The sequence below is a fragment of the Ambystoma mexicanum genome, chromosome 4p, assembly GCF_040938575.1.
Source record: "Ambystoma mexicanum isolate Mex_15411 chromosome 4p, UKY_AmexF1_1, whole genome shotgun sequence".
In the NCBI taxonomy this organism is placed as follows: Eukaryota; Metazoa; Chordata; class Amphibia; order Caudata; family Ambystomatidae; genus Ambystoma; species Ambystoma mexicanum.
The window spans coordinates 931,657,637-931,801,815 of record NC_090927.1 but is presented as its reverse complement, the minus strand read 5'-3'; positions in this window follow the sequence as shown (position 1 = coordinate 931,801,815).

Here is a 144,179-nt window from a genome sequence, read left to right as displayed (position 1 = left end):
ACAACACATATGCCTTAATGACATTACACTTAAAACACACCATCCCTTCTCTAATTATTGAATACATCCATACTACCACAATGCTACTTGCTATGCATACAAAATGTGTCTCCTTTTAATAAACATTACATTCTGACAAAAATTGTGAAAACATTTAAGATGTATATTTATTAACAGTAAATGAACAAAATGTTTTTTTCCATCCTATTCTGAGGCTATACCTACCCCTCTCTTTCCCTGCCTTTAGTCTCAGCTACTCCCCTCAGCCCACCTTACTCAATGCTCTTACACTATCAGAACTTTCATCTGGCCTCGTACGATAGTCCACTGTTTGTTCACCGCCCTTTCTCCCCTCATCCTTATGATCATTGCTCTTGCACTACCAGAAATATTGTCAGGCCTAGTATGATAGTCTATAGCTTGTTCCCCCCCTTCCCTGTTCCCTTTTTTGTGTTCAATGCTCTTACAATACGAGAAATGCTGTCAGGCCTAGTACAATAGTCTATAGCTTGTTCCTCCCCACCCCCTTAACCTCCTGTTCCCTTTTTTGTGTTCAATGCTCTTGCACTACCAGAAATGTCGCCAGGCCTGTTACGATAGTTTTATCTGCCCATTCCTAATGTCTCAATGCCCTAAATAATGTCATTGTTTTTTTCCCTTGCTTCCTTCCCCACCTTGAAGCGCTTTGAAACACGTTGTGTATAGGTGCTATACAAATGAACTATCATATCATATGATATCTTACATCATATCAATGCATCTTGGATTATGTTTCCCATGATTAGAATATGTTAATGCAACAACACTATAACACACACACACATACATTTTGTAGAAAGCATAGTACATACAAGGCATTACGTACGAGGGCCAAAAAAATAAAATACATGTATAAAACCTGAACTATGCATTTCTTCCACACCATGTTCTCCAACTAACTACATTTTCTTTTCAATACAAAGAAACACAGATGTTCCTTTGTTACCATGTCAACTACTTCCCAACAACAAATAATCCACTATTAGCCACATATGCTGTGAATACTACTACTACTATACCAACACCAAACACTTCCATTGTGGCTATGGCGATGGCCAGGAGTCACATTGTACAAACTACAAAACTATTAAATGCAAATTAAGTGTACTGTTCTGCCCATGGCCAGTGGCCATATTTCTTGAGGCATTAAACCCAAAGTAAGCATACTGTTGTGGTCATGACCAGTGGCCAGATTGGCGATGGCCACAATAGTGTGTACTGTGACTACTATTACTACTTACCCCACATTCAAATAGTCCTATTCTGCCTCTAGCCAGGGTTCACATAGTTCAGAATGCATAACAATTAAACCCAAGGAAAGCATACTGTTCTCGTCATAGCCAATGGCCAGATTGTTGGGAGCATTAAACCCAAAGTGAACATACTCTTCTAGCCATACCCTAAACAATCTGGTTATAGCCACAGTAACACTTACCAGTCCCATTACATAAGCATTAAACCCAAATTAATAATTTTTGTAGCATATAATATAAAACCACTGCAATGGACGTCCACAGACACTTGTTGTCCATGCTGGCCATGGACAGTAAAAGTGACTGTGTATATGGCCACAACTCTGCAACCATTTGTACACACAATATCACATACATTGTTCCCTTTTAATTTCTCCCCCACCGTCCCCAGGCACTCTTTCATTCTCAAAATTACCAGAAATGTTTTTTTCAGAGCTTTTTTAATACCACAATGTTTGCAGACTATAGGTTTAGTTCACAAACTCAACATGGTATCAATTTCCAAACTTTTGACGCACCTCACATTTCTCAATTGACCAATCAGTGACTGTGTAAAATGTCCATAGATGCTAAGCACCCTTGTGATTTGGCCAGGGGCATCAGCGGACACTGAATCAGCAAGTGAGTGTGCGGACTGGTCGGAGATATCGCTGATTTGCTTTGCCATACACTTTGAGAATTCTGAAAGAATCTACTGAACGGATTTACACAAAATTTACAAAAGCACACTTTTGGGACCAGGATGCTGCTCCTCACAAATGTTTGGTGCAAATCCATCCAGTGGTTAGGGCTGTGTATCCAACTAAAAACATTTTTCCCATTCAAGTCTACCTGGATTTTAAAGGTTCGGTAACCCCTTTACAACTTTAACCCCCTTAACGAATCCACACAAAAGTTTCCAAATTCATTGATGATCATGTCTTTGCATTTTTTGCAAAGTTTTTTGAGGATTCGTCAAATGGCTCCAAAGTTATAAGCCACCCAAAACCTATCATTTTTATTGGAAAGACAATTTAACCATAACTACTGGCTCACTATCATTCGGCGCACTATTGTTGAGGCGTATTTCTACTTCTATAGGAAACCCAAAAATGTAATCGCTAATAACCTTTGACTTGCAGGACAGATTTAGCTGATATTCAGCAGAGAAAATGTCTGTCCCAGGACCCCCTACACCAAAGATTCATTAAAAGATTAATTATAAAATGAAAACGTTATTAAGAAAGTAATAAAATAGTGTTTTCACCCTACTCCCATCCATTTTCCTATAGAGAAAAAGTCAATATTACTGTACAGAGCAGGGTGAAAACTGCTGGACAGAATTGTACCAAATTAAAAACAACTTGGGCACAAAGCGTTGATTCAATTGCTGGGAGGAGTCTGGTGTTAATCCGTCAAGTAGTTTTTAAAATATCAGATGGGGAAGGGAGTGCCCCCTTCTCTTAAAACTATAGCTATATCTCCCTTGGTGCTTTGCAGCAGAGAAGCTTTACCGAAATGAAAAGCCACAATTATTTTTGCTCGATGCACGAGATAACCATGGTTTTAATGGGTATATCCGGGGTTAGTCGTAAACAAAAAGTGGAATAAATGTCATTTTGAAGAGGAAAAAGGATGAAATGGCATCAGGATAGAGATGGGGAGGGTGAAAGAGGACACCATGTGAAATTGGAGAGTTGGGGGGAGATTGGGGACCAAGTTCAGAGCTCAAACTTTTTCGCATAACCGGGTTATCCGGTGAGATAACTGTGGTTATGATCGAAAACTATATTGTGAATGATAGTGCGTGAGACGAAAGGATGAGTGATGGGTGGAATGGCAGAGAGCTAGGGAGAGAAAAATAACTTAAGGGGAGTGGGGGAGCATGGCTCGAAAAGGGGGGCACTTAGTGAGTGCTCGGGAGTGCAGGGAAGGTAATATGGGCCTATACACACTGATCTTAATGATACATATGTCGATCCATTCTTGTATGAAATGTATATCACATTAAAATGATATTGTAACCATAGTTTTCGTAGAGTAGGAACAATTCTATGTGATGACACTTCCTGTTTTGTCAAGGGGTGAAAGTTCATGTTCCATCACTTCCTGCAATATCACTTCCAGGTGGGGTCAAATGCCATACATTCCTGTGATGTCATCAGAGGTCAAGGGTCATGTGATTTCACTTCCACTACCCCTGGCATTTTTGTGAAATAATAATAATAAATGTACATTTATATAGCAGAATCCTCAGGTATCTGAGCGCTGCTTATTATTACCCACAGTGTGTGGTGCTCATTTATGGACCTCGGAAGAATGAAAGGCTGAGTTTGGCCATGCCGGGATTCGAACCTGCATCAGCAGGTTCTGCACAGATGTCAAAGCGAGCACTCTACTCGTTGTGCTCTCGGACCGGCCTCTGACGTCGCTGTGTCAGAGTAACACTGATCTATGCAGCCAACCACTTCCTGGCAAATGCATTATAACACTCGGCGAACGAAGTGTTACTAGCAGAAAAAATGACGGTACCACATATTGATAAATGGAAATGGAGTAGAATTGGGTTCAGGGCCTTTCAAACCTTCAAAAACCATGAAATGCCAGAGGGAAAAATGCAACATGGAAGCCACCAAGTATCTGCACTCATAATGTCAACAAGGACATTTGAAAAAATTAAAAAACTGTGGAACTACAGTACCAATGCCAATAATTCTTCATTTCATATAAAAGAGTCATGAGCGACACCAGAAATAATTTAACAGCGGTGCCGGCAGAAAGGCATTGCAGTTGTTGCACACTCCACGAAACGTGCGAATACGAGGAATGAATGGTGGCCCTGACCAGTGGCTTGGGGGAGGAGAGGATCCCTGGCAGAGCCCCTACAATATGTCCCAAGCCTGCTGTTGTAGTATCCTTTTCGCTGGCAACACCCAATGTCTTTTTAACATGGCTTCTTTACTCTAAGCATCGCTTTAGTAATACAAGGATACACGAAACACCTCATTGATTCATGTATGAAGCGTGGGAGAGACCCTATTCTCTGATCAGTTGCTGCTTCTGTTAAGTGTTAATGTATAGTAATGAGTACTGTAATAGCACAGATGCATTTCAAAGCTCCCAGTTGGCTTTTCAATCCGCTCCTCATTCACACTAAACGGCAAACCTTTGTCAAACAATGAATACAAAAAGATGAATTTATCACATGGAATAACCCATACATTAGGGTAGTTCACAGCAATCTCAAGTTGTCTGGCATCAGGTGTGAAATGATCAGCCAGTCTTTACTTTTACTATCCCTTCATATTGCATTCCGGTATATGTAGTATATTTGCAATGTTAAAAATCTGCAAATGCTGTACAGAAATAACATGGGCTAAACATAGCAGAACTCCAGAATACAAGTTGCAAGTTTTACTCCAACATTTCCAGCACTATTGCTTCTCACTAGCGATATTAGGTGAGAAAAATAGGATGTGGTTTATCAGCATGCCTAGTTTTGCCAGCTTTAGTATTTGTATACTCATGATTTAAGTTATTCTGTTTAACAGGTAGACCATGTGTGAGCTATGACATATAAAACATGTACATTTGTGGTGTCATTTTTGTTGTCCTGTGTCTTATTCTAAACAGTGAACGGTGGATCATAAATTATTGTCGCAAAGCTTACCATAACTGGTGAGTTTCTTTGGTTTTTTGATGTCAACAGAGATGTCATTCGTGATGTCATCCTTGTGGTCATATGCTGCGCAATGGGGTACAAAGTTAAGACAGCCTTACTTGAAATGCGATTGCTAAATTTCAGGGTTTTTTGTGTTAAATCTGATCACCTTAACTCTCACTTAACCACGTTTTTAACAACATTTAAAGGTTTTGTTTCTTTGTTTTTTAACATAATTATGGCATTAGATGTTACACCAATAGATTCCTTAGGGGCCCATATATCAATTAGTTTCAATGTGGCCCACTGGCCCCTTCGGCCGTGGCCACTGTTCATGTTGCACCAATAGATTTCTGGGCGGCCACTAGCCAGGGCCTTTGGCCATGGCCACTGCTCATGCTGCACCAACAGGTTTCTTTGGGACACACAAGCTATGGCCTTTGCCCGTGGCCACTGTACATGTTTCACCAGCACATTTCTTTAGGGCCCACTAGCCATGGCCTTCAGCCTTGGCCACTGTGCATGGTGCACCAATGTGTTTCTTTGGGGCCCATGAGGCATGCCCTTCAGCAGTGGCCACTGTGGATGTTGCAGTAATATCCATCTTTGGAGCTCACTAGCTATAGCCTTTGACCATGGCCAGTAGCCCAAAGACCTGATGCTCTCTGCCTAGTAGATGTGATAACTGCAGGTTTAAAATTTCATTTGTTTCACTCTCTTCCAATTCCTGTGTGATTTCCCCGATATTACCCCCAAAATTATAATAAACTACACATTTAACAGCAACAAACTGCTGATGCCTGCGGGATACCCCCAGTATTCTCCCATTAATGCTCAAACATCAAAAACTCTTCACCGTCCTCACAGGCAGTCACCAAGTGCCCCCCTCTTCTTTCCATGATCGCCCTCAATCTCCTCAATTGCTTTTTCCCTCCCTGACCCTCGTCCATTACCCCTTTCACTTTTTGGTTTGAGTGATGAATTTTTTTCTCCAAGCGCTTCTACCCTTGTAGTGGTGGGAATTTCGTGAGATTTCCCGGTACTCCCTTGAAATGCCAAAAACATTTGAATTGTAACTTGCTCCCCAGATCACACCCACTTCACGTGGTGTCCACTTCCTATCCCAACCTCTACCCTGATGTGATTGGATCCTTTTTGCTCCTCCAAATAGCTTGTTGAGCACTTTTCATTTTTGCATCCTCCCCACCGGTAATAACGCGGGCATCGAGCAAAAAAAAAAAAGAAAAATGTGGCTTTTAATTTATGAAAGCCTCTCTGAAACCCCTTTCCCCATCAAATATTTTGAAAACTACTGCATGGATTTACTACAAACGTTCTGGAAATCGTGTCAACATTTTGTGCCCAAGTTGATTCTTATTTCATCCAAATCCATCAAGCGGTTTTTGCACTATGACTTCCCACAAATTGGGCTTTTTCTCTAAAGGAAAATGAATGCAAGTAGGGTGAAAATACAGTTTTTTGGTTTCCTTAATAATAATTCCTAAAATGTCCAGTTTGGGGAGCGATGGGGCGTAACAAACGTTTTGTTTCAAAAAATTCCATCCAAATCAGTGCAGCAACCCAAAAGTAATTAGGAATAGAATTTGGTGAAAAAACTATGTACACAGGTTACACATTAACTATAGGGTGGCTACATATATCTGTGACCCTTATATGCAGAAACCCGATTTTTAAATGTTGCATCTTTCTTTCTTGCATGTGTGATCTGCTGTACCAGTGATGTCATGTGTTATGTTATCAGTGATGTAATTTGTGATGTTATAAGGATGCATACGGGCTGTGCAATGCAGGCCTCATAGTGAAGGTGGTGTAGCTTCCTTCACCTAGTGAATTTGAGGGGTTTTGTTGCATTAAATCGGCACCTAAACATCACTTATGTTTTTTCAATTAATTTCAAAGGTTTCATTGCATCAGATTGTTTGCCCTTAAGAGTGCTTCAACAAAAGTTTTTTCACTGAATTTGAAGGGTTTCGTATACCTTCCACCACCTGTAATTTTGTCTTTTTCTGATAATTTGACTGATGTCATATTTTTTTTTAATCAATATATGTTCTTGAGCTATGCAACAATGTATTTATCAACTCGTTCATTTTTTTGAAACACTAGATAAGAAGGGATTAGTAATGTGTACTGTGACGAGGAAGACTAGAGTTGTGTAGGTGGACACTGTGAGGTGGGGTACAAGGGAACAGTGAAGTGTGGCATTTGGGGACCTCAGATGAGGAAGAGTGAGCTGGTGGTAGTGAGGAACTGTGATAAGGAAGAGTGAGTTGGGGTAGTGGGGTACTGTCACGAGTAAAAGTTAGTTGGAGGAAGAGTGGTACTACAACGAGAGGTTGATGTGGTGACAGCAGGAAATATTATGAGGAAGAGTGAGTTCTAGTAGTGGGGCACTGTGAGAAGGAATAGTCAGATGGTGATAGTGGGGGACTGTGTTGAGAAAGAATGATTGGTGGTAGTGGAGGACTGTGAAGAGGAATAGCAAGGTGAGGTTGTGGGGACTGTGATGAGGAAGACTAAAGTTGTGTAGTTGGGGACTGTAGCAAGGAAAAGTAAGTTGGGATGAGTGAGGTGGTGGTAGGGGAGAACTGTGATGAGGAAGAGTGATGTGGGGTTGTTGTGGACTGATGAGGAAGAGTGAGGTGGTGCTAGTGGAATTCTATGATGAGGAAGGTGAGTTGGTGGTAGTGGAATACTGTGAAGAGGAAGAGTGTGGTGGTGTAGGTGGGGGCTGTGAGGAGGAAAAATGATGTGGGATTAGTGAGGGACTGTGGTGAAGATGAGTGAGGTGGAGATAGTGGGGTACTGTGACAAGGAAGAGTGAGGTGGTGCTATGAGGAAGAGTGAGTTCTAGTAGTGGGGCATTGTGACAAGGAATAGTCAGGTGGTAATAGTGGGGGACTGCGTTGAGAAAAATGATTGGTGGTAGTGGAGGACTGTGAAGAGGAATGGCAAGGTGGGGTTGGGAGGACTGTGACAAGGAAGACTAAAGATTTGTAGTTGAGGACTGTGACAAGGAAAAGTAAGTTGGGATAAGTGAGGCGGTGGTAGGGGAGTACTGTGATGAGGCAGAGTGATGTGGGGTTGTTGTAGACTGATGAGGAAGAGTGAGGTGGTGCTAGTGGAGTTCTATGATGAGGAAGGTGAGTTGGTGGTAGTGGAATACTGTGAAGAGGAAGAGTGTGGTGGGGTAGGTGGGGGCTGTGAGGAGGAAGAATGATGTGGGGTTAGTGAGGGACTGTGGTGAAGATGAGTGAGGTGGAGATAGTGGGGTACTGTGACAAGGAAGAGTGAGGTGGTGCTATGAGGAAGAGTGAGTTGTGGTAGTGGGGCTCTGTGACAAGGAATAGTCAGGTGTTAATAGTGGGGGACTGTGTTGAGAAAGAATGATTGGTGGTAGTGGAGGACTGTGAAGAGGAATAGCAAGGTGGGGTTGGGGGGACTGTGATGAGGAAGACTAAGTTGTGTAGTTGGGGACTGTGACAAGGAAATGTAAGTTGGGATGAGTGAGGTGGTGGTAGGGGAGTACTGTGATGAGGAAGAGTGAAGTTGGGTAGTGGAGTTCTATGACGAGGAAGGTTTGTTGTTGGTAGTGGAGTACTGTGAAGAGGAAGAGTGTGGTGGCGTAGTTGGGGGCTGTGAGGAGGAAGAGTGAGGTGGGGTTAGTGAGGGACTTTGGTGAAGATGAGTGAGGTGGAGATAGTGGGATACTGTGACAAGGAAGAGTGAGGTGGTACTCATGTGGTACTAGGATGTGGAAGACTAAAGTTGTGTAGTTGGGGACTGTGACAAGTAAAAGTAAGTTGGGATGAGTGAGGTGGTGGTAGGGAAGTACTGTGATGAGGAAGAGTAAAGTGGGGTACTGGAGTTCTATGATGAGGAAAGTCTGTTGGTGGTAGTGGAGTACTGTGAGGAGGAAGAATGTGGTGGCGTAGTTGGGGGCTTTGAGGAGGAAGAGTGAGGTTGGGTTAAAGAGGGACTTTGGTGAAGATGAGTGAGGTAGATATAGTGGGGGACTGTGCCAAAGAAGAGTGAGGTGGAGTTAGTGGGGGACTGTGCTGAAGAAGAGTGAGGTGGAGTTAGTGGAGGACTGTGACAAAGCAAAGTAAGGTGGAGTTAGTGGGGGACTGTATTGAAGAAGAGTGGGGGGTAGTTAGTGGGGGATTGTGACAAAGGAGAGTGAGGTGTAGTTAGTGGGGTCTGTGGCTAGGAATAGTGATGCAGGGTAGTTGGGTACTGTGACAAGAACAAGTGGTGTGGTGGTACTAGAGGACTGTGAAGAAGAAGAAAGACATCATGGTAGTGGGGAACTATGACAAGTAAGAGGGAGTTTCTGGTAGTGGAGGATAGTGATGAGAAGGAGTTAAGTGGTGCTAGTGGGGGACATTGATAAGGAAGAGTGATATGGCCATAGTGGGGATCTGTTTTGATGAAGAGTGAGTTGGTGGTAGTGGGATACTGTGACTAGGAAGAGTGACAGGGTGGTAGTTGGTGGCTGTGAAGATGAAGGGTGAGTTGGTGATAGTGGGGTACTGTGCTGAGTAAGAGTGATGTGGTGGTAGTATGGGACTGTGATAAGGAAGAGTGAGTTGGTGGTAGTGGGGTACTGTGATGAGGAAGAATGACACAGTGGTGGTGGAGTACTGTGCTGAAGAACAGTGAGGTGGAGTTAGTCGTGGACTGTGACAAGGCAAAGGGCTATAGGGGTGTATAGGTAAGATTACTAATCAGAACTGGGACGAGGTAGAGGGATGTAGGAGTTCAGATAGGATTCCTAACTAGGTACTGTGATGAAGAAGAGGGAGGCACGGTCATGTAGATATCCTGAGTGGCTTCAGGCATGAATCTAGAGCTTCACTGTCGGGTCATGTGACAAGTTTGTCCAATCAAAACAACGTATATAATAAACAAGTATCGGCTGCCTCAGGTGTTTCATTGCATACTTATTATTGAAATAATTAAGCAAATATAAGCTTTTTAAACTCATTTAACACCACATACACACAAATAGCACCCTAATAGTCCCCTCCCACATCTTGTAAGTAAATTTGCAAAGCAAACCCTGTAATTTTTATGAATTAAAAAAGAATTGCGTCCTAAATTAATATACAATACTTTACCTTAACTAGCAATCACAGTGATGGCCACATCTCAATATATTATAGATTTAAAGTATGTACACTTTTTTCTGCCATTTGTGCCCATTCTCGAATTTGGAAAAGGCTAGAAAGAAATAGCCAAGACTACACAATACCCAAACTCCAAACCTTCACAAATCCTTCTTTCTTACCCTACCCAAATGCACCCTGACTGCAAAAATGCACTACTTACACACCGTATATAATTTTAGGGCAGTTTCCAAAAAACGTTTTCAGAACTTGAATCGCAGATCGGATAATGGCAGATTTTCAGAATGGAAAAAGCTTGGCACCAGCAGTGCATCATGTGAGAAAAAATGAACTTTAAGTTCCAAGGTGGAGCCTGCTGAACACCAAATCTAAAAACAAAAACACTACTGGCTTGATTTTTGCCAAACCAGCAGAGGATTTCTTTCAAGTGATTAGTGCCCAACTTGTTTCATGTTTGCCATAAATCGGTGCAAAGTCTTTGCTATATTGCTCTCAGGGGACCTTAACCAGGTTGTTAAACGATCTAAACTCTAAACTGAGTAGATTCCAGATAGTGTTTAGGCAGGGTATGGGAACCTCCCTTAATGTCACTATTGTGGCTCACCTACTACACTATATCCATCATGCACAAGTAGGGGAGGTACATCTGGCTTCTGTGGATATGCCAGATGTACCTAGATGTAAACTATATGTTTAGCGCCTTGGACTGTGGTATTATATCTAGGTTGTGATCTAAACTTCTCGACATGAATGTGCCTAGGAAGTTGGTACATCCACTTACTCTTCTCCACACAAAGACAACATTGCGAATATGCTGCGACAATGAGGGGTCTTTGTTGAGAGTGGTAAAATCCTATGTAGGCCTGAAAAAGGGAAGCACTTCGGCCCTGATACTTTTCAATTTGTATGTTAGAGAAGTTGAGGGTCTGTGGCAGGGGCCCTCTATCCCCTCTATCTCATCGGCAAGTGTGGGCATCATTAGATTACACTGGTTTGCCTTTGCCGATGATTTCATACTCTTTGATAGAACATCTAGGGGCCTACAATGCAAGAGGAACCCTTTCTTTGAATATGCATCAGCTAACATTCTTTCACCCAATGCCTACAAATCTAAGTTGATAGTTATTTCAAAAGGCACCAAACTGAAAGCTAGGCACTGGGCCATGGGACCAGAAAGAGTAGAACAGCCACTCTCAGTGACCTTTCTGGGATACAACCTCACCAACAAGGCTACTGTGGAAGCGTGGAAAACCTTTCTATATGCTAAAATGAGAAAACTGCTCCCCTCCAAATGAAATGTCTGTTGTCTAGACTGTGCACATTTTCTATTCTACCTATACGTCGTTTCTATCTAGACAATATAGAACCCATGATTCGCTATGGCCTAGATATGTGTCTCCACGGTCTGGACAACCTGCTTAATATCATATAAGGCAAGTTGTGGAAGGAGGTTCTGGTCCTATCTTTGGCTATACCTAACACAGTCATTAGACACAAACTATGCTTATCCTATCTGAAGGCCCATTGTATGTCGAAACATCTAACAACATACAAGAAGATCCTTGACCATCATGAGAATTCTCTCTATGAGCATATAAACAAGGTCATGAAGGAGAAATATGTTATCTTGCTCAATTCCTTCAGAGTGAGGATGCATAACACACTATGCTCTATTGGGGGGTCCGAGTTAGACCTGACACAGTGACCAGAGGTTGCTAAAAGGTGTCTGTTAAGGGCTGAGTGGGCCGAGACTATAGCATTGGGACCTATGCCATTTATATGGATTACTCACATTACACTCATTCCAGAGAATGTATTCCACAGCACCTGCAAAGCTTTCCCTGCGACAAGATACGTGCAAGCTATGTGCGCTTTAGGTGGAACCAGTTTCACTCGAGGGAAAGGACTAAGCACTTGAAGGACTATCTTCTTAGCAGACATCCATCTCTAAATTGTAGATTCTGTGGTCATTCTGACACAGTAGAAAAACTGAAATATTGGGTCACTGCATGTCTGCACTTTGTCATTACTAGATCTTCCTACTTTAAGGGCAAAAGTGGTGACAACTGTGAAGTGTCAACAAACTTGTTTTGGTGCAGACTAATGTGGGGGACAAATCTTTCTTTAAAATTAGCCTTGAATAATGCCTTGATTATTATTTTAGATGAATTGAAAGCTGATGTATGATTTTATGTTTAATAGTGTGAATTGTAGGTAATCTGTTTTCTTTTTTGCTGTTGTTTTTACATATATGTTGTTTCTGTTGCATAAGATTTGCTGTAAACCACAAAAACAACAATAAAAGAAAATGTAAAATTGATCCGGCTGTTTGGCGAGTACGCAGCGCACTTGCACACAAATTGGGAAGTGAAAAACACACCCTTTTGGTTTACCCTTTATAACTTTTGAACAAACTTTCGGTTCTGGGGGGCCTGGGCCTAAACTCTTGTTTGTAAAATGTGCTGATTTGTCATACGGCTCAAATATCATTAGCCACATTTATTTTTTGCATTTTCAATGGATTATAGGTTTCTCCTTAACTATAGGGCGGCACTGTAAAACAACGGATGCTCTCTTATTCCTTTAACCTCAACTCTACTAAGAGCAAGACTATTTTCTTTTCTGCTTCCCCTTATTTTCTTTCCCCTAACTCTCTTCCTCTCTCCGTATCCATTTGGAATCCTCTTCAGCTGTGACACATTGTGGATGTGAAGAGGTGGGGAGTTCTAGGCCATACTCGGTAAATACTTGTTTTGTGTGCATGTTAATTTGCAGAGTGGAATGTGGAGGAGATGTGGGCTTGCTTGTCTGGTGTTTTGTGGGTGATGGGTTTGAGTTTGTTGTCAAGATGAAGTTTTGTGATGGATGGCTTTGAAAACAATGACATTCTCTTACGTACGAGGAACCAGTGGAGCTTGATGAGAGCTGAGGTGATGTGTGAATTTTGGGTAGGTGGAGGATGAGTCTGGCTGCAGCATTTGACATTGCTTGCAGGGGGCATGGGTGCTGTTGGGTTGTTCAGTGAGGAGACCAGTGCCATAGCCCAGCTTCGAGAGAACTAGTGCTTGTACTTCAGTGTGGAAGTCATTAGGAGGAAGGATGTGTCTGATATTGTTTTGGTGGTGTAGTTGTTGGTTGCATGTTTTGATGACAGCAGCTATGTGGTGTGTGAAGGAAAGGTGGGGCTCGATGATGAAAGGGATTTGACAGGTGTAGAGAGAGATATATGTGGGTTGTCTGTTGTGAGTTAATTTATCCAGGGGTGCGTTTGGGTTCGTGTCTATGGGGTAGATGAGGAGGAATTCTGTTCTGTAAGGGCTGAGCTTGAGGAGGTAAGTAACCATCGAGGTGGTGATAGCAGAGAGACAGCTTATGAGGGTGTGGGGTTCTAAGTGGGGGTGAGATTTGGAAGTATATTTGCATGTTGTCTGCGTATTGGTGGAAATGGATATCGTGATTCCTCAGGGTCTGTCCAAGGGATTGAACATATAGGTTGAAGAGGAGCCTAGATGGGGAGGAGTCTTTCAGTATGCCATACTTAACCGGGTCGGGGTCAGTTGGAAAATGGGGCATGGAGACAAAGGGCCTCATTACAAGTTTGGCGGTAACCGGCAGGCTGCCACCAAACTTGCAATTTTTTCCGGCGCCCGCAAATGGGCAATTACTGGGTCATTATGGCCATGCCAGACCCGGTAATTGCCCATTTGCAGGTGCCGGAAAAAAGGTGCTCCTCATTCCCATTCGGCCCCATAGGGCTGAATGGGAATGGGGAGGTCGGATGCACCGGCACCGTTTATGCAACTGCTAGGTCCGACCTGGCGGGCAGAAAGGCACCTGCGAGCACACCTCGTATTTGCTGGACCGGGAACTATGGTACAGCCAGGTTTAACGGTACCGTAGTTCCCGGACCAGCAAACTTATAATGAGGCCCAAAGTGTGTCCTGTCAGTAAGGAAGGAGGTGAACAAGTTGACAAGTTGACAACAGTGCCTTAGAGTTTCATCCTGTGGTCTAGGATGTTGAGTAGAATAGTTTATTCAATGATGTTGGTGGTTGAGAGAGGACGAGGAGTGAGAGTAGTGCTTTGGGCCCTTTATCAGTTGTAGAGGCCATTGAGGATGTTGAGCGAAGCAGTCTCAGTACTATGCTCAGGTTACCAGCCAGATTGGAGGGGGTTAAGTAGGTTATTTTTTGGCAATGTGCTATTGCAGTTGGGTAGTGACAGTGTTCCATGATTTTGATGAGTATGGCAGGATAGTGATGGGGTGTTACATTTTGGGGAGCATGGGGTAGAGAGTAGTGTTTTTAGGAGAGTGAGGTGTGTCCACTTCTTATTGCAGTGCATTTGAGAGACAGGAATTGCTAATGTAGAGCTGGGGGGCAGGGGGGTTGATGAGTGCAGTGATGCAATTGGATGCGGTCTGAGGTAGGTGTGCACCCTCTAGGAAGTGAGCAGGTTTTGTTTTGGCAGTAAGAGTGATGAGAGTGTCTGTGTCAATGGGGTGGATGGTGTTCCATCTGTTCGTATGTTTGGGAGCATGAGGTGAAGGTGGGGGAGCAGAAGGAAGGACTTGTTTGATGTTATGTATTTTGGAGTTGAAGTAGTCCATCAGGGAGTTGCGCACTGCAGTGGATGCGGGGGAGTGTAATGTGTAGATGATGGTTTTGAAAGAGATTTAAATAGTGTCTGTGCATGATTGGAGGCACATTGGAGTTCTTGTAGGTAATGGGAAGCTTTGGTATTGCATTTGGATGTTCTGTATTTTGTGCCGTAGTGTTTGAGTGGTGTTCTTTTGGCGGGCATGGGTTATTTTGCCAGGCTCTTTTTAGGCATCTGGCTTCCTGCTTGCTAGGGATGAAGGAACTGTTGAACCATAGTTGGTGGAAGTGTGAGCAGGGTTTTTGTGCTTTGGGGGGTATTTTTGGCAAGTGCTTGTGTGGTGATTGTAATTGTTGATGAAAATTGAGAGATGTGTTTGGGGGCATTAGTGGCAGTAAGGCTCTGTAATGTGTTTGATTTGTCTGGATGTGGGCGAGAGGGATATGTGGCAGTTGGGGGGTCTTGTTCGTTAGAGTGAGTGCGGAGGGGATTGCAAAGGGATTTTCACTTGAAATCAACATTTTCAGCGTGTTGCCAGCTGTGTGTGTGGGCTAGGTGATGAGTTGTGTGAGGTCATAGGGGTGAGTGGAATGATAATAAATGTTAGTGTGGGGTTACTTCTGAAGATGTTACATTTTCACAACCAATGTTTTTCTCTCTGACCTGTACATCTTTATGTTGCTCTGAGGCTAGTTTTGTGCTATACAAATGTATAGTAGTAAAAATCAAAACACATCTATGCAAATATTTAAAGCAGCATGTTTCCCCAAAACAAAGATTTCTTCTTTCATTCCTGTGATGGATTTTTAGTCCCATCTTAAAAATAGGAATATAAGTGCTAGCATGCAAAACAAAAAGTCAAGCTTAGCTCATAGTTCAGGAATGGCATAGGGTCGCATGGCAGTTTTGAACTTGGGTGTATGTTTGTGTGTGGGTGTGTGTGTGTGTGGCTGTGTGTGTGTGGGTGCATGCGCAAGTATCTCCACTGTGGGCATGAGTATGTATACTGCATACCGAGAGAGCGGTGTGATGATTTACAGTGGCATGTTTCCCCAAAACAAAGCTTTTTTCATTCCTGTGGTGTGTGGATTTCTTTTCCAGGATCTGAGTTATGTGACTATGTTATATGTGAATTGTAAATCTTCATATGCCATCAACTACCTGCCTACAATACAGTACTGTCTGTTGTCATGACTCCCAGTATTACCGGACAATGACATGCAATTTGCTTAATCTACAGTATGGATTAGGGAAAAATGACCACTGCCTGCTACAAAATGTGTTACGTCTTTGGAAAACACTTCAGAATATTTAATGCCTTAAAAAATAAGTGGGCCTCGTTCTGACTGTAAATAGGAATTCCAATTATTTTAATGTAATTACTTTGATTTCATGTTTGGGAAGCATGCACACTTAATACCGGTTCATGCACAGTAAAGAACAAGTTGATTGCTAATACAGACTTATTATTATTATTATTATTATTATTATTATTATTATTATTATTATTATTATTATTAATAATAATAATAATGTGTATAATTATTAATCATTTTTCATGGCTATAACAATAATGAGACGAGAACGATGAATGCTGTGATAATCATGACTTTATTGACAATGCTAATAAAGCAACATATTATTATTATATTATTATTATTATTATTATTATTATTATTATTATTATTATTATTATTATGTACTCGTTTAGTTATTGCTTACAGACTCCTGTGTCTTCCTCTCCAAATGCTGCAAGGAAACTAAAACCATGTCTAATATGTTTAGGGTGCCACAGCAAGCAAGATGCAAGCTGACCACATCCTAGCTTGATATCTGTAGGGCAGTGCTAATGGTAAGTAGCGCAGGCTCCCACTAGGTGGTGAGACCTTTCATGACAGCAGCTCCTGAGTGATGAATTACTTTAGCACATTTGCCTATTCTAGTAGCTCATTAAAGCCCACACATTTTAAAACGTCTAATGATCAGAGGCAAGTGCAATTACCATCTTAGTTTATAGTCAAGGCAGCACACTAAAACCTCCCTAATCCAGCTATGAATGCAAAAAGGATTTGAAAAGCATGTCTAGTTATTAATGCCAACAAAATACTGTAGGCAAAACAAGTTATGCAAATTGCAATGAGGCTTTTATATTCTCTTGAAGCATTAAATGGAATATCAATTCGGAATACAGTTTTCACATCATAGATTGCTATAAAAACAGCATGAGTAATGACGCTGGGCTGGTGTGTGCACTATTTCTTTCAGGAAAGTAAATTCTGAGGTAGAGTAGTCGCCATTGTCATGAGGAATGTCGGCCAACAGGTGATGCACTGCTTTTGACAACAGGATAGGTTACATAATTGTCATGTGCAGGGATCCTTTTTATTTATGTTTTCATTTCGTAGAGCAGCCCCTACCCTCATCAAACACATGTCTGCAGTCACCACGGCAGGATGTCAGAGTTGAATTGCACTGTTCATGTGTGCAGGTTCCGGCAATATCAAGTGTTCTCCTTTCCAAGGAATTGGCAAACTGCAGTCTCCAAGATGGAGGCCGGTTGTGGCTCTAGGCACGCACGATATCACTGGAACAAAAATGTAGGAAAGGGTCTGCAATGAATATCCATACTTTCTATTTTTGTTATTGGGAGATGTTGACTGTCCTGTAATCTGGCAACATCTCAACCCCGAAAATATGTGGTATTAGCTGGGTCAACAGTGATTTAGCGACAGGCACATATGTGCATATTGGCCTCATTCCAAGTGTGGCGGTCCGGAAACAAGAGTCCTGGTAAGATTACCAGCACTCTTGTTTCTGGACCGCCACCCTACGAGTCTGCCTTCAGGGGCCGTTGCGCCCAGCAGAGTCAGACCTGCCGGGTGCAATGGCCCTTGCAGGCAGACTATTCACAGAAGCACCGGCACCATTAGCAACGGTGCCGTTGCTTCCGTCTCCCCACTTCCATGGAGTCCTATGGGACCCCACGTGAAAGGGGAGTTACCAAACCTGCTGCCTGACATTCCTGCCCCACCGTAACTTGTAATTTCCCAGTGGCACTGGGAAGTCAGGCGGCTAATTCAGTGTTTTCAGGTCGGCACCAACCCGCCAGTGGCCCCAGCGGGTTACCGCCGACCTCGGATTGAGGGCCACTGTGTTGTTCTGTGTGTGTTTTAGCCTTGCTCTAGACTGAAATCCATTTCATGGCATGCGTCATCTCATTTTACATTTCACTTGAGCGAACAGAACCTCATTTATGGTGCTCCATGCTCTTACTTTCTGACCTCTGTGGCATCATTTTGCCTCTATCCTTGTCTCCCTGGATGTCATTTTAGGTTAGTTATTTTTCCATTTCTCATAGTCTAGCTACAGAGGTCCGAAAGCTTTGGCTCTAAATGTTTTGGATTAAAACTCCCTTCGAACCCCCCCCCCCCTTGGCCCCCTCCAGTATAGTCAATGCTAAGGAATTGTGGAAGTGGTAGTTCAAAACATCTGGTAAAAAAGAGGGTGCAGACCCCCAACTCTAGCCAAACCCCATTTTCAACCTTTGTGGTGCTCATTTCTGTCCCTGAAAGATGTTAATTTGATTTGCTGTATGGTGAATGTAGCTGAATTTCATGATCTGTTTTTACAAACCACAGATTACATATGGTCTTTTTGGTATTGCATGGGTGGTCTTTAGAAGAACATGTTCTAGCTAGGGACGAGCACTATGAACACTTCGATCAGGGAATTTGGTTCCTGGATCAACAGCTGTCTGGGGAAAAGTTCTCTCTAACAGAATTAGCTCTGAGGTGGTCTTTGCAGCATCTTCCAGGGTCTCGGGCCAGCTTAGCATGATCCCAAAATGGGGAACCTTGATGGCTAAGAAACTCACTAAGAGCAATTGTTGCCACAGTCCTAAGAATGACGTGAGTGATAAATATCAATGAGAGGTCTTTCTTGGTCAGTGGTTTTTGTTGGTGTTGAGGGACACTAGGTGTTGGATAATTTCAGAAGCTGTCCAATGAAGACATTCCTCCACCAAACTAGAACTTGGGCAGCTCTGAGGACCTGAGAACATGAAACTCTGTAACACAATATCAAGTTAGTTGTTAGCTGCCACCAAACATGTTTACAAAGATAAGTCTAACTACAATAGGCATCTTTAAGGGTCAAGCAGGTCAAAAACAGGGTTTTATGCACTGAACGATCAAGCTCAGCAGAATGACGCTGTCAAACTGGAAGTGACTGGGCTCCAGGTTCATTAATTGCTTTGGTTCTGCAGTTGGAGGTGGGTCACTAGACAGCATCTCTGACTAAGTAATGTGCAGGAAACTGTTCCTAGTAATCGTAATGTTCTCTACTCCTTTAGCTTTCTACTTTACATGTTCAGAGTCAAATTTCACCACTGACATTTTCTCATGCAAGATATTGCAAAATTCAAATATTTGCATGTCTTCCACATGCATCCTCCATTGGGGCTCTGCAACCTTGCAGACACATTCACATGTCATTTTCCATAGCCATTGCTGCATGACCGAATGTCAACAATATCACATCTCTCGGTATGCTATCAACACGCTTCAAAGTTAAGTAAATATTGAACTAACAATCACCAATTCAAGGATAGAAGCAGGCATAATGCAATCATCCATGGTAGGGATGGCTATCGTGCCACAACCATGCGTTAATATGCACAGCCTCCTTATTGGGCCTACTGCCTATACACTAACTTGCCTATACACTAACTTCTTTGGGTTGTGACTGTGGCGTTGTCGCCCAGGGAAACACAAACACCTGGCAATGTCTGGCCAGCATGAGGAGATGCCTCTGAAGTAAGCAGTAAAATGGCCGAGCAGGCGCAGGAGACAGAGTGAGGAAAGGTGATTATTATTTACACGAATACATTTGCTGGAATTGAAATGCTCAAAAACATGCTGTAGTGGCCCATTCAGCACCACTGCTTTAGATGCCAGCCTATGCCTGGCAAAGCCATGCATGTCATGGCATGATACTACATTTATAATCATGCACACTAAATTTCAGGAGAGGTTTATTTACACATGTAACGTAGGTGAACTTGGAAGCTTTGTTGCAATGGTAATATTCCAGTGGGATTACCTTCCCTCCTCCATATTTTCAAACTCCTGCTCCCAAAACGTTCCCAAACTAAAACATTGGTGTACAGTCGCACAGGACCAGTTACTTGGGCTTCGGGAAAAAAATCATGGTTTCCAAAGTAACAAAGCTAAAATAACTGTTAAGTCATCCGAAATGCATCATGGTCATATTGCAGTTGTTACACTGTTACATACGGTGCATTTAATAAATGGAAGAGAACTTAATTATGTTCTCAAACCGCCATTTTAGTCATTGGCCAAAGCCAATCGATAAACTTCTCTAAAAGGCATGCGAGGTTCCGATAACCCAGGACTATGTTCAATACTCTGAAGGTACACAGATGTAGTGGGTCCTTTGATCGCATTAAATACCTCCCAAAAATATGTTTTGAAGGCAACACAAAAGTGGAACCCGAACTTAAAATGTTGGTATGTATGGTTTGCTAACATCATGCGTTTCTATTGCCGATTTTCGCCTTAGTGCATGTTCAGTAACCCCTATAGCCGAACTAAATGATTAAAACGTATGCCAAAATGTTAGAAATGTTGCAGAAATTTCAGGTATGACCAGTTGCTAATTCATTTTAGATTTGTGTGCAATTGCGTAAATGTTATTGCGTTTGGCGGAAAGTTATTCCTATAGTACTGCTTCCATGTTTACAATCAGCAATTCCTAGCAGAATAATGTGCTCAAAAAGACAACAGTTCCAAACATCCCCACTTGCACTTCCCTAAGCACAAACTAAAAAGAGCAGGGTGGAGCTGCTTCCCGGTTATGGCAGCCTAGCTGTGGAACACACTCCTAATCACTTTGAGCTCTGACCATGCCTTCCCCAACTTCAGGAGACACACCATAAATTGGCTGTCTCAGAAGGAGTAATGATCAATCCTTCTTCTAATGCACAAAGAACACCTAACGACCGCCCAGCCAGTTAGATAACTGTCATGGCCACAGAGCAAGGACCACAAGCTCCATCACATAAAGGGTCTAGGCTCATGATAAAGTGTACTGTGCACACTTTCATTCTGGTGCGCGTGTTATTTCCTCCCCTGCAGGGCCCCCACGTGCATCCAGGTTGGCGTGGCCATAGGAATACATTGGGAGTGGCAGGTTGGGGCCACAAGGCAGAGCAAAGGGGCGTGGCTGGGACCAGGCTATTTAAGCCTGCCCCGCCCGCATGCAATCGCTTCATGTTAGACTGCTCATAGCAGCATAACGCTCACTGCCGCCTGAAGCGCTTCTTACCTGATTCCAGTGATACCATCACCTTAAGCGCATCTTAACTGATTTCAGCAATACCATTGCCTGAAACGCATCTTACCTGATTCCAGCAATACCATCGCCTGAAGCGCATCTTACCTGATTCCAGCAATAATCCTCCCCTGCAGCGTATCTTACCTGATCCTAGCAGTCACCGCGGTCGGAGCACATCCTTACCTATTCCGGGCTTCCAACACTTACTCGGGAGCTCATCTCAGCCAGCATCCTCATGGATCCAACCATCCATCACCCACCGGCAGGTCTTCGGATAGCTGCCCCCCATCTGACTTCGCCAGGCCATCCCTGCAGGAGAAAAGGACAAATAAGGTTAGAAACAACATAAAGACATTATGCTAAGGTTGGGCGCAATGCAATCCTCGTCCTGGACCTTAGAACCAAACTTACCATCTATTTGGGTCATCGTAAACTCCTCAGGCCTCCATTGGGGCTCGCTTACAGCACTGCGACTCCGTTGGGCCTGTCATCATCTATTGGGCAGAAGGAAAGACATTACAAGGGATACAGACAATAATCACGGAAAAAAGGACATTGCGAAACAATACGGACAATAATCATTGTTGAAGAACACTTACCTTTGAAGTGGTTCAGCCACAGCCGGTCTGGGCTGCCAAGCACATGGACCAGTGAAGAAACTATGTGAATCTAAGGTGCCCCTGCAATTGAGAAGCAGGACGGAGAGCTCACCCTCATAAATAAACAGGTGAGACTATATGGGTAAGCGCATGCTCACCACATTCTGGGAAGAAGGTTTTGAGGGAAACCACAGCCATATCACAGCATTCCCACAGCCTCTCGTATTCTCACAGGGGCAGTATCAACAACCACCGCAGTCCACAACACAGGAGCAGGGGAAGAAGTCTGACCCAGGGGAGCCAGTTCCAGGGAGGGCTGCAACCGTGCTCCAACATCCCCGCAGAGACCAGGTGAGCATAACAGAACACAAAGCCTCTCTGAATCTCTTCCTGGGCGTTATGGAGACCTCTGAAACTGACCAGTTGGCCCAACTACTGGGGGAACTGCGGGCCAAAGTTCATGCCTCCAGACAAGAAACCAATGCCTTAAGAAGGGACCTTATTGTAGCCCAAAAACAAACTGATGACTTGGCAAGACAGATGCTTAGACACACGCAGGTCAGGTTCCATTACCTGGACTTGCACAGCCTCCTATGCTGCATCCATCGCCACCAGTTCAAGTGGTGCTTCCAGGTGCAGTGCCACTGGCCCTGCCCGAACGTTTTACCGTTGATCCTAATAAATATGCCATATTCATAAACCAATATCACCTTCACTTTCTGTGCCGACCTGGGGATTTTCCTAATGATAGTGCAAGAGTCACCTTTGTTCTTTCATATTTAGGAGGCAGCGCAGCGGACTGGTCAATACCATTAGTAAACCAGGATGATCCTCTACTCTGAAAGTTTGGAGAATTCCAACAGGAAATGGAAAAATTGTTTGCTAGGCACACCCAAGGACAAGCCCTGGATAACGAGCTATTGTCCCTCAGGCAGGGAAACCAAGATCTGCTGACTTATATCACTACCTTTAATCGTCTTGTAGCACAGACAAATTGGCCAGAAGAGAAGAGGACCACACTTTTTTATCAGGGATTGCGTGGGGAACTAAAGGATGTGCTAGCCCAAGCGGTCAACCCTCTTGAAGGTTGTGCAGAGTACATCAATCTAACGGTACAGCTTCACCACAGGTTGTAGAATCGAAAAATGGATCGCACAAGTACTGACGGGAGGTCGATCTATATGCGAACCCGGGACAATCAAATCAAAGCTCACGAACCAACCAAGCCTATGCAGATCGGGGGATTACGGGCTCCTTTCTCCGAGGCAGAGAGAGAAAAGAGGAGACAACAACAACTCAGTTTATACTGTGGAAGAGCAGGAGATTTCCTCTGGGAATGCCCTGTAAAACCTCCCAAAAGGATAGCAGGTGCAACGGACAATGGCACCGAATAAAAGGAACAAAACCCAGAAAACTCCAACGCCCAACAAGCGTAGGGGCCACTTGTCAAGCGAAAAGAAGTAATCTGTACAGACCTCACATCTGGTCATCCTGGTACTTTTGGTCAACCACCAACAACCGTCAAAGGTACATGCCTTGGAGGCCTATATTGATAGCGGAGCGGTGGAAAATGATATTGATCAAGATCTGGCTGCACAAATAGGCCTTCCTCTACAGCAAAAGCTAAAATCAGAAAACGGCAGAGCAGTGGATGGTTCTCAGTTGTCATCCGGTCCAGTGACGCAGCATACCGACAAAGTCATGCTGATGTGTCAGGATGGTCATCGGGCAGACATCTCTTTTGATCTTATTGGGGCTCCTCAGTTCCAGATGATCTTAGGAATGCCGTGGCTGGAAACGCACAACCCTAGGATCGACTGGCGAACACGAGTGCTGAACTTTCTTCAAGAATGCGCTAACATCTGCTACCACAAAAGTGTGAAGAACCAGGAACTCAAGATGAAATCTATCCTGGGGCTCTCTGGGTCCCTACCCCCTGAATATTTGGATTACCAGGATGTGTTCCAAAGAAGCAAGCAAACACCCTGCCTCCACACAGACCTTACAAATGCCAGATCGATCTGGTGTCCGGAGCACAAATCCCATGTAGTCGAATTTACACTCTAACAGAGTAAGAAAACCAGCATCTGAAGTCTTACCTGGATCAGTACCTAGCTAACAGATTCATCCGCCCGTCTAAGTCCCCTGCCTCCTCAGCTCTCTTTTTCATACCAAAGAAATAGGGCAACTTAAGAACTTGTATAGATTATAGAGCACTGAATCACAGTAAAGAACATATACCCCCTGCCACTCATCCCGGAGCTGCTAGATCAAGTGAAGAATCCTCAAATCTACACAAAACTGGACCTGCGAGGAGCCTACCACCTTGTGAGAGTTAAAATGGGAGACGAGTGGAAAACGGAATTTCGAACCAAATATGGACTTTTCAAGTATCAGGTCATGCCCTTTGGATTATGTAATGCCCCGGTGGCGTTCAATTTCTTCATGAACAATGTGCTTCACGAATTGTTGGATGTTTGCATACTTGTTTACATTGATGACATTCTTATTTACTTTAGGTCCAAGGAGGATCATGTTGGCTATGTAAGAGCAGTTCTGGAAAAGCTTTGTCAGCACCGGCTGTTTGCCAAATTGGAAAAATGTTTCTTCCATGTAACAGATGTTGAATTTTCGGGATTCATGCTTACCCCATGAGAAGTTCACATGGACAAACGCAAGGTGGATGCCATACATCAGTGGCTGTCACCAACATCCACAAAAGGAGTACAAAGTGTGATCAAATTTGCCAATTTTTATCGACAGTTTATTCCAAGGTTTTCACAAATAGTTCATCCAATCACCTCCCTACTGAGAAAAATAAGAAATGTTTCTGGTCCCTCGAAGCAGAAAACGCCTTCCAGGAGCTGAAACTTGCCTTCACCTCAGCACCAGTTCTTTCGGCACCCCTGACCCAACCTGCCATATGTGGTTGAAACAGGTGCTTCCAGCATAGCCATGGGAGCAGTTTTGTCACAAAAGGACCTGGACAAGGGACATCTACACCCCATAGCATTTTGGTCCAGTAAGTTTTCCGTCCCGGAATTAAACTAAGCAATCACTGACAAAGAACTGCTAGCAATCAAAGAAGCCTTCAAAACATGGAGACACCATCTTCTGGGAGCAAGACACACAGTCACGGTTATCACAGATCACCGTAATCTGCAATACTTGAAGACTGCCAGGGCCCACTCTTCACACCAGCTTCGCTGGGCTCTTTTCTTTGCAGAATACGATTTTGTCATTACTCACAGACCTGTAGTGCGCAATGGGAAAGCAGACCCCCTATCACGCATGGGTGAAAAAAAAGAAGCTCTCGCAACATCTGTGCCTGTGGCCATTATTCCTGAAGAATGGATCCAGAACCAAATTGCTGCAACCACCTGTTGGGCAGACTTATAAAAACGATCTCTGATCTCAGATTAACCAAACAGCACAACAGGAGTGATTAGCTAGGGGAGACCAATATTCTATCAAGGATGATCTACCCTATTTTCAAGGAAGACTATATATTCAGGACAAGAAATTGCAAGACCAGATAATAGCAAACTACCATGAATCATTAGTGGAAGGACATCCTTGGATTGCCAAGACTCAGGCCAAAATTCAAAAGGGCTATTGGTGGCCAACCTGGAGAAAAGCCATTGCCCAATTCATTGCAACCTGTGGTGTCTGCGAGCGACACAAGTCTCAGAAGTTAAGTTCTGCAGGATTACTACGTCCCTTGACTGTACCACCAGCACCATGGCATACGCTGACTATGGACGTTATCACCGATCGTCCTCCCTGCAACGGGTTTAACACGATACTGGTTATTGTAGACTTATTCTCCAAGATGTCCCATTTTATTCCATTGAAGGGGCTTCCCACTGCTTCCGCCCGTGCCACTGTGTTTTTGGAACAAATTGTCAAGTTACATGGTTTCCCATCGATATTGATTTCAGATCGCTGCACACAATTCGTCTCAGCTCTCTTTTTTTTGTGCTGCAAAATAGCCAAAATTGACCTCCGGTTATCCATGAGTCATCATCCCCAATCTGATGGCCAAACTGAACGGACCAACCAGACCATGGAGAAATACCGGAGGTGTATGTTGCAACAAACTGAGGAGTTCTGGAAAAATAGCCTCTGGTTGACCAAATTTGCCTACAATAACTCCATACACACTAGCACCAGACAGACCCTATTCTACACAGTGAACGGTCGGCATCCTCGAACATCATTTTTTGATTCACTTGATGAATTGGAAATGCCAGCAGGTACAACATTGCACAAGACTATCACTCGAACCCTTAAAGAAGCAGCAGAAAACCTGACCACAGCCTAAGAACAACAGAAAAAATGTGCAAACCGACATCGAAGAGAGGCTCCGCACGATCAAGTCGGGGATAAGGTTTGGTTGGCGTCCAAGAACATTCCCTTGAAAGGACCCCAAGCCTTTCATCCCAGGTACCTGGGACTTTACCCCATCAAAGCCATCATTAACCCTGCTGCCATGAAATTGGATTTATCAGCTAACATGCGGATCCATCCGGTGTTTCATGTTTCTCTCTTGAAACACATGAAACCTAATACTTGGATTGAAGCACCACCCGAGCTCGACATCATAGAAGGAGAACCGGAATACAAAGTCAAAACCAATCTAGATTCCAAGATCTAAACTGTACGACCTTATAGACTGGAAAGGTTATGGACCTCAAGACCGTACATGGGAGCCTAGTGCATTCGTCCATGCCCCACGACTAATCAGACAATTCCATAGTAACCACCCCACCAAACTAGGACCAGGAGCGAGAGCGCCCATGAGAGGGGCCTTGAGGGGGAGTATTGTCATGGTCACAGAGCAAGGAACACAAGCTCCATCACATAAAGGGTCCAGTTGGACCCAGTCCTGGCGCCTTTGGCGCCATGCTCTTGATAAAGTGTTCTCTGCACACTTTTATTCTGGTGCACGTGTTATTTCCTCCCTTGCAGGGCCCCCACGTGCATCCAGGTCAGGCGTGGCCATAGGAATACATTGGGCTGCACGTGCAGCATCTTCTGGGAGTGGCAGGGTGAGGCCAGAAAGCAGAGCAAAGGGGCGTGGCTGGGACCAGGCTATTTAAGCCTGCCCCGCCTACATGCAAGCGCTTCGCATTAGTCTGCTCATAGCAGCGTAACGCTCATCGCCACGTGAAGCGCTTCTTACCTGATTCCAGTGATACCATTGCCTGAAGCGCATCTTACCTGATTTCAGCAATTCCATCGCCTGAAGTGCATCTTACCTGATCCTAGCAGTCACCAACGGTCGGAGAACATGCTTACCTGTTCCGGGCTTCCAACACTTACTCGGGAGCTCATCTCGGACACCATCCTCACGGATCCAGCCATCCATCACCCCACGGCAGGTCTTCGGATAGCTGCCCCGTCTGACTTTGCCAGGCCATCCCTACAGGAGAAAGGACAAATAAGGTTAGAAACAACATAAAGACATTAAGCTAAGGTCGCGCACAATGTAATCCTCCCGCTGGACCTTAGAAACAAACTTATCATCTATTTGGGACATTGTAAACTCCTCAGGTCTCCATTGGGGATCGCTTCCAGCACCGCGGCTCCGTTGGGTCTCTCATCACCTATTGGGGAGAAGGAAAGGCATTACAAGGGATACGGACAATAATCACAGAAAAAAAGGCATTGCAAAAGAATACGGACAATAATCATTGTTGAAGCACACTTAGCTTTGATGTGGTTCAGCCACAGCCAGTCTGGGCTGCCATGGACATGGACCAGTGAAGAAACTAGGTCAATCTAAGGTGCCCCTGCACTTGAGAAGCAGGTCAGAGAGCTCACCCTCATAAATAAACAGGTGAGACTTGTTGGGTGTCTTGACCCACGTTCAAGTTATTATGCTGAGACATGATTGTGGGCTTAGAAAATCCAAGATGACCGAAAAGCCCACATTTGCGCCAGAATCCAGGAATCCGCGCATTTTGTGGACACCAAAATGGTCGCCTAACCTGCCACCCACCAGTGCGAGCGTGATGGGCCAAAAGCGCCATGAGTGAAACGTGGTGCCAAAGGAATAACAGCAGTGCCTGTTAGCTCAAAAAGCGCTTTGAAATCACCTTTGTTTCGCTGAAATGCAAGCTAAAAATGCCTATTTTAAACATTGCAAGATATTCAAAAATCTCACTGAACACCAGCAGACATTTGGCAGAATGTAGTCTTGTGTGCATACACAATCTGGAAAGATGAAGAGCCCAAAACAATGTTTATAACAAAACTGGCTGAGCTGTGGATGTCAGCAGCTTAACTGAAATTCGATTTAAAACCACTAAAATCGAAATCTGTAAAATAAATGAGTGATTTACTTAGGAGTCTCACATAGGTTGCAACTGCTTAAATGTCACAGTTTTGTACTTAGAATCAGCGTTCTAGCTGCATGTGTAAAAATTGTAAGTTTGATTTGAATGAAGAAAACTGGAACAAAAGTGACATTTAGCTGACGCCTGGCTTGAAGAGATTGAATTTTGCCCGGCAACTACCCCTGGCAGGAGTTGAAACTTGCCCAGAAACTACAGTTGCAGGCCTGGCTGCCTTCTGCTGTTCCCACCAAAAGGAGATTACACCTCTCTGATTGAATCAGGGGAGGAGCACCTGGGAGCAGGGAAACAGAACAATGAGCTTTCCTTGGATCAGGCAAATGTTAAATTAGGGGGGGTCATAAATGGCTTCCTCTTGGAAGAAACTGGGAGGAGCAGTGCCTCTGTGAGCAGTCTGAGTTGGAGGAAGTGGACAAACCAGAAAGTCCACCATGTGCTTTGGGAAACCACACCCCTCTGGGCCAGAGCATAATTTAAAAAAGATGGATAATTCATAGTACGGACTTGTCAAAATTATATAATTAATATAATTATTCTTGTGATTTTTCTGTGCACATTTTAAGAGGTGTTAGGACTCTGTGGTATGTTCTGGGGGGTAGTAGCGGAAAATAAGGTATTACTCCGAATGTCTGTATGTTAAAAATCTGACACTTTATCATCTGATGCCCATATTCCCTGTGCATGTTTGTGTAAATTCTGGAAAAGTTTAGAGGTTGTGTTCTTGATGAAAATGGCAGAATTCTGTCATAAGTGGACACAACATCTTACAAAGACAGGAATCGGATGGTTTGGTGCTACAGAAAATATGTTAACTGGACATATAATATTAGAAAAATGGTACATAGATAAATATGTATTTGGCTCAAAAATAGTTTTGTGTGCAAATTGACAAGGGGAGTGTTCTTTCTGTATGCCTTAAAATGTTATGCCTGATGACACTCCATTCCTTCCCCCAATCAAGGGAGAGAGGAGAGCTTGTCCAATGATAAGTTGTGAGGGGCAAGCTTAGTTATGCCCACGCACACACCCATTTTCAAAACACATAAAAAGATACTGCTTTGGACAGGCAAGGAGTCACTTTCCACTTTCTTGCGAAGCATTTTGCCGGACGACTTCAAATCCAGACAATATCCAGAGATCCAGAACTTAACTCCAGATACATCCAGAACCAAGCCAGAACTTGTAGCAGAGAGGCCTAGTCCACAAGCTGAATCCTTTTCAGAGGCTTCAGAACCCAGCATCCTAACCAAACTATTCAACAGCCGGGCAAGCTGTTTGATTCTGGCTAGAACCTTGGGCCAGAACCATATCCAGACCCAGAAAGCAGAGCTGTATCCAGAACCATATCCAGACCCAGTAAGCAGAGCTGTGAACGGAACCGGTGCCAGAGACTGTCCGGAGAGAGAACCGCAGCCCAATCCTGACCCGATTTGTGACGAAGTCGCATTCCTGTCCAAAATTAGGAGTGAGTATCCAGCCAGAACTGTGCATAGTCATCTCTTGGTTTAAAGTAATCTTATCCCATCCCTTCAACTTGTCCAGAACTGCATCATAGAATCGTGTGTCCCTTCTCCGATTTTAAACCTGTAAGTGTCATTTTGCCATTTTGAATCATTATTTAATTTCTGAAAAACTTCCTTCACAAAATCGTCCGTTTCCGACTTCCTACTCCTTATACTTTTTCGGTAATCGCGCTCGACGCACTCGGAAAAAGTGCCACGATTTGCGATTTGGCCCAAGTTCTTCACCTGTCAAAATAGCCGCTTTTGCTTGAACTGCTAAAATTCGTTTTCAACCTAATAATCCCTCATGAATAATTGGTAGTGTGGACTTGAACCAATCTTAAGTAGCTATCACCTACCTTGAATCTCCTATAGGGAATTAAAATAATTTTTAGCATATTTCACTCCCTTGCAAATCACATTAAAATATTTTTGCCTGTGTTTTAAAACCATCTCTGTTGCTCTAAACTTGCTAGGGGGGGAAATGAAAAGTGATTACATTGTCTTTTGTTGAAATCATATCAAGGTTATTCCTCTGTTGCATTCTTTTCCATCATTGCATTTCCTTGAAACCATAAAAGTATTCTCTGCTACCTTATCCCTTCTATACCAACCAACTTCTAAGTAATGAAATAAACATACAATTGTAATATTATCCATTGTGGATCACTGTCATATTCTTAAGTGTGATATCAAATATTAATTTATTATAAAAAGTGTGATATATATATCTTGTTTCATTTTTCAATACATCTGTTAATTTGCAAAACAAACCTACTTCTTGGCTCAGTGAGGTCACAGGGATTAAAAGAGAGGGGCGTTATATAAGGGTTTATCATCCAGATTATAACTTGTCATAAAAATATATAAATAAGGGCTTCCCTGGGGCGTCCCAGACGAGGCACTGACTTAGTGGGATTGCTGAATTGAAGTCATTAACAGATTATATGGGTAAGCGCATGCTAACCACATTCTGGGAAGAAGGGTTCGAGGGAAACCACAGTCATATCACAGCATTCTCACGGCCTCTCGTATTCTCGCAGGGGCAGTATCAACAACCAGCGCAGTCCACAACACAGGAGCAGGGGAAGAAGCCTGACCCATGGGAGCCAGTTCCAGGGAGGGCTGCAACCGTGTCCCAACCTCTCCGCAGAGACCAGGTGAGCGTAACAATAACCTCAACAAGGTCCAGCCTACAATGATAGTGTCACTTCTGTATCTATGTACATTATCTATGCATATTATCCCTGTACACTCACTGTATTTCCTATTATGCCAAAATCTGTGTATGTACACACTCTTACTATGCATTATACTGTATTGTATTATAACTTGTAACTGTTGTATTGTAACTAGTAACTGCATATTCTTTTTTTTATTGAAACTTCAGCTCAGTGTGCCCTCAATGCAAGCATTTAGGACACCAACCTTTTGTTACAACTAACAATTCCTTATTATGTTCCGAGTTTCCAGATAAAGCAGTAAAACCTAAAAACCACAAGGGCATCCTTTTTGACTGTTGCAACCAATTTTCCAAAATTCATGATCTAACAAGCTTTTCATTCAACTGTAGTGAGTCCATAAAATCCACAACAGCACAACTCAATTTGACATTATGTCCGGCGGATGCATATGACCACCAATTATGATTGTTCATGACAGCAGGGATAAATCCCCCCCAGGTGGCGCGTCCGACTTGCAATGGTCACAGGGCATCCAGCGAGTAAATGTTCAGTTGTTTGGATTTCATCTTAACAAAATCGGCAGAGGTTATCATTCACTTTATTAGTGTAATGAAGCCATAGCATCTCCATGGTCTTCACGCATTTAAACGTAGCCTCAAGAATTGGTTGCGATGATGTCTTGAAGGGCAATTTGTTAAGTATCGACACTGGACATTTAATTTATGGGCTTCGATGCCTGAATTCAGGGTAGTTGACATCTTTTGTCCCAAGTCATAATTCTCAATCCAACACCAGGATTCAAACTTCTTTTTTACACATTGAGGTTGTAATATCAAGTCTCTTAGATTCAGGTCGGCATTTAATAGAATTTCTTCCAACAGCCATCACCATTCATCTAACAGACCTGGCCTCCCACATCCATTTTACGCATCGCCATCGAGGATTTTCACATGACGCATGCATGCAAAGAATTTAGTGATAATTCATATCGTAGTGAAATCATCGAGATGTAAGAGGGTAGCTTCAATACCCGATGCCAGAATAGACCTTCTTGCTTCTAGCAAAACTGAGCATCTGTGTTCCACCCAGATTCAGACCCGAAGGTAATTGCGGGGACTACTTTTTTAACATAATAAATAAGAACAGGAGCAAGGGTGAATTTCCCATAGTTCTTATTTATCATTACTCCTTGGATGCTGAATTGGATCATTCGATTGACGAGGTCCAGTTTCCAATGATGTTCATTTGCTGACGTGTTGAACATTACGCCGAGATATCTGATAGAATTAACCAGACTTAATGGCGTACCGTCAATTTTCCACCTGAAGGCTTTCTGCGTTCTGGTTCCACATGCTCCGATAGTCATTATCTTGGTCTTTTCAGTATTTAATTCCAAGTCATTCATTCTCAGGCACTCTTGTAAATTGGTTAATTGTCGTTGTAGGCCAATCTGGGTTAAATCCATTAAGACAAGATCATCGGCATATATTATACATCCAATTTCTGTGTTATTTATTTTTGGAGGGAAACAACAGACTTGTTCTAAATGTTTTGGTAGATCAGAGATGAACAATTTGAAAAGTTCGGCAGCTAGGGGACATCCCTGTTTCACACCTTTTTTTGTTGGTATTTTCTTTGATAAGTCACCCTGATTATTTAGGCGTATCCGAATGACAGTGTCAGAGTGTAAAGCTTTTATCGGTTCGACTATGTTGCGAGTGCAGTTCCAGTTTGACATTGTCTGTCATAACTTTCCACGATTTACACTGTCAAATGCACTGCGTAAATCAATAAATGCCAAGTATATTTTTCCTTTTTGCCTTTAAAGTTTCTAGTTTTAATATGTTTAATATCAACAGATTAACTTCCACACTGACCCCTTTTGTGAATCCAGTTTGTCGAATATCAAAGATCTGTTCTCACCTGGTCCACAACACCAGTTTTTGTTGTAGGAAGGAGGCAAAGATTTTTCCTATGGATTCCAGCAGGGCAATCCTGCGATAGTTGTTAGGTTCTGCCCGATTGCCCTTCTTATATATTGGCAAAATGATGGCTTCTCGCCAGGACTCGGGAATCAGCATTGAAGAAGATAATAGTGAAAACAGTGTTTCGATGAAGACTGCCCATTGAGCATCATTTTTTTTTCAGCATCATGTTTGTTATCATATCTGGCCCCGCAGCATGAGAATTTTTCAGGCCGCGTATTGCAAATTCAATGTCATCCAAAGAGATTTGCAAATCCCATGTGGTCAGATCATTTTCTGTATCCGTCATTGTTTCACTCAGAGGGTTGCTGAACATGTTCACAAAATGGGATTCCCATTTGACAGCTTCAATTTCATTTGACAGTGTAGCAAGATGACGTGAATTACCTGTATTCAGTATTGCCCAGATTTCACGAGAATTCTTTGAGACAAGTTGCTTCATTAAGGTTTCATCTTTATCTTGTTCGATTATTATTTTTTGGTATTTCAACCAATTTCTGTATGCTTGCCGTCGTGATCGAATTGCGGTTTTGATGTCCGTCCCACAAGTATTAGCATTCTTAACCTTTTTCAGGCCTCTAATGTTTCGTCGCATCGCTCTCTGTGCTTTAATAAGTAACGTGGGTGATAGGTGTTTGTGCATTATACCCATCACACGATCAGAAGCTTTGATGGTGATAAAGTCTGAGAGTAGCAGAGCGTAATCAACTGACAGAGCTGCATTCTGATTGAATAAATGCTGACTCAGAGTTTGAATTTGGGGACCATTGATCCGAAGTCGGTTGCCGGCTGCATTGACCATTAATGGAATATCATATTTCTTGATGCACTTTGTCCATTTGATCATGCAGGAGAGTCGAAGGAGATCATGATCACTATTTGACATTTATATTATATTCTTGTAACACGCCCAGATACCTGTAGGTGAGGAGCACTTTATGAATAAATAAACAAACAAACTTGAGGAGGTCCGATTCAAAGAGATGGATGGACATCCTCATCCCGATGGAAGCTCTTGGCTTGATTCAACCACGTTCCAGCGACAGTGTCCCATCATTATGCACATGCGCTGCTGGAGTTGTTCTGGTGAGGCATGCAGGTAACTCCCTTGAACGAAGTGTTAGTTCAGTTTTGATAGACATTATTGCACCGTAAATACCAATCACATGGTTGTAAGTGCACGGCATGTCTATGCCATATGATATTCTTAGAAATGGAAACATGGTCTACCAGTTGTCCTTATGCAGGTCAAACTATTGTGAAGGGTGCATGCATCATTCTTCAATTAACCTGATCAAAATATGTTCATGCTACATATCTGCTTACCACTGGTCAGCTGTGCATAATTTAACAAATGTGTAGATTTGAAGGCTGTTCATTGTGCTGCTTTTCAGCAAATGTGCTTTGTAGCGGTCATCAGAACTTTTGAAAACGTAAGAACTGCATGCACCTTTACACAAATTCAAAGTACAAATAAGGTATGACATGTTCCATTCCCCTTTTAGACCCTCCACGCCCACAATATTGTGCTCTAAAAGCACAGTTTCAACTGGGAGCTGCATGGTTGGCCTACAGTGTGTGCACATGGTGTTTAGCTTAGATCCTGTGAGTTGAATGGATGACCTCAGCCTCCGGAATGTGGACAGCAAACACACTTTCTATGACTGGATGAATTACTAGCCTTTGGCAAGACAGCTTGCCCAACTACAGAATGAATGGTTTCCACAGTGTGATACTGCACAGGCTCCCTTACGGTTTGAGAGCAGACTTTGACCGGGAAAAAGAGTTGGTGCTGGGGATGAACAAGGACAGCTCATTTCCCGATGACACAATGGTCTGGGACACCAAGTTTAACCCTAAAGCGCTGATAGAAGACCCTTCGGGGCTGATCGATGTAACTCTGTGGGCCAATCTGCAAGTGGAGCTGCTCAAAGGAATGCTTCAATAGAAGTGGTAGCACCAGTGGTACACTCACCCAAGCAGGATACTGCAGTAGCCACGGAAGCACCAGCTGACACGGATACTGAAGGATGGTGGTGCTGTCAAGATGGGGACATGGTACTGTGGCCAACGAGAAGTAGCACCATTCCTCTGGGCCTTGGGCAAATGAACTACATGAAGAGATGTAGGAAATAAGACATTATATTACAGAAGGGCATTGACCACACGATACAAAGCCACACTTCTGCATAAATACAGGGCCTAGCCCAAATACACAGGATCATTTCTGGTATTAAGATACCTAAACTCCATAAAGAATCCCGATAATGTCTCTTTGAGGGTTCACCCATGACAGGGCTTTTGAAGTTATGAGCCTGGATCCTCAAAGTGGATCACCTCCATGCCATATTTGTGCACACCCAAAATGCAGAACCCATTCCCCCCCACTGTTCAACATTATTTACACACACAGTTCCTATATGCGGAATGATGTAATCCATTAACTACCCTAAAAGCTATCCCGCTTTCCACAATACAATCCCTTTGGTTCATTGAATGCCAGGCTTTCGATTCCTCAACCACCGCTTGCATTCACATGACAGCACTGCACCCCACAACTCTGACACATATATTCCTACCCACTTCCCGTCAGTGAGGCCCCTTATATATCAGCTATGCATGCCTTACACTCTTTAATATGCTTGTTGGTGGACTGCGTTGTTTCCCTTGAATATGTTCTAGGGTTCATGTCAAGGTAGTCAAAATATGGCTTAAACAGAAGTCCAATTTAATATTCCCTCACCCCTGCTTTTTGACGGTGGTGCTGACATTGAGTGACTGTGCATGCCTCAGAAGCAGAACGCCTATTCTGTATTCCTTGACAGAGTGGAAGGTTCAATTACAAGAGGGTACAATGGACTTGAAGGCAAGTTGCATTTAAAGTGACCCCTGTAGTGTCACCTAATGGCTGGCATACACTGTAGGCATCAGGACAAGTCTTGCTCATCCTTATAACAGGCAGTTGTATGTGCCTTGAAAATGTTCCTCGATGCATCACAGGAGGGTGTAGGCGTAAAGACCAGTTACATTGTTCAATCACCACTACGCAATGTGCAGTAGTTGTAATACATAGAATGAACATGCTTCAAAACTGTTCATTGCTTTGATTTGCTGGGTGTGTTCCTTCTATGTCTGACTTAAATGACCAGTGCTTTGAACATGTGCACATGCTAAAAAGAAGAGGTTTAACTGGTTCAAGACAAGTTCCATCTCCCATCGCCTACATACCAGTCATGCGGTGCAGAATGACTTTGAGGCGCTGAAAACGAGCTGACTGCTGTTTTCTGTGCTTCAACGTGTGCCTTGAATGAAAAAGTCCGTTTATTGACTCAATGATACGTTTCTTCTCTCTTACTACCAACCGTAACTTTCAACTATGATGAAGGCATTTGTTTGTTTATTTTATGTTATTAGAAGCATTTACATGGCATGAATACTGCTTTGCAGCCACTCACAGTGCTTTGGTGGTCAAGGTAATGGGATGGAAAATAGTAAGTGTTCATTGACCCGGTTTTGGTGGTATCCACTGATAAGGTCGCCATGAAAATGGCCACCGGGTGGCGACATTTCACTAAAAATGCACCCCCCAGAAAACCAAACACTTTCCCCAAATATTCTAGGATTGGAGGTAATAATATGTAAGGATACCCCTCTTAGAATATTTGGGCAAAGAATTTTAGAGGCCAGGAAAAAAAGTTGCCTATCTGGCTGCTTTTTAAGACAGTGGCCTCATATGGAACCAGTTTGGTGGCCCGGCAGCAGGGTCACTCAGTGGCTCAGACGTAGTGCCATGATGCTTTATTGAAGGCGTGAGCTGACCAGGCGTATGCATGTTTTGCGTATCTAGAGTGGATGTTGTGGGAATTTCCTTTTGATGGGGGATCCATTTTGGGGGGGGGCGGCATCAGTTTTTGACACTTTTTAGAACAATCTTGAGCCAAAAGGGGCAAAGGAACTGACATGTCTTTAGTCCTCTGTGTTGCATTTTAGGAAGCCTTCTCCAACGCTGATGGGAAGGTGGAGGGAGATCAAGAGGGTCATCTTTGTATCATCCTAAACGACATAGATCGAGCATGTTGAACTGATAGTTGGATGAAAAGTGCTTGTACTGAACCTTTATGATTGCTGAGGAGGAAAGGGAAGTTTTATGGGTGATTGTATCTGCTATTTTGATTATTATACGGAAAATATATGTTTTTAGCATGATTAATTACATGAATTGTATGTTTGTGTTGAACTTTAATGGAAAGTTTCTTTTCAGAATAAGGAATGATGATGAATATGATAGTTGCATGAGGGATTCTGACTTTAGTTGTGTGGTTTGCATAGGATTAAGGTGGTGGTGCCAGAAGTGGGACCCTCTTACGGTGATTGAATTCCGTTCAATATTGAATGACCAGTCTGCATTGAGCCCCTTAGGCATCATACTTCCCCAACCCATTACGGAAGGACACCCATGGTTAATTAGGCCCAACAGTTGAGGATCTGTTTTGTAATCGTCGATATTTTGTTAATGAGCTGTTTGTTTGGAGTGCCCTGAACATGTCCCTTGTTACAAAGAAGACTGCTCTAATGGGATTAAGGACACATTTTATTCCATCGACTCATACACTACGCGGGATATTATATCATTCAGCTCGCATCGTTGTAGTAACTTTATTTTAGAAATTGTTTCAATAGTGACACTCTCAGAGTAGCAAAGAAATATGACAAAGGGCCTCATTACACGGAAGGCGATAAGGGTTAACGGTCACCGGTAATGGTACCGGTGACCGTTAACCCTTACCGCCTTACTACGAGGTCCCTTTGCGGGTAGGTACTTTAACAACTGCTGTTTAGCAGGCGTTAAAAACCAAACCGCAAAGGGACCAGGGTGCTAATTACGCTACCGCAATTTGCAGCACCGTAATTAGCGCCTTCCCCATTCCCATTTAGCCCTATGGGGCAAAAATGGGAATGGGGAAGGGGGAATTACCGCCCCGCCAACCTTGGAATAGGGCGGTAATTCCCCTTTCCACCAAGGCGGTGCCGGTATTTTACCGGCATGGACCAAGGTGCTAATAGCACCTTGGTCCTCCGCCTACCGTGTAATGAGGCCCAAATTCTCAATACCCCCAAAAAATCAAAAAAATGCACTTGATGTGAAAAGAAACGCAGCGGAAGTGCAGCAAATGTGCAGTCAGCTGCTGTAACTCGCCTCTTTTGCTTTCCTCTGCTGCTGTTTGCTTCAAGCTCCTTGGCATGTCAGGGAAAGGAACGTCTCTCTACAACACCTGCTCACAAGCGCGGAGCGCCGTGGAAATGTGGCGAAAGTGCAGTCAGCTGCTTTGCCTCACCTGTTATGCTTTCCTCTGCTGCTGTTTGCTTCAGGCTCCTAGTCATGTCACAGAAAGGAGGGGCACTCTACAACACTTGCGCTCAAGTGCAGAGCACCACAGAAGTGCAGTGAAAATGCAGTCAGCTGCTCTTACTCAACTGTTTTGCTTTCCTCTGCTGCTGTTTGCTTCAGGCTCCTAGTCGTGTCACAGAAAGGAGGGGCACTCTACAACACTTGCGCCCAAGTGCAGAGCACCACAGAAGTGCAGTGAAAATTCAGTCAGCTGCTCTTACTCAACTGTTTTGCTTTCCTCTACTGCTCTTTGCTTCAGACTCCTTACCAAGTCATGGAAAGGAGGGGCTCTCTACAAAACCTCCTCCCTTGCATGGCAAAAGTGCAGTCAGCAGCAGGGTTGGCCCTGACCTTTCCACATAATGATACACTGTCGCTAAGGAGACTATGCTATCGGAAACACTGCTCTTTTTAGAGGTTCTGATACTGGTGCATCACAAACCTTATTTTTAAAGGTTTCACCCGGGTGTGGAGCTACGCTTCTATGAGTTTTAAAATATTGGAGGAGCTTATTCCGCTGTTAAGTGCATCAAAATATGTTGAATTAAGTGTTAAACACTTGCCTTTTTGCATACCATCTGTGCAGTAAACTGCCCATGTCAGAAGGTACTGACGTCTCTGCAGCTTTCCTAATTGAAAAGAGTAAAATTACTACATATTACTCTATCAATGCCACTAGTGCTACTGTGCCCCAAACAGTGACACACCAGCACCTCCGGCTCTGTTTGAGCCCTTTCCCTACAGCTATCGAAAAACAAAATGCCATTACTGTCCAACCCACCCCCACTGACTCTACCTGACCACTTGCTTCCTCATCAATACCAGATCTGTCGCCAAAAACAAACACATCATTTTAGACTTTATCTGTGATGAAAACCCAGACATCCTCTATATTATTTAAACCTTTTCCTCGATGACTTTGAGCCGGACACACATAAGGCTTTCCCCTTCGGCTACTCCCACAGCTTGTACAAAAGATCCACCAGAGCTGGAGGATTAGCCATCCTCTACAAACAACACCTCACAGTTTTACACGCTGAGAAACAACCCTGCAACACTGACTGTGAATCGTTGCTAGTGAAATTTCAACTCACACTTCATCACCCACATTTTTCTATTCCTTTGCTGACCTCTCGGGTACAGTAGATACGTTGCAGACTCAAAGTGACTCCCTTTCAGACATCCTTGAGTATTGAGTAGGCTACTGGTCAAGTGACCAAGTCCTGCCACTCAGTTGTTCCGCCACCTGCAGTTTTTGCACCTATTGAGCCTCTACTTAAGAACTGTAGGCCAGCTCCAGACAGACCACATTGAGTCATCTGCTGGTCATGTGACCAGGCCCTTCCACTCAGTTGCTCCACCCACCTCCAGTTTTCACACCTTCCAAGCCTCTACTCAAAGACCATAGACCAGCTCCTGGCAGACAGCATTGCATAGGCTGCTGGTCACATGACCAGGCCCTGCCACTCAGTTGCTCTGCTCACCACCTATTTAATCAGTCCTCCTTAGGTGTCCTTATCACAGGCATCCTCAGAAAAGGATGTACAAAGACAAGGACCATGCCTGTTTGGGCCTGCATTTCACCTCCAAACTAATTGCTACTACTGCTACTCACCAAAATACATTGCAATGTGTCTCTCCCCTCCACAGCCCATCCTCACTCTCACTAGGGTTCGAATGTCCAAGTGCCCTGGGCAGCCCCGGCAAGCTACCCTAGTGAACCTGGTCAATATTGCCCTTGCCTCAAACCAACACACACAGACCAAATGCACATGCCTTCTCATGTTGCTCAATGCACACTCAGCAGTCACTCATGCTGCAGAGATCGCTGACCTCATCTCGTACAACAACCGTCCGGCTCTTGTTCATCAGTGAAACATGGTTTACCCCATTCTCCCCACATGTTTTCGACATCCTCCTACTCTAAGGCTACTGCATACAACATGCTGACTGGGCAGGAAGGGCAGGAGGTGGAGTGGCAATTATCCACAGGAAAGATTGGCCATGCTCCATCATCCCTCTCCCACAACTAGCTCATTTTAATCACTCATCTGCCAGTTCACACTATCTGAAAAGGAATCCATCACCATCCACCTCAACTGCAGACCACCTCACAGGAATGACTCTTTCATTGCAGACATCTTCAATTTACTCTCCTCTGTAAAATTAGCACATTTAAATAATTTCTTTCTCAGTGATTTTAATGTCCCAGAGTCATAGGCTGACAACCACTCTCAAAGCATTCTTTTCACATTGACCTCTTCCATGGACTTTAATCAAATTGTGCTCTCCCGAACGCACAACAAAGGCAACACCCTAGACAGAGTCTTCACATCATCCCCCTGCCTCACTTGTGTATCCCATATCCCACTTAACTGGTATGACCATGTTCCCATCCCGATAACTAGTCACCCACTCAACTACGGCTTACAAAGATCAGGCTAAATGCCCCCTCACTCAACGTCACACATTCAAACCCTTCCAGGCTATGAGCTAGAAGCAAACTTTGCAGACTTCCCCACCACAGGGAATACCTCTGGGCTCCTGGAATTCTTCAGCAACTCTGCTATGAAACTGGTGGACGCTCATGCCCCTCTTAAATCCAGCCAGGCTAAGACCAAACCATCTACCCCAAGGTACACCCTAAACTAGCCTCTAACAAATGCTCAATCAGAGCCCTAAAGAAACAGTCGTGCAAAAACCATAATTCGGGAGAGCTCACCAACCTTAAATCTCTGCGTGCAAAACATAGGATTCTGATTAGCGAGGTCAAAGCTGCGTACTGCTCCACCACCACTGTGACAGATTCTAAAAGGAGCATACCCCTTTGAAGTATGGTAAATCACTGTACCAAGCCTTCACCTGACTTCCCAGTTACCAGCAACTCAGGAAAAATTAAACAGAATCAACACATTTTTTATTGAAAAAATAGAGACCATCAAATCAACCTCTCACAGCATTAGCAGCCCCTGCACCTCGGCATGCACACTGCCTCTCTGGACCGAATTCTCTCCTCTCTTTCTCCCAGATCTTCTACAAATGATTGCCTACCTCAAACCTACTTCTTACCCAGACTATATAATTCCACCCTCCATCAATAAACGATTCACAGGCCTGGTGTTCAATACGATCCTCAGCATCATCAATGCCTCCCTCGCAGAAGGATGATTCCTGGACACCCTCAAGACTGGTTGAATATGACCTCTTTTGAAAAAAACAACCCTAGATCCACTAGATCCAGACGACCTGGCCAAATACAGGCCCATTATGAAACTCTTGTTTATTGGCGAAAATCTTGTAAAATGTAGTTGCTATACAACTACTCGCCAGAAAGAAACAAATCCCCCTCCTAAATGACTATTAGTCAGGGTTCCACCCAAAGTGTGGCATTGTGACAGCCACCAGCTATGTGGTGAATGATGCTCTCCAAATCATCATAAGTGCAACTCATGACTCCTTCTCCTCCTTGAATTTGTAGCTGCATTCTAAACCATCGACCACCGCATCCTTCTCTGCCTCCTTGCTGACAGGATGGGATTCTGCAGTACTGTACTACATTGGTTTAGCTCTTACCACTCAGGCGGACACCAGGCTGTCCAGATGAAACTGTTGCATTCTCATCAACTCCATGTCTCCAGCAGAGACCTCCAAGGCTACATCTTCTCACCAATCCTTTTTAAACTTTACATGGAGCCTTTGTGCACTCTCTTCAAAGATCCCAATATAAGCATTCACCAAAATGCAGATGATACTCAGTTGTACATGAGAGTAAATAGCGTGCAGGACATAATTCTTCTCCGCAATTACCTACTCATCATCTATTCCTGGATGTTGACTGCCTACCTCAAAGTGAACTCATCCAAGACTAATTTTGTCCTCATCAGTCTGCCAGCTAAAAGCAACTTCTCCAACAATGGCTCAATGATATGCACATAGAGGGATTTGATCCACAACTCTTAGACTCAGCAAAACCCTTAGGCTTCACCATTGACAGGAATCAGTTCTTCCAGAAACACATAGCTAAGAAGGCCCAAAAGGTGTTGGGATGCACATTCAGATCACTGCCCCTCCCAAACCATTTAGATAGCGGGAAACATATTAACACATGGAGAATGTGTTGAGGGCGGTGTAGGGGGGTGGGGGAATCTCACGGGAAGAAGCACATGGCGGGAGACACATGTATTTTGGAAGATTATACTGGGGTAACTAACCATTTCTTTGTGATAGCGCTACGTAGAATGTATTGTATGTGTGCAATACCTCTAATATGAATTATTGCTGCATTTAAAAGCAGGCATGAATTCTCACAGGTTGTGTCAGAGACAGAACAATGAGGCACCATTTCTTGCTTGTGTATTACATTCTAATTTCCAGGAATGGTAGGGAACACACACATATACCCACATATAAATGTATCCAGCCATGCCTCTGACCAATTAGGTAGGAATGCAAATGGGAGAAGGGCTGTGGCCCAGCACGAAGGCCATACTCATGGGAGCTGGGGATGAGGTCTTGAGCTGCCAAAACACAACTGAGATTTAGGGCACTAGCCCCCCCAGCATAGTGGTCATTCTATTTGAACTATCAGATTCACAGGATTAACAGTCTTAAATCCTTCATGAATTGAATGGATTATTGGGACACTTGGTTTACCTCCTGGGAGGGGTAACTGATACAGGGGAGAGCAAAGCACAACAAGGTCAGTGATTTGTGACAGGGAGAGCAAAGGGTGATGCCAACGTTTTAAGATTGCAACAGGGAGCATGATGGGGGTGCTTATGTGTCTGAGATGAGAAAATAGTTGCTTTGTTTGCAAGGACCAGGCTGACCTTGAAGTTATCTGCAGAGTTCATGTTGATGACCAGGAGCCCATCACATGGTTAGGAGCAAAGATAAGGTGGTGTCATTTATGTTCAACCAATTACCTTGAAGTGCTTACAAGATGAAGAGCTTGTTACCCACGTGTGGAGAAGATGGAGGAGAAGACACTACAAGCATTCTTCAAAGGGTCCACATGTGACTATTAGCATGTAATAGGTGGTAGCCAATGAGGGTGGTGGTTAATAATGTATAATGAATGCATCATCAATGACGATTTGTGTGTATATATGATGAACATCACTTTGAAGACAAGAGAGAGCTCTGTGGCCGTAGACTCATAATACCCTGCCGCTGTTTCCTTTTTTATACAAAATAAAGCTCTTGTTCTTCTCATAAAAGAGTGCACCTAGCCTTTTTCCCTAGTGAGTTGTTTTTTGTATGTCTGGGTGTTGTAGAGTTATCCTACATTATTGATAACTCAGACATGAACCCAGACTTCCCACAAAGAGGGTTCCTGGCTACACATCCAGATGTGCCTCGCCCACCTGCAGCGACCAGTACCCTTTGTGCGCACCTTCGAGAGGTTTTCAGGAGCTGTGTTCTCAGAATTCCTGTCTGTTTTTTGGAAAGGGCGTTGTACCCTGATTGTGCAGGCCGTTAATCGGACCATGTGATGGAGGACGTTGGGTGAACATGTAGACTGTAAGTGCACCTTCTTCTGAGAAAAAGAAGTGGGGCATGGGAATGGAGCATGAGTGTTTGAGAGTGTGAAGAGTGGTGTTCATGTGTGTGTGGTAGGGGAGAAGTGTATTGACAGGTTTGAAAACCATGTGGTGGTGTATATATGTTAATGTGATCTTGTTTTTATATAGAGGATTGCAGTGTGACGGGTAGAAGACAGCGCTGTGTAACGAAGAAAAAAAGAGACAGATAGAGACTGTGTACATTACTGGGTCTGGGATCTCTCCTCCCAGTATAAAGGGTGGTGTGAGAACAAGAGGAACTTGTGGTAGACGCCTCTTTCACTTTTTGTGATTTTTGTTGTTGGTGATTTGATGTTGTGAATAGCAGAGACCATGGGAGAGCCTATTCTGTTGTGCCATAGGAGGTTTGAGAGGAGTGAGTGAATCTGTGTGTGTATATGGGTAGTGTGAAAGAGAGTAAGTTTGAGGGGAGGGGTGAACGATGGTGGTGGGAGTGTGGAAAAGGAGGAGGATGATCATTGGGGAGGGGTATTCGCTTGGTGGATTGGGGCAAGGGTGTTGATAACATTGTAAAATAGTGATACAGGGGCAGCCACGGTGTGCAAGGCTCTTCATTTGTATCGAGAAAAAAAATCTCAAGTGTGTTTGTTTGTTTATTGCATTTATAAGGTGCACGAGACCCGGGAGTAGCAGGGCGCAGCAAGGATATGCAAAGCTTTCAAGGTTAAAAGATGTACATTACAAAAACAGTTAATACAAATACAGAATATACGTCAAATTATTTAGAAAAGCCGAGTTATTTACATCTTGGTATGCAGGTATATACAATTTACAATCAATCAACGGGTCGTACTGGCTTGCCTCGGAGTCCGAAGAGACTAATTCTCCATCAGATTGAGGTGCAAGATGAGGTTCTTTCTAAAGCAGGAGTAGGGCAGGTCAGCTCTTAACTGATGAGGCAGGGAGTTCCAAAGATTAGCGGCCTTTATAGGGAAGCTATTGCCGCCAATCTTAGAGGATTTGAATCTGGGAACTGCCGGGCAATTGGTGTTGACTGTTCTAGAAGGTCTCCTGGAAGTTCTTCTGGATATTCTGTCAGTTAAGTAAGTTGGTGCAACATTGTGTAGTGCTTTGTGTGTCAGGGAGGCGATTTTAGCTGTGTTTTGTTATAGGTGGATAACCATTTATGATGTTGTCTTGTTGCAGAGATATGCACTCTTTTATTGATGCCTAGAGCAGCTCTAATGGAGTTATTCTGTAGTATTTTAAGTTTTTGGATAATAGATTTATTGGCACTACAATATAGGGCATTACAGTAGTCTAGTCTTGATAGTATTAGAGCTCTGGCCAGTATAGGGCAGCTGTCATTAGAAAGGAAGGGCCTACCTGCTCTGATCATCTTACAAGTATAAGCTGTGGTAGAGGCCAAAGAATGTATTTGTTTGTTGAAGGACATCGTTGCATCCAGGTAGAAACCAAGTGTTTTTACCTCTTTGGAGACAGTAGTGTTGTTACCGTCAATGCAAAAGGCTGCATATTCATGGCCTAGTTTGGCAATATTGGAAGGGGAGCCAAGGATTATCAACTCTGTCTTGTCATCATTCAGGCATAGGCCGTGTGTAGCCATCCATGCCTGAATTACGAGATAGATTCTATTCACCAGCGCAAAGTCCTTGCCAATGATCCCCAGGAAGAGGGAGGAGAATCTGAGTGTCATCTGCATAATTAGTGTAGGTGACACCCAGAAGGTCCAGATCTTCGAACAGTGGCTTGGTGAATATGTTGTAAAGAGTGGGGGACACACAGGAGGCCTGAGGGATCCCGCATAAGATAGGTGTTGGATCCGCAGCTGCAGAAGGTGAGAATACTCTACTAGTTCTCTCACTCAGAAATTATTCTGTCCACTTGGTAGCGCCTGCAGAGAAATGGGCTGCTGTTTCAAGGTGCCTACAGAAGACCTTGAGATCGAGCAGGTCGAATGCAGCTGAGAGATCAAGTAACAGCAGTAGGGCTGTTTTCCCATGATCCCTCATTTTATCGATTTGAGTCTTCAGATCTATAAATGCAGTTTCCGTACCGTGTAGTGGTCGGAATCCTGATTGACGGACCCCTAGGAGTTTGTGTTGGTCGAGATGTTTTTGGATCTGCAGGTATGCTATTTTATCCAAAATTCTAAGCGATAAGAGGGTCTATTGTTTGCTCTTGAAGAAGCGGCAGCACCCATGATTGTTTGAGATTGGCTGGGACACTACCAGAGACAAAGGAAGCATTAATCGCTTTGGAGATGAAAGGGGAGATATCTCTCGTGGCCTCTTTAATAATGTGCGCTGGGCAGATATCCCCTTTGCAATTAGAAGGTTTGATAGAGAGGATGGTTTCTTCGACTTCCAGAATCGCTGTTTTAGCAAAGTGGAAAGTGATATTTGGATCAGGGATGTTGGCATTTGATAGAGGGTCGTCATGAGTTGGAGGAGATAGATTCATGGAATCTTTCTTATTTTTTATTTTGGTTTGGAGAGTGTTGATTTTGTTATTTAGTGCTTGTTGTATCTCTGAGCACCAATTCTTGTCTTTGATGCAAGTATCAGGTGGAGAGATAGGGGACTCCAGTTCTTTTAGGATTGTGAATAATTCTTTCATACTAGAGTCTGAGTTGGCTATACGTTCATTGTACAAATTTCTTTTTGCCTGGCAGATTTCTTTTTTATAAAGGGGTGTGGTAGACGCCAGCTTCTTTTTGTTCTCGTGGGAGGGGCAGAGGCGCCAATCAGTTTCACATGTTCATTTTAATAGTCACAGGTCCTTTAGTTGTGGAGTGAACCATTTGTTGAGGTGTAGTTTAGTTTTGCTATCTCTCAGTTTGGGGGGGGGCAAATTTATCCAAAGTGAAGAGCACAATCTTGTTATGTTCTTGCACCATGGTGCTCGGGTCCAGGCTGTATGACATAGAGTTTAGAGTAGGTAGAAAATTGGGGATCACCTTATCCACAGTTATATTCTTTTTTAGCCTGGTTAGACAAGGTGGCAATACTTGGGGGGTTATGAGTGACTGTCTGGTAGTGGAAAGTGTTAAGGACACGAGGAAATGGTCGGTCCAGGGTAGGGGAGAAATAGAGGTAATGGTAGCTATGCAATTGTGATCAGCTACCCAGTCCAAGGTTCTACCCTTCATATGGGTGGGGGAGTTCACCTTTTGTATAAATCCGAATGCATTGATGGAATTTGCCATTTGAAAGGCATGTTTTTCTGAGGGGTCGGTTAGGCCTAAGTTAAAATCACCAAGCAGCAGTGCTTGGGATGTAGGTTTAAGGTTACTAGCAATTAAATTATACAAGTCCTCTTCAAAGGATCCAATTGGTCCCGGGGGTCTGTAAATTATATGCATGGTGAGTGATTGAGAGTTCTTTAGAGGTAATTTGATGGAGAGGGATTCACATGATTTAGGTCATGTGGGGCTACTATTCTCATAGATAAACTCTCTCTGGCTATGATGGCTATTCCACCGCCTCGGGAACATCTCTATCTTGTCTGAAGATTGCGTAGCCTTCTGGCATAAATAGCATGAGAGCTGGTCCTGCTGCCTTATGTAGCCATGATTCGGTTATGGCAAGGAAGTCTATGCTATGTTCTGTAATAAGGTCGGCTATGTCGATGGCGTGAGCCACCAGTGACCTTGCATTCAGGAGGGCGCCTTTAAGTGGTTGATTATCTGCTTTGATTGCGGTAGGGCAGGGGCTAAGGCTATTAGAAGTTAATGACTTAGTAGTCTGGGTATCAGATGAGCTGCAAGTGGGGAGGGTGGTAGGCCGTTTGGCGCTTGAGGGTGTTGTAATGTGGTGACAGTTGGTTTTCTTATTAGTCGGTGGTAGCAGTCTAGCAAGAGGTTCGTACATTTTGGGGAGTCTGCTGCGAAGTTTGAGATTTCTGAAGTCCGTAGTGCAAGGGATCATAGTAAGTTCTCCAGTGTACTGGTAGTTGGAGTGGGCAAGATTGCTGGATGAAGGTGCCATGCTAAGGTAGGTGGGAAGGTGAAGATTCTTCTCGATTAGGCAGATAGTGTTCAAATAGGCTACTAAACTGATGGAGAGTTGAAGGGTGATGAAAGGCATAAGGATATATAGGGGGCGGTGTCCTGGCATATTAGTCGTGGGTCACAGTAGACAGGTTTGGCTTTTGGCTAAATGGGCCTGAGCACAGTATGCGTAGTACGCAGAGTGTGCAGAGAGATGTCATATGCAGAATCAGCTATAGCAGAATGGGCACGTGACACAGTCTGAAGATGCATAGGATACCCGAATACAGGTCACAACGGGCAGTTTCAACTTGGCTAGGTAGGCCTGTAATGCAGTGTGCAAGTGCACAGAATACTCTGGGAAAAATCACAATATGCAGATTCGACTTTGACTGATGGGACATGTACCACAGTGAGCAAATACACGGAGTGCTCTAATATAAATCACAATGTGCAAATTCGATTTTAACTGAGCAGGCCTGTGGCATGATGAGCAAATACACAGAATGCTCTAATATAAATCACGATGTGCAAATTCGATTTTAACTGGGCAAGCCTGTAATATGATAAGCAAATACACAGAATGATCTAATATAAATCACAATGTGCAGATTCGATTTACACTGGGCAAGCCTGTGACATGATAAGCAAATACACGGAATGCTCTAATATAAGGCACAATGTGCAAATTCGATTATAACTGGGCAAGCCTGTAACATGATAAACAAATACACGGAATGCTCTAATATAAGTCGCTATATGCAAATCCTATGTTGAATGAGCGGGACTGTAACACAGAATGCAAATACAGGATACTCTAAGGCAAATTGCAGTAACCAAATTTGACTATATTTAAGTAAGCCTACTACACAATATGCTATATACAGTGAGTGCTTACAAGCCATCCAAGTAATATCAGGGCAGCAACAGCAAAAGGCTCTAGGAGCTGGGTAGGGCCATTCGAGGCAAACTTGGGTAGGCTAACTACAGTATATATTTCAACACAGGTAGTAGTAGATTGGCCAAATGGCGCAGTAATGCATATGAATAGTGGAGTCAGTGCACAGAATGGGTAGCAGGTGGGTACATACAGGACAAGGTGGGTAATTGACGAGGGGAATTATCTAAGTGGGCATAATGGCACCTTGCATGAAGTACAAATCAGTAGCATAACAGCGAGTGGGCAGAATGACATATTGAGCAGGTTAGCTAGAGGAGTGACACAGTATTACTAAAAGTTACTTTCATGTTAGGTAGGGAGGTTATCAGCACATAGATGGTAGCTGCAGTATTCAAATGGTACTTTGAGCATAAAACACATGCAGAGTGCATCATCTGACGTCAGGAATAGAGCACGAGAAGACTGTATACCACAGTGTGCTGTACTATGTACAGTGCGTGAAAGATTAACCTTGTCGCAGTACGCCGCTGTGATTTTAGATGCAGCGCCTGCAAGATAGACCATGAGGGCGGTGTAGGCAGTGGGGTAGACTCGAGTGCAGTCGATAGTGCCAAGTAGTAGGCTGGTTAAGAGTGAAAAGTAGATTATGTTAACAACGTTACTGGCGCTTGACTGCATAGGTGGTGAGATTAGGCAACTAATGGTCACAGTAGGGACTTGCACAAAAGGAGAAATATTACCTTGGCAATAGTCCAGTAAGAGAGTCAGGAGGGCTGGCGGACGGCAACCCCGGAAAAACAGGCTCAAAACAGGAGATAGCCTTGCCTCCCATGGGCCTTGGAGGGAGTGGGCCGGCTTCTCCTGTAGGTGGCCAATGGGTTGCAATATAGGCCTGGTAACCAATCAGCTGCCATCAGGGGGCCTGGTTAGGTGGAAGCGGTTGTAGGCAGCAGGCGGTCGGCCATCTTAGAAGAGCTGCGTACCTCATGTACCATAATGGCGGCGGCGGCTCGAAATAGCCTTTTAAGAAAATAAAATGCGTTTATTTTCTTTTCCAGGATCTGGATTCAATACGTGCTCAGCACGAGTAAAATGAGCGCTGTGCACCCTATTTCTATAAGGTTGTGCAAAGGGCATCGACGCTTACCATAATTTGTGGTAAGCAGGGCTAGGCATCTGATGTCCTCCGTGGGTCCACTGCTCCTGCAGGGACATGACCTAGGGCTCCTGCTCCTCAGGTGGGTGGTAGGGACTGCTGACAGGCTCAAAACAGGAGCTAGCCTTGCCTCCTGTGGGCCTTGGAGGGGGTGGGCCGGCATTGCCTGCCAGTGGGGTAACATCAAGTATCATGAGGAATGGCTAGCAGAAATAAAAGGAGGAATGTATAAGCCATGGCCAGAACAGGGAACAAATAAAAGAGACATGCTAAATTTTGACAGGCAGATATAAGGGGAATATATTGAAAAATAGAAAGGATGTCTTAGAGTTATGGAAAATGGTGGAGGATTTGGAAGATGTGTCTACAGAATCCATTAAGATGATCAGCGAGGTTGTCAACCCTTATGCCCTGATAACAACTACACCTACTCTCCCGAGTGCCCCTTAACTCCCCATCGAGGTCCCTCAGTGTCTTCCGTTAGGATGTTATCCAACGCATGCTGCGTCAGGATATACAAATCCCTAATATGTTCCATTGCCTACTTCAGCTCCCCAGCCCAATAACTTCTAATGTTACTTGTAACTTCTAATCTACCACCAAAAGCATCACCTGCATATTGTGCCTCGTAAAGACTGCTCCACTACTGCTCTCTATATTCCCTGGTCCAAAAGAAGATCAATACCTTACCTTTTCAACACTCTCTGCTTCCATCTGTGCAGCCATTTCATTTTGTATGCTTTTGAGTACTGTTTCGCAAAATATTCGAATTTAGGTGTACTTTCCATATGTGCAACCATTTCGTTTTTCATGCTTTAGAGTGCCTGGTACAAAATTCGAATTTAGGTGTACTTTCCATCTTTGCAGCCATTTCATTTTGTATGCTTTAGAGTACTTTTCTGCGATATTCGAATTTAGGAGTACTTTCTATCTGTGCAGCCTTTTCCATTTTGCATGGTTTAGAGTCGTTTTCGGCAATATTCAAATTTAGGTGTACTTTCCATCTGTGCCGTCTTTTCCATTTTGTATGCTTTATAGTGCTTTAACGCAATATTCAAATTTAGGTGTACTTTCCATCTGTGCAGCCATTTCATTTGCATGCTTTAGAATGCCTGCTACAAAATTCGAATTTAGGTGTACTTTCCATCTGTGCAGCCATTTCGTTGTGCATGCTTTAGAGTGCCTGCTCAAAAAAATTGAAATTAGGTGTACTTTCCATCTGTGCAGTCATTTAATGGTGTATGCTTTAGAGTACTTCTCTGCAATATTCAAATTTAGTAGTACTTTCCATCTGTACAGCCTTTTCCATTCTGTGTGCTTTCAAGTAATTGCATTATTCGAATTTAGGTGCACTTTCCATCTCTGCAGCCTTTTCCATTTTGTATGCTTTAGTGTACTTTTCTGCAATATTCAAATGTAGGTGTACTTTCTATCCATGCAGCCTTTTCCGTTGTGTATGCTTTACAGTTCTTTTCTGCAATATTCAAATGTAGGTTCACTTTCCATCTGTGCAGTCATTTCGTTTTGCATGCTTTAGAATGCCTGCTACAAAATTCGGATGTAGGTGTACTTTCCATCAGCGCAGCCATTTTTGTTTAGCATGCTTTAGAGTCCTTGTCTGCAATATTCGAATTTAGGTGTACTTTACATCTGTGCCTGCTACAAAATTCGAATTTAGGTGTACTTTCCATCTGTGCAGCAATTTTATTTTGTATTCTTTAGAGTGCTTTTCTGCAAAATTCGAAGTAAGGTGCATTTACATTCCTGTCATTGATTTGGAAATGTGGGCACTTCATGTGTACCCATTGTTTTCTGTGGCCGCCTGGTGTGATTCTATTGTTGCACAGTGCCTCTGACCCTCTCCCCACTATCCTCTGACCTTCCCACCTCTTGTTCCATGCTCCCATAGCGCTCTCGATCTCCCCCATCTTTTCTGTTTATCCATCTCCTACCCCCCTCTCATAAAGTCGGGAAGGAAGAAACTAAAAACGGCACTCCTAAGATCCAACCCTGGTCGGCCCATCACAGATACCAACATCAATGCTTTCTCCAGGCAGATTATCACTGACATCCTCTTTGCTGTTCCTTCAACTAACCTACGGACCCCCCCCCATACGGTCTCTATCCTCTTCCCTTTCTCCTCTGCACCCATTACTGGCAGCACTAGATGTAAAGTGCTCTTGGCTCACTTCGCATCTTCCAAATGCACCATCAATGTCTTGATAGAGAATGGCACTATCCTGGCACAGGGCTATCAGCCCAACCTTCTCCTTCTGGACATGTGTCTTCCTTCCCTTTTTCACTTCCCACCCTCTCCTCCTCCCCTCCTTCCCTCATCCACCCACCCCCACCCCTCAAAGGGTAACACTGCATACATGTACCCTCCTCACAAATATTATAAAGGGAGTCACCAGCTTCACTTAACCATGCTCAATTCTCGCTCTGCTATTACAAACTCCTCTGACATCGGTCACCTCCTTGAAGACCTTGACCTTGATGTCCTCACCCTCAGTGATACATGGTTCAAGGCCACCCTGTCACTGCCTTTGACACCCTTCTTCCTGAGGGCTACAAGATTATGTATACCCCCAGGCCCTTCTGCTCTGGTGGTGGAGTGGCTCTAATCTTCTCTGAGTGGGTTCTGGCCTCCATCATCCCCACTCTACCCTACTCTTCCTTTGAAAGCCTAGTTTGCAGGCTGTCTGTCTCCCCTTCTTTCTCTGTTACTCTTGCTACCATCTACAGACCCCCGTGTGCTCTCACCCTCTTCCTCTCTGAATGGGCCAACCTTTCTTCCTCTCTGCTTGCCTCCTCCTCCAAACCTATCTTTCTTGGGGACTTCAACATCCATCTCAACTCCACTGATTTGGCCTGCGCTCTCTTCTGTGATCCCTGCAACACTCTCTCCCTCACTATCCTCCCATCTGTCCCAACCCACTCTACAGGGCACATCTTGGATGCTATCATCTGAACAGACATCCCTCTTTCCAAACCCCCTCACTACCCTTCTCTCCTTGTCTGACCAATCTCTTCTCTGTTCCTTCCTTGACCTACCCTGCCCCAATCTCATCCCCCCACACTGTCAGTCTCCTTCTCTGTCATTTTACCGATGAAGCGTGTGTCAATCACAGCTTTTGCTTCCTCCTTCATCCATCTCCTGATGCCTTCTTTGGACTCTTCTTCTGATTCTGTCCTGACTAATCTCCATCTCTCTATCACTAACACCCTGGACATCCTTGCCCATGTCATGAGGATCCGCATGATGTCTGCCACCAAATGCAACTCTTCGTATGACTCTGATTTAGCCGCCTTGAAACAAAAGTGCAAATCGGCAGAGCAGAAGTGGTAGACATCTAGCTCATCCCCCGACAAACTGGCTGCCGTCTACTCCAAAGGCAATACCATCTTTCCGTCTGCTCTAAGAAAAGAGCTCCTGTCCAAGCTTGCATCTCTGGAGCCACCAATAGCACAGCTGAAAGCTTTAAAATATGCAAGGAACTCACAAATCTTACTGCAGTCTCCTCTTCTCCTCCTCCCTCTGAGGCCTTATACACTGTCTTCTGTCCCCCAACCACTAACCTTATTTCTCTCCTTTTGGTCACCCTCTGCCTCCATACTCTCATCCCTCTCTCCCATTGCAACAGATGAGATCTATAGAGTTTTCCGCTATAATAAAGTCTCATCTAAACAGCTACCCTGCTCCTCCAGAAGCATCAAGGACAACATAAACACTCTTGCCCAGGGCTTGGCTGACCTCTCCAACCACTTGTTTGCCAAAGGCTCTTTCCCTCAACCCTTCAAGCACTCTCTTGTGCACCCGCTACTAAAAAAGATGTCTCTGACCCCTCTTGGCCGGCTAACTATCAACCTATCTCTATCACCCCCTTCTTGGGCAAACTCATGGAGAAGCTGGTCATCCCCCAACTGACCCTCCACACTGAAACTGCTCTCCTGAATACATGAGAAGACATATTCTCTAAGCTGTCCTCTAACACTCCTTCTGTTCTGATCCTCCTCGACCTTTCCTCTGCTTTTGACACTGTCAACCACTCCATCCTCATAAACTCTCTCTGTGATACCAAAGGCATCACGGACAGGGCACTGGCATGGCTTACCACTTTCCTCTCTAACAGACCATCCCAAGTGCAAATGGGTATTTTTCTCTCCTCCACCTCACTCTCTACCTGAGGCATCCCTCATGGCTCTATCGTATCACAATGGCTCATCAACATCTACCTGGCCCATCTGGCCCACCTGATCTCCACCAACTCCCCTCACTTTCATTGTTATGCAGACAACACTCAGCTCTCTTTCTGGCTGCCCTCCCCTACCTCCTCCTCTTACCACCTCAGACCTGACTGCTTGACTACTATTCAGGCATGGTGCTCGGCCAATGATCTCTGCCTCAATGCCAGGAAGACAGAGATCCTCCTCATTGGGATGCCTGCTCCTAGCTTCCCCCCACTCTCTGGCCGGACTCCTTGGTTCCCATCCCCTCACCCACTTGTAAGACAAAACACCTTCGTATCAACTTTGACTCCCCTCTCTCCTTCTGTCCACCCAACAGAGACCTTGCCAAAAGTCCAATGTGCAGCTTATCTTGGCTTGACTACTGCAATAGTCTCTTCCTCAACCTTCTTCTTTCTTCCCTTAGCCCCATCCAACTAATCCAGAATGGAACTGCAAGATTTATCCTTGGCCTGAAGCCCAGGGACCACATCTCCACAGCTCTAAAATCTCTCCACTGGCTCTCAGTGACTGCAAGGATCAAATTCAAGACCCTCTGCATTATCGACAAGGCTGTCTGGGGCCTGAGACCTCTTTATGTCCAGCTTTATCTCCTGAAATACATCCCAGCCAGAGCCCTTTGATGTTCTGGCATGAACTCACTGCAGGTCAAAGCAGAGATTAGGAGGTAGGAGGTAGATCCCACTCCTTGGCTGGTGCTTCCCTCTGGAACAGCCAGCCTCCCTCCCCTCACACATGAACCGGATCTTCCTAAATTCTGGAAACTTCTCAAGAACTTCCTTTTCTCCTCTTCCTTCCCTCTCCCCCTCCTGTGCTTACTCTCCATCTGCTATTTGACTGGCGCCTGCTCTATTCAGAGTCATACAAGGGCCAGACCACCCCCGACCAGACCCCCCCCAGCATCCTCTGCCAGTATTGGCCCTTGCGCTCCTTTTCCTGGACTACTCCAAACCAAGTCCTCCTGTCCACTACACTCATCCTCCTCTCCCCCGTGGGGGCACCACAATTTCGGACTTCTCTATCTACTCCATCCAACTTGCACTTAACACTTGCATGGTAGAATTGTCACAAGACCAATATAACCGTTTCTTTGTTGTTGTAATATTATGATTTCCCATGTCCCCCACCCCCTTTTGTCTTGTGGCACCGGGAAACACCTGTGCATATGTCTTCCTATATCAATATTGATTGGCTGCACCATCCCATATTATGGCCTATGGAGGAGCACTGGCCAGCGAAGCCGGCTCCCTCTCAAGGCCCACGAATGAGGCTCATGCCTGTCTGGCCCTGTCAGCCACTCCAGGATAAGGCGCTCTCTGCCCCAGCTGATTCATCTCCAGAACACCAGCCTGGTAACTCTGAAACATTACAGGAGGTAAGCTCTAAGGAGCTTCCTCACTCACCAGCATCACCGACTTGTGAATCGCCCTCATGGGACCGCACTGCAGCTGATTGCAGGCCGGTCCCGGAGTGCAAGTCACCTTCCAAGATGGATACCGCCATAATTTCACACTTGCCAGTGCACCCCAAGCACTCCTACATCATTATTGATTGGCCGCACCTTCCCATATCACGGCCTATGGGGGAGTGCTGGCCCCCTCTCAAGACCTGCGAATAAGGCTTTCCCACTTACAGCCTAGTAAGGCCCTCCCGATCACTGCGGCTGAGGTGCAACTACACCAGCGACCCATGGAGGAACGGAAGATGCTCCTCACCTCACAGACCACCCATATAAAAGCCCTGGTCACTTACCCTCACCTCCACAGAGAATCCTCTACAAGGTCATCCGGCCACACACGCCAGCACCCACTCGCCTTGTAGTGGATAGTATACTGTAAAAAGCCTCCTCCCTGATTTCACAGCAGGTATACCGCTCACCCCTACCACATCCTGCTACCGGCCACAACTCAGCAACAATGAAGAGAAATGACACTCTCACTTGGAACGCCTCAATGTACAACTCGATGCACGAACTGGTCCCTACTGCCAACCTTGATTACAGGCACGTAACCTGCCTACTAGAGCACTCTGATGCCAACATTCCTGAATCTTTCGAAAAAACATCATTATGTTGCCCGAAAAAGACACAACATGCCGACAATGTGCCAATTCCTTCAAAGCACACATCACACAATACCATTGCTGAGTGAATCCTGCTAATGTTACAATGGGCCTCATTTCGACCCTGTCACTAAGTGGTTAATGGCGCCGTAAAAGGCTGCAGAGCCGTTAACCACTTAGCGCCTTACTACGAGGTCCCTTTGCGGGACCCGACCTGAACGGCTGGTCTAGACCAGCCGTTAAAGTAGGGACCCGCAAAGGGACTCTCGAGGTAAGTACGGTACCGCAATTTGCGGTACCGTACTAACCGCCTTCTCCAGTCCCATTGAGTCTTATGGGGCAAAAATGGGAATGGGGAAGGGCCAATGTTCAATGGGGAATTACGGCCCCACCAACCTTGGAATGGGGTGGTAATTCCCCATTGAACATTGGCGGACTCGTTACGATACCAGCACCAACCATGGTGCTAATAGCGCCATGGTTTAGCGCCAGTATCGTAATGAGGGCCAATGTGTGGCTAAGGCCAATGAATCTTGCTAGTGCCTGCTATTGCTACAAATTGTGACTATAGACCAATGAATCATGGTATTGCTACGATGTGTGACTCTTGCCCAATGAATACTGCTATTGCCACAATGTCTGCATCTAGCCCAATTAATCCTGCTATTGCTGCATTGTGTGACCCTAGCCCTAAGAATCCTGCTATTGCTAAAATGTGTGACTCTAGCCCAAGAAATGCAGCTGTTGATACATTTTGTGACCCTAGCCCAAATAATTCTGCTACTGTTACAATGTGTGACCCTGGCCTAGTGAACCTAACCTCTGCTACAATGTGTGACACTGTTCTAGTGAATCTTGCTATTGCTACAATGTGGACCCTAGCCCACCAAATCTGGCTATTGCAACAATGTGTGACCCTGGCCTAGTGAACCCAACCTCTCATACAATTTGTGACACCGGTCTAGTGAATATTGCTATTGCTACAATGTGTGACCCTGGCCCAATAAATATTGCTTTTGCTACAATGTGTGACCCTGGCCCAATGAATCTTGCTACTGCTACAATGTGTGACCCTGGCCCAATGAATCTTGCTATTGCCACATTGAGTGATGCTGACCAAATGAAGCCCCCTGCTGACACAATATGTGACCCCCACCCATCCAATACTACCACCGACATAATGTGCGCAGAACAACCAACCCTACACAACCAGGCACCCAGAGACCTTCACAACACTGTTAAATCTAACAAAATCACCATTGCAAGCCCTGCAAGTGAGTTCTAACCCAACTAACATCTATGCAGACCTCATCAACACAAGATCACTCTCAGCCCATGTACTTGACATCGCTGACCTCATTACTGCCAACCATCTTGACTTACTAGCCATCACGGAAACATGGCTGCATGCAGCTGCCAGCCCAGCCTTCTCACTTGCTATACCTGAAGGTTACACCATCTTCAGAAAATCCAGACCTCTAGCCAAAGGAGGTATAGAACTTATAGTCAAACAAGACCAGACCCTAAGAAAAATGCCTAACGCCTTCTTCCATTCAGGAGAATCACTAACGTATGAAAAGTCAGAAAAGACCTGAGCCAAAATACTCAAAGACATACGGCTACATTACAATTTTGATGGTTTCCATCAGTAAATTAGCTGCAATACCGCCAAATGGAATTACTATTACTGCCACTTGGTGCAGTAGATTTACTGCCAGAAAACAAGTGGTGGTAGACAGTGTTAGTTCCCATTTATTCTAGTCCATAGGACTCCATGGGAATTTTGCTGGAATTCGCACCAGTGGTAATTCTGCTGGTGGTAATTCTACCAATTTTGCTGGAGGTGAATCCAGCTCTTTGTTGAAGGTGAATTCCTTCCTTCACCGCCAAACTTGTAGTCTGGAGTTGCAGTAATGCAGCAGTTATGGAATGACCACTCTGTTACTGCCATTTTTTATTGCACCGTCGCACTTGCATACAACTTGATAAATAGTTTGGGTTTGTTTGGCATGTACACAATAAGGGGGTCATTACAAGTTTGCCGGTTTCCAGTAAAAGTGCCAGCAATACCATTTGCCGGCACTTTTGCCAGTCTGGCAAAGTATGGGTTTCATATAACTCAGTTGCCTGAATGATCAGCGCTGAAAACACCTCACCTGGAATTACCAGTCCCTGTAATACAGGCAATGGAAATACCGGCAATCCCAGAAACCTGTTCCAGTAATACAGGCACAATGATATCACTGGCACATTATGAGCATGGATTTGCCAGTAATACCGGCAGAATTTATCTAGTATCACTGGCAAATTCAAGCTGGAGATACCAATAACTCAGAGTAACCGGGAGACTAACCCAGGTGAAGGGAATAAGGCCAGAGGTGCACACAATCCAACCAGGTGCACCCAATGCACACAGAAATAGTACTAATGGGCCACACCCACCACCCCTAAAACACTTCCCAACACAGCCATGCATTGTCGCTACCATGGATCTGGAGGCACTGCATGCTGAGGCGCAGCTGATGGTGCTGGAGCAGCAGCAGTGGCGACAGGAAGCCAGTGATAGAAGGAGGAGGAAGATGAGGAGGATGACGGTGGGGATACTGGTGATGCAGGTGGTGAGGCAGAAGGATGTTGAGATCCCTTGCACAAACGCCACACCATGGGCCCTCACAGACAGCCAGGTAAACACCATGTGATGCCTAAACAGGTAGACCATTCATGACCTTCTGACTCTAATCCAGGATGACAATGAGAACAAGATCGGCATCAGGACAGCCATTCCATTGCTGTAGAAGCTGGTGTCCATCCTGCACTTCCTGGCCATTGGCCCATTCAAGTACTCCGTGATCCAGCTGCATGGCCTTTCGCAGCCTGCCTTTTCCAGAGTGCTGGTGCAGGTACTGGAAGCACTCCTAAGCCATGTGGGCCAGCACATCACCCTCCCAACCATCCAGGCAAAGGTAAACATCGAGACAAAAGTAAATGCCACTAAGGCCCAGTTCTATGTGATTGCAGCATTGGGACTGCACACACGTAGAGCTGGTGCCCACCCATGCCGCAGAGGAAGTCTACAGGAACCGGAAGCAGTTCCATTCCCTCAATCTTCAGGTGACATTTGACACCAACCTGACCATCATGCACTGATGTGGCCAGTTCCCAGTATCAACCCACGACTCCATGGTCCTGCGAAACAGCATCCTACGGGCTTACGTGGCACATCACGGAGGATAAAGGGCCTGCATGTTGGTTGAGTACATAAACATTTACATGTACATTGCAGCATGGGTGACAGGCAAAGAGGGGGTGGAAATATGTCACAATGCATGTCCAGCACGCCCCTCCACATGCAGGACCAGCCAGTGCATGCCTCAATTGAGAGGCCACAACACATAGAAGTAGCACATGACTGGAGATGTAGCAGTCACTGACCAGGCCATTTCAAACCCAAAAGAACATCCACATGTAATGCACTACAGGTAGCAGATTGCAGGCCCCCTTCCAATGCCAGTGATTCAATAGACAAGGCCAACCAGGGCCATGAGATGTATGTCCTGGTGAGAAATGGGGCATGCATGTGAACTGGAGGCTCCGTCCAGCCCTTTAAGATGAGTAGCAATACACTGGAGATAGATGGGGATGCAGATTTTAATCATACATCAATAATCAAGATGACACAAATAGTTTGGCAAAGTTTGTCTATTTTAATGTCAAGTATCTAAAACAGGGAGTACAATGAACAGCAGCAATCGTTCGATACTCTGACTCTGCTTACTTCATTAAAAAATTGGGTTCTTATACCCATAACTGGTCATCATTGACGTTTTGAGCTGCATCATTACCAACATCATCCTACGTGGCAAACTACAAACCTATCGGGAAGTGGGATTGGTTCTAAGTGAATAACTAAGCATAGGTTCCATATCTGTATAGAGTAACAGAAAGAGGTTATTGGATAGTTAATATCAGGTGGGGCAACTAAGCCCTCCCCTAAAAATGGCCACTATGAACGTCACTAAATGCATGACGTCCCATTGGCCACACAAACTATAGGACCCCCAACTACGTGGTCCCCTACAATTGGTTGGCTTCTAACCCCTGTCAGTACTTCTACATTAGCAGAATGCAGACTGAACAACCAGGTGCGGTTGAGCTCATTTTAGCACCAGCTTGTCACCAATTAAAATATCATCCATCATCACCTCAATGGTCCAGTGTCAATTAGTGCTTTGAAGTTGGCCTTGAGTTTGTACTGTTCGCTGAGAATTTTTAAGGAGTATGGGCGCTAGCCGGCCTCCGTGCATAGGTGTGATCATCTCGCTCGTCCAACAACCTTCTATCACATGACTGGACACCATGTAATTGAGCCTTTTCGTGTATTTGATTTTATTTTCAATAGTCCTCTGATAGTCTTTTGTTTTTGCTTGACCCCTCTGAACAGGAGCTTCTGTTCTTTCATGTTAATTGTATCCAACGTCCGCCAATTCCACTTTGATAAGACCTTGGCTTTCTTGGCTCAGTGAACTCCTTAGCTGAACTTTTAATCTGTTTAATTCAATTGCTTTTCTCAACTGCGACACTAAAATGAGACCTTCTTGCTACGTTCAGTACTGCCTATAAATGTAGTAGAAACATTCATCCTTTACTTTTCCATATGAATCTATAGAGGTATATATTGGCTCTTGCCGTGGTCTAATCTATTTAAAAGCATGTGGCTAGCTTCATGATTGCTTTGCTGCTTGCGTTTCATTGCATCTGTACATGTTTAAACTAACTAAGTATCTTCACCAGGTCTGTGGCATAAGTCTCTTCATCTTGATCCCAAGATGTCACTTATCCTTGGCACCTTCTTGTACTTTATAAATCGTCTGCCTCTTTGGTCTGATTATCTATCTATATGGGTACCGATTCAACTTTGTATGACGTCACCATTCATCCTTGCCATTTAGTTTCTCTGCTTCTTCAGGAATTTCATTGAAATGGACATCATATTTTCTTGGATGCAGGTATGGTTTCCTCAATGGGTACTTTACCTCCCATATTCTCTTAGGTATAAGTATTCTCATGGGTACTGCACAGAGTCCACGCTCTTCTCTTCTTCTCTTCACGCTGGTTTAATTGTTCAGTATATGTCACATACTTTGGTTCATACATTTCAGGAAATGTGGGCGGGCCGTTGGAGTGGGGGTACTTGGCTCCTCCTCTACACTCCCCCCTCTGGGCGACATATCGACCACTCTCACATCATCTTCTACATCTAGACATCCTGGTCTGAAGAAAGGCTTCTTAGAGATCCATATTTTTATGACCCCCTTCAAGCATCAAGCTGATTTCACATGCTCATCCTTGTTCCATTCTTGTTCCACGTCATGAGCATGCACTGTCATCATGGACTGCAATAGATCCATTTTCCCACATATTTCGTATGTCTTTTGGATACAGGAACTTTGTTCCCTCAGCTGCATGGATACTGGCCTTCACAAAGTCTCTGATTTCTTCATCAGTCAGGTCTTTAGGCTTCCATCCTGGTTCATCATCAGTCATAATCTTCATCCCTATGGCTTTCTATGCTGTCTTCTTGCATTGTGAGATTATTATCTTGATCACACAGAATCCAAGCAAGGCACAAATGTGCAACATGATTCTCCAATTTTGGCACAAACACCTCCATCCATTGCTGTATCTGTTCTGGAGTGTCATCAATCTTACAGCTCTCAGTTCTTCTCTGATTGCATTGAATCCCTTTATGGTAGTATTAATCGTCTGCAGCAATTCCCATTTCGTGATCTGAAGCCACTTTGTATTTGCTCCAACCTGTATCCTTGGCATGAAGATCAACGTGAACACTGAAGAAGTCTGGCTGAACAGTCTATGTTCATATAGAATAGAGTCAAAAGCTTCTATTGATTTGGCTGAAAAGTAGTTCTCTCTTTCATTCGATTTACTAGCGTCACAGATCTCTTCTTCCTTAGATGAGGATCTGCTTTCGGGAAACTATCAATGTTGAGGTCACTTTTAGGAATCACCAACGCAGGAACATGGACATTCACCAATGTGCATATTCCTCCCCAATCTTTAGGCAGTTTGATGTAGGCCTTGGATCCACAAGCCCAATAATGATCCAGGAGTACTCATGTTCCGATATTCATTCCTGGTGCATAGAAGATTCGTCCACAGTTCTGATTCCCCCACATGTGTCTTGTACCATTGTTCCTGAAGCATAATTTAGAACTTTCCATTGGTACTATCTGCAGGGTTCCTCCTCTGTCTTCGACCCATGTCAGTAGTTTAGCAAGTTTTGCCCATAATGGTTTACACAACATTTGTGCATTCTCGATTGTTGGTTGGTAGTGACCCATTATTACCCAGTCTCTGCGGATTACTACTCCTTCTTCCAAGTCATCTGGTGATAGAACAGTTCCCCAAATCTGCATCTGGCCTCCGCTTTTCCATCTACGGATGTCTTCTGTAGATTGTCCTGTTACTTTCAGCTTTTTATTTAATTATATTGTTATTCCAGTTCCTTTTACTCCAGGTTCCTCGTATCTGATCATAATATTCTTTGTCTTGGCATTGTTTCCTGTCTTTATATCTTGAACATAGTCATCTTCATTTGGATCTGTCCATTCAGTTGCCCATTTGAGAGAGGCTGTTCGACAATGAATTGGACTCTTGTACTACAGAAAGCTAGGTGCAATATGCAGTGTATATTTAAGACATCTATTTCAATAGCTATGAAGATATTTGACTTCCCCATGCTGTATGGCAGATGTGCACATATGAAGCATTCTTCATCGACATCCTTCTTCCAACTTCTTTCATGTGTTGATACCATATGTCGTTTCCCAAGTGTGCTGTGCTGTAAGGATAATCATTCAGTTCATAATTATCTTCTCGGGTGCTTCTTTTGGTTCTTAAACTCTTCGTGTAGCTTTCTATCACTACATCTCTAAACGTAGCCACATAACTTCTGCTGGCAGGTTTGTTTGCAGGAACATCCATCCGGGTTCCCTGTGTAGAAGAAAGTTCACCAAGTCTTTCTCTATCCATCTGTCTTTTTCTAGCAACAGCTAAAAACGGCCATAACGATTCTGCTATAATCTCTGCTCACAATCTTTCCTTGGGACTTGCGCTTGGGCCTTTTGTCACTGGACCAGGTGTGTCTACATATATTGTCTGTGTAGGCCCAACCTTTATTAACCCCATAATTTGCTTGATCCGCCGACCCTGTCTCCGGCATTTAAAAGCAGTTTCTGAAACTGTGTTTGATTGATTACTAACAACATCCATTTCAAGCTCAGGTATCTTCCCATCTTTTCTTGGGACAATAATAACTATGTAGAATCTAGCCTGCCTTGTAGTTGCCACGCTCATCTTTTCCTTTTGCTCAGAAACATATACAAGAGTCTTTGCCCCATGTGCTCCTATATAAAATGCAGTTCTCACTGTCGGTGAAAGCAATAAAAGTATGAATATAATACATGTGTAGATAATACAGTGGTATGTAAGCTTGCAGCATCTACTTCTTGAACAATGTGTGTGTCTGTTCTCATGGGGCAACACAACGTTGTTATTGACATTCTCCACCTCGATCATTTGATGCTAAGGAAGGAAAAACAAACTTTAATGGCTCTGCATTTTTAGGTTGCTTTCCGGAAGCTGTTGTCTTCATTCAGCATCCGTCCTCGACCAACTATATGGTGTCTGGATGCTATAAATGACTTTCAGCCTCATTACGACCCAGGCGGTAAGTTACCGCCTGGGCCGTGACTTTACCACCATGGCGTAAACTACGTTTACGCCATGGTGGTTGGCGGACTTACCGCCCCATTCCGACCTTGGCGGGGCGGTAAGTCCCCAATCCCCATTTACCCTTCCCCATTCCCATTTTTGCCCCATAGGGTATAATGGGAGTGGGGAAGGCGTTAATTACGCCACCGTAAATTACGGTGGCGTAATTAACTCCATGGTCCCTTAGCGCCATGGATTTTAACACCTGCTAAAAGCAGGTGTTAAAAGCGCCATGGCGCTAAGGGACCTCGTACTCAGGCGGTAAGGGTCGGCGCTGTTAACGCTGCCGTTAACCCCTTACCGCCTGGGTCGTAATGAGGCCCTTTGTCTTTCTGTCTTCAACCAGTTTTTTCACCAGTCGAGCTGCAAATGTTCTTTTTTCGTGAAGAAAAACAACTTCTACAAGCCTTTCTAAACTCTGCTTCATTTATTAGCTCCAAATCAATGCCTCAAATCTGCTTCAGGCCAGATGACATGTATCTTCCCTGTCAGCATGAACAAAAGGTTTTGTCTTTTATTCACTTCCTCGATCTGTCCCCCGGAGGAAAGTTTCTACACCGTTTTGTGATTTCTTTCCAAATAGATGCTCACCTGGATAATTATACTTTCCAGGATCATGTTCAAGTTTGCAGTGTTTCTTGGATCTCTAAGAAATGTGTCCACATCAGTGTGCCTCCCAACAAGATGTGGAAACTCTTCTATTAGCTGAAATAACACCACACTGAACAGTCTATGTGCTGTATCGTTTAATAAGGGCATTTGTGTTTTCTTCACTGTACTCAGGCAACTTCAAGAATTGTTCTATCATGACTCTGATCAATATCTCTTATTATTTTTTCATTGTCAGAATTTTGGAGGAAATCAGGAATGCAAGCATTTCTTCCCACCAGCGTAGGATAAGAGCACAACACCAACTCAGTAACACTATAAGTAGAGCCAAGGAAGAACTCTGTGTAGAAAGAATAAGGATGCGGTATCCTCTTCCGATTTGTAAATCCACAATCACTTTTCTTGTCAAGGCTTTAAGTATTCCCTAGGCCCAAGTAAATAGCTACTGTGGCTTTAAGTATGCAGATCTTCCCTTACTCTGCAACTAAGATGCAAAGAGTGTTACAAATGTGTCCTTTTACCCTTTTATTTATAGCTCAAAAGGGAGTGTCAAAAATCAAGCCACAGTCCAACTAGAGAGTTCTTTACACTTTCCACTTGTCAGGTTATGCGTCCTTCTTCTTCGTCATCGATCTTGTCTGCACGTGCTGTGGTTCTTCCCCGATGCTTGTAGCTTCTTCACAGAGTGGTGTAGGCAGAGGGGTTTCTCCAGAGTAGATTTTCATATCTCCCAAGAAGATCTAAGTGTGTCTACTCTGCAATTTGACAGCAGATGGCGTTACATTCTCAACGATAAAAGGACAGTTGATCCTGGGTTCGTCCCACCATTTCCTTGTGTGGTTACGGACAAGGACTGCATCTCCAGGGTATAGTTTGGGAAGTTGAAATTCTGGAGGTTGGGTTGTTGAAGCATCCCCTTCTGTGTTCTGTACTGCCCTACACACTCATCTCTGCAACTGTCGTGAAATTACAGAAAAAATGGAAGTCATACATTTCAAATAGTTTTGCAATTCCAATCCTAAAACATCTGATGTTGGCTGAGCACCACTTCTTACTCGGGATGGAGGCATTAAGGGTGTTCTCATTCGGCTTCCCATCATGATTTCGTGCGGAGTAAGATGGTGGTCAGAACCTGGTTGGTTTCTCAATGCATATAATGCCAGTGGTAGGCAATGCAACCACCCTTTTTTCAGAGTAAGCTTGAACTTAGCTATTCTTTCTTTTCACAGGCCATTGAGCTTTTCACAGATCCCATTTCCTTATGGATTATAAGCTGAAGAAAACTTGTGCTTTATACAAAGCAACGAGCTGATCTGCTCGAAAACTGTATTAACAAAGTGAGGTCCGTTATCTGATCTCATTACCTCGCACACTCCCGATCTAGGAAACATTTCTCACACTAAAAATGTGGCTGCAGAGGTGGAGTCTGGGTGTGTGCATGGCCCTGTCTCTATCAATCTAGAAAAAGGACACACTACGACAAGCATACTTGTATCATGTCGACATAGTCGATATGCAAGTGCTGTAAAGGGCCATTGGGTCTTGGCATGACTCCCCTCACTATGCGCAGTGTATGCCCAGCCATGAATTGTTTGCAAACAATACAATTTACCATACAAAATGTAACCTGCTCCATTAGGTTTGGTACGAACCAATCCTCAGCAATAGTTACAGCAAGATTCTCCCTAGTTGTGTGCGCTGGGTAGTGTAACTGTTCTAGCTCTACCCTTAAAAAGGCTATAGGCATCACTGGTTTACCAGTGCTGTCTTTTTGCCACAATGCTTCAAAGGGGTTTAAAGAACACCATCTTCGCTTCCACTAATTATTTTCCTCTTGCGGTGCCTCCCCTTAGAGCTCCACTATCTGTGTTTTAGGCATATGATTATATCCCTCACCCACAATCATCATAACATTCATCCTTTCAATCATTTCAATGGTCTCAATATTCATACTCCCTGTATCTGTATTTGCTATGCGCTTGGCTTCAGCGTCTGTTGCTTGATTTCCGTGTGAGATAAAATATGTCCCTTTCGTGTGAGCCACACATTTAACAACTGCTATGCCCACTGGCAGTTGTAGTGCCTTAATGAGTCTGTCCAATAAGGCTGTGTGCTGCACTGGTTTGCCGTCCGCTCTGAGGTAGCCCCTTCTTTTCCATCACGCTAATCCTGTGTGCACTGTTGAGACGCTGTAAACTGTTACTTCCTGGTCTGCGTGATTATCAATCTCGAGTATCAATGCCAATAATTCTGCAGCTTGTGCTGAATAATGAGGTGGCAATCGAGTACTCACGAGCACTCAAAATTCTCCATTTTCCAAATGCTTCACTAGTCTCGGGAGGATAGCTCAGGGGCAACATGCTCCCATTGGAAGCAAGACGACACGAAGGAACAAAGGTTCGATCCCTGGGCCCGTGCTTAGAAACCTCTGGGTATTAAGCACGTATCCCTGGATCCGTGCTTAGAAACCTCTGGGTATTAAGCACGTTATAAATAACCTATCATATCATATCATCCTACTGCGGCACCTGTATATCTTTGTCCATCCTTTTGATTGATTCTTGAAGACACGTCAATGAAAACAATCTCTCCCCCTGCAAGTGCATTCTCCTTTACTCTATCATCACAGGACTCTTCATAGTTTGTGCAATCGTGTATGGACTCTCCTTCTGTGATTGGTTCAACTACAAACATAGCTGGGTTCACTATTTTACATCAAACTATTTTAATTGCTGGATTTGATATAACTACCTCTAGACAAAGCCCTTTGAAAAGTCAGCGTGCCTTTCTGTTTTTCCAAAATAGCAAATAGTAAGTGTTCATCAAATAACGCTATAAGACATCCAATCACTATGCTTGTAACCTTTTCTATGGAGAACGCGGTGGCTGCCAAACTTTGTTCGCATGGAAATTGACCTCTCACCACTGGGTCAAAAATTCTACTGTAATATGCAAGGGGCTTGTACCCCAATGTGGTTCTCTGTGTGAGTACTGCTGTCATAAAGGTACCATCTGTATGCAAGAATAAAAAGAATTCCTCTGCAAAATTGGGGATCCCTAGAACTGGGGCTGTGCATATTGCTCTTTTCAATTCATTAAACCCTTCTTCCATTGCCTCAGTCCACCCGATTTTTTCTCGCGTTGCATGTGTTTTCTTCAAGGCCTGTAAAAGAGGATGTGTATACGAGCTGTAGTCAAAGACCCAGGCTCTGACATAATTACATAGTCCCAGAAAACTCTGGCTGTTTTTAAAATGGCATCAGTTCTTTCAAGGGTGACCTTCTGTCCCTCTTGTGAAATTAATTGGCCTATGTACAGCACTTCTTGTTGACAATATTGTAACTTTTCTTTGTCAACCTTATATCCTTTGTCAGCAAGTATAATCATCAGCATGAACAGAATCACGTCTGCATTCTTCTTTTGTAGTGCTGCAAACTAAAATGTCATCTACGTATTGCAGCACAATGCTTTCTAAAGCAATATTGCTCATGTCCATCTGGAGGACTCTGTTGAAAATTGATGGGGACTCACAGTACACTTGGGGCAGCCTTGTGTGTAATGCTCACCTGATTCCCGTAGAGGCGCCGGTCTTGACTGGGTGTATACCGTATCTTCAAAGGTGATGTGTAACACACGGCTGGCTCTGTGCACTGTATGTTTGACTCGAAGGGTAAGATGTCTGCAGATAGAAAATATGGGATTAAGGAACTGGGTTATTGAATGTCTCTCTCTTCTTCCCTTTCTCTTCTCCTGTAGCACCCCAAAGGTTAACGCTCTCACCTTAGGTAAGTGAACGCCGTGCTCTCCATCTGCCTCGGGGCAGGGTGCTGTAACCAGTTTCTTCACTGGATAAGGGGAGCAGGCCTCTTGAATTCAGAGGACTGCTGTCCGTCGTTTACTGCACGAACGGTAAGTTTCGAGTAATTCTAATGTCTTTAAAGTCTTTAGTAATGATGTTTCTTGTTTTGCAGGGTTCCGGCGATGGCGGATGACGGGCTGAAGTGAGTTGAAGATGGAGCCCGTGTGATGAATAGAAGCGCCTGGAAGCACGTAAGTAAGCGCTAGTTGCCTGCTTCACGATGCGCTCTAACTGTCTTTTTATTTTGCAGGTACAAGTTCGGAGCGGCTGCAGGGTGCCGGAATACCCACTGGGTTAGATGTGGAAAGGAGTAATGGCACGTGAGTATTAAAGTTCCCCAATGTCTTTAAACGCACCTTGTTTTGTCTTTCAGATGTGGGATGCAGCGCCGAAGGCCTCCGGAGCGTGCGAAGAGTTGGTAAGCTTTTGTCTTTCAGATGCCGAAATGCAGTGTGAAGACCTCCGGAGCGCACGAAGAGTAGGTAAGCTTTTGTCTTTCAGATGCCGGAATGCAGCGCGAGGCGTTGGTGACAGCCGATGGACCAGCTAAGTGAAGAGCTGTCACTGAAGACCGTAATGCTAACCTGTTCTTTCTTGTCTTTATAGGTGTTGCTGAAGACTGGATTCAGGATGGTAAGCCTTTTTCCTTAGGCCCAGGATCAGATGCAGAAGACACGATGAGCGTTCTGCTGCAGAGGATGCAGAATAACGCAAAGCAAGATTCATCCATCGGGTGTGGTTTAAATAGCCTCCTGTAGTGCTTAGGTGTCTCCTTCCACAGCCACGCCTAGGTAAGAAAAGAGTTCCTGCTTTCCAGAAGAGTTCCAGTGTTCTGAATCTAGGGAGTGGCTCCTGCCCCACCCAACAGGAAAAGTAGTTCCAAACAGAAGAGGATCAGAGGCTCAACTGGCAGGCAAGTAAGCAGCATGGTCTGCTGCAGGTAAGTCCACCCAAGCATTATGAGCCCGGTGCTTCCAGCGCTGGGACTGGGCATATTTATGAGCCTGGTGCCACTGGCGCCAGGACTGGGTCCAAAAGGTCCCAATTGGGACTGGTTGGCACTCGGAACCTGGGTTATGGATCTGCTTCCAAGGGAGTTGGGAAAACCCTGACCTTTTGGAAGCAGAGATCATGACAGTACCCCCCCTCAAGGCCCCTCCCAAACCAGGCTTCTCCGGGGGTTTTGGCTTGTCAGGAAATGTCCGGTGAAATCTTTTGATTAGGCGAGGAGCGTGGACATATTCAGCAGGTTCCCAGGATCTCTCTTGGGGGCCGTAGCCTTTCCATTCAATTAGGTAAAATAGTTTAGATTTGGAGATCTTGGAGTCCAGAATGCTTTTGACTTCAAACTCGAGTTCTCCATCAACTAGGATAGGTTTTGGAGATTTAGTTAGTCGGGTTTGAGGTTGCACGGGTTTTAATAGAGAGACGTGGAAGACCGGATGTATCTTCATGTGCGGGGGCAAGTCCAACTTGACCGCTACTGGGTTTACTATGGTAGTGGTGGAATAGGGACCAAGGTATCTTGGGTTGAATGTGCGTGGCCCTTTTAGAGGTAGATATTTGGTGGATAACCAGACTTCATCCCCTACTTGATATTGAGGGGCTTCCTTCCGATGTTGATCTGCTCCTTTCTTCTATTGTTCTTTAGCCCTTTGAAGGTGAGAAACAGCTTCCTTAAAGGCTTGGATGATTGTAGAATGCAGGTAGTCTACTGCTGGTGTTTCAAGATCTTGGAGGGGATCCAACTCCGAGGTTCGAGGGTGACTGCCGTACAAAAGAAAAAACAGGGTTTTCCCAGTTCCCGAATGGACAGAGTTATTGTAGGCATATTCGGCTATCCAAAGGATGTCTTTCCAAGTTTTTTCAGTTTGTTGCAGCATGCAGCGTAAATACTGTTCCAGAGTTTGATTGGTCCTCTCGGTTTGTCCGTCGGTCTGAGGGTGGTGACTGGTCGATAGTCTCACATCAATTTGAGCCGACCGACAGCAACTTCGCCAAAAATGAGAAATAAATTGACTACCTCGATCCGAAATTAGAACCGAAGGAAAACCGTGCAGTCGGACGATGTTTTCGAGAAATTCTCGGGCCAGAGTTGCTGCTGTTGGCAAGCCTTTGAGTGGAATGAAATGCGCCATCTTGGAGAATAAGTCCACGATTACTAGAATCGTATTGTATCCGGAGCATGGAGGTAGATCGGTGATGAAGTCCATAGAAAGCGTATGCCAAGGGCGAGGTGGGATGTCAATAGGGCGTAAGAGGCCTGCTGGTCTTTCCTTTTGACTCTTGTTTTGGGCGCATACTCCACAGGACATTATAAAGTCTCTGATATCTTTTTTCCAAGACGGCCACCAGAAGTAGCGCTTGATCTTTTCTGAGGTCTTGGCCATACCGGGATGTCCTTCCATTAAAGAATCGTGATAACAAGAGATTACTTTTTTCTGTAAATCTGTGCTGGGTAGGTATAATCGTTCTTGGAAATACAATAAGTTGTCCTTTACTGCAAAGTCCTTTCCCTGCAGATGCCAATTCAGTATGTCTGCTGGAGTTACAAGTTGCCGGGCTTTATCCTTAACTTCCTCTATGGATTCTGTGGCGATTACACCCAGAATTCTTTGTTCGGGAATGATTGGTACAGGTGTAGGGTTGATCAAGTGTTCTTCCACTCCCATCCGAGAAAGGGCATCAGCTTTACCGTTCTTTGTACCAGGTCGATAGGTAATTATGAAGTCAAACTCGGCAAAGAATAATGCCCAACGGAGTTGTCTAGAGGATTGGGCTTTTGCGGTTTTCAAATATTGCAGGTTTCGGTGATCCGTAATCACAGTAACGGTGTGTCGGGCCCCCAGCAGATAATGCCGCCAAGCCTTAAAGGCAGACTTGATAGCCAGAAGTTCCTTGTCAGTAATCGTGTAATTGATTTCAGGAGGCGAGAATTTGCGGGACCAAAATGCCACGGGATGCAACTGATTGGTTACCGGGTCCTTTTGTGATAGAACTGCCCAAATGGCAAGGCTTGAAGCATCAGTTTCCACGATGTAGGGGAGTTCGGGGCAAGGGTGTTTTAAGATTGGTGCAGAGATAAATTTAGTCTTCAAATCCTGGAAAGCTTGTTCCGCCTCGGTAGACCATTCAAAACGTTTGTTTTTCTTTAACAAGGCAGTGATGGGCTGGACTGTTCGAGAGAATTCGGGAATAAACCTGTGGTAAAAGTTAGCGAAGCCTAACATGCTTTGCACACCTTTTACGGAGGATGGTGATGGCCATTTGAGAACTGCATCAACCTTCTTTGAATCCATACGCACTCCGCCAGGTGATAATATGAATCCCAAGAATTCAACTTCAGTCACGCTGAAAACACATTTTTCCAACTTAGCGAAAAGTTTGTGTTGACGCAATCTTTCGAGGACCATTTTCACGTGTTTCCGATGTTCAGATTCCGATGAAGAATAAACGAGGATGTCGTCAATGTAAACAACAACACACACATCTATGAGCTCTCTGAGGACACCGTTCATAAAATATTGAAAGGCGGCCGGGGCATTGCAAAGTCCGAAGGGCATGACCTGATATTCAAATAGCCCATACTTGGTGCGGAAGGCCGTCTTCCATTCATCGCCCTCTTTTACTCGTACCAAGTGGTAAGCTCCTCTAAGATCCAGCTTTGTATATATGCATGCTTTTCTGACTTGGTCCAGGAGTTCAGGGATCAAAGGTAACGGATATCTATTCTTAACGGTGATCTGGTTCAGGGAGCGATAATCTATACAAGTTCTAAGGTCTCCTTCCTTTTTTGGAACGAAGAACAAAGCTGAAGAAGCAGGGGACTTGGAAGGACGAATAAACCCTTTTGCCAGGTATTGATCCAGGTATTGTCGAAGGTGAAGGTTCTCAGGCTCGGTGAGGGCATAAATTCTACTACAAGGAGGAGTAGATCCAGGTATCAGGTCTATCTGGCAGTCATAAGACCTATGAGGAGGTAGAGAGTTAGCCTGATCCTTTCGGAAAACATCTTGGTATTCTAGGTATTCGGGAGGTAACTGGGGAGTCTCTGAAGAAATTGCTGCCAGTGCAACACCAGGTGGAGGGTAACAAGTAGAGACACATTCTTGAAACTGGACCGTTCTTGCTCGCCAATCGATCAGAGGATTGTGTTTCTCTAACCAAGGTATTCCTAGAATAATCTGAAACTGAGGGGCCTTGATCACATCGAACACGATCTTCTCATGGTGTCCATCTTGACTTACTAGCGTCACCTCTTGAGTGGTATGCGTTACTGGCCCGGAGGCTATCTCCGTACCATCCACCGTAGTAATGACGTCCTTTACAGCCTTGGGACAAAGAGTTAGATTCATCCTCAAAACCATTTCATGATCCACATAATTGCCGATGGCACCGCTGTCGACGTAAGCTTCAATTGCATGTAATCGATCCGGATTATCAGGGCTAATGAGGACCATAGGTATCACGAAATGCGAGGTCACGGAACTGGTTTTCACGCTCGGCAAGAGGACCTCTATTCTTGTCGGGCGAGGTCGTTTCCCTGCTCAGAGTTTGTAACTTTGGTAACTGCAGCTCCTGCTGCCTTCTTGGCAGGTTTCACCGGACAGTCTCGAAGAAAGTGCCATGAGTTTCCGCAATAGAGGCATAATTGCAACTGTTTTCTCCTTTCCCGCTCCTTTTGTGTAAGAGGACCTTTCAGACCCCCTATTTGCATGGGTTCCCCGGAGTCTACTCCTTTAGAAGGAGTTGGCGGTTTGGAAAATACTCGAGCATCAAACTTGGAACGATCGGCCTTCCTGTTCTGCAGTCTGTGATCTATTTGAACGACTAAGTCTATATAGTCCGAACAATCTTGTGGGGGATTCACTACTTGGGCTAACACATCTTTGAGCTCTCCACGTAGACCTCTATAAAACAGCGTAATCCTTTTGTCCTCAGGCCATTGAGTTTCCACTATCAGTCTGTTGAAAGACGCAATATAAGCCAAAAGGTCTTGATTACCTTGTCGCAACGAAAGAAGCTCATTGTCCAAGGCTTGCCCCTGTGAATGTCTTGCGAACAGTTTTTCCATACTGAGCTGAAAAGCTTGAAAATCATGGAGGACCGGATCATCTTGATTTACTAGAGGGATCGACCAGTCTGCCGCATTGCCACTAAGGTATGAAAGCACGAAAGCTACTTTAGCTTGATCAGTTGGAAAGGCTGCTGGCCGGCATAAGAAATGCAACCGGCACTGATTGATAAATACTGCAAACCTCTTTGGGTCACCAGAAAATCGTTCGGGCGGAGCCAGAGGTACATTCCCAGGTAGGTTGATCTGCACTGGATTCATAGAGGATGTAGAAGGAAGATTTCCCCCAGATGCGGGTAACGGGGTCTGTCCGGCTTGTGACTGTAGCAATTGTCTAGCGAGATCATCTGTTCGCTCCTTGGAAATAATCAGCTCCCTTCTTAGAGCGTTCGTTTCCTGACGGGCTGCATGCACTTCTGCCCTTAGTTCCCCAAGTAACTGGGCTAGCTGGTCGGTATCCGAGGTTTCCATAGCGCCTGGACGGGAGTTTTGTGGTAGGCTTTGCGTTCTGTAACGCTCACCTGATTCCCGTAGAGGCGCCGGTCTTGACTGGGTGTATACCGTATCTTCAAAGGTGATGTGTAACACACGGCTGGCTCTTTGGGCTGGACCTCTGTGCACTGTATGTTTGACTCGAAGGGTAAGATGTCTGCAGATAGAAAATATGGGATTAAGGAACTGGGTTATTGAATGTCTCTCTCTTCTTCCCTTTCTCTTCTCCTGTAGAACCCCAAAGGTTACCTCTCTCACCTTAGGTAAGTGAACGCTGTGCTCTCCATCTGCCTCGGGGCAGGGTGCTGTAACCAGTTTCTTCACTGGATAAGGGGAGCAGGCCTCTTGAATTCAGAGGACTGCTGTCCGTCGTTTACTGCACTAACGGTAAGTTTCGAGTAATTCTAATGTCTTTAAAGTCTTTAGTAATGATGTTTCTTGTTTTGCAGGGTTCCGGCGATGGCGGATGACGGGCTGAAGTGAGTTGAAGATGGAGCCCGTGTGATGAATAGAAGCGCCTGGAAGCACGTAAGTAAGCGCTAGTTGCCTGCTTCACGATGCACTCTAACTGTCTTTTTATTTTGCAGGTACAAGTTCGGAGCGGCTGCAGGGTGCCGGAATACCCACTGGGTTAGATGTGGAAAGGAGTAATGGCATGTGAGTATTAAAGTTCCCCAATGTCTTTAAACGCACCTTGTTTTGTCTTTCAGATGTGGGATGCAGCGCCGAAGGCCTCCGGAGCGTGCGAAGAGTTGGTAAGCTTTTGTCTTTCAGATGCCGGAATGCAGTGTGAAGACCTCCGGAGCGCACGAAGAGTAGGTAAGCCTTTGTCTTTCAGATGCCGGAATGCAGCGCGAGGCGTTGGTGACAGCCGATGGACCAGCTAAGTGAAGAGCTGTCACTGAAGACCGTAATGCTAACCTGTTCTTTCTTGTCTTTATAGGTGTTGCTGAAGACTGGATTCAGGATGGTAAGCCTTTTTCCTTAGGCCCAGGATCAGATGCAGAAGACACGATGAGCGTTCTGCTGCAGAGGATGCAGAATAACGCAAAGCAAGATTCATCCATCGGGTGTGGTTTAAATAGCCTCCTGTAGTGCTTAGGTGTCTCCTTCCACAGCCACGCCTAGGTAAGAAAAGAGTTCCTGCTTTCCAGAAGAGTTCCAGTGTTCTGAATCTAGGGAGTGGCTCCTGCCCCACCCAACAGGAAAAGTAGTTCCAAACAGAAGAGGATCAGAGGCTCAACTGGCAGGCAAGTAAGCAGCATGGTCTGCTGCAGGTAAGTCCACCCAAGCATTATGAGCCCGGTGCTTCCAGCGCTGGGACTGGGCATATTTATGAGCCTGGTGCCACTGGCGCCAGGACTGGGTCCAAAAGGTCCCAATTGGGACTGGTTGGCACTCGGAACCTGGGTTATGGATCTGCTTCCAAGGGAGTTGGGAAAACCCTGACCTTTTGGAAGCAGAGATCATGACATTGTGCTTTTTAATCGCACTTGTCTAAAAGTAAACCATGTCAAATCTTGAGAGTCTTTGTGCAATGGAATTGAGAAAGATGCATTTTTCAAGTCAATCACTGTGAAATATCGTGCATGAACAGGTATATTACATAGAATCGTAGACGGTTCAGGACTAGAGGGAAGTCAGCCTCTACAATTTGGTTTATTGGTCTCAAATCTTGTGTTAGTCTCCAAGACCCCTCCTTAGATTTCTTGATAAGATAAACTGACATATTACATGGTGACTCTGACGTCACTAAGATACCTTGCTCCATCATGGAGGAAATCGTCTTGAAAATGCCTTCATCTGCCTCTCGAGACATTGAATATTGTCGTGCTCAAGGTAAAATTGCTCCGTTTCAATTTAATCTTCACCTCTCCAACCCCTTTCAGTAAGCCTACGTCATAGGGGCCAGTGGTCCATAATGAATCTGGCAATTTCACTGTACCTTCATCAAAATATTCAGTATGCTTCTATGCTAGCATCATTCTCTGTGGAACTTCTCGCTTGATTGCCTTTACCCAATAAGTAATGCACATTTCAAATATCACAAAATCATCAGATAAATAATCTCCAAACAACTCTTCATCAGTGACATCTGTCACTCTGCCGCCCTCTTCGATGGCAATTATTGTGCTCCATCGTCTACCCTTATCATCAGTTGCATCAAGTAAAGCCATATTTCCTCAGACTATAGCTGCTTCTATGTCTAAGGGAACAATGTGCCCCTCCTCTGCATACATGGGTATCAGAGGCCTAAATAGAAATTCATCTTGTAGCCTCATGGTTCTACCTACTAGACCTGGTAGCCATGTTAACAGAATACGTATCCCATAATGGAAAACCTCGGGTACACGCAGTATTGCTCTAGGCGCTATGTGCCCTGTGAATGCCATGATCATTTCGCATACGTTTAAATAATGCATTCCTGGTGTTGAGCATATTATGCCTTTGTCTGTAAACAAAATGGTCATGTTCAATTTTGTCATCAAATCTCGTCCTAATATGTTGCCAGGTGTTTGCCTCGAATAAAGCAGTGGCATTTTCATATCGCATTCTCCTATCGAGATTGGTAATTCTTCTGTAAAGGAACTCAACTTGTTGCTCCTGTAAGGCCCTGAGTATTCATCGCATTGCCAGACATTAAGAATTTGCCATCACGTATACATGAGCACGTTACACCCTTGTCCACTAAGAACGAAAAAGCTTTGCCTCCTATATTTACATCTATCCATGGTTCCTCATGGATTCTGCATTACAGATAGGAATGAACACATCAGGTCTCCCAGTGAGCTGTCCTATTGTGGGTACAGTCTCATTCCATCACCCGTGAATGGATTTCCTCCATCGACAGTGACACCTCCTATTTTACGCGTCATAGGCGGTCTGTGTTTGTGTTCTGCTGAAGTTGTATAGGAGATTGCTGCGATTTTCCTTGCAGTTGATTACCTGCAATTTGCTCTAATTGCAAGCATTGCTGCACTCTTGGCACTTGCTGCTGCACTGTTTGATCTTGTGCAAATCCATTTCCACTTTGCTGCGAATATGCAGGTGGATGTGGCATTTCCTGTCTAGAAAACTGATCATTCTGCACCATCCCTTTGCTTGTACACATTTGAGTCATGTGCCCTGTTATTCCACATGTGCAACATATAGGCGGTGGACTCCCCATCTGCCCATTTTGCATATTTTGATTACCGTTTTGCTTATTCTGAAAACCTCCCTGATTATTCTGCCAATTCCCTTGATTACCATGCCAACCTCTTCCTTGATATCCCCTTCCTCGTGGAGCATATCCATTATTTGTCTGATCAAACTGTCTTTGGTTATTTACCTGTGGCATGTTCACTGCCTGCTGCGAATTTGATCCACCTACGCCAGTTAGCATTGCCCCTTGGACAGTTTTTTCTGAACTAACTTTGCCTCCTCACCTTTTCGTGTACCGTCCTTTTTGCGATTCTTTTCCTGCAGGAGTCGGCAATAATGTGCTATGGTCAGCTGGATTTCCGACCACAGTTTAGCTTCTATACCCACTTGACTTCTTGAGCTGCTTCTGCACCTGCTCTGGCAGCCCTTGGCATAATATATGATAAAACACAGGTATAGATTTCCCCCAAACCTCACGAGTTTCAAGCATACAAGTGTCTTGAAAACTCTGAATGTAAAGCAACGGATCCTCTCCCTCTTTCATCTTTCTTGTCATCATAGCGCCCATATCGGATGTGTCCGGATGTAGTACTCGTAGCGCTTTCCAAATCGCTGCTCTACAATTATTAAATGGTGCTCCATCATGCGCGGTGTTGATTGTAGTCACACCAGGGTAACCTGCCCGTGTCCATACGTCATCAGCTCTCTCACCAAGTATAGCGACTAGAAGACCTTTAATATCCCCTATAGCTAATGTATTCCCTCCCGTCATTTTTTGTAATTCATGTATCCATTGTCCAGTGCTGGAACTTAAACCCGGGAGTTTGCACTTTAGATTATCTCTGTCCATTTGGGGCCATGGTATATACTGCAGCCTGGCTCCTCCCTTTTCTAGTAAAGGCTATTGTGACGCCCCAAACTCATTCTCATCTCTCATCATTTGTCTATCTACCGCTGGGGTAATATTCCCGCATCTGACCGTGGGGTTGCCCCTTATGTCGGTCTGACTGTGTCAGTGGCTCTGGTGCCTTAGAAATAGGTATTTTTAAATCTGACCATCTTTCTCCTTTATCCAAAGTTGAATATCCCTCTGGATCACATACATCACTTCTCTCTTCCCTCTGGAAGGTTTCCCTTTCATCTGATACTTCTTGTGCCCAACTCATGCGACTTCTCTCATCATCATCTCTATTGAATGTTAGTCTGTCTAGAGACAGCTCCTTGTGTCTCGTACTACAGGAGGTTTCTTCCGTGTCATACAATTGAGTGCTTTCGAGGCGATCATTTTTTTCCTTCCCGTGTGGTTCTTTCTGGGCTTGCATTTTGTGGTATACTTTGTCTATCGTTTCCCTAATACTCCACAAGTTAAACTCGTCTTCTAGATTTACTCTAGACGTGCCTGGTAACGATTTGGAATCAGGAAAAAATTCCTCTATGTCTTCCCATGCTACCTATGGATTGGGATTTCTTACTTCCCTTTCCAAATACTCAAGATCGCATGCTCGCTGTCTTCTTTTACGTTCCATGTCGTCATCAACTTCTCTGCGCTTTGTCTTACTCTGTCTTCCTCTTTCTTTTTCATATCCCTTCATTTATATGTACTTCATATCTCCTCATCCCTTCGCCTCTGTATTGTTTTCTCTCTTATCCTTTCCTGTTCATCTTCTACTCTTTTTCTTCATAAACTTTCCTGTTCATCAGTTATTCTTTGTCTATTGTCACGTTTTCTTTGCTCTTCTGCTCTCTCTTCTTTTTTTGCCTGCTCATATTGATGTAACTGTTCTTGTTTTTGTCTATCTTACTCTGTCTTCCTCTTTCTTTTTCATATCCCTTCATTTATATGCCCTTCATATCTCCTCATCCCTTCGTCTCTGTATTCTTTTCTCTCTTATCCTTTCCTGTTCATCATCTTCTACTCTTTTTCTTCCTAAACTTTCCTGTTCATCAGTTATTCTTTGTCAATTGTCACGTTTTCTTTGCTCTTCTGCTCTCTCTTGTTTTTTAGCCTGCTCATATTGATGTAACTGTTCTCGTTTTTGTCTATCTTTTCTTTTTGCTCCCTCATCTTTCAATCATTCCTTCCTTTCTTTGTCTTTTCTGTCTTGTTCGTCTTAATCTCCCCTTTGTCTTACATCTTCAATACTTGTTGCATCAAGTTTAAGTAAAATCTGATCTGCCATTCATTCGTTCTGTAAGAGCGCCATTTTATCAGTTTTATCCTTATCTCCTTTCCATCTCTTTATTTCTCTCCTTATATCTAGAGATGTACTTGCTCGATCACTTTTCTCCTTGTAGCATCTCTCCTTGTCCCTCAGAACTTTGGAGGTTTTTTCTTTCTCTGCATCTTTCTCTGGGCCCTTGTCACTACTTTGCATGGGTGACACATATGACGGATTGCTATATCCCGTCGCTGCTTTAAATTCCCTTAATGCGTAGAACCCTTTGTCATTCTTAGTTTTTGTCTTTTATTTCAGACGGGGCAAGCGGAGCAGAAGGCTCTTCAACCCCCTCTTGGCATACATTGACTATACAAACTAAAGGCAGTGCCTCCTTGCCGTGTTCATACATTTTCCAAAGTTCTAGACTCGCTAGGCCTTTTCTAACTTTTTTCCTGTGTACGCGGCATGCAAATATGACGTCATATGCTGCAGAACCGCTTTTGATAACGATCCGACTTGTGGCCATGGCATAAACATTACGTCTGCGGTTCCTTTAACCCACTCTGCACTGTATTGTTTAAGTTTAAGCGCATGCTTTGGTAGCTGATTGCAGAGATGCACTAATGGAGTAACTTCTTCCATTTCTAACCTTCACTTTTCTCTTTGCTAACCCTCGTTTATGCTTTAGTTATAGTTTCCAATTTAAGTCTGAATCAAAATACACTTATAAGCGAGCACCAATCATAGCAAGCTCCAATCCCGCCACAACACAATTTTTGACTTTAATCTTGCTAAAAAACAACCATCAAAGTTCAATAATAAAACTATCAATGTTCGCGTCTCAAATTCACGCTTCTCTTTTACATAACATTGTTTTCTTTCAACTATGTTCACAATCTTCCTCTTGAGACTCGTCTTCCCCTCTAAAATTGCTCCAGTTGGAACTTAAACCTATCTCTTTCTGGATTGTCTTTAATCGATTCCGTCTCCTACGTCATCCACTTTATGGGAACCTAGATGAGAGTCTGTGCTAGCACTCTTTAAAGTCTAGGAACAGGGTGTATTCTCTTATTGTGGCCTAACTCACAACTATTCCTCTTTATATATTGCTTGGCCACACTCAAGTCAATGGGCCTCATTATACGGTAGGCGGTAACCATGGTGCTATTAGCGCCATGGTTGCCGCCGGTATTTTACAACGTCCGCCTTGGTGGATGGTGGAATTACCGCCCTACTCCAAGGTGAACGGGGGCGGTAATTCCCCATTCACCAAGGCTCTTCCCCATTCCCATTTTTGCCCCCATAGGGCATAATGGGAATGGGGAAGGTGCTAATTACGGTACCGCAAATTGCGGTACCGTAATTAGCTCCGATGTCCCTTTGCGGCACCCTACTTTAACGGCTGGTAAAACCAGCTGTTAAAGTCGGGTCCCGCAAAGGGAACTCGTAGTAAGGCGGTAGGGGTTTACCGGTAACGGTGCCCTTACGGTACCGGTAAACCCCTACCGCCTACCGTGTAATGAGGCCCAGTATCTTGGTTCCCATATATATATATATATATATATATATATATATATATATATATATACATATATATATATATATATATATATATATATATATATATATATATATATATATATATTACACTCTTACTATTTTGTTATATTTTATCCCGCCTTCCTCAGTTACTCTCTGTTATTTACTATGCATGCATCCCTATGCCACATTGTTTAGTCTATTCACTCACCGTTTGCATATTTTTCCTCTTCGGACCATCAGGATCATTGCCTTCATTACCGCCCCTCAAGCCACTTTTCGATCCACTTCGCGTAGATGTGGGAGGGGTTTCTATCTGAAGATGGGGGTCCCGTCAAACCGTTCCTTGCAAGGAGTTGTCGTTTCGAACCACTATCTACGGGTAGCATCACGTCCTGTCAGCCGAATGGCTAAGGTCGTGCGATATTGCCGAGACTCTAAAGTTACTTATGTCAATGGCCAATGGTTATCTTAACTAACCATCCTCTGCTACCAAGCGAACTGGAGGCTCCGTCCAGCCCTTTAAGATGAGTAGCAATACCCTGGAGATGGATGGGGATGCAAATTTTATTCATACATCAATAATCAAGACGACAAAAATAGTTTAGCAAAGTTTGTCTATTTTAATGTAAGTATCTAAAATAGGGAGTACAATGAACATCTGCAATCGCTCGATACTCAGACTCTGCTTACTTCATAAAAAATTGGGTTCTTATACCCATAACTGGTCATCATTGACGTTTTGACCTGTGTCATTAGCAACATCATCCTACGTGGCAAACTACAAACCTATCGGGAGGTGGCATTGGTTCTAAGTGAATAACTAAGCATAGGTTCCATATCTGTATAGTGTACCAGAAAGAGGTAATTGGATAGTTAACATCAGGTGGGCCAACTAAGCTCTCCCCTAAAAATGGCCACTATGAACATCACTAAATGTACAATGTCCCATTGGCTAGACACACTATAGGACCCCCAACTACGTGGTCTCCTATAATTGGTTGGCTTCTAACCCCCGTCAGTACTTTTCCATCTACCTTAGCTGCACGCAGACTGAACAACCAGGTGTGGGTGAGCTTGTCTTACCTGTCTTACCTCCAGCTTCCCACCAATTAAAATATCATCCATCATCGCCTCAATGATCCAGTGTCAATTAGTGCTTTGAAGTTGGCCTTGAGTTTGTACTGGTCTCTGAGAATTTTTAAGGAGTATGGGCACTAACCGGCCTCCGTGCTTCGGTGTGATCATCTCGCTCAGCCAACTTCCTTCTATCACCATGAAATTGAGCCTTTTCGTGTATTTGATTTTATTTTCAATAGTCCTCTGACGTCTTTTGTTTTTGCTTGACCTCTCTGAACAGGAGCTTCTGTTCTTTCACGTTAATTATATCCATATATATTATATTATATGTGCTGTTGGCAGCTTCAGTTCGGAGAAACCAGTCACTGAGCGTTGTTTTCTTTTTTTGGTTGGTAGCCAGCATGTGGTCTCGATGCATGATTGTGTATGATTTGTTCTCATGTTGGATGTTGTGAAGTGCGTGTGTTTAGTGGTGCGGTAGAGGTATGGTTGTGTTTAGTTCAGAGTTTGCGGGTGCAAATGCAGAATGGTGAGTTTTCAGTACGGTTAGTTAATGGCACACTTCCCACCCCTAAACAATCCATCTAGGTGTGATACATTTGCTGCCCCGCAAACAATCCATCTCAGGGAGCAGAACCCAGCACAATAAAGATGTTACACATTGTCTGTCTCAGATCGCAGCATGGAGCACAAGGCTTGGCTTTACAATTAGACCAGATTGGCTAACCTACACATACAGGCTAAGTGTAAAATATGGCTAATTTACACAGTTCAGTTACATGCAAGATAAAGCTAACCTTGTGTCCTTACCCATTACAGGCGACTCAGGATACCCACTGCTTCTGTGGCTGATGACCCCTCTGAGGGATTTTCAGACACAGGAGTAAATTGCATACAACAGGGCACATGTGAGGACAAGGGTGAACATTGAGTGGACCTTCGGGCTCTTGAAGGCATGCTTCAGATGCCTACACTGGTCTGTGTGTGCGCTCATGTACAGGCCATAGAATGGGGGGACTGATAGTCCTGGCCTGTGCAATGTTGCATAATATATGTGTCAGATGCAATATACTCCTGCCCCCAGATCTAGACATTCCTCTGCCAGAGGATGATAAAGAATGCAGTGCCAGCTTGGTCCATGAGTACCCCTTTCACTGTGTACTCCCCTTGCACCTTACAGCATATGATGCACACGCATAATAAATATTTGCACCAAAATAAGGATGTCCACTCATTGCTTCAAGTGTAAACTATTATGTATTGAAAATATATTTTAAATAAAACACACTATGCCGCCTTCCCCTTCCCCACACACCTTGTCCCCAAACACCCTATCCACCTTTCCACACATAACATCCCCACACACACTCCTTCACCTCCCCACAAACCCCAAACACCCCAAAGTCACAAAGTCAAACATAACAGTTGTAAAGGGGGACCCTTTGCATACCCTCAGGCCCTCTGACATCTGTGGACTCTGGTACTGGAGACAAGAACACAGGAACGGACATCCGGGCATAGGTTTACAGTCATCTTTAATACAGGTTCAGAAGACACAGGAAGTAGCACACAAAGCTCCTACAAATGCTCCAAGATGCACCATTTACACTGATTTGTAAGGAATTGCAGTGGCTTGGGAAATTCCCTTCCAAACTCTAGTCTGAGATGTTTACTCTCTAACTGTGCATGCTGATATAGTGACTTATCTCTTCAGTTACTTGAGCACATTGAAAATAATTTTTGCATGAAAGTCAGCCATTCCCTCACCAGGTCCAAATTGTCTGAAATGCCATCAACAGAGAAGCCCCTTCAAGGACGACTTCTTCCCATGAGCTGGTGGGAGCAACCAACTCGCAAGCCACATGGAAACCATCTCCATACTGGTCGAATGTTCTTCAGAGTGCTGTTGAAAACCAGATAGACAGTGAGAAGGATACCAGCTTGTGGACTTTAAGGCACTCACACCTTAAACTGATGTTTTGCCAAGCTTGTGGATCCATCCCCATGTAGTGCAGGAACCTCCCGACGTCCTCCATCTTGTCCCCGTAACTGAGGCCCCAGGAACAGCGAGATCTGCAGGAACTGCCAGGAACAACTGCCTCAGCTACAGCTTTTCTTCATTACCAAGGTACTGTGCAAACAAGGTTGAGATCTCTTCTCTGCCACGGTGAAAGTTTGTGAAACTTTCCCAACTTTGGAGTCTTGTTCGCTCCTAATCCGACCTATAGCTCTTTTTTGTGCAAACTACTTCTAAGAACATTGGCAAAGACGTAACCGTTTACTACCAGAACTCTGCTATCCTATCCAAGACACTGATCTATTGATTTTGGGCCAGGCCTATTGACTTGAACTGCCACTTGTAGTGAACTGAAATTATTTGCCCTGCCTAAGAAAGTAATTGTGTTTGATTCTTTTAATCTTTATCTTTTTACTCCCTTTTGAAAGTTACTGTAGTGTCATTTTGCTCCGACTTCAGGAGAGCCTAACTTGTTCAGAAACATATTGGTTTAGTACTGTAGTGTATTATAGTGTGGTATTGAGCTGCTTATTGCTAGTGAAATGTTTTCTAACTAACTGTAAATACACCACTGTGATTGCAAGTCCTTTGTGTAACACCTTGTACTGCTCACATCCCTTTTGAGATAAGCCTGGCTGCTCAGCCCTGCTATCACAAAACTGTGTAGTACGGAAAAATACCAAAGGCGAGATTGTGCTTACACCTGTGGTCTTAATTGTGTGTAGTGTCCCCAAAGGGTACTGCATGTAATTCTCCCTAACATCAAGCTGATTTATGGACAGCACTTAGGGGACAGTACCCATACTCCTCAGATATGAACACAATTATGACCCGTAAGATGGCAGCAGATGAGGATCTGGCTGCATAAATACAGGACATTCAAGAGAAATGGAGACAAGAAACTAGGGAACAGTGTGACAAAAGCATAATCATTTTCTTATTACATTTTTTGCAACAACATCTCTTGGGGGTTGCCAGGTGTCTCCTTTTCTATCCCTGGGTTCTTCCTAGCTACCCCTAAAAAAAAGAACATATTTTATTTTTTATTTTTTAAATTGATGTTCCTGGGCTGTGACCAGTGCCATGTGAATCTTTGTTTCTGGAGTCGCTGGCTCTCTTGTTCAGGCTTCTTAAAAATATGAGGTTCCACAAGTGTGACACTTTGAACAGTGACCCCAAATAAGAAAGGAATAACAAATAATTTGTCTTTCTGGAATTCTATACAATAATTGCTTTTCTCACCTTCCCCCAGCGGCTCACTGTCTACAGAGCCTTGGTTCTCTGAAGGCAGAACCACTGCACCATTCTCTTTCTCAACTTCCCTGCCTCGGCTTAGCACCCTCTGCAACTCATCCAGAACAGAACCGCAAGACTTATCCTTGGCCTCAAGCCGAGTGACCACATCTCTCTGGTGCTGAAATCGCTCCACTGGCTCCTTGTGACTGCAAGGATCACGTTCAGGACCCTCTGCATTGTCCACAAGGCTTTTTGGGACCAGGGATGTACCTATCTAGACTGATGCCTACCTAAATACTGTCCTTCACAAGCCTTCTGCTCATCTACCTCCAGCCTACTGCGAGTGAGCCAGTTCTCCAAGAAGAGATTTGGAGGGCGATGTTTATCCTCAGAAAGGGCCTCCTTCTGGAATAGCCTCCCTGCCACCCTCTGTCTTGAGCCTGATCTTCTTAAGTTCCGGAAACTACTTAAGACATTCCTCTTCTCCTTGTCCTTCTCTCTCTCTACCCTGCTATCCTCTCTCTCTGCTCTATCCCTCTCTCCCTCCTTTCCACAGAGCTTACTGACTAGCCGCCGGGTGTATCTCAGAGTCTCATAGGTCCCTGGCATCCTCACCAGTCCTCTCGCACTTGCCTACGGGCCTGCACTTGCCTCATCATTACTGCACTTGGTCAATGACCTATGAGAGTTGCATCTCTAGCACTTACCCCAGTTTCTGACTGACTGGGCGCACTTGGACTCTCCCCTGCACTTGTCCCCCCATTCCCTGTCCTGCACCATCTCTGCGCTTGCACGATGTGAACTTTCCTTGCCCTTGAAGATCGTCTATCTGTCTCCCCTCCTTGCCTGGTGGCGCCTCAAGCACTTGGAAAAACTGCAGAATCGTCATCAGACCAATTTGCTGTTATCCACACTGTTAATTGTATGATATGCACTTACTCTGTCCTGTGCAGACTAGTATCATTCAGAAATTTACAGGCTCTGAATGACTGTTGTTTTTTCCCCTTGTTCCCTCCCTCCTTGAGTATTTTGAAACACTTGCTTTGTGTATAGGCGCTTTACAAATAAACATTACCATACCATAGCATATCATTAAAGGTTTATTTCAGGCACAACCAGGGGTGAATCACTGATTTAGTGTGTTCTTAAACACCTCAAATTAACAATGCATGAAAAAACTTCTGAAAAGCATTTAGAGTAGAATAAGCATACATTTCGGGCTATGTGTTTTGCTTTTCGCACGCTGCAGTTCTAGCATGTTTTTTTTACTTCCGCTGTTTCTGTTATGATCATCACAAGACATTCATTTCTGCTACCCCTGGCATTTTGGTGAAATGACGTCCCTGATTTTATGCCAGTGACTTCCTGAAGAAGTGCAAATGCAGCTGAGACAAATTGTGGGAATGAAAGCAAAACCATGGGCAGAAATACAATTGGCTATTGTTCACCACTGTCACCTAGAACAAGAGAAGGATAGAAAGAAAGTTGAAGACAGAAAGATTGATGAAGCAAAGTTGGTTGAAAGAAAACTGTCAAAATTGACAGTGGAAGGAGTAGTATTGACAAGTGGGGGAAACAGTTATAGTACACAAGGAGCACAGCAAGTACAGCCAGGAATGAACAGAAATTTTTCAGGAAGAGGAGAGTATAATTATTATACCCAGGAACGAGGATTCGGACACAGAGGTTGAGGGTTTGGATTTCATGCACCACAAAGAGGGAGGTTTAATGGAGGACATCCATGATTAGGAGGACCGCCACAACAGTGTTGGACATGGGGGACAATGCACCACATTTCACACGTATACAGAAGTAGGGGAGCAATGCAACAGAATTGGCTACCAGTAGACACAAGAGGGGGGGCAGCATACTGTGCACCATATAGCATAGAACCATCAGACTATTACACCCAAGATCACATGCAGTATGAGACACCAGTGCCACAAATACAGCAGATACAACATGAGATGCAGCCTCAGGAACAGCAAACACCAATGAAGGTACCAGTACAACAGAACACAGTGACGCCATGGAACACAAACATATTGCCACCTACACCTAGAATAGGGGATGCAACAGTAGTGGGAGGGAATCCTTTCACCAGTACAAGACTGAATATATACAAACAATAGGACAGCCGACAGAAACATGTGATGTGTTTCATACAATCCATTACACCAGACCCACAAGTGGAACCAAGGTTTTGTGTGACCATAGGCAACACAACATTTTCATTTTTGGTAGATACTGGGGCAATCCTGTGTTAGAGAGGTGATGTCAGGTATTTCCATGGGTACGCAAGTATTTTCTGGGGTGACAGCAATGGTTCTTTTTAGACATAACTTACTCGCTACCATAGGACAACACCACATAGCTATGCCATTGTTATATTTCTGGTAGACGCCACTTAACATATTAGAGAGAGATTTGATGAGTAAACTAAACATGACAATCGTATTTACTGAAAATGGATAATATGTTGTACCTCAGGGATACATTATATGAATGCACAATAATTTATAACAGCATTATATGGCCAGAATGTACAAGAGCGGTGTCACTAAACCCAGAAGTATTCCTTTATGAAGTACACCTGTTGCTAGCATGGCTTCCAAGAATACAAGACAATATATTTATGTTACCAGCCTAGTTTCTGTTTAGGCCAAATGTACCCACAGATGTGGTGGAAAGGCAGATAATTACAATTCATTTAGAAGCAGCAATAGTGAGGGAGGACAGAGTAACCTTACATTGAGTAGATGACGAAGGGGTACATTTGCGCACAGTAATACTGCTGGACTCAGCATATAGACTGACTGATTTAATAGATGAATAATTGTTTACAGATGAGGGCTCAGATGATGAACTGATGATTAGCATCGGTCTCACTTATCAGCTACAAATTGAGGACAGGGAGATTCCCCAAAGAATGTCATTAGTGAGGAAAGTGCCATCCTTTGTACAAGGAAATTGGGCACATGTACCAAGACCACTATCGACCAGTATTCCATATGATGTTGATCTTTAAAAAGGATTAGGAGAAGTCAACATCAAACTGAAAAAAGGAGCCATTTTACAATGAGTAAAACAGTATCCCATGTCAAAGAAAGATGATGACGGTATCAATGAAACTAATGCCACCTTAGTGTGACAGGGAATTTTAGTGCCTTCAGAATCACCATGCAAAACAGTGGTGTAACTGATTAAAAAGGTGAATAGGGGGCTGTGGAGATTAATATAGGATGTATGCCCCCTGCGTAATATTGTGGAGGAAGAGTTTCCATTGGTACCAAATATAGCCACAATATTATATAATATACTGTCTAAAGCCGAATGCTTTACTGTGACCAATAAACAAAATGCCTTCTTTTCAATTTCCTTGCATGAAGATTTAAAATATTTCACAATGTTCACTTATCGCAGAATCTGATTGCAACATTCCTGTTTACCCCAAAGGTACTGTGAATCACCCTCGGTCTTCAACAGGGACTTGCAGATGGATTTAGGAAATGTACAACTTGACAGTGCAGTACAACTTGACAGTGCGGTAATCCAATATGTGGATGTCATCTTAGTCTGCAGCACCACAGAGGAGGAATGTAGGAAATATTCATTGAAACTATTGACACACTGGCATAAAAAGGGTACACTGTGGACAAAGAGAAACTACAATATTGTCAGGAGGAGGTTCTATGAATATGCCAGTTAATATCAAAAGAAGGGAGGAAGGTGACACCTGACAGAGCAGAAACAATCACCAAAAAACAGACCAGAGACATTGTACAACTATTTTAAGGCCTTTAAAAGTATTTTAGGGCATGGGTATTTGACTACAGTACATATGTCAGGCACTTTTAAGAGGATTGAAAGAAGCACAGAAAGACAACAGTGGCATAGCCTGGACAGGCGAGATGATAGATGTCTTTGATGAGTTGAAGCTCACAATTAGCACAGCTAATTAGAATGAAGAATGTTCTATTCTCCCATTCAAACGAAGTAGTGACAGCGGCTTTCCTCGCACAGAAAACCTTTACGGGATACAAACCATTAGTATTCTACAGTGGGATCTTAGATACAGTAATGAGAGGCCATTACTCATGTGAGCAAGCATTAGCTGTAGCAGATTTTGCAATTGATAAATCAGCCAGCATAACTATGGGGTGTTCAGTTACATTACATGTTAAACATGCTCTTTTTGCCATCCTTGAAAAGCCCAAAAGTACATTGACGACACAGAGAGCCTCGGGCTATCAAGTGATTATATCAAATCCATTCATAAAAATGGTCAGGTGTCAAATAGTGAACCTAGCCAGATTCAGTAAAGAAGAAGTAAATTAGGCAAACTATGTACATGATTGTACTGCCTACACTGATTATTATGATGATGTACCTCATGTCAAGAAAAATGTCCTAGGAGGGGGGATAATTCTCTTTGTTGATGGGTCATTGACAATAGATTACAGCTCTGGTGTGAGGCCCAGTGCAACAGCCTTAGTGAAGACAGGAGAGAATGACAGCTTTGAAATAGTAACAAGTGCAAGATTGCCATAGCATTTTTCAGCAGAAGCGGCAGAGTTGGTAGCTTTGATTTTGGTGCTTGAAGCGCATATAGATGAGGCGGTAATGGTGTATTCTGACTCTGCCTATGTGACGTCAACAGTACACACAGGACTGCCATGTTGGAAAAGGATGGGCTGCCAGCACTCAGATGGCATGTCATACCGGTACAGCATGCACCATTATTAGAACGGCCCATAAATGCACTTGAACTTCCATCGGCTTGCGCCATAATGAATATGCAGCGCACACCGGTTCCATGTGTTAATATCCCTGCAAAAATATCACCATACAAAATTATCGTCATATTTCTGTAGTAATATTAAGGCATGGAACCTGCGGGGGACACCCCCGGAACCCCTGCATTATTTTTAAAGGAGCATGGGACACCCCCGCAAACCCTGCTCCCAAACACCCCAAAAATTATCCCCCCAAAAATATCTCCTATGGCTGTTCCAGATGACCATATATACAGCAATATTTTTGGTGGGGATAATCTGTAGTGATACCGAGCACACCAGAGGAGCAGACCTGAATTCTCAGAGCAAAGAGACTGCTGACTTGGAAGCCAAAAAGGCATTCATATTTCTCAGAAGTATCTGATAATGCAACTGCCCCAAACAAATATATACGTGCACACAACATGGTTATGTAGGAGGGCCTCAATACCCTACCCACAGCACACATGATCGAGAGGAGGGGGTGTTCATTGTTTTCCATAGAAGAGATGTGGCAGCAGGATAGCACAGGGAAGCCTGTTATGACCTTATGGCTGCTTTTAGTAGCACTAGAACAACTGTACTATCCAGCCCACATACAAGGGAATGCCTTGCAGTATGGATTTCAGAGGCGTGATTTGTCCCTAATTTAAATAAGCACATTGCACATTTAATGATAAATTGTCAAGTATGTCATAAGTTCACAGCTGCCCATACATTGAGAATGGTGAGAGGAGCAGTACCCTGTCCTACTGAACCATTTCAGCATTTGCATATCGACTACATGGATATGGTCCAAATTTGTAATGGCTGCAAGTATATGATAGTCATGGGGCCTCATTACGACCCAGGCGTTAAGGGTTAACGCCGTCGTTAACCCTTAACGCCTATTCTGATTTTAAGGGCTGCTCTTAGCAGCCGTTAAAATCCATGGCGCTAATCTGCCATGATGCTAATTACGCCACCGTAATTTACGGTGGCGTAATTAGCGCCTTCCCCACTCCCATTATGCCCTATGGGGCAAAAATGGGAATGGGGAAGGGAAAATGGGAAATGGGGATTTACCGCCCCACTCACCTTGGAGTGAGTGGGGCGGTGGAGTGGCACAAGCCTGGTTTTCAAGGAACTTATATTGTGGAAGCTGTCATTCGATCTGTGGTCAAAGTTGAAGGCTGGAGATGGTGGATCCACCTCAGTGACGCCATGCTATATAGCAGTGATACCCCCAACTGTGAATACTGAGCCCAAAGGTGAAAAAGACAGGCAAGGACCTCAGACAGGGTTAGTGACCAGAGACAATCAGCAGCGAGAAGAAACATAAACATAGAGACTTCTTTGTACAAGCACTGCCCCAAAGACTGTGTTCGAACAACATCCTGAGACTAGTTTTTCAATAAGTACCTTTTTCCTTGGTCGTTACATGTCTAAAATGATATAAATAGTGTATCTCACTAAATATTCCTGAAAGAGCCCTCAAAGTATATAAGAAGGAATGTTTGTTTTTCTGAGGTCTTTTTTAAAGGAAACTTTCAGTGTAGACATTTAATTTGTGTAACAAAAAGGAAGACTTCCCTAAGATATGATGCGACTGTTCAGTACTGTAAAAGATTCACTTTTGTTGCCCAGACTAGTTCACAGACCCATATTCATACAGAAGTCAGAATCAGTAACCATTATGACTGGAGCAGCATTTTCCTCCTTTGTGTGTTTATATGTATTTATTTATATTTAGCACTTTTACATGTACAGCAAGGCAAGACTAGCCTTTCATGTTCTCCATGATATTAACACTAGTACAATACATATAGCAATACCAAACAAAACAACCCCCGATACATATGCTGAATATAGCACTCCAATGAGAAGGGTTAAAAGGAATGTAATTGATGGTCAATGCTTTTTGGGACAAGAATTTGATACTATTTCTCATATTTAAAATAATATTTGGTATAGACATATGAGCCGAGTGGCCAGAGAGATGTGTGATGAGAGCTGTTTTGTGTGTTCCCTCATCCCCTAAGCCATGAGTGCCTCCAGAATATTTATAGCCACTGACGTACCCACACACATAGCACACTGCCTGACATACCTCACAGCATGCATGACCAGAGAGCAATTTCAGGGCCGGAGTGTCTCTATATGCACTTGGTAACAAAATAAGGTTCTCCATGTGAGGATCATTTCATAAAGAAGTGTCCCTGATGAGCGATGTTGAAACACAACATGATGTAATACATTACATATTGTCAGGGCCAAGAAGAGTTGAAATAATAACAGAAGGGCACCATTTTTTGAAAATGCACTGACAAATGGGTAAGATAAATTCCTGGATGTTGGGAAAGAGGCAAGTTGCAAATAAAAGGACAGGTATTTAGCACAGAAGGCTGGTTCAAGGGACTAATCGACTGTAAAGCAGAGGTGCTTGTAGAGCAACCATGAATTGTTGTGCAAAAGGTAAATAAGGAGTGCCTTACAGAATGGACCAAATATACTAAAATACTAACTTGGGTAGAGGATGAAGCAGGGCCACTACTGATAGACCCCTTGAAAAATGCCTCTCTTTTTATAAGAAATATGGGCACAGTAAAAATAGTAGGTAACAAAGGGTACAAAAGCATTTCCGATTGTGCCGGTAATTAAAGTAGGTACAGTGGTATTAATGGACCGCTATTGGGCTTGTGGTTCCAGAGCATACATGCAGCTCCCTCTGAATTGGGTAGTCATTTGCTCCCCAGTGGTAAGAAGTGCACCGTTCCTTGTAGTGCCCCAGAGTGAGGTGCAGATTGGTGATTTCCGCCAGATGAATGCACACCTAAGAAATAAGAGGTCCTTCACGCTTAAAGGCACAAAGAAGGATGACTCTTCCTTGGTAAAAGCATCAAAGGCATAGGACGACATTAGCATGTAGAACGAAAATGCTCTTTACATCCTTCTTTACTCCTTGTTTGCAGGCAAATATGAAGGCCAAATGGTTGCAGAAAACCTGATGGGAACTGCTGAAGACCATAAATACAACTGTGAAAGGCTTTAATTTCATAATGGAAGAGCTGAGAGCAGTCATGCTCATGACTCTCCTAAACAGGTATGTCCTTGACCTTATTACAACCATGGAAGGTGGCATGTGTGCAGAAATCTGTTAATCTTACTGCATGTATAACCCTGCCTATGATGAGGAAAATGGGTCCTTTACAGAGGCAATAGCTACTTCGAAAGAATTGCACACAAAATGTCGGAAGAGGTGGAAGACATTGTGAGTGATGATTGGAATGCCTACCTGTTCTCTTGGATACACACCTGGTTGGCTAACACATTGAAAATACTAGTGGTCATACTGGTACTAGTACTAATAGCTTTCTGTTTCTTGTGTTATTTATTTACTTATTTTATTGGTCACTTGTTATACAATTAGCAAAACTGTTTCAAAGGGCCCACTGGGAAAACCGGATGGGGACAGGGGAAGGTAGACAATGAATTTCATCAAAGATACATAATTGAATAATTAGTACAAAAACATATTGAGAGAAGAGGGAATGAGAGACAAACCTACTATGCCTTGGGAGTATTCAGAATGTGCAAGTACAGAGGGGGTGGGGTGAGTAATAGGTGCTTTGATGGTCATGGAGAAGTGCTCAGGGTAAGTGCTAAGAGAAGAACTTAAGTGCAACCATATGTGGGCAGGGTGAGCCCAAGTAAGTACAGAAAGACAGCGGCTGGGATGAGAGATGTGGGGGTCAATGCCCCACCGACACATAATGGCTGTAAGGATATTTGGCGTGTTACAGCACAGAGTACAGCACCACTCCACAGGATCAATGTATAGCATGTTTTTTTTTTAAGTGCAGCGCCACTGCATGGGTTTGGTGCATTGGTATGATGCAGTTGTTTCAGGCTATGTGTTGCCAGTGTAACATGGACATATAAGTAAGGGCAGGTTATTCAGTCAAAAACAATTTTTACATATAAAATGCAAATACATTTTTCACAGTTAAAAGCACACATCTGTACCTTCAAAATGCACACCATTTCTCACCTGAAATGCCTATGTTGCAAGAGACACATTTGGTAATTAACAAACTAATATCACTAACAAGACTAAATATTATAACTCATTAATAAAAGAATGTGTATTCACTGCAAAAAGAGGCAGACTCTGAAAATCTATTTTAAATACACATTCATTTTTTTTTTTCTTTTTCTTCTTTGCCTTCCTGTGCTCTGTCCACAGTAGCTGCAGGAAGCAAAGACTTCGAATAAGCAGGAAATTAGCTTGTTACAGTTGCAACTGTATAAGCCAAGCCATTGTGTACAGAGGGTGGTTAGGGCATGATAGAATTTTATTGGTTAGGATCCTTTGGTAGGAGGGAACCAGAGTTTTTTTTTTTGTTTAATCTCGAGGAAGGAGCGAGGGAGAGACATCTTAACACAGCTCGAAGAAGGACGGGGTTGACAGCTGGGGAGGCCTGATTCCTAAAGCAGATTCAATTCGGTTGCAGAGACTGGCTCTTCCAGTCAACAAGTCCGAGTTGGAGTGACGGCAGATGCTTGTCCTTGCTGGGTGAAGCCCTCCAGAAGGCGAACAGCCAAAGAAGTTACATGCTGAATAAGCCTGGTAATTATCTCGCTGGGGTGTGGGGGCTGAGTGTGTACGAGAATATTCAGTCAGTGTAGGAAAGGAGATTCCTGTGCTTTACTCACGTGTTTAATGTTGCAAATTGAGTTCTTGTCTCCGCCACTCTCTTTTCACTGTATCACAGATAATGCTGTTACTGTGCTATTTCATTTATTTCTGTAAAGAGTGAGGTCGTGTTTAAATGCAACTTTTATAATACACAAAAATATCTGAAAGCAGACGGGTGGTGTGTTTTATATTTACCAATACAGTGCTGATGATGTGGGGAGATGTTTAGACAGTGCAATTGTCATTTTCAAGGTAGCTAAACATAACATTTGGCTGCGGCCGTGTGCACAATGTAATTCAGTATGTGCAATTATAACTAACTGTGTGTGTTGTAGTCTGCCGGAGGTCTATGAGTCGGCAAAAAGGGAGGCCGGGACATAGTTCACTACCGTATATAAGATAGTGAAAACTACCACATGGTAGCTCGCTGCCGTAGATAAGACAGAGAGGAATTGCCCATGGTGGCACACTAAAAATGAAAATGTGGTGTTCCTGAAATGCAAGCCTGAGGTCTCTCTAGTGATTACACGAAAAATATAAACAAAAATAAGGGGTTCTGGATATTGGGGCCACAAATAAAACAAAGGAATTATGCTCACCAAAATACCACCAACCACGACTGAAATCTATGTTCCCTCTAAATGTATGTTACGAAGCTGTCCCATTATCGAAGCCTAAATATTCGAAAACCACAAGACAATTCTTCATCCATTGACATCCTTCATTTTCCATAACTTGTAATTTGAGAAAATGTGTTGAATATGTAAATGTATTAATAATGTGTACATTTAAATATATTGTGTGTATATGTGCATGGTGGGAAATGTGTTACTGATTTCAAACATGTGCTTAGTATGATATTGGGCCTCATCACGAGTTGGGCAGTATCCCAGCTGTTATACCACCCAACTGTAATTGAATTAGCGCCAACCAGTCTGGTGCTATTAGCGCCGGCTCAGTCGCTGGGCGTTGATGGTAAATCCCCATTCCCCATTGGGTCCACTAGTCCCAATGGGGTATTTTCAGAGCAAATACTGCACACTAATACAGCCAGTGATAATTGTGCCAAAAACTGATTGCTAAATGGGGTTTTCACCTCCAGAAAAAAATGGAGGTAAAACAGCCCATTTAGCACCCAACTCGTGATAGGGACAGCCCTTAAATGCGGCAGCAATACTATTACTGCTGGATTAAAGGGCTAAAGCCCAACTCGTGATGAGGCACAATTTATGGAAATATGTTCTATGTAAAGCACTTTGGCAAAAGCTCTATATAAATATCATGTGATTAGCATTATATTGGTATGAAGATGTTGGTCCTTTGATTCATTGTTTCACTAAGAAGTCTCCTGATTTCTTGATCTGGCTTTCATCATAAAATGTAAAAGACCACAAAACTTTCTATTTCTGGAATCAAAAAGCCCTATTTTCGTGCATGTTCAAAGTGTCTCATATGCATTGAATACCCATATCTGTGTCTGTTTGGCTAAGATAATGGATTAGTTACAGATTATTAATGGTGTTGTTTTGCACAAATAGACTGACATCTGAATCGCTTGTCTTGGAAACTGAGTTGAAGTATTGCCAGATTCCAGCTGCAATGTTATCATAGCGTGCAAAAAGAAAGCAAAGCTATGGTTTAATTCTACTCAAGCATAAATTGTTCAGCCCGCCCATAACACTGGAAGATATTTGCTTGTAACCCTCCATCACACGTATGTCTGCTTAGATTAGCCATTGTTATGCACAGTAGCTATATGCAGGTATCCTTGATATCGTACTTAGTAGACCCCTTTGGTTAGCATTTATAGAACTTGGAAGATATGTAGTATGAATATAAAGGTAACTTGCGTATTGTGCTTAGAGAATTCCCTTCATCCTAGTTTCTAGGGTCACCTGTCTGTCTGCCTAGAAGTGGTTCTAGGACTGCCAACCAATTGCACTTGGTAGACTTGAGGGTAACCTATCCATGGTGACTAGAAAAGTTCACAGATGACCGGATGACAGAGCAACACCAAAGATAAGTTCCATCTGAGCTTAAGGTTTGTATAAACGCACCACTTCGGTGGACATCTGCTGCAGACACGGCTATCCATAGACACACTTTAGAATGCATCTACGACTATGACAAATTTGGTCTAGCTGGTCACAAAACCATTTTGCACTGAAACACCAGACTTGCCTAAACATCTGTGCCATTAGAATAGAGCGACAACCTACAACATATTTCGGTCTAGCTGGGTACATATTGAGTCTACACATCTAGACTCCTGTACTAGCGCTCTGTCGTGACTTCTCTCATCACCCATCCAAATGCCTGAGCTCTTGGGTTGCCTACTGGAGCCTTGCTAGCCCTCCTATATCCTAACCTTCGCCATATGCTCACACAGATCGTAAGCCTCCTCTTAGAATGTTCCCATAGCTGGACTTCGATCCCAAGGCAGTTCCTTCCAAAAAGCGCATTGAGGCCATACAAATGGGGAAATGCTGCTATATAAATGACTACTACAATACAATACAATACAATACAAAATGATACAATACAACACATGTATGCCTTATCAAACATGTAATTCAATATGTACAATGCACAGTGCATTTTACACTAAGTTTTTAGTTTCCCACACATAGTAAAATACACTTTTTTTGGGTCATTTATGTAACATGGCTGCATAGAGAAACATGGTTGACATTGAACATTTGCCTCAACAAATGTGTTTTGTGGCATTAACATAATGGAAATGAAAAAGCCCAGCACAAAACATCTTGGTTAATAAAATATGTTTCATTTAGATTAAATAAACTTGGCACACAAATGACAAAGGAACCATAACTTTTGAGCTGTGCCTGTTTCATCATTATGTTTGGAATCATTGGCAGGTCAGTGGAAGTGTGGGCTAAGCAGGCACTTTAGCCACCATGCATTCCTATACTCCCGAAGAGTAGTAGTCATTTCATCAGAGAATTCCCCAGTTTTATCTAAATCACTAATACAGTTCCCTTACTTACATCTTAAACCCTTTCTCCAAAGGACATTTACATCCACTTGTATTCTTAAAATATATCCAAAACACACCATTTGTTTGATCAGTTAAATATCAAAACCATAAATGTAACCCATTCTATACAAAATGTAAGGGGTTTGCAATCCCATGTATATCTCATATGACATAAGTATTCAAGAATCACTGGTAGATATGTACACAATATTCTTCCAATGCATTTATACATCTATTATTTATATTCCTTGTTGCTTGTGTCTAAGCATCTTCTCAGACTAATATGCTTTGTTCCATATCACTGTTGTAGGAACTTCCTCCAGAGGAAGATAGACCTAGAAATCCCTTTATAACTATCTATATGAAAAATTAAAAACATACAAAAGATATAACATGCTAGGATATCTATTTGGAAGAGAGCCAATGTTTCATCATGTGTGTTATTAATGGGGACAAGGGAGTGTTCAACATAGACTTTCCCTACTTTAGTCTTCTCTACTGGCTCACACAGGAAATGCTAGAAATATAAAAGTCAGCCCCCGTTTATGTGTCTTCTGATCCTTGTAGGACTTGCCCATTCCTTTCTAAAAACGACATCTGAGTTGTGTATGAGATTTGTCTGTGTTTCAATCCCAGATGAAGTTGTTACTCTAGACTGCTTCATACTGTACGTGTTTAATCTGCTGAACGTGTATATGTAAGTTTTTTTGAAAACCCTGTGTTCAGCCAATTCCAGCTCTAACACCTCTCCAGAGCGAATTCTATGTGCCTTACTTATGTTTCTTAATTTTTTTAAAGTATCTAGGCTCTGCACTTGGAGTGCCTATATTGTGGCTGAGACAATATGTGGACCAAATGAATGAAAAAAAGAGTTGGTACTCCTGGTGCGATCCTCAGATAAAATAATAGTCAATGGTGTAAAGAAAAACAATTTATTCCGTGTATTTCTTCATACATTCTTCATCCTTTAGGCATTTATTAATCTCCCAACACGTGTTTCCGCATAGCTTTTGCTATGGTTCTTCATCAGAGATTTCCTTATTATTTTTACTTTTTTTCAATTTTTCCTTTTTTTCTTTTTTTTTTCCAATCTTGTTTTGATGTTAATTGGTTATTTTAATGTTGTCTTTCATTTGACAATTTGACTATTATTTTATCTGAGGATCGCACCAGGAGTACCAACTGTTTTCTTCGTTCATGTCTATGTAAGTGATGATATTCATTTGCTTTCACTGATAACAGAGGTATGAGTGCTGAAACTATTGAAATATCAGACAGAAAGAGGCTAGAGAGCCTAAGAGGGGTCCGGCCAGTGAGTAAGAGTGATCGCAGAGGCCTTATGGGACCCTGGATCCAAAGACAGGAGGGGCTCAGGCATTAACCAACACATACCAAAAGAAGCCAAATGTAGTGTAGACAATACACTACAGGTTGTGGCGGCAACTGCAAGGTCACTAGGCAAAGCAAATCAATCTCACATATTCCTGATAATCAAAGTATTGGGGGGAGAAGATCCTACCTGTGGTTACCCTGGAAGAGGGGGTATATGTGTTAGAAAACATAAAGGTTCTTGGGGCAAATGGGTAGATTACAGATCTTGCACAAATTAAAAAAGCAGAAAGAACCCTTAGCTAAGAGAGGTATGGTGCAGGTCTGGCCAAAGTAGCCTATTCAATGGCATATAAAAATTCCATACAAAGACAGACACCCCAGTAGAGGCACAGATTGAGACAACTACAAGAGAAAGAATGATTTTTAGGTGCCATAAATATACAAGTGACTCGAAAGATATTGTTCTGTGTGCTGATGCCCCATGAACCTTGGAAATAGGTTAGTTAAGTAGACTTTGGGACGATAGGCTCTTTAGGATAGGGTGTCACTTGGTTTCGTTACCTGTCCATCTGACATGCCTGTTGTGGGAATACACTCACTAGCTAGAGTCCTCCTGATTGGCATTTCTCCAACCTCACCCTGTTCTGCAGCATCCAACCAAGACACAGGAAAATTGGATGAAGGACTGTCCTGAATTTCTTTTTCTTGGACGACGTGTTTGTCAATCTGAGATCCAGAATGGCTCTGATTTCCCTCCTTGAACTTTCATTCAGTACCAGTTAAAATCTCAAGTATGTACCTCTTTCCTTTAGCATTCTGAATCTGACTGTGACTGAATCCTGATTGACCCGAGAGACATTATTTGGTGGAGCTCACTTAATCCTCAAATTATAACCCTCTTGGAAAATGCTGAGAACCCAAACCACTTTAATTCCTGGGAATGATTCCTTATGCATTATTCAAATGGGATACCTTTGCAATGGATAAATAGAGCTGACTCGGTCATTAATTTGGACTAGGAAATTCTATCCTGCAACATTTAAGAAGACAGTGCCAACTCTGCTTTAATTCTATTATCTTTGACTTTGCTGGAATAGAGGCCTCTAACCTGGATGATGCAAATGAGAGTCCCTAGCACTCTTTTAGTGGGATCTGCATGATATTCCTCATCTAGAGTGTTGTTGAAACACCCTCTTCTTACAGAAATCTACTTAGTTCTTTGTGTTTTGGCTTTCCTCGTCTGAAAGAGAATAACCTGTGAAAGGTAGGTCTTGTATTTTTTGTTCTGCATTGAACTCTTGCAGGGTAAACCTAAACCACAAATATCTTCTGAGGGGAAGGACATGACTGTTTTCTCTGTATTTAAAACTCAACAGCAGAAAAATGTGAGGTTTACCAATACCTCGTTTAGCTCACATAGTTCAGATGAAGACACTTTTGCTCGTGGAGGTGGAGGTAGACAACAAAGACGCGGTCATAACCGGGGCCGCGGCAATCCCAATAGACGAAGGTCCCAGAACTCCCGTCCATTCACTAGAGGCAGGGGACCCTCTGTTGGTTTTTTAGATCAGGACCAACAAAATTGGGATTACGAACCACCAGTAACGAGGAGCAACAAAGCTTATTGATTAATTTGTCCTCATATACACCGAATCCAGTTGAGATTTCTGTTCTGGAAAAGGGGTTCGGATTTGTTCCGACTGTTCCTTATGACCGGTTTGTCTCCCGGGTAGAAATAGAGGAACTTTTCAGGAAGATACATTTAAAGCAGTACTTCCGTGAGAATCCCTTTGAGGATGAAGATAGAAATAGTGGTTTACACAATCGTTCCTCTTTCTGTCCACCTACCACGAGCCATAGTCCAGAATCTGTGGTGTTTGAGAGACGTGTTTTAGTAGATTTGGATATGTTGGAGCGTACCAAGTCTCCTTTTCCCTTCCAGAATTGTTCTAGGGCACAGCGAGAAGCGTTCGAATCTTTAAAACACAATCAGGCCATAGTAATACGCGGGGCTGATAAGGGTGGAGCAATAGTATTATTGAACCGCCATGACTATATCACCGAGTGTTTACGACAGCTTTCAGACACCACCTTTTATAAACCAGTTGAGCAAAACCCAACGGTACGTTTGATGAATGTCATCGCCCATAAAGTTGAAAAGGCAAGGGAAAGGAAGTGGATAACTCGGAAGGAAGCCGAATATCTGGTTAAGAAAGACCCAAGTGTTCCATTGTTTTATATCTTGCCGAAGATTCATAAAACATTAGTGAATCCTCCGGGCAGACCAATAGTATCGGGAACGAACACAGTACTGGAACCATTGGCTAAATTTGCTGATTCCTTCTTAAAGGGATATGTTAGCAAAATGAAATCTTATGTCCAGGATTCCATGGCTGTCATCAAGCTGGTTGAAAATTCTCACTTTGATCCCCATGAGGACATTCTTGTAACTCTGGATATTGTTTCCTTGTATACTAAAATTCCCCAGTCATCTACTTTGGATGTTATTGAGGAGTTGTTGGTATCTAAACGGAGCGGAGGGATGACACCTAACTCTTTCATTTTATGGTGTACAGAGCTTGCTTTAACTGAAAATTATTTTCAATTCGACGGTCGGTTTTACCAGCAGGTCCATGGTACTGCCATGGGCTCGGCTGTGGCACCTTCTCTAGCCAACCTTTATGTTGATTTTGTAGAGCAGATGAGCATTTATAGTGAACAGAATGTCTTCAAAGAACATATCCTGTTGTGGCGTAGGTACATTGACGATGTACTGTTAATATGGCATGGCGATGAAATCACTTTACAAACTTTCTTCCAGTGGCTGAATGGTATAAATCCCTTTTTGAAGTTCACTATGAACTTTCATAGGGAATATATAGATTTTCTCGATTTGACCATCTATTCTAAACCCTACAGTAATGTATTGGGATTGAAACCTTTTCATAAAAGCACGGATAGGAATTCCCTCCTTAGGTACGACAGTTTTCACCCCAAGGCCCTGAGGGATAATCTCCCTTTCGGACAATTTCTCCGACTCAAACGGAACAGCAGTGAGAAGGATAGGTTTGAGTCAGAATCTTCAGACTTGAGTCATAATCTGATCAAACGCGGATATCCCTATAAAATTGTCAAGAGATCTCTTAAGAGGGCCTCCAATAATCACCGGGAGACCTTGCTAGATTATAGACCTAAAACCAATCCTTCTGAGTCAGACTCATTAGTGTTTGTGAGCACCTTTAACCATCTTTCTAATCAAGTGGTTAAGATTGTCAAGAGACATTGGCATCTGTTGGCACATGCCAAGATACCAGTGCCTACACTACGGTGCGCCTTTAAAAGGGGCCGCAATGTTAAGGAGAGGGTGTGTAGAAATGACATTAGTATCAAGTCTAACAAACAAGCCACCATTACCCAACAGTGGGGGTTACCTAAACTAAGGGGTCATGCTCCTTGCGGCATGTGTGCATGCTGTTCCCTAACGAGACGCACCACCGAGGTAGACATTGGACTTCCCAGACTTTGGGAACAAAGAGGTTTCACTAATTGTAATTCAAGTTTTGTAATATGCGCTATCTGGTGTCCCTGTAAAAAAATCTATATTGGTAAAACCGAACGAAGAATCAAAGTTCGTATCAGCGAACATAAGAGCTGTATCAGACTGAGGAATTTAACAGCTCCGATGGTGGGACATTTCATAATGCGGAATCACAATTGTGAGGATTTGAGATGGACCATACTAAAAAAGATTATGATTACCAACAATGCCTCTGTGGATAAATACACTTTATCAAAGGAGGAGACTAAACTCATCTTTCTGAGTAAAAGCCATATGATTGGCCTGAATGAGGCGATTGATTGGAATTTCTAGTTCAGAGTGTTTTCACCTAAGGAATTCCAGTCTGGCGCTCAGATTAATGGCCTTCTTTGGCCCCACCCCCCTTTTTAAGGCTTTTTTAAGGTTTTTTAAGGGTATTTTTGTGTTGGGGTTTGTGCTTCTTCTTGTTGCATGGCTTGATTGTGATTTTTTGAATCGCATTTCTGTTCCCCTGGTCTGCGAGGATTGATTGTGTTTGTGTCCCGTTGTGTGTTTGGGGAGGGTTCGTTTCCCTCTTTTGCACACATTGGCATCCCATTTTTGGTGTGTTTCTTCGGTTATTTCCCGGTTTACCGACACCTGTTTTTGTCCTGCGCGCGGTTTCTGTTTACATTCATGGACCGCCCATTCTATTTTCGAGGTATCTGTTTACATGGACCAGCGGGACCTTATTGGTTAATAAACTGGCCGCTCTCCTAATGTTCCTGTCGGGGGTGTGTCCCGTTGATTCAGCTGACGTTGCGTGCGAGTCACATGATAGTCACGTGATAACACGGGTACGTTTTTTAACCAGGGTCTTTGAGCCGGAATGTTGGATACACCGTCACTTTGGATCTACACGTCTACCCCGTTAGTTGGATAATAACCACTGAGGTAAGAAAGGTGTTTAGGGATAGTTCCCTTTGAAGCTATACTTCACGTGTAAGCTTTTCCCACTCACACGTGGTTATTATATTAGTCTATTATCGGAAGTGAGTCACTGAGGCACAACGGTTTTAGGAAGAGCCCCCATACAACTTTGTTGCATGTGTATCATATTTCTACCGAAGCACGGTTATCATGCCACATTCGTTTTGACTTTATGACTGTTTAGATTGTATATAAGGAACTTGTAGTATACTCTTACAGCCTCCTTACGTGTTATTCGTTTCTTAGTTCAGACTATTTAGTGTTGACGGGAGGTAAGTTGTACTTATGTGTATACACAAGGATGACACATTCTGTGTATTAGATTGTTTTTTTGCAGTTGCAGGAGTTTGGCCCTAGTTAAGTCTTGGGACACTTAATAGATTAAGTACAGGATCCTGATGCATTTCTGTTTACGGTTCCTTCTCTTCTGTCCCAGATGTCGATATTTTTACGATCACAACTAACTTCGTTGCCGCGGTCCATATCAATGGATTAGAAACATTCTGCCTTGATGTGGTCGAGACTTATGCAGAGACTGAATAGAACCTGATTACTCTATAGAGGTGAGTTGGTTAACAGTGAGGATACAGGCACACCTAGAGGACGTGTGGAGTGTACAGACATTCCTGTCGGGTACCACTCTTTCACCTGCCTTCCTGTTGCCACGCTTGTATGGAAGGCGTTCTATGTTGTTCTTTATGATTCCGATAGTGTTTGGTTTCCCATTTAGTTGTGTTCTCATTTTTTTGCTTTTTCACCCCTGGGTTTCAAGACAGGTATCAAGTCGTCATCTATCCTGTATTGAACACAGGTTGAGAGTTTTTCACTCTGAATATCAGAGTTCGGATTCCAGGCGACCCTTTTTTTTGGTGATACGATGCCCAAACTACCGTGATCTTGTGGGTTACTTCTGGTCTGGCTCGTACACCACATAATTACAGGATACGTAATGTAAGTGTTTTTTTTTAAATAATCACTTTCACTATGGGATCCTTTCTTTCCCGTGGGGTCTTAGTGATGCCGTTCACTGGGTCACTCGTGGTCTCACTCCTTGGCGAGGTATTACTCGGTTGATTTGGAATGTCTAAGAGGTTTCACGAGGTGTTGGTGATGTCGGATAGATTTTAGAGGCACCAATTCATTATGGTATCTCTGACATGTTTGTGGATTAGGGTCCGCTTTCTGTCTTCTCAGCAGAGGATAGTTATAAGGTATTAATAACATAGTCTACGCCACGTTTAATAATAACACGTTGGCAGTATTGATCAATCATATAATAAGAGCATTTTCAGCTTGATTGATTCAGTGTTCTTTTGTTTACATCTAGGTGTGCGTTGTTGGTGTATTCTACATATCTCTTTCTTGTCCATATACAATCCATCTGACTCTGCTGGACCATAACACCCCTGAAGAATTTCTGTTTACTAGATGTGATACAGAAAGAAACATGTCGGGTTGGGGATGTTTTGTTATTCATGAACAAAATTAGAAGTCAAGTCTACCCGAGCCAGGAAAGTTCATAATTACATAGAACAGGCTCTTAGGTGTTATATTGACGGTCCTCATTAATGATGGATCAGATATTGTATTATGATGTTTTAGATTGTTGGATGTTTTATTGAAGAAAAATTGTTTTACCATTGTTTGTATTATGAATGATTTTTTGATGGGCTTGTGTATGTATGTGGTATGGTTGTAGTGTGGTTGGATGTGTTTTATGGATAAGAATGATGTATCAGATCAATCCGACAATGAATTGGAGGGATTGATCCACATGAATTATTGTTGATATTATTATTGATACCAATGTTATTGTATGTTTTTTATTAAAATATGACTTTTTCTAGAGATTCATTTAATAAATGTTAATAAATAATAAATACTAAATTATTTGAGTGTCTAGAGGGCTCAATTTAATTGTTTCTCCTCATAGAATGCTCATATGATGAGAGATGTAGATGCTGTATGGCTGTTGGGAGCATTCCATATTTAGCATGAGTATGTAGGTTTTGTTACTACACCAACAACAGCCACCTGAACACTTTATTACTCTGACCTTTGATGTTATTTTTGTGCATGTTCTATCCAGGCCAGGTCACAGTAGTTGGATATTCCTGGTATCCCCTGTTACTCTTGTTCTTTGGTGTTTTCTCTGTATGCCATGCCTGAAAGATGGGTCAAAGAACTGATTATCTAGTTGTACAGTGTCATCGACTGCCTCATCAACTCCACTATATCCTCACATTTGTCTTTGTTAATAAAACATGACACACATTCAATCAAGACCTGCAACTGCCTGTCATATTGGACCAGGGAGCTGTACCACTCGTTTTCCAAGGGAGGAGGCAGCTCTTCACCAACTTTCTAACCAATTCTGCCCATCCTCATGTTCTCCTTTTCTGTTCATATCAACAACAAAGACTTTGAGGTGATACAATGTTTCCTTGCATCAGGCACTGTCAGCAAGATCGTTCAGTATTGTACCACCAGGACCCAACCCAATGACGACCAAATAACAAGTGGTCTTTGAAAAAACTAAATGTGTGCTTAACTCCAAATTCCGAGATCCAGATTTTGAAGCCACAACATCTCTAGAGAACAGCAGCCACGTTTGACAGCTTTACTCAACCTAGTGGAGATTCAGATTAGGTGAATTCTCACCCAAATCCTACGCTAAAACCTACAAACCCCAAATCAATTTTGCTGAACACTGTGGGAGAAAACATGTAAACCAAAACAAAACTGTGAAATTATAATTAAAGCCCTTCAATAAAAGGTGAATCATTTCTATCCACTTTTCTCTCCCCTTTTCTTAAACCTCCTCCAAATAAATTTTTTCGTGTGAATTGAGACATAAGGATCTCTCTAAAGCGAAAACATGTATATAATACTACTACTATTTAAAGGATCATTATGAATTTTGGATTTAATAGGTTTTTAGAATCATAAGAAATCTTTTAATGCTTAAGTAGATCGAGTTTATATGGACTGTTCTTAATCTTGTTCTTATTCTTGTTCCTAATCCTGCCCTATCTGACAACATGTGCTTTGTAATCTTGAATTGCTATGTTATTTATTCTAATATGATTGAAATTTTTGTCCGATTTATGTTTGAAGAAAAAAGTATGAAATGTTGTTTTATTGTATTTCAAAATGTAATTTTATTGTTCTGAACTATCTTGATTAACTATTTTGTAAAGGTTTGTATAAACCATAAACAAATAAATTAATAAACAAATAATATAATACTACTATTTAAAAATGCTGAGAACTTCATCTAGCAACATGTGCATGCCAGAAGAACATACAACATATTATAGAGAAAAGGGAAATATTCTGCTAGGTCCACTTTAACAGTGTTTGTGAAATCATGGCCAACAATCTGTGGGCTAAGAGGATGCAACAGAAGATGGACTTGCTAAGATCCTCACAAGTTGACTCTCTTGTAAACAATTCAGCACCAAGCATCTTTCCATTTTTGTGCGATGGTGCAGGCAAACTGAGAGCCTATTTCCATGAGTTGATAATAAGTCATATAATTTACCGCCTTCTGACAGAACACACACTTTTTTGTAAAAACATGGCTGACTACATTGCAACACAACTGATCAAAGTGGCAGGCAGAATGTTCTAGGGAGACAACTACAACCACCTTCTGGGGCATGACTGCTCAACTCCTGTGCTGTATCTGTGAGTGCCATCTCCTGTCCGGCCACTGGGAGTCTGTTCCTGTTAATGAAGTTTAAACCTGGCTTTTGGCACGAGACAAGGAAGATGTTGGCCCTGAGCTCAGTCATAGAATCAAACACCTATCAAACCACCACAGACTTCAGTGAGTATATTCGCTTAAGAGTATGCTTTGCTTTTATACTGGTTTTAGAAGGTGCTTAGCTGGTATTCAGATTTTATATAGATACATTTCTCATTTAAAGGGTGTTTGAAAAGGTGCATTTTAACTGTTTATGTCTGCTTCTATTGTTGGTTTCGGCAAATCTTTGTGGCACTTGCGCCACAAAATTGTAACGCCCATTGTTACAGGAGAGAGGGAGGGAATAGGGGTTCTGACAGAAGAGTAGGCAGGATTGTCTAACAAGTGGGGCCTGAAGCTAATGTAACTTGGCCCACTGCACTGACATTAACATCTGTGAATGGCTACACAGCTCTGCTGAGTGGGCATTTACAGATTGTGGGTGGGCTTTGGCCACTCAGGACCTACCCTCTCTATGCCTCTGGGTTCTGAAATGAGAATATCGAGTTTGCATAGCAAATGGCAATATCATAGCATGAAACTGCCAACTCACTAAAATCTATTTTTCCAAACTCCTCTGTCATACTATTCAATGAGAAGTTCCCAAGCAATATTTGCTCCAATCAGCAGCTTTGTAAGAAGCTAGTCGAGTGCTGGGCTTTCCATTTCCCAGCTGCACAGTGATTTCATTTTGGGCTATTTGTGGGCTACCTTTGATGGCAGTTCTATTTTTTTGTCCTCCTGAGGCTGTCTCTCTACACCCATCCACCCACCCCACACCACTCTCTCTACCCCCAGCCCCACTCTCTCGACACCCCGCCCTACCCCCACTCTCTCTACTCCCACCCGCCCACTCCAACCCTATAAGGTATGATGGTTAGGTTTTGTTTGAGCTAGTTTGGGCTACTTTGGACAAGTCCTCCCAAGGCTGATTTATTCTTCATGTTTTTTACTCCCAACCAACCACCATCACCCACCCACCCCACCCCCACTCTTGCTAACCCCACCCACTCACCTACCCCTACACACTCTACCCCCACCCATTCCACGCCCTCTCAACCCCCACCCACTCAATCCCCACTCTCATGACACCAACCTACCCACCCTAACCCCACCCTGTCTACCACCACCCATCCACTGTACCCCCAACCTCTCCACCTGCACCCACCTACCCTACCCCTACTCTTGCTACCCCAACCCGCCCACTCTACCCCCACACTACCGACTTCTACAAACCACCCAACATACCCCTGCTCTCTCTACCACACCCACCCTATACCCACTCGTTCTACCCCACACCCCATCCCACTCTCTCTACGCAAGCCCACCCACCGTAGCCCGACCCTATCTACCCCAATCACCCTTCCACACCCTCTCTACCCCTGCACGCCCAATTCCCACCCCCTCTACCCTCACCCATCCAATCCCCACACTCTCTACTACATTCACCAGCCCTACCCCCACCCTGTCTACAACCACCCACCCTACCCCTGCCCTCTCTACCCCACCAAACCTACCCCACTCTCATTACCCCAACCCATCCACCACACCCTCGCTCTCTTCACCACCCTACCCACCTACCCCATCCTCTCTACTTACACCCACCCTACCCGACTCTCTATACACCCACCCACCCTACCCCCATGCTCTCTACACCACCCACACAACCCCTACTCTCTCTACCCCCAAACTCCCACTCTCCCTACTCCCACTCTCTCTACCCTCAACCATCCAACCCTACTCTCACTATCTCTACCCCCTCTAAAACACATTACCCTACACCCACTCTATCTCCATCTACCCACCCTAACCCTACTTTCTCTACGCATTCTCTCTACCTGACTCACTGTGTCCCCACTCTCTCTAACAGATGCCCACCACCCTTCACCCAATTTCTATAGCCTCACCCATCCACCATACCAACACCCACTCTGTCCCCACACACCCATCCTATCCCAACCCTCTCTACCCAACTTGCTCACTGTACCTCCATTCTCTCTACCAAACCTCAACTCTCTCCACCCCCACCAAACCTAACCCATTCTCTCTACCCCCACCCATGCACCCTTCCCCACTCTCTCTACGCCCACCCACCCCTCTCTACCCATACCCACTCAGACTACCCCAGTCTCTCTACCCCCACCCAACCAACTCTCCCTACCCCCACCCAACCAACTGTCCCTACAACCCACCCAGCCACCCTAGCCCCACTCTCTACCCTCTCTCATCCTTCCTCTCACACTCTCGTTTTATTTCTTACCCTCTCCCTCTGAACCGTTCCCGCTCATATGTCCTCTTGCTCATCATTGATAGCACCCTCTCTCAATCGTGTCCTGCCTTTCTCTATTCTCCTTCCTTCTCATTCACTTGTACACCCGCACCCCTTATCACATCCTCTTTGAAAGTTGGCACTCTCCTCCTTGAACTCTGGTGTCTATAAATGTAAAATGCAAACAACAGTGGTAAAAGCAAAGACTATTGGCTTTGCCAATGCTTGTTTAAATTGCTTTTAGTAGAGTGGGTAAAATAGACCCATAGTAAACTGTACTTCATTTATTGCCACAATGAGCATCACTCTTTTTGGCAGGGTGTTTTCTCTTCTGCGTGTTCCACTAGCACACTGCTTTTATATGGAGTGTATTTCCCTCTATTCCTCTGGTAGTGGGATGTGTTTAAGTTTTCTCCCGCAACCATAAGGCTTAAAAGAATGCTGTAAGCAGGTCCACACCTTTCTCTTATGGGCAAGCATTTCTTTTATCGTGGCTTTCATAAGGTTTTTTAGCTGTTAGTTTTTTTATATAGTTTTTTTTTCCCAAATGTGAAGGTTGTTTGCAAGGGTGCTTCCTCGCTGTTATTTTCTGTTTTACTTTTAAATTTGCTTTTAATAGAGTGAGTCTTCTGGTCCCCAGGTACACTGTGTTTCATGTTTTGCCACATTGAGCATTATTTTATTTGTTAAAGGGTTTTCTCTTCTGCCCGTTCCACTGGCGCACAGTTTGTACATTGGCTGCATTTCCCTACATGGATCTGGTCACCGCTCGTGCTGTAGCTTTCTTCCATGACCATCAGGCCACAAAAGACTCGCATCAACGTGATGCGCTGACACAAATCCTGCTTGGGTCTGTTTGAGGACTGTTATGACATTTGACAGGAAGCTCTGCCCCCCACGATGCCGCTCGCTGCAGTGGCAGAAGTATCATTTCTCTTTTAAATATGTGTATTCTGTCTGCTTCCTCATTTTCATTGGTGCTAATACTCTTGAACTTCGGTGGTAACTTTTCCTTTGTTTTTAGAATTATCGATATGAAATATTCCAAGGATCTTTTACTTGCACTTTAAAACAATAAAGCTACCACTCCCACTGTAGTTGTGGAGGATATTGGAAAAGGAGTTTAATTTCATCTCTTTTAGGGGAACTCGCTTTCAAATGTGCATCTACTAATGCCAGATTACCGTTACTAACGCTATTTCTATTAAAGACCCACAGGGTAATTCATGGAATTAATGCGCGCTGAAAATGGGGGCGCAAACGTGAAAATCGCAGTGCGTGCGAGCGAAAGCCACACAAACGCCCATTTGGCGGTTCATGGAAGGCGCTGCGCATGGCTTACCTGTGACCTGCACTGAATCTGCATGTGGCGCACACGTCATTGCGACATCCCGAAGACTGTGCGCGAGACGGCCAGTGAAGGCACACACTGCCCAGAGAACACACCTAAAAAGGGGATGGAACACGCGGAATGGGGAACAACACGCGAAAATGTGGGCGTTACGGGGGAAGTACCGCTGCCAAATCCTCACAAAACCCACACACGTGCTAACAACACATATTCATGGAATCGAACAGGGGAAACCCACGTGCCACAAAAGACACGCTAAGCCGGAAACACGTATGCCAGGCGAAAGCTGGCATAAGTGCCCCCGCGCAGCATAAAAGTGCGCGCAAACAACAAATAAGCTCATACTGCTACAATGAATGTACCGTTCCTCGCAGCAGTGGTCGTGGGACAATGCAGGAGGAGGAGGATAGCCAGGCCCTGCATTTCTTTGCCCAGGAGCAGCCTTTTTGGGATTCCTGATGACCAGGTCTATGGCAGGTACAGGGTTCCACCCCATATCATCCTAGACCTAGTCGCTGATTGGGAGGATGACCTCACATCAGCCATCCTGTGCTCCCAAGCATTGAGCCCCTTGGAAAAGGTGCTCAATGTACTGCATTACTTGGCCACTGGGTTATTTCAGCAGACAAGTGCCATATTTGGGGTCGTTTCACAGCCCACGCAGTCACGCTGCCTACACCAGGTGTTGGCGATCATGACTGCACGCCCCTGAGTCCGCAGGCACATGTACATGCCCAGAACACCCACAGAAATGCAAGCCATGGTCCCAGTCTTTTATAGGGTGGCACACTTCCCCAAAGTGCTCAGTGCCATTGATTGCACCCATGTGGCTCTACGTCCTCCTGGCATTCCATCAACGTGCAGCTGATATGCAATGCCAACGGAATAATTACTTAGTGTTAGTTTCGTATTCAGAATGTCACGCCTAAACCGGGACCTGGAAGCTGGGAGGCATGGGGACACATGGCTCATTGGTGAGTACAAATGCCTGTGCGCATGCATGTCACACACAGAGAAATGGCAAAACCCAACTAATCACAACCATTATCACCTCCCCAGGTGACAGTGCCTACCCTCTGAGCACCTACATGATGACGCCAATACGGAACCCCACCACACCACCCGAGGTAAGATACAACACAGCCCATATTGCAACCCTGGGCATAGTGGAGTGCACATTCGGAGTGCTCAAGTCACGTTTCCGCTCCCTTGACCGCTCTGGTGGCCAGCTGCTATATGTGCCCCTAGTAGTGTGCAGTATCATTGTGGCAGCATGTGTCCTGCACAAAGATGCAAGCCGGCGGGGCGTGCCGGTGGACATGGTGGTGCCCCACATCCCCAACCACATGCACAACCACTACGCATGGGAGGGGAAAGAGCACTGTGGTGAGGCAGCCCATACCCAGCTTGTGGCAACATTTTTCACCTAAAATCCCACCCCTGCGGAGTGCACACAGGCCTGGCACATACCAGGTGACAATCAATGATGACAAAAGGACAGTCAACTGTCACAACCCTACCACCCTGAGATTGTTTCCCTGGAAGTGCTACATTGTGTGCATACCTAGCTACTTAAAGAAAGCCAATCCTGTGTCATCAAAAGCCACACACCCATGCTGCATAAAGTACTACCCCCTTGCAAAACAGCACACCCGAATACTGGCATGTCACCCAACCCCTCCCAAACCCCATGCCACCCGCCCGAGATACCATGGCATGGCATGCAATATGAAAGCAACCAAATAAATGCACAACACATGACACAATTGCCACAAAGTGCACTGTCACAAATGGAAACAGGCCACAGACAAATCCCTATCAGATATGAAAAAGAAACTGCACACATGAACATATACTTAGCGGCATGACAAATCATGAATACAGGACCCAACAGTGGCAATGTATGACAGTGACCAATCACAATAGTCCAAGTGTCATAATCTGACAAAGGCAACACATCGACCCCTCCCATCTTCATTGTGTTGCTAGTAGGTAAATGTGGCAGTGTACTGCATACAGCATGACCTGCATCTGCAATGGAGACAGGCAAGGTAACACATGAAGTAGCTACATGTAAATATGCATAATGAGCAATATTGAATACAATATACAAATCAACCATGCAGAGGAGAAACCATAATTAATCCCCACTAGGGCTATATACACAGTTTGGACTACAGACTGGCCACACAACTGGGAGGAAGTGCACAGCTACCCAATAGTGGGAGAACTGCCGTCGCTGTCGTCACCCTCTGGTGCTACATGAGAAGGTGTGCGTGGTAAGGCTCCACCATGGCAGCAAGCATGCAGGTTTGAAAGGTTTGGTCTGCAGGATGATGGTCCGGAGGTCCCCATGCAGCATGTCACGGGTAGCACGGAGTTCTACCTGCAAGGCCTCACGTGATGCACAGATCTCCTCGCGGGTTGCCTGGAGCTCAGCTGAGATGGTGCGTGTTAGCTGCTCCAGCTGCTGTGCTGACCATCTACTCCGGGACACCTCAAGTGCACCCAGAGTAGCTCTGAGGGAGGTGTTATCTTCCCTCAGGGCATTCCTGTGGGCCTGTGTCTCTGGAGATACGGCTGTGCGCAGAGCCCCCAGTTCAGCCCGTCGGTCCCTGTTGGCAGCCAACATGTCCTGCCTGTGTGAGCGGCACGTGGACAGCATTGCCTGCTGCTGGAGCTCCACCTGCCTTTCAGGGGGGAGAATCGAAGTGGCCACCCTATCCATGGCCTGAGCCATCATCTCACATGATGCCCCCTGTTGTTGTGCAATTGCATACATGGAGTTCTACCGCACAGTATTGCCAAGTGGCGCATGGCCACCACGTTGCCGGACACGACACCTGTTGGGCACAAGATGATGTGCACTTTGCTGTGCTGGCACTGCCTGAGGCTGCAGGACTGCATTCCTCCTTTCATCTGCTGCCCCAGGAGCAGGAGCAAATAGTGTGGAGTGTGACTCTGCATCCGTAACCGCCACAGGCGGTTATTCCAACACTGAATGGGCCATTGAGGGGTCTACCCCCAGTACAGGTGCGTTGGACAGAACAGCATTCCTGCCAGAAACACTCACCTGTAACGGGATATTTGTGTCAATGTCTGATTCAGCACCTGAGCCATAGAGATCTCAGAGGTGTACCCAGAGACACCGGTGGACAGGATGGTCCGTAGGAGCAATGGATTCTCATGCAGCACCACCCCACATCCTCCACTGGTGCTTGGTTGGGGCTCTGAGTACTCCTGCCCCTGCGCCATCTCCTCTTCCTCCACAGCATCTAGTGCCTCATCACCTGCACAAAATGAAAGGAGAAGTCATAAAGGCACACATGAACAGCATAGCAACACACATAGGCATCACAATGTACACATCCAATACATTAATCAGACATGTCATACATGACACAAACTCAGCCATGCATGCAGTGGCAATGAAGTGGAAGGGGACCCTGAAAGCAGACACTGATGACTCCAAAATGGAAAAGCAACACATGTGCTGCATGGTGCATAGCATCTCCATCACACATAAGCCTTTGTGTTGCATGGACCGTCCACAAACAAAAAGCCAGCACACAGATGGCACGTAGCATAGCCATGGCAGAACTGAGAAGGACACCCAGATGGCAGTTAATCACTACTGTCCCCATCCATGTAAAACGCATATCATCAAACAGAACATACAAGAGAGTGGGACAAAACACACATGTGTCACACGCTGCAACAATGCCAGTGTGTTCAAACACAGTGATGGGAGGCACATGGATACATCAATGGTAGGTCACTTTGAGATGACACAAGTGAATTGTCATGTTGAAGGTTGGAACAGGGCTCATAAGTGAGCGGGTGCAGTACATGTGTAGGTGCGCAGCAGTCAATCAGCCTGATTCATTGAATTATTTGCGTGAAAAGTGCACATTTGCGCGCCTTTCTGCCTGAAAATCCCTGTCTTAAGTATGATGATTTTCGGGCAGAAAGGCACGCACACCTGTGTTTTTCATGCAAATGATTCCATGAATCAGGCAGAATAAAGAGAAAAAACTGTAATAACGATGTTGTGGCATGATAGCTGTTTAAGGGCAAGTGCAGTCATCATGTGCAAAATGTTTGCAGTGGTCAGTAGGGATACAGTGAACTCCAAACCCAAGGGTGGAGGATGGCTTGGGGGCACTACATGGGTCACATATTGCAGTTATGACTACACAGCCTGACCTGGCACTCGATCACAACACATCACCCAAGCAACATACACATGGTCTGGATACACATGCATGGGCACTCACCGGACATTGTCTCAATATCTGGGAGGTCCCCCATGCCTTGGATCTGAAATTCTGCGATGAACCCTCCAGCGATTGCCTCATGTTCTGTGAGTTCATCCTCCTCTGGTGGTGACCCACTGCCAGTCACCAGAGTAGAGGCGTAATTAGAAGCCAGCTTTGTTTTTTGTTTGGCATTTGAGGTCATTCCAATGCTTTGAGTAATCATCAGCTGTGTGCTTCACAAATCCCAAGGAACTAATGTGTTGCGCAATGCACTGCCAGTGGGCCCTATGCTGAGCAGGCGTATTCTTGCACCCTGCCGTCACCAGAATGTCACGGCTATGTTCCGACAGGTAGCGCACAAGTGCGTCTGTTTCCACATTGAAACTCAGCTTCCTTGACGTGCCAGAGGGGAGAGCCGTGCCTGGGGTCCCAGCCTGTTCCGCAAGAGCACGCTTCTTACTCTTGAGAGGTGGTTCGGACCCTGAGTTGCTTACGCCGCTCCGGTCTGTAGGGGCTGAAGTGCAAGTGGACTGGCCACTGGAAGCAGGCTATGGCACAATGACCAAAGGTCTCACTGCATGCATTGGCTGCTGGGTGCTGTTGCCAGGAACAAGCGGCACAATTGCCTTGGCGTGATGGGCTGGGACCAACAATGTCCAGGATGGGTGACTCAGAGCTGGGGTGGTGTCAGCTGCAGCTGCCCCTGCAGCCTCCTCACCCTGGATACTCGGGGCAGCAGATCACATTGTTGCCCCAGATCCACATGGCCTGGTGACAGCAACTTTCACCGCCACACGTGGCTTGGCCTTTGTGACACGGAAGTCGGCCTGTGACTCATTCCGTGCCTGTTCCGTGACCAATCCGGGACAGACTAGCAGAGCCTGAGCTGGGATTGTGTCAGCTGCATCTCCCTGACCCACTAGGGTAGGGGGGCTAGGTGTCCCTGAATGGTCCTGGACACACTGCCCTCTTGGGCCACCCTGCGCACGTTGCCCACCACTGCCACCTTGGCCACACTGGCCACCCTGCTCATCCTGGACACGTCCCCTACCGCAGACACCTCTTGGAGGTCGGCCACCTTTGCCTCCCTTACCACTTGGTCACCTCCAAACCATGGCACTGATGTACTTGTGCGAATGGGAGGTGCAGAAAACAATTGTCCTGGGCAATTGGGGTGAAGGGGGCAGGGTACTAGATGGAATAGGTACCCCTGTGCTCCTGCAAGGCTGTCTGTGACCCCTGGAGAAAAATGACGGGTCATGCAATGCTCAGGCACCCCAAAAACAAAAACAAACGTGCAGGCAAACCCTCGGTAGCCCACGTGCGTGGAATTAAGGACCCACAGTATGCTGTGGCACCCAGAAATAGGAAAAATGCATACGCATGGAGCATGCAGGCTATAATGACCTCTGAATGGGTATGTGACACATGGGGGTAACCACAGTGGAAAAATATGTGTGTGACTCACCGTCTGCCTGGAAAATGTACTGAAAAAACATGCAAGTGTGCACATTGGCAACACCCCTGCCAAAACAAGGAGTGAGCTCTGCCGCAGTAAACAAGGAGTACGCACTGTAACCATTGTGAAGTAATCGCATGTCAACCCGCAAGAAGTACAAGAATGATAGGCTCACTCACCACAAAAAGCATGCGCTGTTAGGGAGAATTCTCATTTATGGCTAATTTCCCTCACCTAGTGAGTCCCTCAGCGGCTTTGTTGGATTTCAGGGGTTTATGTTTTCCACCTGGTAAAAGTGTGAGTTTTTTCCCTGCCATGTGTATTTCTACTTTTTGTGTGATCTTGGGCTCTGGAGCCACACCACTCCAGGAGCCCCACTTTTTGTGTGTGTTACACAGCACCTTCACTGCAGTGACACAGGGTTGTCTTTGAGACTTTCCACTGACTCCATTTTTCTGGGGCTGACCACTGTGCCCCAGAAACAGGTAAAGTTGCCATTAGCTTTACATAGTCACTTTAAACTACAGACCCAGTACACCCCATCTTACATGGAGTATTGGAAAGGGTTAATTCCAATCCCTTTTTTCTATGCCTCTCTGAGCTTTGTTTTGCTCTCTTAACATTTAGACCTGGCTGGTGGCAGTGGTATCTACCCTAACTTTTCTACCGCGATTATACTACATAATCGCGTACCTCCGTCCCCTTGTGCCCTGCCCGTTTCCGCTCCTTGCAGCTCCTAGCTCCCCTGCACTGGAACTCCCTACCTCTCTCAATCCGTTCTTTTCCTACCTTCTCCTCATTCCGCTGCTCCCTTAAATCTCTCCTTCTCCACCCCCCGCCTTGAATCCTCTTCCCCTTCTTACTCCCCCTCCTTCCCTTATCTCCCCCTTGATCATCTCCCTTCACCCCCCGCCCACCCCACTCTCATCCTTCCCCTTCTCTCCTTCTTCTCCTCCCCACCTCTCCCTCTCCCTCTCCCTCCCAGTCCCACTGCTCTACTCTCCCTATTCCCTTCAGATTAAATGCTCTTCTTACTGTTTTGTTGACTGATTCATTACTGGAATTTGCTTCTACCGTTACATTGTTTTATGTTTTTTATGTATCAAGTTGTTCAATTGTGCAGCGCTTTGGGGTAAAGCGCTATATAAACCAATATATACAAATACAAATAAACATGGTACTGTTTTAGGCTATTATATTAGCCTCGAACATAAACCCGCTTGACCAAATACTTTTTATTTTTGCTGCGGTCGGGTTTAGTCACCATTTCTTTTTGTTAAAGTCCTTCTTGTGTTTTACTTTTCGCACCAAACCAGGTTCGCCTTTGTTCACCAACCTTTGGCGGGCTTCTGTCCAGAAGCCCTCCTTTGGCGTCTGGGTGTCTAGGTGGGCTGAATGTGAGGGAGAGGTTTAGTCACCCCCTGCACAGGGTCTCCTTGGAGGCCCAAGTCGCACTTTGTGTCGATTAATTGCGGAGGTTGTCTGGGCCAAAAAAAAAACCCTGCTGAGTGAGTGAAAGCCAGGCTGTGTGAATGGGGGATTTTGGCATAAAAGGCAGGACTCTTGGGCTGGAAGTGAGAGTCACCACTGAAACTGCAAAGAACCGAAGAGAAGCAGAGAAGAAGATGGCTGCTGCAACTCCCGAGTCCTGGTGAAGCCCTGCTGCAGTCCTGAGCTATCTACCCTTCAATGACAAGAGAAGATCCAGTGCGGAGTCTTCTTCCCTTGAGCCTGGTGGGGTCAACCAGCTTACCTTCCACAGCCAGAGGATCCTCTTCGTGGTCGAAATTGCTGCACAATGCTGTAGTGGTCCGGATAGCCATCTTAAGAGCCTCTCCTGTTTTAAAGGAGCGCACCTTTTATGCACCGTCGTTTCGCTGCTGCTGGCCTCATCCCTGGGAAGTGCCGATCGCTCCAGATGTCCTCCTTCTTGTCTCCACGACTGAAGCTCCAGGAACCGTGAGTCTGCAGGAACTACCAGGAACAACTGCTGTGGCACCAGCTTTCTTCAAGGAATAAGGTACTGTGTCCAACTTCGAGGAATTGGGGTGAACCCTTCTTCCTCAACAAAGGCTTGTCCTTTCCTTCCTTCCCTCTTATAACTTTTGCCTCCCTTTCGTGACAATATCTAAGTACTCTTGGCGATCTCGAATCGTGAACTGTACTAACCGTGTGATCCAGGGCAACAGGAAACCTGTTACATTTGACACTGGCACAGGCCGATTGACTTTTATCTACGGGTTAAAAGGTGCCCTCTGATTCTATCTGCCTTGACAAAAGTATTGCCTATGATTTTTATCCCCAATTTTCTTGTGTGAATTCATGTGCTAAGTGGGTTTGACTATGGTTACATTTCTTCCCGCGGGTACGCTTATCTTTAGTAAGACCGAACTGTCATTACTGTCAAAAAGTGATCACATATGTACTCTCGGTAACGTCTTTGTTTCACAACACGGGTCTGTCAAATCCCAATGTACTTACTGTTAGGCAGAATCCTATGCAGTTCCCTTAGGGAGCATTACAGAAGATTAGGACGACAGGTATATGCAATAAATCCCCTTTGGTATCAGTCTGTAACACACAGATGTAGTTGGTAACTGTGGCTGAGCAGTCAGACTTATCCAAAGAGGGAGATGAGCAGTATTCAGGGTTTACACAATAGGGCCTCAGTACTATGGGACAAGGAAACACTGACCAAAGCTTTGTATTAAAATAATATATATTTATTTTACACACTCTTCAGTACAACACACAAATCACTATTATTAAAGCAAGTTAAAACAGTCAAGAAAAGTATACACAACTCCCTATTTAAATTGTAGACAAGTTTGAGCAAGAGTGAAAACTGAGCAAAACGGCACAAGGTAAACCAAGCAGAAATGGCACTCTAACAATTTCTCAAAAGGGAGTGAAAGGACAAGTTATTTAGGTTTAGAATCTGTAACACACCAGCAACACTTCCCAAGCAGATTGTGAACAAGTTAGGCATGCCAACACTTTAGCATAAGCAATTCTTAAGTGAAAACCGAGCAAAATGGCACTTCACAAAATTAAAAGAAGGGGACGAAAAAGGTGGTTATAAGAGTTAGGTGCACCAACACATTTCTAGGTGAGAAACAATCTAGAGAAGGCAGTTGTAACAGATTTAGCCAGAGTCAATAGACCTGTGCCAGAGTCAATGGTACAAGGCAATGTGCCCAGGATCAAACTGTTCTAGTAGCTGCAGTCAAGTCGTTGTTTAACAATTGGAAAAGGTGGTTGCAGAAGGCAAAAGACAATGTTAGATGATAGGGGCGGCCCACCCAGTAGGTAAGTAAAGGATTTAAAACACCTTTAGCGATACCCAACGAAACGGGAGGCCTGGCGGAACAATGTACATTTAAAGTGGAAGAGGCTCCTGCGGTGGTGGTGGCTGCAGAGGAAGAGAGGCTCTCGTCGTGGAGGAAGGTTCGAGTTACTGCACTGCCCAGGGATTAAGTAGCCGCGGTGCTGCCAAAACGAATAAAAGGTACACTCCTTTAAATCGCGGTCGTGGTGGACGGGTGCCTGGCTATCTGGTCTCCGAGTGCAGGGCACTGACAATTCGATCAAGGCAGGTCCTGGAAGGTGATTGGTGAACTCGTTGACCCCACCAGCTCAAGGGAAGAAGACTCTTACAGGCGAAGATCTTCTCGAGTCATTGGAGAAAAGTGGTGAGAATCTGCAGCAGATGTCTTCAGCTTCCCTCCTCTTCAGGTTTCTAGTTCCAGTGGCAACGTTGTGTCCTCCATTCCTCAGGACCCTGCTTTTATGCAGCAAGACCCCAATTCATACAGCCCAGCTGTCGCTCACACAGTAGGGTGGCTCTCCTGGCGGGAGAACCCCCCAGCCTATCAGGGTAGAGTGTGACTTGGGTTGCGTAGGCAACCCTGTCCAGGGTGCCTATTCCCCCTCCCGCACATCCTGTCTAGCCCAGACTCTGTGCCGTCGAGAGGAGGGCTTCTGTGCAGAAGCCCGCCAAAAGGACGAACAAAGGATCCCCAACCCGGGTTAGGATTTCAGAGAAAGACACGAGAAAGAAATATTATTAAAGTTCTGGCAAAAAAAACACTGGATTAAAGTTAATATTAAAATAACCAGGCGGTATGTTAGAGGCTGTCAGTAAAAGTGGTAGCCTTGAACAATGGAAAAATCCAATAGGGAAATATTTGCGGTCGAATATTTACAGTAGTAACCACTGCCACCAGCCAGAAATTTTGGAGAGAGGGACTGGACGGTACCCTCTCGAAAATGAACACTAGGGAAAAACTATTAACCCTTTTCAGTACTTCCATAGTAAGATGGTTTTGTTCATAAGATTTGACTAGTAAAGTCAATGGTGACTTTACATGCCCTGGGAGACAGTAGTCAGTTCCCGGGTATGGAGTCTATGTTTGGGGGTTGCTATTACACCCCTCTGGTACTGCACGGAGGGTGCTGTGTACCACACATTTAAAAAGATGATTCCTATGAGGGTGAGAAAACCCCATAGACCATAAGCACACAAGATAGCCTAAAACACACACTAGCAATCTGTCTAAGAGTGGGAAAAAAGGGTCTCACTCTTAGCAGGAGGAAAAAAGAAACCCTTCAATCCAGCAAAGCTGCTGGGGGACTCTATCGGTAAGGGAAATTAGCCTTTGAAGAGAATTCCCCCTAACACTCACCCCCCCCCCCAGACTAAGGGACAGGAGGATCTAATCCACCCCTGGATGAGTCTCTTACCGCTACTCGGTTAAAAACATCCTAGAGAGACCTTTAGAATTTTGGTGGTGACATCCTGACCTGTGCTCAATCGTAAAATCAAACCCTTGGAGGCAGATTGACCATCTTAACAGTTTTGGGTTTTCCCCTTTCATTTGCATCAACCATCTCAAGGGTTGGTGGTCAGTCTGAATGGTGAATGTAGAACCATACAAGTATGGCCAAAACATCTTCAGAGACCACACAATGGCAAAACATTCTCTCATTAGTTGCCCACCTTGTCTCAGGTTCCTTCAGTTTCCTACTGATGAAGCAAATTGGGTGTTCCTACCTTTCTCATCCAGTTGACTAAGGACTCTACCTCTACCTGTATTGGTAGCATCTGTTTGCACAATGAAGGTTTGGTGGTAGTCAGGAGCTCTTAGAACTTGAGCTTGACAAAGGGCTTGTTTTAGGTTTTCAAAGGCCTGATTGCACTCCTCATTCCATTTAACCTTTTAGGGGAATTTTGGAGAAGAGATTACATTCAGTGGAGAAGCTATGGTCCCATAGTTATCAATGAAATTCCTGTAATACCCAGTGAGACCTAAGAAGGCTCTCACCTGGGTTTGAGTTGTAGGTGTTATCTAATTTTGCACAGCTTCTATTTTGCTGAGCAAAAGCCTTCTTTCACCACCTCATACCTCCTGCCCAAGGTAGACCACTTTACTCTGACCAATTTGACATTTAGTTGCCTTTATGGTCAGTTGCGACACAGCTCGCCTGCCGTGGAGACTATACCTAAGATGGAGACTGAAAAGGAGGTAGAAGAAGGACTCCTTCTCCCGGGCTCGCAGTGCGCACACTAGTCTTTTGACCTTATATTCCCGGAAGTTGCTAACGCACTCGCGTTGCAACTTCCAGTACTTTGGAAAGTGTTTCCCAACGCTCGCGTGTGTTTTTTTTTTCTTTGCCGCTTTCGAACGGCTTTCCCTTTCCGTTTCTACCATTCTCGGACGGCTGTTCCTCTTTATGCTTTCTACTGGCTTACCTTCTTGCAAACTCCCTCTTTCCTTGCTCGCAGTACTTGCGAGGTACCTGCTACTCTTCTGCAGCCAAGCCCCTCAGGTCTCCCTGCATCCAGCTGCTGCCTTCTGGGGGCTCTGTCCATCTGGAGTATTCATTTGGAGCTATTGTGAATGCTGTCTACACCTTCAGTTTCTCAGTGCATTCTGGGATCAGTAGTTCCATCAGGAAATCGCAACCTGCCAGGGTTTTTTCGGCAAGGCTTTTTCCCTGGTCTGGGGTGGGCTCCCTGGGGTCCCCACTGCCAGGCAAATTGCATCTCAGGCAAAGTGGCCTCTAGTGGAGCCCATACCCATCGCACCAAACAAGGGGTAAGGACGCACAAGAAGCCCAGTGACATTTGGAGACAGAGAAGAAAAGAGATACCAACGGATGAATCCTGGGACTCGGATTCAGACGGTACCTCAGCCTTAAAGACTTCAGGTGAGGAGGGTGTTGGTGGAGATAACAAAGATCAGACTGAATCTGAGAGATTGCAACGCCCAGAGATAATGGCCTCCCTAGAACAATACCAAGAAATGGTAAACGCCATCCAGGCCCTGACAGCTGAAGTACAGTCCCTAAGAGCTGACAATACGGCATTACGGCAACAGGTACCTCAACGGGATGATAACAGAGGGGAACTACCTCCTCTTCCCTTGTCGTGTGGGAAATATGATGGGGACCTAAAGAAATTAAAAGAATTCTTGGATGCCTTCACAATCCAATTCACCTTTCGCCCCAGAACCTACGAGTTAGACAGAACCAAGGTTGGGTTCTTAATATCCAATCTGACAGGCAACGCTCTGGCATGGGCTACGCCTTTTGTTACTGCTTCAGATCCGGTTCTCATCGATTACGGCCTATTTATACAACGACTAAAAGAGAGTTTCGAGAGACCGGAGGTCTTGTATTCCGCCTTTGAAAATCTACTCGACATACGACAAGGGTCATCTGATGTCCAAACGTACCTTGTAAGATTTCAAAGGATAGCAGCAGAAGCAGGATGGCCCGAAACTGCCCAACAGACTATATTCCGAAGAGGACTCCACGAAGACATTAAAGACGAACTGGCGAGAGTTGCCAGACCTAATTCTTTCCAAGACCTGGTCTCCCTAGTCTTACAGGAAGAGTTCCGTATGGCAGAAAGGAAGGCAGAAATAAGAAGACCACACACTTTTGTATCAGGACCAAACCCCTCTTCGATACCTGAAAAGGGACCCGCGGAAGAACCTATGCAAATTGGAACCACAAGAGGACCTCTATCTACCGGCGAACGCAAGAGACGAAAGGACCTCGACTTGTGTATGTATTGTGGGTCAAACAGCCATCTATTAAGAGATTGCCCTGAAGTACCCCCAGAAGACAGGGATACGAAGGACCCCAACCTTAAACAGGGAAAGGGAAGGGGTGAACACCATAAATCCCTGTCACTTAGCACAGCCTTCGGCTTTGGACTGTTGCAGTCTTATGGTGATCAAGGTACTAATAGAATGGGAACCGACAGGTTCTGTGGAGTGCATAGCCATGTTAGACTGCGGAGCGGCTGGCAACTTTGTGGACGACAAGTGGGCCAAGGAACACCTCCTACCCAGACGCCCGAAGATCAGATCTATACTGGTGGAAGGAGTCGATGGTACCCCACTAACATCAGGCCCCATTAGCCACGAAACACAGGAGTTGAAGATAAAGATGGCTAATCATCAGGAATACCTCTCATTCGATCTGATCAGGGCGGCACATTTTCCGGTAATACTGGGAATTCCCTGGTTGAGAAAGCACAATCCCCACATTGATTGGAGCTTGAACACAGTAGACTTCAAATCACAGTACTGCGATCAACATTGCTTAACAACAGAAATCTCCCCGGTCATTCAAGCAACACTGCATCCTTCTTTCAGTGTCAACATAATACCAGCCCCATATCAGGAATTCTTAGATGTGTTCACAGACACACAGCCCCGTCTTCTGTCACCACATCGCAGAGAAGATTGCAAGATTGATCTGACACCGGAAGCAGTTGTGCCTTTCGGGAGAATGTTTCCGTTGTCACTACCTGAAAAGGAAGCTCTGAAAGAGTACCTTGCCACCAACCTAGAGAACGGTCTCATTAGAGAGTCATCTTCCTCAGCAGGGGCTTCTCTCTTTTTTATTCCCAAAAAAGGAACAACAGAACTACGTCCCTGTATAGATTACAGAGGTCTGAATAGTCTTACGGTGCGAGATAGATATCCTATGCCATTGATGAAGGACATCATTGAAGCCGTCCAGGGTGCCCGGGTCTTCACCAAGCTGGACTTGAGAGGAGCTTATCACCTTTTAAGACTCCGCGAAGGGGATGAGTGGAAGACGGCTTTCCGGACACCTCTAGTACATTACGAATATAGAGTAATGCCTTTTGGACTGGTCAATGCACCGGCACAATTCCAACGATTCATGGACAATGTATTTTCAGATATGCTCTACTCCTCAGTGGTCGTTTACCTGGACGACATTCTTGTCTTTTCTGCCACTCTGGCTGAACATCGTGTCTTGGTAACAGAAGTCTTACAACGCTTAAGGAGAAACAGTTTACTAGCTAAACCCGAAAAATGCATATTTGAGGCATCCACAGTACCATATTTGGGTTTTATATTATCTGCAGATAACATACAGATGGATCCAGCCAAGACGAATGCCATTACCAATTTGCCTGTACCCTCTAATGTCAAAGGAATCCAACGATTCTTAGGACCAGCGAACTTCTATAGAAAGTTAATCCCCAATTACTCTGAGATTATTCTTCCTATCACCAATCTTCTGAAAAAGGGGGTGAAATTCCTCTGGGATTCCGACACTGAACAAGCCTTCCAACTTCTGAAAAGATCCTTTGTAACAGCTCCGATCCTCAGACAACCAGATCAAACACACCCGTTCATAGTGGAAACTGATGCTTCCCTCGGTGCTATCGGGGCAGCTTTACTACAGAAGGAGGAAGACGGCTTAGAACATCCTGTCTCTTATTTTTCACGCACGTTGACCACTAGTGAACGCAACTATTCCGTGTTAGAAAAGTAACTCCTGGCCATCCGACAAGCGTGCGAGGAATAGAGACATCTTCTACAAGGCTCTGTAGTCCTGTTTTTGGTCCGTACGGATCATAAAAACCTTAAAGTCCTTCAAAAGATGGAGTGCCGCAACTCACGACACGCCAGGTGGGCGTATTTCTTCTCACAATTTGACTTTGTGATTACCTATCTCCCAGGAAAGGACAACACTCTGGCAGATGCCCTTTCTCGGAGTATGGGTGAAGAATCTGGGGATCTACAAGAACAGGAACTCATGTTAGCAGGAAAGACATTCATCGCCACCATAAACACATTTTTGCGACAGGTAAAGGCAGAACAACAGAACAATAGGAGCTCAGAAATTGATTTGAAGGGGAAGGGCAACTTTCTCTTTAGGAAGGAAGCTTTGTATGTACCAACCCGAGACCTCCAAGTACAAGCAATGTCCTGGTGTCATGATATTCCTTCTGCTGGACACAAGGGCCAAAGAGCCACATTAGAGTTAACATCCCATCAATTTTGGTGGCCTTCCCTGGCTAAGGATGTGAAGGAGTATGTAAATGCCTGCCCAGTGTGTGCTCAAAACAAGTACGATTACCACAAACCCCTAGGACTCCTACAACAAGAAAAACAGCCCAAAGGACCTTGGCAGCATATATCCACGGATTTCATAGTGGAGCTGCCGGAATCCTGTGGACACACCGCCATAATGGTCACAATCGATTCCTTTAGTAAACTGGCTCACTTTTCTCCTCTTAAAGGACTCCCTACTGCCAGCACGACTGCAGAAGTCTTTCTGAAGGACATAACCAGGCTACATGGGATTCCCACCAATATATTCTCAGATAGAGGCGCTCAATTCACGTCCAAATTCTGGACTGTTCTGTGCAGAACATTAGGAATCAGGAGATCTCTTTCCTCAGGATTCCACCCGGAAAGCAATGGGCAAACTGAACGTTTGAACGCCACTCTCGAACAGAACATACTGTGTTTTTGTAACCAAGAACAAGACGACTGGTTCCATCTTCTGCCCATGGCCGAGTTCTCTTATAACAACGCAAAACATACCTCCCTAGGTATGAGTCCTTTCAAGTGCACCTATGGTTATGACCCAAAGCATATACCTCTCTCTGGTATCCCTCCTACAAATACACCTTCAGTGGATCATCTACTGGATACCATACAGAGGATGCACCGAGTATCAGAATCCAATCTCGCAAAAGCTCGACAAGACTGTAAAAGATGGGCAGGTCAAAAGAGAAGCCCAAACCCTCAGTGGGAAGTAGGAAGGCAGGTGTGGCTATCCACCAAGTATTTACCCAGATGGGTTCATCCAGGAAAGTTTGCACCCAGGTATCTTGGGCCCTTTCTTATCTCAGCCAAGATTAATCCCGTGGCTTATAGACTGGACCTTCCCCCGATTCTCAAAAGAATTCATCCTGTCTTTCATACCTCACTCCTTAAACCATATATTGAGGACCCTCATTCCCGGAAGACGAAAAGACCTCCTCAAAAGACCACAAAGACCACTGAGGAATATGAAGTTTCCGACATTATGGATTCCAGATACAAAAGAGGTGTATTGCAATACCTGGTCTTTTGGAAAGGATACCCAAGGTCAGAATGCACATGGGAACCTGTTAAGAACATTTCTGCTCCTCGTCTACTACGGAGATTCCATCGCCTTCATCCCGGAAAACCGGGGGGTGGAGGCCTGAGAAGGGGTCATACTGTCACAGCTCGCCTGCCGTGGAGACTATACCTAAGATGGAGACTGAAAAGGAGGTAGAAGAAGGACTCCTTCTCCCGGGCTCGCAGTGCGCATACTAGTCTTTTGACCTTATATTCCCGGAAGTTGCTAACACACTCGCGTTGCAACTTCCAGTACTTTGGAAAGTGTTTCCCAGCGCTCGCGTGTGTTTTTCTTTTCTTTGCCTCTTTCGAACGGCTTTCCCTTTCTGTTTCTGCCGTTCTCGGACGGCTGTTCCTCTTTATGCTCTCTACTGGCTTACCCTCTTGGAAACTCCCTCTTTCCTTGCTCGCAGTACTTGCGAGGTACCTGCTACTCTTCTGCAGCCAAGCCCCTCCGGTCTCCCTGCATCCAGCTGCTGCCTTCTGGGGGCTCTGTCCATCTGGAGTATTCATTTGGAGCTATTGTGAACGCTGTCTACACCTTCAGTTTCTCAGTGCATTCTGGGATCAGTAGTTCCATCAGGAAATCGCAACCTGCCAGGGTTTTTTCGGCAAGGCTTTTTCCCTGGTCTGGGGTGGGCTCCCTGGGGTCCCCACTGCCAGGCAAATTGCATCTCAGGCAAAGTGGCCTCTAGTGGAGCCCATACCCATCGCACCAAACAAGGGATAAGGATGCACAAGAAGCCCAGTGACATTTGGAGACAGAGAAGAAAAGAGATACCAAAGGATGAATCCTGGGACTCGGATTCAGACGGTACCTCAGCCTTAAAGACTTCAGGTGAGGAGGGGGTTGGTGGAGATAACAAAGATCAGACTGAATCTGAGAAGTTTGGCCTGCTCAAGAGCCAGCAAAACAAATCCTAGGTGGTCAACATGTTCTTTCCAAGTAGGGCTGCACACTGCAATGTCATCCAAGTATGCCATGCAGAAGTCCTCCATCACATTCAGAACCTGTTTAGCCATCCTTTGGAATGTAGCAGGTGCATTCTTTAAGCCAAAAGGTATAACCTTAAATTGGTATAAGCCAACTGGGGTGGAGAATGCAGTTTTCTCCTTGGCATGGTCTATCAGGGCTATTTGCCAATAGCCTGACGTGAGATCAAATGTGCTAAGGAACTTGGCTGAACCAAGTCTATCCACCAGCTCATCTGTCCTTGGCAAAGGATGGGCATCAGTCTTAGTAACTGCATTAAGAGCTCTATAGTCCACGCAAAATCTCAACTCCTTGGATCCTGCCTTTGGTACTAACACAACTGGGCTAGAACATGGACTAGTTGAGGGTTCTATTACCCCGAGATCAAGCATCTTGTTGACCTCTCCTTTGATGTGGGTTCTTACATTCTCTGACATTCTGTAACCCCTGCTTTTGACAGGTAAACAGTCACCAGTGTTTATGTCATGCTAGCCCCAAGGGGTCAAGCCTGGTGAAAGTGAAAACAAGGGGGCTAATTAATTCAATAAAACTTTGCACTCCTCCTCTTGTTCAGAAATCAAGGTAGAAGAGAGATTCACTCCTTCTACTTGCTCATGTAAAGGCTTGCCTCTGAGAACTCAGGCAGAGGTTCACTCGCCTCCTCCTCTTGAGCTGAAGCCCAAAGCTAAGCTCCCAGTTCTGGTCTCGAGACATAAGCTTTTAGACGGTTGGTGTGAAAGACTCTGGGAGCCTCCTTAGGATTGCCTAAGTCCACCAGATAGTTCACCTCTACACGTTTTCCCACAATCTTGAAGGGTCCTATCCATTTGTCCTGTAAGGCCCCCTGCCTTGTTAGCACCATAACAAGAACAAGCTGGTTTTGAGTGAACTCAACCCTGTTAGCCTTCTGGTCATGCCAATGCTTAACCAGAGCCTGAGCTGCTTTCAAGTTATCACTTGCCTCAGCCATCATGTGTGACATTCTCCTCCGGAGTCCTATCACATAGTCACTCTGACTGGCTTGGGGGAAGGAGCACTCTCCAATCCCTCCTTAATCAGGGCCAATGGACCTCTGACTGGATGGCCATAGAGAAGTTCGAAGGGACTGTAACCTACTCCCTCCTGAGGGACTTCTCTATAAGCAAAGAGAAGGCATGGCAGTAGAAGATCCCACTTTCTTTCGAAAGGGGTCTACCAAAGCTCCTATCATGCTCTTCATGGTTCTGTTAAACCTTTCTACTCACCCATTTGTTTGTTTGTTTGAGGGTGATATGCGGTAATGAACTTGTAGGTAACTCCACAGTTTTTCCACATGGCCTTCATGTAGTGGGACATAAAAGTTGACCCCCTGTCGGATATTACCTCCTTAGGAAACCCAACCCTGGTAAAAATACCAAGGAGAGCCTTAGCCACAGCCTGAACTGTACCAGTTCTCATAGCAATTGCTTCAAGGTACCTAGTAGCATGGTCTACTACAACAAGTATAAACCTGTTGCCTGAAGAGGTTGGAGGGTCAAGAGGACCAACAATGTTGATTCCAACCCTCTCAAATGGTACTCCCACCACAGGGAGAGGCACTAAAGGTGCCACGTTCTTGGAGCCGCTCTTACCTGAGGTTTGGCAGGTGGGGCAGCTCTTGCAATACTTATCTACCTCAGCCCTCATTTTAGGCCAATACAAGTAGAGAGAGAGCCTTTCCTTGGTCTTCTTGAAACTCAAGTGACCAGCCATAGGTATCTCATGGGCTAGTTGCAAGAATTGGAGTTGGTCCTCTTGGGGCACTACAATTCTTTTCTAGTCTCCAGGGGTTGACTCAGTCGGTTCACTATAGAAGAAGCCATATTCCCAGTGTAACCTATACTTCCCAGGCTCTTGCCCTTCATGCTGAGAAGCTGCCTGATCGTGAATACCTTCCACAGTAGGACATTCTCTTTCTCCCCTACTGAAGTCTGCCCTGTTGGGGCCACCTTCTGCCAGTAAAGACTGCAGCTCAGGATGGTACAAAGGGTCCAGATCTCCAATAAGATCCTGGCCTTCTACTAGATCTGAATCCTCAGGTTCTAGTTCATTCACACAGGGTTGTACCTCACTCTCAGCCTCAGCTGGAGGAGGAATCACAGGTGTGATTTTGGACAACCTAGGAGATCTCCTGGTTGGATGCCCTGGAGTGCATTCTGCCGGTTTCCTTTTGGAAGTCTTGGGTTTCCCCTTAGCTTCTGGTTGCGTAGAAATTGCAATCAGTAACTCCAGTGGAGTAGGAGTGGTTTCTTTTTCTATCATCTCCTCGGGAGAGCCTCTCAAGGTCCTCTCCCTGGCAGGTCTGGTGAGCTCCTGTAATCTTTTACTAGGAGGTCTGGGAGTACATTACACTACTCCAAGATCTTTAAGATCATTGCCCAACAACACCCTTCCGGGTACTTCTTGGACACTAACAGGTATTCTGAGAGTCATGTCATTGCACTGGATGAGAGCTGGTAACTGGGGAAGCATCTTCACAGGCCCTCCAGCTAACTTGGTGAGGCGTTTGGGTTCTGTAGCAACATCCTCCACCTTGAGAAATGATTCATCCACCACAGTTATGCTGGACCCAGTGTCTCTAATGGCACAGGTTTCCTAACCATTCACTAGGACACTGTCTTTATAATACTCTTTGGTATTATTTGGGATCGAATTATACACATCTAAATTCTGTTGTTCCCACAACCCCAAGGATACTAAAGATACACTAGCTGAGAATCGGATGGGGTCTTCAGCTAGTAGTTGAAAGTTTCCACTGGTCATTGGTACTTCCTCATCTGGAGTGAAGGCTAAGGAGACTGTGTGGATCCCTGAAGGTTTACCCTTACATCTGGGATCCCCTTTCACATGATCAGTTCAACCACAAACATAACATTTCCCAAATGTCTTTATGAATGGTGGCTTGTTCTGACCTCTTTCTGGTCTGGGACCAGCAGGTACACTAGCCAGATTCGGTTTCCCTTGTGGCTTACCCTTAGAGTTTTGTTTGTGGCCCTCTTTTGAATTTGAATTATTTGAATTCTCTTTGTTGTCTTTCTTAGTCTGCTTTCCCTCATCCTTTTTCTGAGTGATCCCAGAATCCTTGTGAGTAGCCCTGTTGGCAACCCACAAGTCAGCAGTTTTAGCTAATTTCTTGGAATCTGTTTTCTTAGAATCAGCCAAGTGCTGCCTGAGCTCAGGATAGCAGGCATCATAGATAGACTCCAACATGACAAGATTTTTCACTCCTTCATAAGTGTTCACTCTGTAACCCTCAATCCATCCCTCTAAGTTTTTCAAACTCTCACTCACCCAGGTAGCCCAAGGGGTACCATCATGCTTTTTGAGGTTCCTAAACCTCTTAAGGTACTGGGAAGGGGTATTCTCAAATCTAGCAATTAAGACTAGCTTCACACATTCATAATCCATCCTATCCACCTCCTCCTACTCCATTACCACATCAGATGCAACAGGGGGGAGCCTAGAGAATAACCAGGGAAGCAACTGATTCCCGGTGATTTCCTGGAGCCCATGATTGTATTCAAACATAGCTAACCAATCTAACGCATCCAACTTAGGTTCATACATACCCACAATCTCTTTAGGCATCCAGGGTCTCTTTGAACTGGAAGATCTAGAGGATCCGGGGAGAGAAGCATTTTCCTTTTCAAAGACAATTTCTTCATCTCTAGCTCATGATTGAGTTCCATTTCTCTGAGCCTTAGTTCCTGGTGTTTCTGTTCAGATTTGGCACTAATTCTTTTGAATTCAAGTTCAAGCCTCATTTTATCTAGTGAGATAAATTCAGGATTTAATGTGGGACCCGACATAGGTCCAGTAGACAAGGCTTGAGGCCTTTGAGCAGGCAGAGGGCCAGCGTGGGTTACACTGTCAGCCTCCTCTTCCTCATCTGCTTCAAAAATAACACCTTCAATATTATCATCCTCAATATTTGCTACAGTTGCTGGAGGAGTAGGCACTACAGCCCCATTCTTCAGACTTTGTTTTTCTAACAATAATTCCATCATTTCTAATTTATTGCCTCTGACAGGAAGAACTTTCTGTCTACACAGATCCCTTAAATAATCATCAGTATTTGTAAGGAGGGTCTCCTGGCTATAGCTTTCCATCTTTGACTTTTTAAAATTAACTTTTTAGTGATTGTTAATTGAACCAAGGTACTAGCAGCACTCTAAAATGTAAATCCAATACATTTATCCCACTGCTGTCACCAGTGTTAGGTAGAATCCTATGTAGTTCCCTTAGCTAGCACTACAGAAGATTGGGACTGCATTTATATGCAATAAATTCCCTTTGGTATCAGTCTGTAACACAGATTTATTTGATAGCTGTGGCTGAGCAGTCAGACTTATCTCAAGAGGGAGATGAGCAGTATTCAGGGTTTACACAATAGGGCCGGGTTTACACAATAGGGCCTCAGTACTATGGGACAAGGAAACACTGACCAAAGCTTTGTATTAAAAGAATATATATTTATTTTACACACTCTTCAGTTCAACACACAAATCACTATAATTGAAGCAAGTTAAAACAGTCAAGAAAAGTATACACAACTCCCTATTTAAATTGTAGACAAGTTTGAGCAAGAGTGAAAACTGAACAAACAGCACAGGGTAAACCAAGCAGAAATGGCACGCTAACAATTTCTCAAAAGAGAGAAAGGACAAGTAATTTAGGTTTAGACTCTGTAACACACCAGCAACACTTCCCAAGCAGATTGTTAGGCAAGGCAGCACTTTAGCATAAGCAATTCTTAAGTGAAAACCGAGCAAAATGGCACTTCACAATATTAAAAGAAGGGAAAGAAAAAGGTGGTTATAAGAGTTAGGTGCACCAACACATTTCTAGGTGAGAAGCAATCTAGAGAAGGCAGTTGTAACAGATTTAGCCAGAGTCAATAGGCATGTGCCAGAGTCAATGGTACAAGGCAATGTGCCCAGGATCAAACTTTTCTAGTAGCTGCAGTCAAGTTGTTGTTTAACAATTGGAAAAGGTGGTTGCAGAAGGCAAAAGACAATGTTAGATGATAGGGGCGGCCAACCCAGTAGGTAAGTAAAGGATTTAAAACACTGTTAGGGATACCCAATGAAACGGGAGGCCTGGCGGAACAATGTACCTTTAAAGTGGAAGAGGCTCCTGCGGTGGCAGTAGTTCCTGGCTGTTCCTCCAGTTCGGGAGATCCAGCAGAGGAAGAGAGGCTCTCGTCGTGGAGGAAGGTTCGAGATACTGCACTACCCAGGAATGAATCCAGCCGCGGTGCTGCCAAAACAAATAAAAGGTATGCTCCTTTAAATCGCAATCGTGGTGGATGGGCGTCTGGCTATCCGGTCTCTGAGTGCAGGGCACTGGCGATTCAACCAAGGCAGGTCCTGGAAGGCGATTGGTGAACTGGTAGGCTCCACCAGCTCAAGGGAAGAAGATTCTTGCAGGCGAAGATCTTCTCGAGTTGTTGGAGAAAAATGGTGAGAATTTGCAGCAGGGCTTCACCAGTGGTTCAGTCGTTGCAGATATCTTCAGCTTCTCTCCTCTTCGGGTTTCTCGTTCCAGTGGCGACGTCTTGTCCTCCAGTCCTCAGGACCCTGCTTTTATGCAGCAAGACCCCCATTCACACAGCCTAGCTGTCACTCACACAGTGGGATGGCTAACTGTCTTGACATATTGCAATCCGTTAAAAATCTCTGGAGTTCCCTTCATTCTTGGTCTTCCATTCTGTTTCCAAGAAGAGAAAAGAAAAAAAAACAGCACTGTCTCCAAAAGCTCACTTGAATAGGAAGGTCTACAAAGCTTGGCAGAACTTTAAGCAGTTATCTTCAAGTCTCAGAGTGTTTGGGAGAGTGACCCATAGCTTAGCGGCTCTAGTGTAGAAATATCAACCCAATCCATTGCTCCGCTTGTACGCTACACGGTTAATCTGGCCCTGGTTTCCAGAAGGCAAGGGTCTGCTGGGAACATATGGGTATACCTGTGACTTAAAATAGAGAGGAGCATCTCCAAAGAGGCAGTGGTGTACTAAGGTGCCAGCTTTGAAATCAATCTGATCTTTCACTGCCAGCCAGTGAAGATCTCTTCTTCCGGCTGAGATGTGCTCACCTCTTGGAATCTTTTTCATAATACGCACAGCATTGTTTTGAATGGTCTGACATTTTGTCAGGCAGGCAGTGTTAGCTGCTATCAGAAGCACGTTGCCATAGACCAGCCGCGTTAGTATAGTGACTCGAGCAATGATGGGGCACCCCCTCATATCTAGTTGACAAAATATGCCTCAACAAATGTTTTGCCTTGCTTTTACCAATCAGCATTCCACTTTACCTATTGCATATCATTAAACATGTGTTCCTACTATCAACATCGTCAACCCTGGCCTGCCTCAACCTCCTGTGTATTCCTCCATAGCAAGTCTGCCTTCCTTTTCTCTCCCCTTAAAATGTTCCCCTTTTTCTTTTCCTCCACATATTATGGTCTGGTTACCCTGAGTGGGGGCCAAGTGTGCCACTATCCGTAGAAGCCCCAGTGCATTATGTCCTGCAGTGTTGATCAGTGCAGTTTAAACGCTTCTTTAAATAACAAAGCATAAGCACAAATAATGTGATAGATCTGATACATGTCAGTACGAACCGCCTTGTTCAGCATGAGACTGTATGCCTAACTCTGGTCTTGAATAACTGAATATTTAGAGTCCCACGGTCTATGGTGTTATGTAACCCAGTGAGCGGGATAGAAAATGTTTGTTCTCATCACCTCTGCAATGTCTGTCCAGGGGTTTGGAAAATCGTATTTTAGCTCTCAAAAGTCTCTAAGCACCACCTTCCTTCCTCCAGGCAGAGAGGAATTCCTTTCAGCACTGCTCTTGACCACCACTCTGTTTTTCTCAGCAGTTTGGAAACAGGTACATCCCACCCTTATAAAAATATGCTTTGAGGGTTGCTCTCCTTCTCAGGCCTTTTCCCTTTCAAGGAAGGCTATTCACATTTCAATACTAGTTTATTGATGAATTCCAGTGGTTTGCATGACTGTTTGGAATTTGGTGCCACCACCACATGGGGTTCGGCAAATATTGTGCTTAGACTTACACCCTCAATAATGTTGTCAGTTTGAAACCCCTCTCTTACTTAAGCACTAGAACGACAGTTCTCTTGCCTGCAGACATCAAATCATATAGCTATCACGCCCTGGCTGGGGGGCGGACATGGCATTTAATGGCCCACAAGCCTAATCTCCACTTGGGCCTTAGCTCAGGCTGCGGGCCTTTAAAGCCATGTCTGCCCTCCAGCCGCAGCGTGACAGCAATTCGCACCCCGGGATGTACTGGGATGTGGATCGTTTTTCTTTTTTCACCAAACGCGATATCAGCTCAGTGTGATCCCATCTCCAGTAGGAGAAGAAAAAAAACTGGCTGTCGCCATTAACATGGAAAAGGGGGCAGTAATAAAAAGGTGTGAAGGAGTGAAAAGGAAAGTAGAGGTAGAAGGAGGTTGAAGAAGGTAGCCAGTTCCTGGACAAGTGGCAGAGACAGGGCTTCAAGGGAGTACTCAAATTGGTCCAGGTAAGAGAGCATGGAGTAAGATTTGGATTCTATTTTGGAAAAAAATAAAGAAGGGAACTGAGAAAATAGAAATGGCAAAGTGGATATTTGAATGGTCAGAGGTAGTTTAGCAATAGGAAGGTAAGATCAATGGATTTCAATTCAGAAGTAAGAAGGTTATGTAGGTTGACAAGAAGGAAGTCATCAAAATGACTCAGGTCCAGGTTTGGGTGGTAGGCATTCATCATGTTGCAGAGGTTGAGGTCTGATTCCAGAGTGTCAGCGGCATCTGAGTATCCAGCAGTACAGCTTGATACTCACTAACGGGTCTGGGTCCTTTCCTTTGATCTTTTTTCACAACAGAGCGCAGATGCAGGAGCTGAAGCTAAGCCTGCTGGGTTTTGATGGGGGGGCCCGTTTGAGCTGCTTTGTCTACCTGGGTCTGCATGAAACTTACTTTTACATCACTGTTTTGTTGTTTACTGTGGCTGTGCTGGTGTAGAACCCGAAATAGCAAAAAAAGACCCAAGGGCACAATTCTCATAGCGACGAGTCAGGTAAGGTGGTGAGATATATGCATCCAGCACTTGTAATAGGCATTATACGTTAGGCATTACTCATCTGTTTGCATGCAGCCTAACCATCAGACCCTCACCGCTCTTACTACCTGGGGCTACTAAAGCCCACTCAATCAGAATGTAATGCATCTCGTCCATTTGGTGTGTGCTGCCTCTTATTAAGGGTGTTGAAGGGGCTCACACATTTTCTAAGCAGCAGGCTTTTGGTTGGTGGCTTTGAGGCCTCCTGCTGATTGCCTGGGTGGCTGGGTCCTTTTTGTGACATTGCCTGCTGTGCTCCACTGTTTTTTCCTTTACTTAAATGGCCCTACTGTGGACTTCTGTCTACCCCACCACACTGAGGAGGATGGAGGAGAGGGAACATTGATGATGTGGCTCACCCTGGTACCTCTAGGGACAGAAAGAGGAGGAGAAGAAGTGGAAATAAGGGGGTGGGTGGGCTATGTCACTCAACCCTATTGGCAGTAGAAATGAGAGAGACTGGGAGGCTGAAAACAACACATATGATACAACCGGTATAACCAGTACAAATGTGCCACTAAGAAAAGGGCAAGGAAAAGGAAAAGTGGAGTCCAATGTGGTAGTAAGGGATTCACCCACATTGGGGCCACTTATGGAGGTGACCAAGGGAACCAATCGATTTCTTGTGTCCATGCCATCATCGCGGCTTGACACAGTTAGACTTGTCCCTGACTCACCCTTACTTCTGGAATTGCCAAGAAAGAGCAAAACAGTGGTTGGGGGCTCCAAATCTATCTTTCAGCATAATTACACCAATTAATGATCAACCAGGCACACTGAATAAGCTGCTTTCATGGATGAATGTAACCCCTCCTGATGCAGAGGTTTCTAATATATTGTGCCCTCATGCCGTTGGTCATAACCCACCTGTCGACGGACATAGGCCAGTTGATGAAGATGAAATACATGAGCCAAGGGAGGATGGGATAGTAGAGCATATTAAGTGAGCAGAAAGCTGGAACCTATGTGCCTTACAAATTACCCCAGTGAGGTTGGTGTCATTAACCTCTTGAAGGAATCTTTGGACAACTCTAATGATGAAATAGCTACCCTTCAGGACGAGGTAGCTACCTTAATTGTCAGATGTGTTACCCTAGCAGTCCAAATGCCCTACAGCCTCAATTGCCGTGTGCCATCATGAAAAAAAGTTCCCGAAGATGTTAAACATCATGATAGCGAGAACTACTTGCTACCCACTTCTTCAATTATAAACCATGAGCCTGATTCTCTCCATGGTGGAGGGAAGGTGGGCTGCAACATGGGTCCATTGGGAAGTGCTGCAAATCCATTGAGGCAGCATAAGTGAAAGGGTCCTGCTCCAGTAGGAGGAAAGGAAATGACTAATTCCTCTGTCCACCCTATGACGGGTCTGTCCAGCTGCTGTCCTGCCCCAGGCCAAATGGTTTCTCTACCACCTTCCTTTGAAAACAGATTGGACCTGCCCCCTTCAAGCCACCCTATATGTGTCCATTTTATGTGGTGTCCCTTTACTACGTCAGGGTATGAGTGAACCAACTCCATCCCGAATATTGAAAAGTGATCTCTTTATTCATTCTAGAACTGATTTGGAGATGGTACTTGGTAAAAACATCAAGATAGCAAGGAGGTTGAGCTGATTGGGTAAGGGAAAAAACCCTGGATGAAGATTGCGTGGAGCTTCCATGTTTGCATACTGTGATTGGCGCTGAGATTTTACGTTGTTTAGCCATAAATAATGGTCGGAGAGCGACTCACTACAGCAAGCAGCACACCGCGATTGTGGGGGTATATTTGTAGTTCTTCTTTTGGCCAATGACCACTCTCATAACGAACAGACTTACACCCAGTAATTTTAGGACTGCCCAATTAACCCCTGGTACCTTAGTTCAGGAGAAGGGGGCTAAGTATGGGAGGGTAGACCCTGTTACTATTCAATAACCAATTTCAACCATTCACCTAATCATTGTTCCACTAAGAGTAGCTTGACTGGTATGAGTCAAAGGGCTGATTCATCAATTTTACCATAGAGTGATGTTAATGATGATTTGGACCCTAATAGTGTTAATAATACACTGTATACTAGCCCTTGCTCGGACATCCCTCTACTAAACTTCATACCCCCTGACCATGATCCCCTCACGTCAATTAGAAGAAGGGCACTCTCAAATGTGGAGAACCAACTGGGAGGAGATCAGGAGGCCCAAGCCCAGAAAGGCCCAACGACAAACAACCAAAAAAGATCTGGTGCAGGAAAGGAGTTGACAGCACTGTCATGGAACATTGCAGGAATCTCAGCAAAAACTAAAGACTCAGATTGGCTTGATATTTTACTATTTATTGATAGATATGATATTTTACTATTTTAGGAAACTTGGGCATGGATTAATCCATCCATTGATGGCTTCACACTATTCAAGGGCTTAGCATTCTCCAGCAAGCATGGACATGCCTCTGGAGGACTAGCTAGCTACACCTTGACAACCATGAATATGGGACATCCAAAAATCTTGCTTCAAACAAAGGATATTCTGTCAATAGAATTTAACTTGAGGGCAGGGACTCAGTGGAACGTGATAAACTTTTAGAATCCCCCTAAAGGGTTATCCTCAGCAGTCCCATGGCCTACTTTGGAATTACACATTAGCAAGGTGTTAACTGCTAATCAAGATGCTGTTCTCGTGGTGGCTGGTGATTTTATTATTAAGGTTGGGGAAGTCTGTGGGAAGACCTTCTAGACCCAGGGGATGATCTAGCCTAGGGGATTTCCCCTACGGTGTCTTCAATACCCACAAGCTGCTCCAAGGGTTTATCCTTTAGTATGTTTTTGGCTGACCATGGCTTCCAAGTGATCAATGGGAGAACTGCATCCAATTCACCAGTGCATGATATCTTTAGGGGCCATCAAGGTAGCTCCATAATAGATTATTTTATAATCAGTGTTGAAAACTGGAAAATTATAAAAGATATGCTGGTGCATGACAGAATTGAGAGCGACCATAACCCTTTATTATTGACCCTGTTTTATAGCTATGCAATAACCAAAGCCAATTTTAGTAGAGGGTGAATCAATCTCTGACAGACAAAGCATTAGATATGTTAAGGATTTTAATCAGGCACACACCCAGGTCTCGCCTAATATATATATGGGGAAGCAATCACCATGTGGTGACAATACAATTCAAAATAAGTAAAACAATTGAATTCACTTATATTAATGCAGAATATAAAGCACAGGGAAAAGAACAGTTTTGGTTTGTGAACATATAGCATTTAGGTTAATATTTCCCCCTGCAAAGTTTCTTAAAGGTACAAATGAGCAATCCTACACATATGTAATTAATGAGCAGGTATTCAGGAAGGAAAGACAACGTCTAGAGTTTAAATGCAATCTTTCCTCCCCAAACAAGAGAGAAAACCGTTTTTGGCTATAGACACTTTTAAAATGACAGGTGAAGATGGCTTTGTGCAACAATGCAAAATGGTCAAAAATGCTTAAATGGAGAGAAAATATTAGGAAAGCAAAAATAAACAGCTCCTAACACACATGAGCTACAATATAAACAACAGTACACACTTTAGATCAGTATGGGATTTGAGAAACACTTTGAATGAGAAAAAGACAAGTGTAAACTTTTGAAAACTGCGGCTAAATGTCACTATGCGATATTTAGAAAAATACGGGTCAAACACAATGTTCCACAATGTGGATGTGGATGTAGCTAAGGGTCTTAGGTATCAATGAGAGCTGAAATTTTGTTTCTATATATAATTTTGAAGAGGTTATAGAGGTTTTAGTGAGAGGCGGTTTTGCAAAATAGCCGTGAAAATGAAAACAGAATTTTGGTTTTAAGAATGACAGATGGGTTTGATTACACTATATTTATGACTATGAAAAAGAGAATGCCACACATGAATCTTCACAGTTACGTGGCCAGCGTAACCTTACATGTAGCGGATACTCAATTCGTTTCTGGGAGTTACTTTAGTTACTCAAAATCACTATTGACTTAGGGTATGGTAAAACAAAGGAGGAAAATCAGCGCAAGAATGGTTTTGACAATACTAGGGTTCTGAATTTAAAGATGGGATGGGTTGAGTTCGGATAAAACAATGCAAAGATACTATGGGTCACTGTTCTTCCTATTAATACTTACAGTCCCTTGTAATTACAATTGGACCATCAAAGTTCTGGTCATCAGATCTGGTCAGGTCTACTGGCAGCAGGGCACTTCTTGAGGGATTGGATCAGCGGCGCGGTTCTTGTCAATTTTGGACTGCACCTCAGACTGGATTTTGGATGGGCCCTTCTGGTCACTGGACACGGAAGATTAGCAGGATGCATGTTTTAGCGGGCAAGCCTTAATGGTAGCAAACCAGATTGAATCAGAATTATTCTTTTAAGTTTTAGGATGGTTGAATTTGGGCCTAGCTAAAAAGAGTTCAGCAATGCTAACGCCTGGATTCTGCAAAGAGATCTGGAGTCAGCTGCAAGATGAAAAGTTCTGGACAAGATGAAGAAGTCAGGAACAAGACGCTGCACGGAAATCTGGATATGTTCTGGAAGCAGCGTGTCCGTATGTGTGTTGAAGTTCATATATTTATACCATCAAATGACATCATCAAGTTTATGGTGTGAGCAGAATTTCAAAACATACCCCATGGCTGCGGGTGGCCACAGGTTCTTGCATTGTCCTGGTTGGCAGTCAGAATAGAGCTGTCATCTTTATGGTGTGATTTAGGAACTCCCCGTTGATTTTGACCAAAACTTAACTTTTGCACAAATGTACATTTCTAAAATTATGTTCCCTAATAAAATCAGACATATGCATTTCATATTTGATGGGCTATATTCACATTCAATCCCCATTTCTGTGCGAGCTGTTTTTCTAATTTTATGGAATTGTATCAATTTTAATCATAACAGTATGGATTAATAATTTCTAATTCAGTACATCTCTGGGCGCTTATCAGTGGATGATGTACATACAATCTTAGACTTGCAACATTAATAGTACTGCTACAATGAGAGTTTTTTTCGTAACTTTGGTTCCTTAAGTGATACAGGTTTCATCAATGTCTTCAAAGCAAACGCCTGAAATTAGGTTAACATCTACCAATTTTCAGACTTATCCTTCTTCCGGTTGCACAGTTAAAGAGTTTCACATTTAATCACAAATAAAGATTTAAACATCACAAAGTTCCAGCAGTTTTTTTTTTCTCTCCTTTCAACAAACAATAGCTGTCAGATCCCTTTGATCCGGGTGGGGTGTAGAGGGAAGCATCCTGCCCATCCCCAGCAGACGTCAATGCTCAACCTCTCCTTTGTTCTTGGCTCAGCCAAAAGACGAATGACTAATTAAGTCTATTGTGCTCCATATGCAGGAACCATTAAGACTTCCTGTATCAAGGGAGTGCCAACTGAAGTGTCAAGCCTTCCCAGGCTAGGCACTGTCCAATCAGTATTAAGCAGTTACTTCCACTGGGTTACTGTAAGATTCACCTACAATCTTTTATTTAAAAGATATAAAATGAGCAGAGTTTATAATGGATTTTGACATTTTAAAGGAATTAAGCCCTTCACAGAAAAATGCTTTAAAATAGGCACCTTTTGCAATTTCTTCACGAAAAAGAAACACTTTTAAACTGGGTTTGACAGCTAATTTTCTTGTGCAGCTGTCAGTCAGTGAGGCCTGTATTCCTCTGACTGCACTGGAGAATCTATGATTTCAGCACACTTTTCCTTCCAATAATTCACTGCGAAAATGACTGAATTGAGCACCAAAACAGCACTTTGAAGGTTGCCATTGATTGGGAAGCTGTATTTAAAGGCATTTCCGAATTTCAGGCCACTTTTGTGGCCAGCTTCATGTGACGGGTAACAGCACCCCTTGGCATTTTCCTGCAGGGAGTTCTGTTTTGACATCAACTTTGCCTGTGTGTGGCAGGGTGTGCAGCTCTTGTGTGGTTTATGAACCGTGCGCAGTTTTGCAGATTTGGCCCGCACAGGGGTTATCGCCTCCATTTTTGACAGTTTCTTTCCCCCATTGGCACATGGGTGTAATAGGGTGCATTGGCATGGGTTGAAATATCCCACATTTGGGAACATATTGATCCTGTATTATTTTATAAGCAGGACATGAAGGTAGTGCCCCCCTTCTGTTGGAGTGTTTAAAAGAGACTCCAAAAACATACACTATGCTATCTATTTTTGGAAAGATGGCTAAAATGATTGCAGAAAGTCTGTCAAAATAGGGTGCCTTAACCTCGATTAAAACTACCCAAGGCTGGTATAATAAAGACCTCAAAAGTGCCAGGAAACATTTATGGGACATGATAAGGGCACATCTGCATAATAACAACCTGGTAAATAGGTAAAGAGTAGAGAATAAGAAGACCTGGAAAAAAGGAAAAGACATACAGTGTATAAAGCATGAGAGGATCTATTGCAGGTGGTGGAGAGGAATGACTCTAGGGGCTGCTGGGGACTGGCGGCTAAAGGTGTTATTCCTAATGCCAATTTGGCAACAGAAATCAATATGCAAGCTGGCCTGTGGGTAGCTAATTTTAATGCCATCTTTGCCAAAGAAGCAACAGAAGACATGGGAAAAGATGAAACCGAGTTGATGTCACCCATTATAGTGACCCTGGTGAGGGTCGTTTTCAATTTGACCTTAATGACATAATGTAGACAATTAAAAGGCAAAGACCTTATAAAGCACAAGGGCCACATTTTCTTCCAGCAAACCAATATCGATAAAATATAGATTTGTAGAACCCGGTACTCTGCAACCATTATAATGTAATATTGCAGGTCTCAGAAACCCTGGCATTGCTCAATTACCCATGTAAAAGAAAGGGGACACATTGATCACTAGCTCGTATCACCTAATTGCACTATTCGATGCAGCTTCAAAGAAAACGGGCAGTGTAATGTCACCTTCTAATGTCAGCTGGGAAAATACCCATAATATTTTAGGGGATTGTCAGATGAGATTCTGCGAGGGCCTCGGAAACAGTGAAGCAGGCACTCAACCGTTTGTTACTGATAGAAAAATATATAACATTGTCAGAATCACCTGTTTACTTGGCCTTCATGGATCTCTCAACTGCCTTTGACCTAGTGGATAGAGAGTTTCTGTGGCTAATCTTGGTATCCCAGCGGGGCTACTGAAAGTGATTACACTGTTATTTTCTGAAACTGATTGTGTTGTAGATATAGGATGGGGGCACCTGCACAAGACCCTTTATGTCAACACGAGGATTATGACATGTGTGTGTGCTGGCCCTATTCTTGTTTAACTTATACATAAGTGAGTTACAAGCTATATTGGAGCTATATTGGAGCAGTCCACCTCTGGCGTGCCAAGGTTAGGTGCAAGAAGGTGCCCCCTCGTAACATACATACATACATTAATGGTTTTGTCCTTATGGGAAGGACACCCAAAGCATTACAGGTATTACTATATTCCCATGTGGATTTTATCAAGTTAGTAGTGAACGTTAAAACATCCTGTATAATGACGATGGGACAAAAAAGTCTCCATTCTTACACTTACAGTCTTTGACTATATTGGGATCTGTTTCTCAATGGGAGTTGGTGGCAAAGCCCATATGGAGAAACAAGCAGTAAAAAAGGCCCAGGCTATGGCTGCAGTACTCCATTTCTCTAATTCCATCAAAGTGTAAACATTGGCACTCTTGATCAAGGTGTATAAAGCTAAACCACTTGTGATTGGCGTACATGAGTCAAAAACCTGGGGCTTTGAGTCTGTCCACATACTCCAAATAACTGAAAACACATATTTTAGAAGGTTGCTTACCTTACGACTGGCTGCCACTACACTGGCGGCCCGAAACGACCTTAGGTAAGTTACGCTGAGGATCAGTGCAGTATGGAAGACCCTTTATTTTGGGTTTCTACTTGGGTAAACCCACATGCCTGCCTGTGGAGAGAAATTATCTTTGATAACCTGCATACCTGTGGGCCAGAGAAATAAGATGGATACCGCAGTTGGAAAATGCCTTAAAGTCAATTAATGCGATGCATTGGTATGAGAAGCCAGAGTGAATACATATTCTAGAGGGAAGCCCTGTTACTTAATAGGCTAAAAGAGACCATAGATGGGATTGATGTGGGGAAAACTGCAACTATAGCTCATATGATAATTTAATCTTCCAATAGATTAGAGCCCTATCTGGTTTGGAGCCCATATTCTTCACAGCGCAGAAACCGAGTGCTAATGAGATTTAATCTCATTAAACTCAACTTGTTTGTCTTATTCTCAACTTGGTTGTCTGTCTCTGGAGGGGG